The 144,179-nt window shown below is 36.7% G+C and overlaps 4 protein-coding genes, 1 non-coding gene and 2 pseudogenes across 9 annotated transcripts in view; 4 read left to right on the top strand and 3 right to left on the bottom strand.

Annotated features, from left to right (window-relative positions):
* The window catches only part of LOC116142692 (phototropin-2-like), a 63,343-nt gene extending 45,480 nt beyond the window's left edge, over positions 1 to 17,863 (top strand). The window contains 8 exon segments of the mRNA XM_031428109.1: positions 7,999 to 8,100; positions 13,217 to 13,266; positions 13,704 to 13,810; positions 14,519 to 14,640; positions 16,671 to 16,723; positions 16,909 to 17,021; positions 17,520 to 17,660; positions 17,747 to 17,863. Coding sequence (XP_031283969.1) covers positions 7,999 to 8,100; positions 13,217 to 13,266; positions 13,704 to 13,810; positions 14,519 to 14,640; positions 16,671 to 16,723; positions 16,909 to 17,021; positions 17,520 to 17,660; positions 17,747 to 17,863 — 805 coding nt within the window.
* A 14,995-nt stretch (positions 17,864 to 32,858) lies between these two features.
* Positions 32,859 to 34,907, bottom strand: LOC116142689 (AP-1 complex subunit sigma-2-like). Its single transcript, XM_031428107.1, has 6 exons — positions 34,822 to 34,907; positions 33,780 to 33,866; positions 33,509 to 33,600; positions 33,304 to 33,412; positions 33,157 to 33,192; positions 32,859 to 32,946 (listed from the first exon to the last, which is right to left on the bottom strand). The coding sequence occupies exons 1-6, from the start codon at positions 34,822 to 34,824 to the stop codon at positions 32,902 to 32,904; spliced, it is 372 nt and encodes a 123-aa protein (XP_031283967.1). The 5' UTR covers positions 34,825 to 34,907; the 3' UTR covers positions 32,859 to 32,901.
* Positions 34,908 to 38,992: 4,085 nt separating this feature from the next.
* On the top strand, positions 38,993 to 39,099 carry LOC116142703. The gene has a single exon (XR_004130033.1). It is a non-coding gene; the product is annotated as a small nucleolar RNA R71 (small nucleolar RNA).
* A 10,772-nt stretch (positions 39,100 to 49,871) lies between these two features.
* On the top strand, positions 49,872 to 51,188 carry LOC116142690 (squamous cell carcinoma antigen recognized by T-cells 3-like). Its single transcript, XM_031428108.1, has 3 exons — positions 49,872 to 50,199; positions 50,309 to 50,442; positions 50,846 to 51,188. Exons 1-2 carry the CDS (start codon positions 49,975 to 49,977, stop codon positions 50,417 to 50,419), a joined length of 336 nt encoding a protein of 111 aa, XP_031283968.1. The 5' UTR covers positions 49,872 to 49,974; the 3' UTR covers positions 50,420 to 50,442; positions 50,846 to 51,188.
* Positions 51,189 to 55,557: 4,369 nt separating this feature from the next.
* LOC116142691 lies at positions 55,558 to 69,711 on the top strand (annotated as a pseudogene).
* Positions 69,712 to 70,589: 878 nt separating this feature from the next.
* On the bottom strand, positions 70,590 to 108,617 carry LOC116142687 (AP-1 complex subunit sigma-2-like). 5 transcript variants are annotated; one of them, XM_031428105.1, is made up of 5 exons: positions 108,501 to 108,617; positions 105,443 to 105,529; positions 105,172 to 105,263; positions 71,097 to 71,205; positions 70,590 to 70,985 (listed from the first exon to the last, which is right to left on the bottom strand). In XM_031428105.1, the coding sequence occupies exons 1-5, from the start codon at positions 108,501 to 108,503 to the stop codon at positions 70,872 to 70,874; spliced, it is 405 nt and encodes a 134-aa protein (XP_031283965.1). In that variant the 5' UTR covers positions 108,504 to 108,617; the 3' UTR covers positions 70,590 to 70,871. The 5 variants fall into 5 exon arrangements, 3 of the variants coding, with proteins under 3 accessions (XP_031283965.1, XP_031283963.1, XP_031283964.1); XM_031428103.1 differs by lacking the exon at positions 108,501 to 108,617 and adding an exon at positions 106,658 to 106,882 and having other exon boundaries at positions 105,443 to 105,539; XM_031428104.1 differs by lacking the exon at positions 108,501 to 108,617 and adding an exon at positions 106,658 to 106,882 and having other exon boundaries at positions 70,714 to 70,985.
* Positions 78,668 to 85,426, bottom strand: LOC116142686 (annotated as a pseudogene).
* Positions 108,618 to 144,179: the final 35,562 nt, after the last annotated feature.

Below are 144,179 nucleotides of genomic sequence, written 5' to 3'. Positions count from 1 at the left end.
ACTAGGAAGCAGTGATGGTTGACTTGGGAGGTTGGCTTTTGATAATTTGCGGTTGTCTGATATTTTGTTTGTTTATAGATTTTGAGTTCCCTCTTGCTATTGCTTTTATGGACAGCCTGCTTGCCCTCTTGCAAAACTCATTTCTCTTATTATAAGTATATTAGCTTCTCCAAAACATGAAGCTCAATGTTGAAAATCAGTAAGCGTACTTTCTGATGACAGTTACCCCCAAAGCAAAAAAATAAAAGGGCAGTCAGCTAAATTTTTAAGATTTTGATCTTTCCTTGTTCTGCATGACTGATGCTAAAGCTTTGGGTATCCTTTAAGATTTTATCACTCTGTCTAGTTGAAGGTAGTTTCTTGCTGATTCTTTGCTTCGACTTTGCAGATCTGAAGCATTTCTGGGGATTTAGAAGATTTATGAAAGAGGAGTTTCTGATTATCTGGTAGGTTTTTGTTATCATTATGGATTTTGAATTACTTTATTCATTGATTTATGGATTAAAACATAGTGATCTTAAGAATTCTCACTTGTGGTATTTTTAGTTATTTTCCTAAAAATAATTTTCTGATAAAAAAATTCAGCTTGCCGGATCTATGACTTTAGAATGGCTGAATTTTTCCAATAAATAATTATTAATAACAAAATGGCTCATTAGTTTCATTTGTATGGTAGAGATGATTGTAGGCCTTGTAATTCAGAATGGATATCAATATTCTTACATTTGTGATGGTGTTTAAAGACACATGGTTCCTTTTTTATGCATCATCAAATTTTTCTACCAAATTGGGCAATAGGATAAAACTTTTTCAAACTTCTGGGGAGTGGAAATTGATAGAGCACCACCAATACCATACAGGAGAAGGGATAAAAGGGGTAATTAGTGGTTAGGCTGTGAGAGTTTGTTAGATAAAGCACATGGAGATAGTGGTGAGAATATTGTGATTAGTTACTATAAACTTGGGCAGAATATGTTTTAGTGGGAATTGTTGGGAAGTCTCTAGCTCCTCGATTTGCTAGGCTATCATATATTTCATTTTCGTCATCTCTTTACACTTTTCCATGAGAAGTTTGAATTTCCATTTTCAAAGTCAAATCAATGTAGAAGATATCAGTATTATTCAGAAATCCTTTGTTCACTGAAGGGTTTATCTGTATTGAGTGATTGAAGTTCTGGGGTTTCTAACATAAATCTATTTTTTTAAGTGGCAATACATTTTGGAAGTTTTAATTGCATGTTGTCATCTTTTTCCCTACATTTTTGTGGAAAATTAAGTTCTTGCTACTTTCAGTCAGATTTTGCATATATGTGGAATCAGGGGATAAAAACATTAATTTCGTTCTTCGGAGTTCATTTATCTAAGTAATTCTGTAAAATTGAATGACTATAACTTGTTCTGATGCAGTCTGTCTCACTTTGGTGTGACTGCTTGAGATTTATGCAAGAATATGATCCATCTGTACGTCAATTTTCACCTGATGGTGTTGCGAAGGCAAGAAATCTCTTCGAGCGTGCTATAACTGCTGCTGGTTTGCATGTTGCTGAAGGCAGTAAAATATGGGACGCATACAGGGAATTTGAGCAAGCCATTCGCTATACCATAGATGAGATCAGCATTAAGGTGAGAATTTATAATATATATATATTAGAAACTTTTTAGAAAATGTGCCTGAAGGGGATGCATTCTATTAATCAATTTACTTGATTATTTAAAGTCTTATTCCATCCTACTGGTTTGCTTTTATGGTTAATAATGCTTTTGTGGGTCTTTCTTTGTATTTCCTAGAACTATGGCTCAAGTTGCATGCCCTGTTTATTTTAGAAACTTTTTTTCTTCTTTTTGTCATCTATGTATAGTTCATAAATTTTGTTCTTTCATTTTCCTATGAAGTGCTATGTACTGTTTTCAAAATTTACATTTGGAAAATTACTGCTCTTTTGCAGGAAAGAGCAAAACAGGTTTAGCGCATCCAAAGTATATTTCACCGTCAGTTGTCTGTTCCCCTTGCTAACTTAAGGTCAATCCTTCTTGCCTACAAGTCTTCGGAGGTGGAAGTGGGGACTGCTCTAGATATTGAATTAGGTGATTTAGATGGGATTCCTTCTACTGTTGCCTCAGCGTACCAAAAGGCATTGGAGATGTATAATGCTGAAGCTGATTTTGAAGAACAGATTTCAAGGCAAGATATATCCGACTCCGAAAAATTTCAACAATTCATGGTATATGGTATTGACTATCAGATATTGTTTTAGATAACTGAATGATAATGTTGGGTTCTTACATGATACCTTAAGAATTTAGGTTAAATGGTAACTTGATATGATATTAAGTGTAGAGGTCATGATTTGAGTCTCCCATCTATTACATCCTGCTATATTTCGGTTGGTCTTTCTGTCTGAATTTGGGCTTGGTTTATGTAACATGTGAAGTTGCCTGGTACAAAGCTGAATATCATTGTTGTGCCCTTACCTTTTCAAGCTTAAGCTTTTAGGTCAAGTCGTTTACCAAAAAAGTTGCTGTTGAAATTTCATTATAATTTCAATTTCTTATGGTTTTTCTTGCTTCTTCTTCATTTCCTTTAGGGGGGGGGGGGGGGGGGGGGNGCAATTAATCATCTCTTTTTCCTTCAGGTAGGAAATATTGTGTGGGATGTTCATTCTAGGGCTAGGAAAAATTGTCCTTAGGTTGGTGATCTTTGGGTTCGATCTTTGCTTGCTTTGGAACGTTGCCGTGCACATGAGAAGGAGATATCTACTGTAAGTTTCAGTTGTTACCCTTCATCTGTTGAGAATTGTGAGAGATTGTTTTAAGTAGCTTAAGAGCAATGAAGTTTCACAAACTTTAGTGTTGGAATTCATTCTACTCCTTTTACAAATATAGAGGTTTACTCTTGTTTAAAAAGATTTTTATATCATATTCAGGTCTTTGACAAGTCCATTCTATGCACTTTTTTGACCATTGAGGAGGTAAAGATATCTTTTCTCTAATTTATAGGCTTGACTTACTACTCTTTGTANTATTACTATCATGCAATTTTTTGTACAGTTAATTAGTTGTATTTTAAAAGAAAACATTTGAAATGCTTATGTAAATTATATTGTTCAACTATTAGTCATCCGATTCTTGTAACTATTTTCAAAATTTAGTTTTGATGGGTAGCATTGTTTCCAAATTTTGCAAGAAATAAAGGTCATAACAAAGATTACAATGTTATAGGAACTAGGAAGCACATTCATAACAAAAGTTCTTTATTAAGATGGGTGTATGTTTGACTGTTTAATCACTTGATATGTGTTGATCATATCTGTTAATGCATCAGTTAACATTTATGATCAGTTCAGTATCAGTTATTAGTTTTAATGTATCAGAAATGAACTAATAAAGTAAACAGTTAATAATAATAATTTCAATACTAGATACTCGACGTTAAAAAATCTTCCTTATTAGAATTAGAATATACATATATATATGGGGATGAAGTGTGATTTAAAAAAATTAGGGAAAGTTCACGCCAAATCTCTGGGTACCGTTGCAATATACCCAACCCTTCAGTACACTTGAGAGAAACACAGAGCAAACGAAGCAGAAGAATGGAACCAGAAGATGAAACCCTAGCGCCAAAAACCCAAGAAGAAGAAGAAGACACAGACATGGCTATGGTGGATACTAACGAAAACCCAGAAGCAACAAAGCCCAAGTCTCTAGACTCGAGAGACTCAAGTGACTCGGACTCAGACTTAGAATACGAAGCACAGCAAAAATTTGAGCTTCAAGACATCGAGTCCTTGCTCGCCAATGAACCGTCCAACTATGAAGTCCATGTTCAAGTACGTTTTTAATCAATTTGAATATAAATTTCAATACCTAGTTCTTGGATCTTTGTTTTTGGTAATATTATTGTTTTGCTTTTTAATTTTTTTTGTTGGTGGTTTTAGTATATAAGGGTTTTGAGGAAGATGGGTGAGATTGAGAAGCTGAGACAAGCAAGAGAAGCTATGAATGAGATTTTTCCATTGACTCCTATTATGTGGCAAGAGTGGGCTTGAGATGAAGCTTCTATTTCAAAGGGGTATGTTTTAGTTTTTTCATTTTGTGTTCTTGTTATTGGTTTCATGATTAAATTTTGATCGCTTAGGGTTTATGGTTAACGAGAGAAAGTATAAAGAGAAAAATTAAATGAATTCGTTTGATAGGAGGAAGTGTTTATCTTTTGGCGTTTAAATGGTGAAAACGATGTTGAATTAAAGTTTATGTGACTTCTATCTACTGAGCCTTAGCTCAAATGTCAGCTTAATTGAGTAAAAGAAATGAAGTTTTGAGCTTTTCTTCCTTTTTTTTTTTTTTTTTTCGTATGTTGCAACTAGGAAGCAGTGATGGTTGACTTGGGAGGTTAGTTTTCGATAATTTGCAGTTGTTTGAAATTTTGTTTGTCTATAGATTTTGAGTTCCCTCTTGTCATTGCTTTTATGAATAGCTTGCTTGCCTACACAAGAAAAGTGTTAATGGAAGGAGAAAAACAGATTCAAACATGACTAACGAACAGTCTCCAGCTAAGCGGTAGAAAAATATTGCCTAAAACCCAAACAAAGTGCATGGGAAAGAAAAGGGACGAGTACAGAACTTAGTTGAAGAAAACAAAGTAGAAGAAGCAAAACCCAAGTTTGAAGAGCATCCAAATGACTAGCACATCAAAGACTTCACCACTGGAAGAGCCAAAGTATACACTGACAAGTGTATTGCATTTTTATCAAACCTTAACTTCAAGCCAAGTAGAGATTCTCTCGCACTTCATAGAGAGATTGCTTTTTTTTCCTTTTTAACGCTGGATAGGAAAATGTAGAGAGATCATTATGATGGTTTTAAATTTTTTTTCAGGCAACTACTGAAGATCTGAAAAAATTCTTTAGCCATGTTGGTGGGTTGAACCTGTTCGAATTCTGCAGGACAAGTTCACCGGAAAGTCAAGGGTATGACTCTGTTTCTCTCATTCATTATTTGTCAATGTTCTTTGTGCATTATGCTTCAAATGAAAAAGGGGAAGCTATCCACTAGACCTTGCATGTGCACATCAGTCTTACAGTCAAATCCGTATTTAACATTGCCTGACCTTTAAACTTCAACATGTGTACGCATAATGTGGACTGTACCATGGAAATTAGCCCTAAGAAACTAATTTTAATGAGACTGGGAGACCAGCATGGTTGATGCTTCGAGGAGATAGAAACTACTAAATGCAGTCCATTCTCTTTGATCAAATTTCTCAAGGGTGCTCACTGAAACTTCAATTTGATTTTTCCTTTCATGTTGTCAATAAATCATTTAGTTCTTACGTTTTTGGTTTTAAGATGAATGTCCTTGCCAGAGATGATTACGTAGTCTCAAATAAACCTGCTGAAGGGTTGAATTCCATAATTATGGTAAAATTGCTTAATTTTCTAAGTATAAAGAGTCTAACTATCTAAGAGCATATTTTTTCATTTTGATAGCAAGTGATATGCTTAGAAGACTCAACCATAGTCCCATACAGATTTACCCATATTCCAGCTTGCCCTATGCCTAGAACCGTTGCACACTAATTTATAATATCCTCTGGTCGATTTTTGAAGGGTTTGGCATATGTGGATTTTGCCGATGATGCACACCTTACTGTAGCTGTAGGAAAGAACAAACAAACGTTTGTTGGGAAGAAGATAAGCATTGCAAGATCAAATCCGAAGCAAAGGAGAAAGGATTCTGCTGGTCATAGGGCCTTTGGAGAACATGGTAGGCTAAGTGGAATTATGTTTTATCTTTGTTATTATGTGTGTGTGTGTGTGTGTTTGTATACAATGCAGTCTATAGACGTTTGCATGTTTGTGTTTCCCACTTCTACATTTTATTTTCTTACTCCTTTGGGTTAAATGGAAAAACAAAATAATAATCAGACATTAAGGGAATCTAGAGTGCCACACTATGCTGCTAATAAACGTAGTGATAACATTCAGCTGAAGGGGAGGAACACATTTGCAATGCCGAGGAATGTCAGACCACTTGGTGTGCCCTCGACGAATCCAAAATCTGGGGAAGTGGAAGATGAGAAGCTGAAGTCAAATAATGAGTTTAGAGAAATATTCCTTAAGAAGTGAGGTTTAGTTACATGTTACATGTTAACTAGAATAGTACAGTAATTGACAAACTTCTTTTTCTTATAAAAAAAAAAACATAAGGTTTTGCCTTAATATGTTTCTGTAAACACAATTATGACCAACGATACATGTTTGAGGACGAAAAAGCAATGGCCTTGCATCTCATGCTTGTGGAAAATGTGAAAAAATGTTTTTGGTCTGGAAAATATTTGAGGAAGAATATTAAGAATATCATCTGTATGCTTGGCCGATTAAAATTTCCGCACATGTATATTCATTTTGATTGAATATCCATATCACATGTGATTATGTTTGTTTCACTTAAAACTCTTCATGATTTTGTTGGATGCTTTCCTAAAAATTCTCACAGAATCGAGAATGAGGTTTTCACTTTGTACATGTTAGATCTTGATTTAGTACCGATCTTAAAAAAAGACCTAATTATTTCACTTCATATTTTCGGAATGGAATATTTACATAATTGAATTGATCTATGAATTATGTTTCATTTTCCGTTTCCTTTATGTACTAAGGCACTTATTTTTTGTTGACATTGAATAAGTGCACATATGATGTGGTCTTTATGATACTGTTAAACGAGTGTATGAATAATATGATACAATCATTTTACGGAAGAGCATATCACTTCATTTGTATGCCCATCTAAGAGAATAAAAGAACAAATTTGGCTTGATTTGGGCAATCCACCAAGATCGGCTTTGATGGGGTAAAAGGGCACCCAGATTTATGTTGCACAGTGAAACTTCAACCTTTAAACAAACAAATCTTGAATTGAAGTAATGGCTCTTGCTTGGAATGAACAAACCTGATCAATGTTAGCCCCATTCCAGCGAAAAACAAACAAACATCACAACACCAATATGCACTGAAAAAAGCAATTTCTCTGGTACAAAAAATGTACCATTGGTTACAACTTTGGTGAATCCATAATCATAAACTGGACTTTAAAATTAATGCTGTCTCTGCTCAAGTGACTAAACAGTGGGAAAAAGCACTTATTTATAAAATATGGTCTTTCTTGCTTCTAATATAAGTAGTCAGTTTATGTAAACCTTAAATCTTCTCTTCTTCTTCTTCTTCTTTTCCTGAGGGTGGGGGGTTGCATAAGAACTTGCAATGTGGCAATAGGTTACTTTTTTTTTTTCTCCTTCTCTAAAGTGCTAATATTAATTTCTAGCTAGAATAATCTTCCTATTTTACTTATTTTGTCAATGTGGATGCTCGAATTCTGTACATTCATGCAACCTTGTTCTCTAGTTGGCATGAGTTTTGCATAAATTCTATGAGCATGCTTTACCATCCTGGTTTTGTCTCTATAGCTTAAGTTGTAGATAAAACAAAAGAAGGGTTGGAAAATAATAAAGTTCAACCAACCTAAATTTTAGTATTAGAGTAAAACATCAAAAGAGGAAAAACATATGCAGACGTGTGATGAAAGTCAAATGAGGAAAAAGAAAAGAGAGAAATACAGAGAGAATTTGAGGGAGAAATAATGCTATATTACACAATAATCAATATTAGCAAGTCTTGATTCCAACCGAAAATAAAGCTCTTATCTGTAGTTGCCGAAACCTAAACTAAATAGACAATGGAAATCTACCCTAGGAAACAAATCCCAATTAAAATAGGAAAAGAAAATTTCTTAATATTTTCAACCTTTTCTCTTTGAAACTGAGAGATCCTGCGACTTGTTATTTGTTTTATGTTTATATTGATCATCAATCCAATACCCTTAATACTACAATTTAACATATTTCATTAGAGTCATATCAAGAAATTTTCTTGTTGGGTTTCTTAAAATGACTTAGTAACTGCAGTAATGCATACTGATGTCTCTTTTTCTCCTCAGACTCCTACACACATGTTTGGTTACAGACTTTTGCTCTGGTGGAGAGTTATTTGCTTTACTTGAAAGGCAGCGTATGAAGTTATTTAAAGAGGAATCTGCCAAGTACTTTCATCTGTTACCTCTGAAGGTATCTGATTATTTCTTGTTGAACGACCTGAAACTTTGCTAATGATATACTTTCAATGCAACTTAAAGCAAGTTATTGAAGTATGTTGCTTTCAGATGACTGACCTAGAGAAAATTCAATTACTTTACATTTATTCTTGCTAGAGTTTGAGACTGGCTGTTTAATATTGTTTTCCTTTTTCTTTTCTTTTATTTTTGTTGAACATTGATGCATGGCTGGAAATGCAGCAGTTTAGTTAAAGTTTTTGAATGTGTGTTGGCGGCAAAACCTAAACTGAAGTCTGCCAGGGGTGTATTTGATATGCTGCATGTTTAGCTCATTTTGTAAAAGTGTGATATGCATTCCAGATTGTAAGGGATGTTCTGATGCAGTAGTTGTTAGTTGATATAAGTGTGTGGCTTTAGATTAATTTAAGTTATTATATGTTTGCAAATTAGGTATAAGTCAGTGTAAAACTTTGCTTTATCAGCTGTAATGAAAACATATTTTGTAATGCAGAAAAACGCATCTCTCTTTATTCAATTCAGCTCTTTTTCTTTTCTTTGTTAAACTCCAGTGCATAAACATCAACATGGTATCAGAGCTACATTGATTCCAACCAAAAAAACTAAACATTTCTTCTCCAAAACAACTCATCCAGCTCTTCGTGAAACTGTATTGCATCAGACCTGGTTTTTCTTGAACAAATGACTACTCCAACAGCTTCCCTTCTACCTCCTGTGTTCAACGGTGAACACTAACATATTTAGTCAGTCAAAATGAAGGCTTACCTGAGGGGCCAAGGATTCTGGCAGTATGAGAGGAAGAGAGACAGCCCCCTCAGCTGGGACCAAATCCCACTCTTAACCAAATTCAAATGCATGAAGGGGAAGCATCAAAGGCTCCAAGAGCCTTGTCCCACATCCACTCAGTTGTCACAGACCTTGTTTTCACAAGGATTATGGCATGTGAAACAGCCAAAGAATCATGGGACAAGTTGATGGAAGAGTTCATGGGAAGTAACACTACAATAAACATGTAGGTTCTGAATTTGAGAAGGGAGTTTGAATCTTTAAGAATGCAGGAGGCTGAGAAAGTGAAAGAATATGTTGATAGGCTGATGAACATTGTCAACAAAATCAGATTACTCGGAGTGGAGATGTTAGACAGCATAATAGTGGAGAAGGTAATGGTGAGCTTGCCGAAAAGGTTTGAAGCCAAAATCTCATCCTTGGAGGACTAAAAGGACCTAACTCATATCACATTGATTGAGCTGGTCCATGCTTTGCAGGCACAAGAGCAGAGAAGGCTCCTAAGGCTAAAGGATGCAAATGAAGGGGCAATGTTAGCAACCTATAAGGGCAAGACTGGACAAGGGAACTGTAGGAAGTTTGCTGGGGAAAAAAGAGGAAAAGAAAGGGCTAATAACCAGTGGAATAAAACTGGTGGGATGAAGAGTTTTCTGGCCTGTTCTCATTGCAAAAGAAAAGGACATGCAGAGCACAAATGTTGGTTCAGAACTGGTATACAGTGTCGAGCTTGCAAATAGTTTGGCCTAAAAGAGTGTGCAAAAACAAGGGAGAGCAGTCCCAACAACAAGCTCAAACAGCTGATGAACAACAACCAGTGCAGGAGACAGAACAGCTGTTTGTGGCCTCTTCAAATCTGGTCCAAACCAGTGATGATACATGGCTACTTGACAGTGGCTGCACACATCACATGACACCAGACTTGAGCTGCTTTGTGAATATAGATAACTCTCATCGGTCAAAGATTAAAGTTGGGAATGGAGAGTGTGTGGAAGCAAGAGGCAAGGGAGATGTTGCAATTCAAACTCCAAAAGGTACAAAGCTAATCTCAAATGTACTTTATGCACCTAATATAAGTCAAAGTCTTTTGAGTGTGGGACAAATGTTGGAAAGGAATTATGCAATACATTTTCAAAAACAATCCTGCATTATTCAAGACAGTAAGGGTAATGAGATTTTGAGAGTGAAAATGGTAGGGAAAAGCTTTCCAATAATGTGGAAAGTTACACCACACACAGCATGCAATGTTAAAGAAGATGAAACTAAAATGTGGCACAAGAGATTAGGCCATGTACACTATAGAAATTTGAGTGAAATGCAGTCTAAAAATCTAGTCTAGAATCTGCCTATTGTTAAGCAGCCGAGAGGTGTGTGCAAAGTGTGTCAACTAGGTAAGATGAGTAGGAAACCATTCCCAGTGAACCAAGCTTGGAGAGCCTCTAAAAAACTCCAGCTTGTTCACTCGGATGTATGTGGCCCCATGCAAACCTTATCACTCAATGGGAGCAAGTACTTTGTATTGTTCATAGATGATTGGTCTAGGATGGGGTGGATTTACTTCCTAAGATAGAAAAATGAGGTGGCTGGAACATTCCGAAAATTCAAACTAGAAGTAGAAAATTTGACAGAAAAATCCATCAAAACCTTGAGAAGTGATAATGGCACTAAATACACTTCTCAAGAGTTTGAAAAAACCTGCACTGAAGCTAGAATAAGACATGAATTCAGTAGTCCATACACTCCACAACAAAAGGGAGTTTGTGAGAGGAGAAATAGGACAGTCATGGAAATGGCAAGATGATTAATGGCTGAGAAAAATCTTCCCAAACATTTTGGGCAGAAGCAGCAAACACAAGTGTCTACCTACTCAACAGAATTCCCACCAAAGCCTTGAAAAATTAAACACCTTTTGAAGCTTGGACTGGAGTCAGACCAGCAGTGGATGAACTGAAGATTTTTGAAAGCCTTTGCTATGTCCTAATGCCATCTGCAAAGAGGACTAAGCTGGAGGATAAGGCTATGACTGGAATATTTATTGGCTACAGTAGCCAATCCAAGGCCTACAGGATTTATATTCCTTACTCTAGAAAAGTAGTGGTGTCCTAAGATGTTAAGGTTGATGAGAAAGGAGTCTGGAACTGGGAAAATGGTAGAGCTGATGTAGATACACAACCTCAATTGAGTGAGGTTCAACCTGATCAAATTGAAGAAGATTCAGGGGAGCAATCAGAAAAAGAAGTTGCTATTAGGGGAACCAAAACTCTAGCTGATGTGTATGACAGGTGCAACTTAGCACAAATGGAACCTACAAGTTATTTAGAGGCTACACAATCAGAATCCTGGAGGAGTGCCATGAAGGAGAAGCTTGCCATGATTGAGAAAAACCAAACCTGGAAGCTAGTGGACAGACCAGAAAACAGAAAGGTTATTCAGGTGAAATGGATTTTCAGAAGAAAGCTGAATCCGGATGGGTCAATTCTGAAGCATAAGGCCAGGCTTGTAGTTAAGGGATTTGCTCAGCAGTATGGAATGGATTTCCTGGAGACATTTGCTCCTGTTGCACAACATGACACCATTAGACTGCTACTTGTAGTGGCTGCTCAATTCTCCTGGAAAGTGTACCAAATGGATGTAAAATCTGCCTTAGTGAATGGTTGGTTGAATGAGGAAATCTACATTGAACAACCTGAAGGGTATGTGATCCAAGGACAGGAGGGAAAGGTGTATTTGCTGAGGAAAGCCTTGTATGGCCTAAAACATGCTCCAAGGGCCTGATACAGCAGGATCAATGGCCACTTATTGAACTTGGATTTTATTAGGAGTCCAAATGAACACACTCTATACATTAGAGAAGCTGAAGATGACTTGATGATCATTTCATTGTATGTGGATGATCTTCTAGTAATTGGGAGCAATCAAACTCAAGTGGATGAATTCAAGAAATCCATGCAAAGTAAGTTTGAAATGACTGACTTGGGTGGAATGTCTTACTTTCTTGGAATGGAGATTGATCAACAAGTGAATGGGATCTTTGTGAATAAAAAAAGGTATGCAAATGAAGTTTTGAAAAAGTTATGCATGGAAAATTGCAAACCAATAAATCTGCCTTTGGTTCCAAACTTAAAGCTATTAAAGGATGATGATGGTGAGAAGGTTGATGAAGGATTGTACAGGAGTTTAATAGGGTGTCTGTTGTATTTGATAGCAACTAGGCCAGATTTGATGTATGCAACCAGTTTGCTGTCCAGGTTTATGAGTAAACCAACTGAAACACACTTCAAAACAGCAAAAAGGGTGCTGAGGTATGTAAAAGGAAGCACTGATTATGGGGTGTGGTTCAAGAGATCAGAAGATTTCAGTTTAGTTGGTTATTCGGATAACGATTGGGCTGGTTCGATAGATGATATGAGGAGCACTTCAGGATTTGCATTTTTCCTTAATCATGGTGCTATCTGCTGGCTTTCCAGAAAGCAAGAAACCGTGGCTCAATCCACAACTGAAGCAGAGTATATATCCGCAGCTGTGAATCAAGCCATTTGGTTGAGAAAAGTCCTTGATGATTTGAAGCTGAAACAGAACAAAGCTACTGCCATCATGTGTGACAATCAATCTGTAGTAGCTATGGCCAAGAATCCTGTGCAATATGGACGTACAAAGCACATAAAAATAAAGTTCCATGCAGTGAGAGAGTCTGAGCAAAATAGTGAAGTGAAACTGGTGCATTGTAGGAATGAATCGCAAGTGGCTGACATTATGACCAAAGCTGTCTCCAAAGCCAAGTTTGAAGAATTCAGATTCAAACTTGGTGTTTCCAGCCAACCATCAAGGAGGAGTGTTGAACGTTGATGATTGGCTGGAAATGCAGCAGTTTAGTTAAAGTTTTTGAATGTGTGTTGGCGGCAAAACCTGAACTGAAGTCTGCCAGGGGTGTATTTGATATGCTGCATGTTTAGCTCATTTTGTAAAAGTGTGATATGCATTCCAGATTGTAAGGGATGTTCTGATGCAGTAGTTGTTAGTTGATATAAGTGTGTGGCTTTAGATTAATTTAAGTTATTATATGTCTGCAAAGTAGGTATAAGTCAGTGTAAAACTTTGCTTTATCAGCTGTAATGAAAACATATTTTGTAATGCAGAAAAACGCAACTCTCTTTATTCAATTCAGCTCTTTTTCTTTTCTTTGTTAAACTCCAGTGCATAAACATCAACAATATTTCTTTATGTCTGAGCTTATTGTCCAGATATCATGCCCTTCTTATGTTGTACGATCTTAATAAATATCTAACAATTAGTACCTCTCCAGGTTTTATGCTGCAGAGGTTGTGATTGGCTTGGAATATCTTCATTTTTTAGGTATTTTGAGCTGCTAAGAACTGTATCTGCTTTTTGTTCAAATAAATTCATTGTGTTATGTTTCCTGTATCATAACTTGAAAAAATATCAAGTTATTTATGTGAGTTCATTACTAAACAGTAATCATCTTTGTTTGAAGTATTAGGAAAATGTCAGAGTCCATATTTTCATTGGATTTGAACAAAAATATTTTGCATCATTGTAAAAAGGAAGTGAGAGAGATGTTCTCCAATGGCTTTTAGAAGAAAATCTGTGCATGAGAAGTTTTGTTGTAAAGTTGAGTGGGAGATATCAGCTAATGATGGAAGTGAGAGACATGTTCTCCAATGGCTTTAAGATAAAGAAAATTAGTTGGCTGCAATCCAATAATTTTTTATAACTAATTCATGTCATTAATCTTGTGCTTTTTTCTATTTTTGTTGGTGATGACCCTACAGGAATAATTTATCGAGACTTGAAGCCTGAAAATATTTTACTCCAGAAAGATGGGCATATAGTATTAAGTGACTTTGATTTATCATTCATGACGTCCTGCAAACCCCGAGTATGTTTCCACATTCCTGTAATTGTTTGTATTTTCATTAGGATATGCACTTTGTCTATTTCCTGAGTTATGTTCCCTGAGCATGGATAATATGAGTTAGCTCAATTTATCAACTGTTTGTTGGAGAGTGTTCAGCTGCTCTTTTCTTGTCACTGGTACGCATGAAAAAGATGATTTCCCTTTCAGGAAGGCTGTTTGATGGCAAGACGGTCACTTCCTTTTAGTTATACCGATATAAATTGCATGATTTGTAGGGTACTACCTATATTATAGCTTTTGAGGTTTCTTATAGGTGTACAAAGTCTATGAAATAAATCCTGCCCATGCCAGGGTTGGAAGGTTTATGTTTGCTGGATTAAATTTGTAGGGTACTACCTATATTATAGCTTTTGAGGTTTCTTATAGGTGTACAAAGTCTATGAAATAAATCATGCCCATGCCAGGGTTGGAAGGTTTATGTTTGCTGGATTAAAGTGTGTAAAAAAATAACTATCTTATGTAGTCATTCTTTCTCTGCCGTTGCAAGGTTATGAAAAGGATTCCTTGTAATCTCTTGTCACCACAAAATGTGCTTTTGTCATGTCTACACACAGAATTTGCAAACAATTACATCTTTCCGGAATTTCCTATCTACTTTGAGACTTATCAAATGCTTAGAATGGGAACTAAGACTACCTTTACAGACTATAAATTTTATTACTTCTACAGATTATTAAGCATCCACCACCTAATAATAGGAGAAGATCCAGAAGTCAGCCACTGCCAACATTTTTGGCAGAACCAGTTACAGTGTCAAATTCATTTGTGGGAATTGAAGAGTACATTGCTCCTATAAGAGATTCAATTTTTCCCAGAGCTTATGCATTTGTTAGCTTGTTAATGTCCATTTGCTGTTAGACCGATCGTCACAGTCTAAAAATTAAACTTAAGTACCGTAGTTAGCGGTAAGCAGGATCGAATCCACAGGGAGAAAGACTAACAACCTAATGTATTTTAAGTAGCGGAAATGAAATTGGCAATGGATTAATGAAACTAAAAAGACAAAATGCAAATAATGAAATAGTGAAATTTAAACAAATAAAGACTTTATAATAAAAATGTTGCCGTTACGGTTTTGGTTCGACACGAGACCGACTCACACAATTCTCCTCCACCCTCTACGATCCCCTAAACCTACAAGGCAAGGTAAATCAATGAAATGGTTTCCCGACACTCTAGGTATAATCTATCCTGTCTCACCCGATCACTCAAGTTCGATTGGTTAAAGACTATCATTGAACGTCGATAAACACTACAAGGCAATACCACTAGTTGGTACGCGATTAACAAATACAATCTGTCAACACGTAATATCCAATCAACCAACTTCACAATAAACGCAACAATAGTAGAAATTAAATTAAATCCAAACACAACTCAATTACAATCGATGCGAAGTAATGTAAGCAATATTCATCATTTAATTATTCCAAACCAACGTTTATCATTCAGCAAGTTCTATGAAAACATTAAATCACAATGGACAACAATATTCATCACAAGTTATGCCCAAATCATATTAAAGTATCGAAATCAATCATGAAACGAAAACAAATATAATCCGAAGCACAATACTACCAAATGTCCTATAATCGGGCTCATCCAACTAGTCGAGAGCTGATGAGGAGAGTCGTGGAGTCAATCCCGATCTCGCCTATGCCGTAACAGACAACCGGGAGCTTAGCCGCTCATGATGGTGATGACGGAGGCCGAAACGGTGGAAACGGAGCTGACCATGGCGGAGAGGAGGTAACCGACAGCGATATGGTGCGAAAAAGGGGCGAAAACGACCAACGGACAGCCCGGAATACGAACAGCCGCGGTTCGTCGGAAAACGTTAATTTTCCGGCGGGTCTCCGGAAAACGGTGGCGGAAATGGGATCCGAAGGTACCGATGGAAAGCTCTGGTGATGGGGAGTTCAGATCAGGTCCCGGGGAGGTGAGAAGTCGCCGGAAATGAGCAGGATCTGGCCTGGAAGATGAAGAGTCGCGGCGGCTAAATCACGGATTCCGGCGGTTTTCGCGGCGGCTGAAGCTAGGGAAGTGTAGATCCGGCTGTGGGGAAGTGAGATCTACCCTTGGGGAGCTGAAACGTCACCGGAAAATGGCCAAAACTGGCCGGGAAGACGAAGAGTCGCGGTGGAAGACGAAGCGTCGCGGCGTGGTGGTTCTCGGTGGTGGTTTGCCGTGGTGGTTTGCCGTGGCTTTGACGGGATGATGATCTGGGGTCGAGGAAGATGAAGCGTCGCCGGAGGTCGCCGGAATGGAAGATGAAGCGTCGCCGGAAAAGTGAAGATGAACAGTCCCCCCTTTGACGCGATCTGCAGTTTTTCTTTTATACCACATATTGCAAAATTTCAGTTTAGTCCCTGCACAATTAAAAAGTGACAAAATCAGCCCCTTAAAACATGACATTTTACCCCCTAAACAGCATAAATGAGACAAAATCACCCTTAATCCATAAACCACAACCTCATATCAACTCATATATTTTCCAAAATCATTCCAAACACGTTAAATTCATAAGAAAAATATTAGGAAGCGATTTTCGTGAATAAATTCATAAATTCTTTAATTGTCTCAATATACTTCAATTTAATCACAAATGGGGTATTTTTATCACCAAAATAGAGTCACTTTCATGACTCTAACATTTGCTTCATCTGAAATGGAAGGTTTAGATAATATTTGCTGCATGAAAACTTTTTGTCTAATTTGGTTTTTGAAAATCTAGCTAATAGATATTAACAGTTCTTTTCCTACTCTTGTTTGTTTCTGCAATCTGTATTATCATGTATTTAATATTTGTTATTCGATTTCAGGAAATTATTACAGATGTTGGCCACAGCAGTGCTATTGATTGGTGGGCTCTTGGTAAGCACCCGCTGAAGCTGAATATATGATACCATGATCGTGTTGTGTTTCCTCTTCTTGTTATTTCTTTTAAATGATATGCTTCAAAAATACTAGTTTTAGATTCATCTTACCTTCTAGATGTGGGAATTTACATATTACTAGCTTATATTGTGCTTTGAATTCATTTTATGTCTAGTAGTCAGGTATTTTTTTGTATGAGATGCTCTACGGCCGCACATCTTTCAGAGGTAAAAATAGACAGAAGATATTTGCCAACATTTTGCACAAAGACCTCACTTTCCCAAGTAGCATTCCAGTAAAAATCTATCGCCTTTTAAGTCAGTTAAAATTATTCTTTGGTTATTCTGTTGAGTCAGCGGATATTGTATACATGCTCAGGATCTTGAGGTTTGGTCAAAATATGGATGATCTCTTGAACTTAAATTGATGAATAGTTAACAATGGAGAACATTTAACAAGTGAGTATTAACCGAAAACTTCTTTTGGAAACGTAGCGGATACCTTCCTGAGAACATCATGGCTACAAAGTATATTGGGTCTAAATTTTCACTGCCTTTGATGAAAATGTGTACGAGCTATAAGTTTTAACTAGCTAGGAAAACCATAATCGAAGATGTCAACATGAATTTAGAAGTGATTGATGATGATGAACGGGGCTTCTCTTCATTGAACTTGCAAAATTAGTATTCCATTCGGGCAGAACATTTCGGTTTCATGAGATGAGCAGGCAAATTTAATGGCAAGGATGTTACAGCAGGCAATTGATGTTAATTTGCTTGATGTTTCATTCCAGGTAAGTCTTGCAGGTAGGTAGCTGCTTAATTTGTTGTTAAACAGAGATCCTGCAGATCGTTTAGGATCAAATAGTGGTGCCAATGAAATTAAACAACATCCTTTCTTCCACGGAATCAATTGGCCTTTGATTCGCACCATGGTAGGAGAGGACTACTTGCATTTTACCATATTGAATTCTTAAACAGCAAATGATTTAATATCGAATGTTTCTCTATGCATATGCAGAGCCCGCCTTCACTAGATGCACCCTTTGAGTTAATTGAAAAAGATCTGAAAGCCAAAGATGTCAAATGGGAAGATGATGGAGTGCTTGTTAAGCCTGTAGATTTGGACCTTTTCTAAAGGTTTGGATTAACAACCATTTCTAATGTTAAACATAAGACTTCAGATTGACTATGCTCTGCACTCCCTTTATTGCTGATTCATGTTTTCTCTTATCATATGACCAGAAATGGGATACAGACCATGAAGGTGAGATGGAGGAGGTTCCGTCATTGCGTCATCCTAAACCTAAAGTAAAGCATGTAGGTTGTTTTTACTTGATTTCTGTGGAGAATTAAGACTTTGCCCTGTTTTTAACCATGTAATATAACTCAACACTTCCCATCTCTCCTATTCTTTTTGAGACTCTGCTATGGCATAGTTGTACTGTTGTGGATATCTAGCTTTTGTTTCATTTTCCATTCCTCAAATTGAAAGGGTGTGATAACTTACAAATTCTCACCCTCTGCATTGCCATTAACTTACAACACCATTGCTGTCAAAATCTGCTCTTAATCAAAGTGGTATCTTTTGGTAATTCAAAGTATATAAGAGACAATCATTCAAAAAGAACCTATAATATATATCCAAAATATAGCAAAATATACTGTTGCTTTGCAAATTACAGCAAGAAATACAGGCAAATGTTCCAGTCGTATAGTGTCTTTACATTAAAAGGCTTGGATCAGCTGTATAGATGCATCAGCCAAATTTATCACACTGTTATACGCAAATCTGACGTAAAGTTATGAGCATGCTTTACCATCCTGGTTTTGTCTCTATAGCTTCAGTTGTAGATAAACAAAAAGAAGGGTTGGAAAATAATAAAGTTCAACCAACCTAAATTTTAGTATTAGAGTAAAACATCAAAGAGGAAAAACATATGCAGACTGTGATGAAAGTCAAATGAGGAAAAGAAAAGAGAGAATAAGAGAGAATAATATGCTATATTACACAATAATCAATATTAGCAAGTCTTGATTCCAACCGAAATAAAGCTCTTATCTGTAGTTGCCGAAACCTAAACTAATAGACAATGGAAATCTACCCTAGGAAACAAATCCCAATAAATAGGAAAAGAAAATTTCTTGAAGGTATTTTCAACCTTTTCTCTTTGAAACTGAGAGATCTGCACTTTTTCTGTTTTATGTTTATATTGATCATCATCCAATACCCTTAATACTACAATTTAACATATTTCATTAGAGTCATATCAAGAAATTTTCTTGGGTTTCTTAAAATGACTTAGTAACTGCAGTAATCATACTGATGTCTCTTTTATCTCCTCAACTCCTACACACATGTTTGATACAGACTTTTGCTCTGGTGGAGAGTTATTTGCTTTACTTGAAGGCAGCACTATGAAGTTATTTAAAGAGGAATCTGCCAGTACTTTCATCTGTTACCTCTGAAGGTATCTGATATTTCTTGTTGAACACCTGAAACTCTGCTAATGATATACTTTCAATCAACTTAAGCAAGTTATTGAAGTATGTTGCTTTCAGATGACTGACCTAGAGAAAATTCAATTACTTTACTTTATTCTTGCTGAGTTTGAGATGGCTGTTTTATTTTATTTGTTTTCCTTTTCTTTCTTTATTTTTGTTGAACATTGATGCATGGCTGGAAATGCAGCAGTTTAGTTAAAGTTTTGAATGTGTGTTGGCGGCAAAACCTAAACTGAAGTCTGCCAGGGGTGTATTGATATGCTGCATGTTTAGCTCATTTTGTAAAAGTGTGATATGCATTCCAGATTGTAAGGGAGGTCTGATGCCGTAGTTGTTAGTTGATTAAGTGTGTGGCTTTAGATTAATTTAAGTTATTATATGTTTGCAAATTAGGTATAAGTCAGTGTAAAACTTGCTTACAGCGTAATGAAAACATATTTTGTAATGCAGAAAAACGCATCTCTCTTATTCAATTCAGCTCTTTTTCTTTTCTTTGTTAAACTCCAGTGCATAAACATCAACATGGTATCAGAGCTACATTGATTCCAACCAAAAAAACTAAACATTTCTTCTCCAAAACAACTCACAGTCTTCGTGAAACTGTATTGCATCAGACCTGGTTTTTCTTGAACAAATGACTACTCCAACAGCTTCCCTTCTACCTCCGTTCAACGGTGAACAACTAAAATATTTAGTCAGTCAAAATGAAGGCTTACCTGAGGGGCAAGGATTTCGGCAGTATGAGAGGAAGAGAGACGCCCCTCAGCTGGGACCAAATCCCACTCTTAACCAAATTCAAATGCATGAAGGGGAAGCCTCAAAGGCTCCAAGAGCCTTGTCCACATCCACTCAACTGTCACAGACCTTGTTTTCACAAGGATTATGGCATGTGAAACAGCCCAAGAATCATGGGACAAGTTGATGGAAGAGTTCATGGGAAGTAACACTACAAGAAACATGCAGGTTCTGAATTTGAGAAAGGAGTTTGAATCTTAAGAATGCAGGAGGCTGAGAAAGTGAAAGAATATGTTGATAGGTGATGAACATTGTCAACAAAATAGATTACTCGGAGTGGAGATGTTAGACAGCATAATAGTGGAGAAGGTAATGGTGAGCTTGCCGAAAGGTTTGAGCCAAAATCTCATCCTTGGAGGAATAAAAGGACCTAACTCATATCCATGATTGAGTGGTCCATGCTTTGCAGGCACAAGAGCAGAGAAGGCTCCTAAGGCTAAAGGATGCAAATGAAGGGGCAATGTTAGCAACCTATAAGGGCAAGACTGGACAAGGGAACTGTAGGAGTTTGCTGGGGAAAAAAGAGGAAAGAAAGGGGAATAACCAGTGGAATAAAACTGGTGGGATGAAGAGTTTTCGGCCTGTTTTATTGCAAAGAAAAGGACATGCAGAGCACAAATGTTGGTTCAGAGGTATACAGTGTCGAGCTTGCAAATAGTTTGGCCTAAAGAGTGTGCAAAAAAAGGAGAGCAGTCCAACAACAAGCTCAAACAGCTGATGAACAACAACAGTGCAGGAGACAGAACAGCTGTTTGTGGCCTCTTCAAATCTGGTCCAAACCAGTGATGATACATGGCTACTTGACAGTGGCTGCACACATCACATGACACACAGCTTGAGCTGCTTTGTGAATATAGATAACTCTCATCGGTCAAAGATTAAAGTTGGGAATGGAGGGTGTGGGAAGCAAGAGGCAAGGGAGATGTTGACATTCAAACTCCAAAGGTACAAAGCTAATCTCAAATGTACTTATGCACCTAATATAAGTCAAAGTCTTTTGAGTGTGGGACAAATGTTGGAAAGGAATTATGCACTACGTTTTCAAAAACAATCCTGCATTATTCAAGACAGTAAGGGTAATGAGATTTTGAGAGTGGAAATGGTAGGGAAAAGCTTTCCAATAATGTGGAAGTACACCACACACAGCATGCAATGTTAAAGAAGATGAAACTGAAATGTGGCACAAGAGATTAGGCCATGTACACTATAGAAATTTGAGTGAAATGTAGTCTAAAAATCTAGTCCAGAATCTGCCTATTGTTAAAAAGCCGAGAGGTGTGGGCAAAGTGTGTCAACTAGGTAAGATGAGTAGGAAACCATTCCCAGTAACCAAGCTTGGAGAGCCTTTAAAAACTCCCGCTTGTTCACTCGGATGTATGTGGCCCCATGCAAACCTTATCACTCAGGGAGCAAGTACTTTGTATTGTTCATAGATGATTGGTCTAGGATGGGGTGGATTTACTTCCTAAGATAGAAAAATGAGGTGGCTGGAACATTCGAAAATTCAAACTAGAAGTAGAAAATTTGACAGAAAATCCATCAAAACCTTGAGAAGTGATAATGCACTAAATACATTCTCAAGAGTTTGAAAAAATCTGCACTGAAGCTGGATAAGACATGAATTCAGTAGTCCACACCCACAACAAAAGGGAGTTTGTGAGAGGAGAAATAGGACAGTCAGGAAATGCAAGATGTTTAATGGCTGAGAAAAATTTCCCAAACATTTTGGGCAGAAGAAGCAAACACAAGTGTCTACCTACTCAACAAATTCCCACAAAGCCTTGAAAAATAAACACCTTTTGAAGCTTGGACTGGAGTCAGACCAGCAGTGGATGAACTGAAGATTTTTGAAAGCCTTTGCTATGTCCTAATGCCATCGCAAAGAGGACTAAGTGGAGGATAAGGCTATGACTGGAATATTATTGGCTACAGTAGCCAATCCAAGGCCTACAGGATTTATATTCCTGACTCTAGAAAAGTGGTGGCGTCCCGAGATGTTAAGGTTGATGAGAAAGAGGTCTGGAACTGGGGAAATGGTAGAGCTGATGTAGATACACAACCTCAATTGAGTGAGGTTCAACCTGATCAAAGAAGAAGATTCAGGGGAGCAATCAGAAAAGAAGTTGCTATTAGGGGAACCAAAACTCTAGCTGATGTGTATGACAGGTGCAACTTAGCACAAATGGAACCTACAAGTTATTTAGAGGCTACACAATCAGATCCTGGAGGAGTGCCATGAAGGAGAAGCTTGCCATGATTGAGAAAAAACCAAATGGAAGCTGGTGGACAGACCAAAAAACAGAAAGGTTATTCAGGTGAAATGGATTTTCAGAAGAAAGCGAATCGGATGGGTCAATTCTGAAGCAAAGGCCAGGCTTGTAGTAAGGGATTTGCTCAGCAGTATGGAATGGATTTCCTGGAGACATTGCTCGTGTGCACAACATGACACCATTAGACTGCTATTGTAGTGGCTGCTCAATTCTCTGGAAAGTGTACCAAATGGATGTAAAATCTGCCTTAGTGAATGGTTGGTTGAATGAGGAAATCTACATTGAACAACTGAAGGGTATGTGATCCAGGACAGGAGGGAAGGTGTATTTGCTGAGGAAAGCTTGTATGGCCAAAACATGCTCAAGGGCCTGATACAGCAGGATCAATGGCCACTTATTGAACTTGGATTTTATTAGGAGTCCAAATGAACACACTCTATACATAGAGAAGCTGAAGATGACTTGATGATCATTTCATGTATGTGGATGATCTTTTAGTAATTGGAAGCAATCAAACTCAAGTGGATGAATTCAAGAAATCCATGCAAAGTGAGTTTGAAATGACTGACTTGGGTGGAATGTCTTACTTTCTTGGAATGGAGATTGATCAACAAGTGAATGGGATCTTGTGAATAAAAAAAGGTATGAAATGAAGTTTTGAAAAAGTATGCATGGAAAATGCAAACCAATAAATCTGCCTTTGGTTCCAAACTTAAAGCTATTAAAGGATGATGTGGTGAGAAGGTTGATGAAGGATGTACAGGGTTTAATAGGGGTGCTGTGTATTTGATAGCACACTAGGCCAGATTTGATGTATGCAACCAGTTTGCTGTCCAGGTTTATGAGTAAACCAACTGAAACACACTTCAAACAGCAAAAAGGGTGCTGAGGTATGTAAAAGGAAGCACTGATTATGGGGGTGGGTCACAGAGATCAGAAGATTTCAGTTTAGTTGGTTATTCGGATAACGATGGGCTGGTTCGATAGATGATATGAGGAGCACTTCAGGATTTGCATTTTTCCTTAACATGGTGCTATCTGCTGGCTTTCCAGAAAGCAAGAAACCGTGGCTCATACACAACTGAAGCAGAGTATATATCGCAGCTGTGAATCAAGCCATTTGGTTGAGAAAAGTCCTTGATGATTTGAAGCTGAAACAGAACAAAGCTACTGCCATCATGTGTGACAATCAATCTGTAGTAGCTATGGCCAAGAATCCTGTGCAATATGGACGTACAAAGCACATAAAAATAAAGTTCCATGCAGTGAGAGAGTCTGAGCAAAATAGTGAAGTGAAAATGGTGCATTGTAGGAATGAATCGCAAGTGGCTGACATTATGACCAAAGCTGTTCCAAAGCCAAGTTGAAGAATTCAGATTCAAACTTGGTGTTTCCAGCCAAACATCAAGAGGAGGGTTGAACGTTGATGATTGGCTGGAAATGCAGCAGTTTAGTTAAAGTTTTTGAAGGTGTTTGGCGGCAAAACCTGAACTGAAGTCTGCCAGGGGTGTATTTGATATGCTGCATGTTTAGCTCATTTGTTAAAAGTGTGATATGCATTCCAGATGTAAGGGATGTTTTGATGCAGTAGTTATTAGTTGATATAAGTGTGTGGCTTTAGATTAATTTAAGTTATTATATGTCTGCAAAGAGGTAAAAGTCAGTGTAAAGCTTGCTTTATCAGCTGTAATGAAAACATATTTTGTAATGAACAGAAAACGCAACCTTTATTCAATTCAGCTCTTTTTTTTTCTTTGTTAAACTCCAATGCATAAACATCAACAATATTCTTTATGTCTGAGCTTATTGTCCAGATATCATGCCCTTCTTAGTTGTACGATCTTATAAATATCTAACAATTAGTACTTCTCCAGGTTTTATGCTGCAGAGGTTGTCATTGGCTTGGAATATCTCATTTTTTAGGTATTTTGAGCTGCTGAGAACTGTACTGCTTTTGTTCAGTAAATTCATTGTGTATGTTTCCTGTATCATAACTTGGAAAAATATCAAGTATTTATGTGAGTTCATTACTGAACAGTAATCATCTTTGTTTGAAGTATTAGGAAAATGTCAGAGTCCATATTTCATTGGATTTGAACAAAAATATTTTGCATCATTGTAAAAAGGAAGTGAGAGAGATGTTCTCAATGGCTTTTAGAAGAAAATGTGCATGAGAAGTTTTGTGTAAAGTTGAGTAGGAGATTCAGCTAATGAGGGAGTGAGAGACATGTCTCCAAGGCTTTAAGATAAAGAAAATTGTTGGCTGCAATCCAATAATTTTTTATAACTAAATCATGTCATAATCTGTGCTTTTTTCTATTTGTTGGTGATGACCTGCAGGAATAATTTATCGGACTTGAAGCCTGAAAATATTTTACTCAGAAAGATGGGCATATAGTATTAAGTGACTTGATTTCATTCATGACGTCCTGCAAACCCCGAGTATGTTTCCACTTCCTGATTTGTTTTATTTTCATTAGGATATGCACTTTGTCTTTTCCTGAGTTATGTTCCTGAGCATGGATAATATGAGTTAGCTCAATTTATCAACTGTTTGTGGAGGTGTCAGCTGCTCTTTTCTTGTCAATGGTAGCATGAAAAAGAGATTTCCTTTCAGGAAGGCTGTTTGATGCAAGAGGCACTTCCTTTTAGTTATACCGATATAAATTGCATGATTTGTAGGGTACTACCTATATTATAGCTTTTGAGGTTTCTTATAGGTGTACAAAGTCTATGAAATAAATCTGCCCATCCAGGGTTGGAAGGTTTATGTTTGCTGGATTAAGTGTGTAAAAAAATAACTACTTATGTAGTCATTTCTTCTCTGCGTTGCAAGGTTATGAAAAGGATTCCTTGTAATCTCTTGTCACCACAGAATGTGCTTTTGTCATGTCTACACACAGAATTTGCAAACAAACATCTTCCGGAATTTCCTATCACTTTGAACTTATCAATGCTTAGAATGGGAACTAAGAATACCTTACAGTATAAATTTTACTACTTCACAGATTATTAAGCATCCACCACCTAATAATAGGAGAAGATCCGAGTCAGCCACTGCCAACATTTTTGGCAGAACCAGTACAGTGTCAAATTCATTTGTGGGAATGAAGAGTACATTGTCCTATAAGAGATTCAATTTTCCCAGAGCTTATGCATTTGTTAGCTTGTTAATGTCCATTTGCTGTTAGACCGATCGTCCAGTCTAAAAATAAACTTAAGTACCGTAGTTAGCGGTAAGCAGGATACGAATCCACAGGGAGAAGAGCTAACAACCTAATGTATTTTAAGTAGCGGAAATGAAATTGGCAATGGATTAATGAAACTAAAAAGACAAAATGCAATAATGAAATAGTGAAATTTAAACAAATAAAGACTTATAATAAAAATGTTGCCGTTACGGTTTTGGTTCGACACGAGACCGACTCACACAATTCCTCCACCCTCTACGATCCCCTAAACCTACAAGGCAAGGTAAATCAATGAAATGGCTTCCCGACACTCAGGTATAATCTATCCTGTCTCACCCGATCACTCAAGTTCGATTGGTTAAAGACTATCATTGAATGTCGATAAAGCTACAAGGCATAAACCTAGTGGTACGCGATTAAACAATACAATTTGTCAACACGTAAATCCAATCAACCAACTTCGCAATAAACACAACAATATAGAAATAAATTAAATCCAAAAACAAACTCAATTACAATCGATGCGAAGTAATGAAAAGCAATATTCATCATTAATTATTCCAACCAACGTTTATCATTCAGCAAGGTCTATGAAAACATTAAATCATAATGGACACAACATTCATCACAAATTATGCTCAAATCATATTAAAGTATCGAAATCAATCATGAAACGAAAACAAATATAATCCGAAGCACAACTACCAAATGTCCTATAATCGGGCTCATCCAACTAGTCGAGAGTGATGAGGAGAGTCGTGGAGTCAATCCCGATCTCGCCTATGCCGTAACAGACAACCGGGAGCTTAGCCGCTCATGGTGGTGATGACGGAGGCCGAAACGGTGGAAACGGAGAACCATGGTGGAGAGGAGGTAACGACAGCGATATGATGCGAAGAAGGGGCGAAAACGACAACGGACGGCCCGGAATACGAACAGCCGCGGTTCGCCGGAAAACGTTAATTTTCCGGCGGGCTCCGGAAAACGGTGGCGGGAAATGGGATCCGAAGGTACCGATGGAAAGCTCTGGTGATGGGGAGTTCAGATCAGGTCCTGGAAGGTGAGAAGTCACGGAAATGAGCAAGATCTGGCCTGGAAGATGAAGAGGCGCAACGGCAAAACCGCGGATTCCGGCGGTTTTCGCAGCGATTGAAGCTTGGAAATGCTAGATCGGCTATGGGGAATGAAGATCTACCCTGGGGAGCTGGAACGTCACTGAAAAATGGCCAAAACTGGCCGGGAAGACGAAACGACGCGGTGGAAGACGAGCGCGCGGCGTTGGTGGTGTCTCGAAAAGTCAAGGGTATGACTCTCTTTCTCTCATTCATTATTTGTCAATGTTCTTTGTGCTTTATGCTTCAAATGAAAAAGGGGAAGCTATCCACTGGACCTTTCATGTGTACATTAGTCTTACAGTCAAATCCTTATTTAACATTGCCTGACCTTTAAACTTCAACATATGTATGCATAATGTGGACTGTACCACAAAAATTAGCCCCAAGAAACTAATTTTAATGAGACTGGGAAATTAGCATGGCTGATGCTTCAGGGAGATTGAAACTGCTAAATGCAGTATTTTCTCTTTGATCAAATTTCTCAAGGGTGCTCACTGAAACTTCAATTTGATTTCTTCCTTTCATGCAGCCAATAAATCATTTAGTTCTTCTGCTTTTGGTTTTAAGATGAATTTCCTTTCCAGAGATGATTATGCAGTCTCAAACAAACCTGTAGAAGGGTTGAATTCCATAATTATGGTAAACTTGCTGAATTTTCTAAGTATATAAAGAGTCTAACTGTCTAAGAGCATATTTTTTTCATTTTGATAGCAAGTGATATGCTTAGGAGACTCAACCATAGTCCCATACAGATTTACCCATATTCCTGCTTGCCTTTAATTGTAGAGCATATGTCTGGGACCGTTGCATACTGATTTATAATATCCTCTGATCGATTTTTGAAGGGCCTGGCATATGTGGATTTCGCCGATGATGCACACCTTGCTACAGCTGTAGGAAAGAACAAACAAATGTTTCTTGGGAAGAAGATAAGCATTGCAAGATCAAATCAGAAGCAAAAAAGAAAGGATTAAGCAAGTCATAGGGCCTCTAGAGAACATGGTAGGCTAAGTGGAATTATGTTTTATCTTTGTTATTATTTGTGTGTGTTTGTTTGTGTCCAATGCAGTCTATAGACGTTTGTTATTACTTCTACATTTCATTTTCTTACTCCTTTGGGTTAAATGGCAGCGCAAAGTAGTAATCAAACTTTCAAGAAGTCTAGAGTGCCACACTCTGCTGCTAATAAATGTAGTGATAACATTCAGCTGAAGGGGAGGAACACATTTGCAATGCCAAGGAATGTCAAAGGCTTGTTCGGGTTACATGTTACATGTCAACTAGAATAGCACAGTAATTGACAAACTTCTTTTTCTTATTAAAAATATATATATATATATAAGGTTTTGCCTTAATATGTTTATGTAAACACAATTATGACCAACGATACCTGTTTGAGGACAAAAAAGCAATGGCCTTGGATCTCATGCTTGTGGAAAATGTGAAAAAATGTCTTTGGTCTGGAAAATATCTAAGGAAGAATATGAAGAATATCATCTGTATGCTTGGCTGATTAAAATTTCCGCACATGTATATTCATTTTGATTGAATATTCATATCTCATATGATTATGTTTGTTTCACTTAAAATTCTTCATGATTTTGTTGGATGCTTTCCTAAAAATTCTCACAGAATTGAGAATGAGGTTTTCACTTTGTACATGTTGGATCTTGAATTAGTACCAATCTTAAAAAAAGACCTAATTGTTTCACATTATATTTTCGTTATGGAATATTTACATAATCCCCGTGATTTAGATTAAACGTTATTCCATGGTATTTGTATGAGATTCCTCATTTTTTTAAGCAAGTGTTTGAGAGGGTTTAATTGAATTGATCTATGAATTATGTTTCATTTTCCGTTTCCTTTATGTACTAAGGCACTTGTTTTTTGTTGATATTGAATAAGTGAACATATGATGTGGTCTTTATGATACTGTTAAACGAGTGTATGAATAATATGATACAATCATTTTATGGAAGAGCATATCAGTTCATTTGTATGCCCGTCTAAGAGAATAAACGAACAAATTTGGGCAGCAAGAGCTGCACTTGATTTGGGCAATCCACCAAGATCAGCTTTGATGGAGCAAAAGGGCACTCAAATTTATGTTGCACGGTGAAACTTCAAACTTTAAACAAACAAATCTTGTATTGAAGTAATGGCTCTTGCTTGGAATGAACAAACTTGATCAATGTCAGACCCATTCCCTCGAAAAATAAACAAACATCACAACACTAATTCGCACAGAAATAAGCAATTTCTCCAGCACAAAAAATGTACCATTGGTTACAACTTTGGTGAATCCAGAATCATAAACTAGACTTTAAAATTAATGCTGTCTCTGCTTAAGTGACCAAACAGTGGGAAAAAGCACTTATCTATAAATATGGTCTTTCTTGCTTCTAATATAAGTAATCAGTTTATGTAAACTTTAGATCTTCTTCTTCTTCTTCTTCTTCTTTTCCTGACGGTGGGGGGTTCCATAAGAACTTGCAATGTGGCAATAGGTTACTTTTTCTTTTTTCCTTCTTTAAAGTGTTAATATTAATTTCTAGCTAGAATAATCTTCCTATTTTACTTATTTTGTCAATGTGGATGCTCAAATTCTGCACATTCATGCAACCTTCTTCTCTAGTTGGCATGAGTTTTGCACAAATTCTATGAGGCTGCTTTACCATCCTGGTTTTGTCTCTTTAGCTTCAGTTGTAGATAAAGCAAAAGAAGGGTTGGAAAATAATAAAATTCAACCAACCTCAATTTTAGTAAAAGAGTAAAACATCAGAAGAGGAAAAACATATGCAGACATGTGATGAAAGTCAAATGAGGAAAAAGAAAAGGGAGAAATAATGATATATTACACAATAATCAATATTAGCAAGTCTTGATTCCAACCGAAAGTAAAGCTCTTATTTGTAGTTGCCAAAACCTAAACTGAATAGACAATGGAAATCTACCCTAGGAAACAAATCCCAAGTAAAATAGGAAAAGAAAATTTCTTGAATAGGTAAAGAAGTTATTTTCAACCTTTTCTCTTTGAAACTGAGAGATCCTGCGACTTGTTATCTGTTTTATGTATATATTGATCATCAATCCAATACCCTTAATACTACAATTTAACATATTTCATTAGAGTCATATCAAGAAATTTTCTTGTTTGGTTTCTTAAAATGACTTAATAACTCCAGTAATACGTACTGATGTCTCTTTATCTCCTCATACTCCTACACACATATGTTTGATAACATACTTTTGCTCTGATGGAGAGTTATTTGCTTTACTTGATAGGCAGCCTATGAAGTTATTTAAAGAGGAATTTGCTAGGTACTTTCATCTGTTACCTCTGAAGGTATCTGATTATTTCTTGTTGAACAACCTGAAACTCTGCTAATGATATACTTTCAATACAACGTAAAGCAAGTTATTGAAGTATGTTGCTTTCAGATGACAGACCTACAGAAAATTCAATTACTTTATATTTATTCTTGCTAGAGTTTGCTAGAGTTTGAGACTGGCTGTTTAATATTGTTTTCCTTTTTCCTTTCTTTTATTTTTCTTTATGTCTGAGCTTATTATCCAGATATCATACCCTTCTTATGTTGTACGATCTTAATAAATATCTAACAATTAGTACTCCTCCAGGTTTTATGCTGTAGAGGTTGTCATTGGCTTGGAATATGTTCATTGTTTAGGTATTTTGAGCTGCTGAGAACTGTATCTGCTTTTTGTTCAAATAAATTCATTGTGTTATGTTTCCTGTATCATAACTTAGAAAAATATCAAGTTATTATGTGAGTTCATCACTGAACAGTAATCATCCTTGTTTGAAGTATTAGGAAAATGTTAGAGTCCATATTTTCATTGGATTTGAACAAAAATATTTTGCATCATTGTAAAAAGGAAGTGAGAGACATGTTCTCCAATGGCTTTAAGATAAAGAAAATTAGTTGGCTGCAATCCAATAATTTTTTATAACTAATTCATGTCATTAATCTTGTGCTTTTTTCTATTTTTGTTGGTGACGACCCTGCAGTAATAATTTATTGGGACTTGAAGCCTGAAAATATTTTACTCCAGAAAGATGGGCATATAGTATTAAGTGACTTTGATTTATCATTCATGACATCCTGCAAACCCCGAGTATGTTACCACGTTCCTGTAATTGTTTATATTTTCATTAGGATATTCACTTGTCTGTTTCCTGAGTTATGTTCCCTGAGCATGGATAATATGAGTTAGCTCAATTTATCAACTGTCTGGTGGAGGGTGTTCAACTGCTCTTTTCTTGTCACTGGTATGCATGAAAAAGATGATTTTCCTTTCAGGAAGGCTGTTCAATAGCAAGAAGGACACTTCCTTTTAGTTATACCGATATAAATTGCATGATTTGTAGGGCACTAGCTATATTCTAGCTTTGAGGTTTCTTATAGATGTACAAAGTCTATGAAATAAATCCTGCCCATGCCAGGGTTGGAAGGTTTATGTTTGCTGGATTAAAGTGTGTAAAAAATAACTATAGAATTAAGAAAATTGTGTAATCTTTATGTAGTCAATTCTTTCTCCGGTGTTGCAAGGTTATTCAAAGGATTCCTTGTAATCTCTTGTCACCACAGAATGTGCTTTTGTCATGTCTTCACACAGAATTTGCAAACAATCACATCTTTTTGGAATTTCCTATCTAGTTTGATACTTATCAAATGCTTTGAATTCATTTTATATCTGGTATTCATGTATCTTTTTGTATGAGATGCTCTACAGCCATACACCTTTCAGAGGTAAAAATAGACAGAAGACATTTGCCAACATTTTGCACAAAGACCTCACTTTCCCAAGTAGCATTCCGGTAAAAATCTGCCGCCTTTTAAGTCGGTTAAAATTATTCTCTAGTTATTCTGGTGAGTTAGTGGATATTGTATACATGCTCAGGATCTTGAGGTTTGGTCAAAATATGGATAATCTCTTGAACTTAAATTGATGAATAGTTAACAATGGAGAACATTTAACAAGTGAGTATTAATCGAAAACTTCTTTTGGAAAGGTAGCGGATACCTTCCTGAGAATATCATGGCTACTAAATATATTGGGTCTAAATTTTCACTGCCTTTGATGGAAATGTGTACCAACTATAAGTTTTAACTGGCTAGGAAAACCCTAATCGAAGATGTCAACATGAATTTAGAAGTGATTGATGATGATGAACGGGGCTTCTCTTCATTGAACTTGCAAAATTAGTATTCGATTCGGGTATAACATTTCGGTTTCATGAGATGAGCAGGCAACTGATAATAATTTGCTTGATGTTTCATTCCAGGTAAGTCTTGCAGGTAGGCAGCTATTTAATTTGTTGTTAAACAGAGATCTCGCAGATCATTTAGGATCAAATAGTGGTGCCAATGAAATTAAACAACATCCTTTCTTCCATGAAATCAGTTGGACTCTGATTCGCACCATGGTAGGAGAGGACTACATGCATTTTACCATATTGAATTCTGAAACAGCAAATGATTTAATATCGAATGTTTCTCTATGCATATGCAGAGCCTGCCTCCACTAGATGCACCCTTTGAGTTAATTGAAAAAGATCTGAAAGCCAAAGATGTCAAGTGGGAAGATGATGGAGTACTTGTTAATCCTGTAGATTTGGACCTTTTCTAAAGGTTTGGATTAACAACCATTTCTAATGTTAAACATAAGACTTCAGATTGACTTTGGTCTGCACTCCCTTTATTGCTGATTCATGTTTTCTCTTATCATATGACCAGAAATGTATATCCAAAATATAGCAAAATCAACGATTCACTAACAAAATATACTATTGCTTTGCGAATTACAGCAAGAAATACATGTAAATGTTGCAGTCGTATAGTGTCTTTACATAGAAAGGCTTGGATCAACTGTGTAGATGCATCAGCCAAATTTATCACACTGTTATATGCAGATCTGATGAGCAACCAAGTATACAATTCTTGCGAGATCCTTACCATGCAATTCAGTTTTTGACATGGAAATTTGAGATGAAATTGAATACAGATAGCACTTCAAAGTCGACCAAAACATGCACAACCACAATTATGTTACCTTACATGGTGGCCTGTGTGATTATATTACTTATTGAACCAGCCTGTTCTTTTGCAGTTTCCACGAATGAGTCCTACAACATAAAAAAAAAAAATGATACACTGAAAAATTAAAAAAATTAAAAAATATATGAAAAACTGACAACCAAACCCCACTGTCACCAAGAAAAAGAAATTTTACCTAAGCAGCTATTAGACGTGCAACTGTTTTCTTGCCTGACTCTTAAAGTTCATCGGCAATCAAGAGTTCATCCAAAATATAACAGGCCTATAACATAAATGACTGTCAGCAATTAGCAAAGACACAGATTTTGGCATCCATGCCATATAAACTGATCTACGCTAGATAAGCAAGAGGGCATTAAATTAATATGGTATTTTGGGCAGTCACTTATTGCATCAATCACCATTTATGATATGAAAAAAACCCTATTAGAAAGGAAAATCCCAATTGCAAAACAAGCCCATTGCAACATACCTTGTGAAAGTTGAAGATCAAGTCCAGCTCACAGACCTGGAAGCAAAATTAGATTACCACAAACGTTAGTTTCTATACCAATCAAATGGAATTATACACTTTAATTCACTTAGTGATCTTATACAAAGTAAAGTCAACTTCACTCACACTTCCAAAGTATCTGTCAAGAATCTCAACATAATGATGAATTATTTCAAGGACCTCTAATTCATTGTCATCCTGATCAATGCACATGCAGAAGTATAGACTAGCATATCTGCAAAACATATTTATTGGAACCAACTCAGTTGATCATCTCTATGATGGTGAAACGTATTCATTGAGTCACAAATACTGTCATATTTGCATATACCTTTTATAAACAACTTTGTATCCTCTCCATTCCACGAAATTACAGAGCTTGGGTCCTCGTGAAAGAATGACTCCACTGAGCTCACGAATAACCTTCTCAGACAAAGCAGCAGTTCAAACAAATCATCAATGTAACCACAGCTGCTACAATAAGTTGAGAAAATGATACCACAACGATCATTTATCCAACACAAGGCAGGTCCTTTGAAAATAAAATTAATAATTAAGATCTAAAGAGAGAATATCTGAGCGACATGGATTTAAAACCATACCTTAGTTCGTTCCTTTTGTGAATAAGGAGAATACCATTTAGTCAACCGGACTTTTCCTTGTCGGCTAATAAGAAGCACAAATTGAATCTGAAACATATTGAAGATAAAAAATTATAGAACATCAGCAAAGTAAAACCATTAATCTTCATTTGGCATTGGCAACATAAAATGAACAAGATTTAACAAATCAGAGTTGTCGGACATAGCACAACCTAAATGATTATGGCATATCCAATCAATAACTTGTTCCTTCAATCCATGATTTATTTCCCTCAACATCCATTGCCATTTCCAGAAAATTTTGATATGGTTTTTGTTTGTAGTCAACTTAAGCCAAGTTGTGAGAAAATGACATAAAACAAATGCTTAGTATTGACAAGCTAGTTCGAGTTTAAATTTCACCATTCTGACATACAAAGACTCCATGCTAACTAGTTTTCTATCAAATGCTTCCATATCCCTCTAATACAATTATTCAAAATTTCGTCTTCCTAACTTTCTGTTTAAAAACAAGGTAGTTCAAGAATGAATAACCCACATGGGCAGGTCACAGAACTTCACAATAAATTGTTAAACTAATATAACTTTGTCGGCTGAAGACCAATTGAAATTCATAAAACTGTTATTCTACGCCATACACTTCAATGATCTCTGATTCAAGATCTTAGCTAGGTTAATATATAAATAAGTAATGTACTTGACAATAAATATCACTGAAATTAGCAAACTTGCATGTTCAGAGAGTAACGAATCCGTCACAATCCCAAACAGTTACTCAAACATTCATCTAATAATGCGATTATGAAGTCAGATCTAACGGTGACAATATATCACCTAAATATAAAAATCAGTTCAAGACCAATGCATCAGCTGAACCAAAACCCCCAAATCTAATGTAATATTTCAATAAATGAAGAACTCCAAAGAAGTTATTTAATAAAAATGAATAAACGTTGTAGATCTAAAGAAACGGAATTCGATTGATCAATCCTGCATTAAGCTAATGAAATCAACAAACAACGACAATACAAATTTCACATACCATGGTTTTCCGACTACATCGACAATTCAAATTATTTACCACATTCAAATATGCTTGTTTCTGAGATCCTTACTGTTTACAATAAGCTGACTTTACATCCTGCAAAAGGTTCATATGTTCTTGCTTTTACAAATGATTTTTGATAGCTTATAAGTATTTTCATTATTATAGGTCTTTCAACATTAATTAAATCTCTCATAACCATTTCTTCACTATTTATTTATCACAATGATTTGATATATTACTGAAGGCCAAAACCAAGCTATTCTTTGAGCAATTTCATTCCAAGCTTGTTACAAATGTATCCAATTCAAGAACCTCTAAGAGACTTAGTAAGAACATCTGCTAGCTAGTTGATAAGTTGCATAATTTGAGTGTTTTTAGGGTTATTTTGATGTTAGTTTAGTTAACTTCTCATTTGTTTCCTTTGTTTTGATGTTTGTTTTTGTTAAGTTTGAGATATGAATGGTTACCATTGATTTGGATAACTTTTGTGTTTTTTTTAAGCTTTGATTGAGTAGATTGGAGTATTGGAATGAAATTGGGACTTAAAGCTTGAAGAAGTTGAGATTACCTAACATTCTTGAAGGCCACGGCCATGCCTTTGATAGTTCACCATGGCCATGGTGGTGGAACAAAGAGAAAACAAAGAGACCAGGAAACACCACGGCCTAGGCTGTGGTGACTTAAATTTGGCCACGGCCAGGGTTGTGGCAGAAACTATTAGGGCGTTTTTATCAGTTTTTCTTGCCTTTTTTACTTAGGACTCTTTTGGGTATTTAATTGTAATTGAGATCAGTTGTCAGGGGACGAATTTTGTATATTTTTGAGAGGAGAAGACGCATTCTTGAGGCTTGAAAATTGAAGATCAGATTTAAGAGTTTGATTTTTATTTCTTTTCAAGTCTGAATATGTTTTCCTTCTTCTCTATGTATTTCTTTGTTCTTAAGATGGAGTAAATCTCTTTTGTTAGGGGAAGATGAAACCCTAATTATGTTTTGAACAATTTTTATTCTTAATACCAGATTTATGTTTATGAATTTGTGCAAGAGTTTAGGTTTAATGTTTTATGAATGTTGGATTGATTCAATTACCTTAATGATGTTTCGAAAAGAGAAGTTAGGGTTTATTGCTTAATTCATAGTCATAATTGTTTTATTGGAACAACATTGCACAACATATTAAAACTAGAAGTAATCTAATAGAGATTCTAGGATTAATTTGTGGTCCATCTAATTCATAACCGAATAAGGCGAATCAGTCGTAAGGGCTTGATGAATTTATGCTTCTTAATTTCAAAGTAACCGAATAGGGATCTGTATTAAGTTGAATATTATGCCTGAATAAGGATAATTGGCCTTAGAAGAATTCTACCAATTCATAGCACAAACGAGTATTAAGAGTAGTTGTCAAGCACAATTAAGGGGACATCTGTACCCTAACTTCATTAATACTGCAAAGTTCTTCACATTGTTTATTTGTTTAATTTAGTTATTTTTAATCCGTTACTTTTACACTCTAAGATTTCGTTTTCTCAAATAATATGTAGGTAGTTTTAAGTAATTACAAATATTAACTTTGATCTCTATAGGACAATACTCAAACTCATCACTTTATTATTTGAACACGACTAGTGCACTTGCTAAGGTTGATTTAGTCGCATCACTGGTCATTTGAGTTAACAAAACTGGTGACAATGCATCCGGATTCAATCTTCTATCGGATAAAATGACAATCAACCTCTATATGCTTTGTTCTTTCATGAAAGACTGGATTTGAGGCAATATGCAGAGCAGCTTGATTGTCACATCTTAGTTTCATTTGCTTCACTTCACTACACCCAAATTCTTGAAGAAGTTGTTTCAACCAGATGAGCTCACAAGTCGCAAGAGCCATAGCTTGATATTCTGCCTCTGCACTTGATCTAGCTACTACATCTTGCTTCTTATTCTTCCAAAATATTAGATTACCTCTAATCATGATACAGTATCCAGAAGTAGATCGTCTATCTAATGGAGACCTTGCCCAATCAGTAGCAGAATACCCAACAATTTGAGAATGACCCCTATTTTCATATAGCAAGCCTTGCCTTCGAGCTCCTTTGATATACTTAAGAATGCAAATTGTTGCATCCTAATGACCACTACATGGGGCCTGGAGAAATTGGCTAACCACACTAACTGCAAAAGAGATATCTGGTTTGGTGATCGTGAGATAATTCAGCTTACCAACCAATTTTCGATACCTTCCAAGGTCTTCTAATGGCTCCCCCTATCCAGGAATAAGTTTGACATTGAGATCCATCGAAGAATCTACAGGCTTAATATCTAACATACCTATCTTCTTAAGAATGTCCAATGCATACTTCCTTTGTGATATAGCAACACCAGCCTTAGACTGAGCTACCTCAATCCCTAGAAAATACTATAGCTTCCCCAAGTCCTTGGTTTGAAAGTGGTTAAACAGATGCTGCTTCAGTTGAGAAATCCCATCTTGGTCATTACCTGTTATGACAATGTCATCAACATAGATAGCCAAGTATATAAATTTACCATGATCATTACGGCGGAAAAATACTGAATGATATGCTGTACTTCATGATATCCCAAACTGTTGAATCATAGAACTGAACCATTCAAACCATGATGTAGGTGACTGGTTGAGACCATATAAAGACCGGCGTAGATGACACACCAATCCTAACTCCCCCTGAGCGACAAACCCTGACGGTTGCTCCTTATACATTTTCTCGGCAAGTTTACCATGCAAGAAGACATTTTTAATATCCAACTAATGAAGAGGCCATTGATACATGGCCGCTAAAAAGATATGGAGGCGTACCGAAGTAATCTTAGCAACAGAAGAGAAGGTATCACTATAGTTGAGCCCATAGATCTGAGTGTACCCTTTTGCAACAAGGCGAGCCTTCAGCTGATCAACTTTGCCATCAAGACAATCTTAACAGTGTAAACCCAACGACACCCAACAACAGTCTTGCCTGGCAGTAAAGAAACCAACCCCCAAGTACCATTATGATCGAGAGCAGTCATCTCCTTAATCATGGTAGCTCTCCACCCTGGACGTGCCATTGCCTTGCTAACAGTGTTAGGTATAAGGATAGAAGACAGGTTTGAAATAAAGGCAGAATAAAATGGAGATAAACTATCATAACTAAGAAAATTATAAATAAGATGTGGGTTTTGAGAAGATCGAATACCTTTGTGAAGGGCAAGTGGAGGAGTTGCCTTGTCTATAGGAGACATGACCGGAGCAGGCAATGGAGGAATAGGAGACCCCTGTGGCTTCATCAACTTCCTCATCATATTCTTCATTTTTCCTTGATAGGGGTTTTCTCTTTCCTTGATTGTTCCACCTCTTCCAAGACTGTCCCACTTCTCAAGGTTATTGCGTTCATTTGCTCTCGTGGGTTAGTCACTGTGTTGCTCGGTAAAGACCCCTGTGGCTTCTCATTTAGCTTTTCAGCTAACTGCCCCATCTGTACCTCCAAGTTTCGAATGGACGCCCCTTGATTTCTGAAATTAGTGATCGTCTCATTCATAAAACATGTGGTTTCTTGCATAAACTTCCCAAACATGTACTCCAATTTTGTCACTCTTGGGTCTCCTTGTTGGTTGTTCACCCCTGTTTGGTTGTTTGGCAATGGCCTTTGATTCCATTGATTGTTTTCCTGATTTTGTTGGTTTTGATTGCCGCAAGACAGGTTAGGGTGATTCCTCCAACCAGGATTATATGTGTTGGAGTACGGATTGTTCGGTTGCCTTTGATTTCCAGCCAAGTAGTTAACCTGCTTCGATGATGACGATGCTGAGGTAAACGTGTTCCCTACTTGACAGTCATTGCTTATCACAAATCACAAGTTAGTTGAGGAGTTTGAATGGAATTTACCTGCATACTTCCCAATTGTTTCTGAAGTGCTGTCAGTTGGGCTGAAATGGCTGTATATGCATCAACTTCATGAAGACCCATAGATTTCTTCGGTTGCACCCTCTCATTAGGTCTTTGATAATTGTTGCTTGCCAAAACCTCAATCAACTCGTGAGCTTCTTTCGGAGTCTTATTCTGTAATGCTCCTTCTGAGGCTACATCCACCATAGTTTGCACATTCACCATTAATCCATTATAAAATGTTTGGACTTGCATCCAAACTGGCAACCCATGATGTGGACACATTCTCAGTAATTCTTTGTATCTCTCCCAAGCCTTATACAATGATTCTGACTCTTCTTGAATGAATGATGTGATGTCATTTCTCAACTTTGTTGACTTTGCTGGAGGAAAGAATTTGGTTAGGAACTTCTGTACTAAATCATTCCATGTGGTGATTATTCCTATTGGTAGTGCCAGTAACCATCCTTTAGCTTTATCCTTCAATGAAAATGGGAATAGTCTCAATCTGATTGCATCATCTGACACTCCGTTTGACTTGAACGTATCACAAATCTCCAAAAAATTTGCAATGTGTAGATTTGGATCTTCCTTCAAATCACCCCTAAACTGAACCGGCTGTTGGATCATCTCGATGATTGCCGGCTTTATCTCGAAGTTATTGGCTTGTACCGCTGGTCTAGTAATACATGACCCACTGCCTTCAACTATAGGAACTGAGAATTCCCTCAGTGTTCTATTCTCTGCCATCTCTACAACTATTTCTTCTGGTTCAACTGTAGCTTCTCTTTCTCTTCTTTCTCCATTTAGTCTTCGAGTGGTTCTTTCAATATCAGGATTAACAGGGACCACTGGTTGACGTCTTGCTCTTCACATAAACTACACAGAAAAATAGAAAGAGTGAGATCACACCAACCTAAAAGACTAACGAAATTTGAACAACAACAAATAAGAAAAAATAACACTCTAATCTAGCTAACACAAGAATATTTTAATGTTAACACAAAACTCAATCCCCGGCAACGGCGCCAAAAACTTGATGCGTTGTAACTACAACATGCATAAATAGCAAGTGCACTAGTCGCACAAAGTAATAAAGTGATGAGTGAGTATCATTCCCACGAGGATTGGTTGCTAAGCACTAAGTTTCCTACCATTTTCAAGTTGGAGCAATCGAGTTTGTTTGGATTAATGGGAGAAAATTAAACTTAAAACTAAAACAAAATTTCTAAATATTCAAAGCTAAATTATGAAAGCAAGATTAAAAACAAGGTAATATCAATTTAAAACAAATGGGTAGGGTTTTGACTTCATTTGGACTCTATGGATTAAACCTACAGATTATGCTATTTTCACATTCACATGCATTGATTGTAAATCGAATTCTCTAAATTGCAAACATGCCTTCTCAGGCTACGTTTTCCTACTTTTCCCTATTAAACTTCCGCACCCAACAAATTGAAGATTAATAGTTCTAAGCTCATTAAGCACCTAGAATCCTAGATTGATTTCATTGATTCTTAAATCTATCTCTAGCATTTAATACTACAATGGTGATTACCCAAGAAGCTTAACATGACTCATTTCTCAATCTCATCATGTTCTTCAATTAAAAACAATAAATCCAGAATAATAACACAATCTTTGCACTAGCATATGAAAATAATAAAAATCAATTGCTCAATCCATGAGAATCCGAACTACATCAAAACCCTAACCCACAATGGGTTAGTTCATAGCTAAATCAATACAATAAGTAGGAAAAACAATAAACACAAAGTTCAACATAATAAAAATGAGAGAAAAGATAAGAGATCTCCCCCGGTTGAAGAATCCACCAAATTCAATCCCAAATCTTCTCACTTTTCTACACAAAATCATCAAATCTCAAACTAAGAAGATGAAAAAGCTGTTCTAGACCAAAAAAAATGCGACCTCTCTCAAAATGGTAAAGTTTCCCTTTTATACCTCACCCATAAACCTAAAACTTAGCCTAAAATGAAACTGTGCGTTTTAGTAAAACTGGGATTTGTAGACTTCGCCGCGGCGAAGAAGAAACCTCGCCGCGGTGACGAAGTGAAATGGATTCTCGTGCGTGACTCATTTCGCTGCAGCGAAGAACAAACTTCGCCGCAGCGAACCTCCTTCAAGAATTCTGAAATTACAGAATTGCCTCTGCTTGCTTCTTTGCTTGAATCTTCAATCTTCGATGCTCTCCTATGGGAACAAGCTTCATAGTGCTTCACTCTGCTTCAGAACTCTCCCGAATTCTAAGATCTGCTTACTTCTGAGTCCAAAAACTCCAATTCGCTCATTATTTGATCAAAATGTTCAATTTTGCCTGAAACACAAAATGTAAAGAATTAAGTAACAATTCAGGCATAAAAGAACTAAGAAGTATCTAAAATCCGGCCTAAAAGCCTAAATAAAACAGTATAATCCTCGGATTATCAGCTAATAAACGTAGTGATAGCATTCAGCTGAAGGGGAGCAACACATTTGCAATGCCAAGGAACATCAGACCACTCAGTGTCCCCTCGACAAATCCAAAAGCCGAGGAAGTGAAAGATGAGAAGCCGAAGTCAAATAATGAGTTCAGAGAATGTTCCTTAAGAAGTGAGGTTTGTTCTGGGGTTACATGTTACATGTAAGTAGAATAGCACAGTAATTGAAAAACTTCTCTTTCTTATAAAAAACTTAAGGTTTTGCCTTAATATGTTTCTGTAAACACAGTTATGACAAAAGATACCTGTTTGAGGACAAAAAATATATGTGCTATTGAGATCAATCTATATTAGTACCTTCTTGTAAATTTTCTTCTAGATATGTCAAAGTTTATACCCATTTTATTCAAAAGGGTAAAGTTCTAATATGTTTCTTGTGGAACATACATTTCATCCAATTTGTGATGAGGATAGCCTCAATACCTTGACCCAAGATTCAAAGAAATTTTAGCCAATTAGATGGCAATCAAGTTCCTTTTTATTCAACAAGATCATGAAAACTATTATGGGTTGGTCCCCTGTGGCTTCATCAACTTCCTCATCATATTCTTCATTCCTTGTAGGGGTTTCTCTTTCTTGATTGTTCCACTCTTCAAGACTGTCCCACTTCTCAAGGTTATTGCGTTCATTTGCTCTCGTGGGTTAGTCACTGTGTTGCTCGGTAAAGACCCCTGTGGTTCTCATTAGCTTTTCAGCTAACTGCCCCATCTGTACCTCAGTTTCGAATGGACGCCCCTTGATTTCTGAAATTAGTGATGTCTCATTCATAAAACATGTGGTTTCTTGCATAAACTTCCAAACATGTACTCCAATTTTGTCACTCTTTGGGTCTCCTTGTTGGTTGTCACCCCTGTTTGGTTGTTTGGCAATGGCCTTTGATTCCATTGATTGTTTTCCTGATTTTGTTGGTTTTGATTGCCGCAAGACAGGTTAGGGTGATTCCTCCAACCAGGATTATATGTGTTGGAGTACGGATTGTTCGGTTGCCTTTGATTTCCAGCCAAGTAGTAACTGCTTCGATGATGACGATGCTGAGGTAAACGTGTTCCCTACTTGACAGTCATGCTTATCACAAATCACAGTTAGTTGAGGAGTTTGAATGGAATTTACCTGCATACTTCCCAATTGTTTCTGAAGTGCTGTCAGTTGGGCTGAAATGGCTGTATATGCATCAACTTCATGAAGACCCATAGATTCTTCGGTTGCACCCTCTCATTAGGTCTTTTGATTTGTTGCTTGCCAAAACCTCAATCAACTCGTGAGCTTCTTTCGGAGTCTTATTCTGTATGCTCCTTCTGAGGCTACATCCACCATAGTTTGCACATTCACCATTAATCCATTATAAATGTTTGGACTTGCACCAAACTGGCAACCCATGATGTGGACACATTCTCAGTAATTCTTTGTATCTCTCCCAAGCTATACAATGATTCTGACTCTTCTTGAATGAATGATGTGATGTCATTTCTCAACTTTGTTGACTTTGCTGGAGGAAAGAATTTGGTTAGGAACTTCTGTACAAATCATTCCATGTGGTGATTATTCCTATTGGTAGTGCCAGTAACCATCCTTTAGCTTTATCCTTCAATGAAAATGGGAATAGTCTCAATCTGATTGCATAGAAAATACTTTAGCTTCCCCAAGTCCTTGGTTTGAAAGTGGCTAAACAGATGCTACTTCAGTTGAGAAATCCCATCTTGGTCATTACTTGTTATGACAATGTCATCAACATAGACAACCAAGAATATAAATTTACCATGATCATTATGGCGGAAAAATACTGAATGATCAACTGTAGTTCACGACATCCCAAACTGTTGAATCACAGAACTGAACCATTCAAACCATGCTGTAGGTGACTGCTTGAGACCATATAAAGACTGGCATAGATGACACACCAATCCTTACTCCCCCTGAGCGACAAAACCTGGTGGTTGCTCCATATACATTTCCTCGGCAAGTTTACCATACAAGAAGGCATTTTTAATATCCAACTGATGAAGAGGCCATTGATACATGGCCGCTAAAAAGATAAGGAGGCGTACCGAAGTAATCTTAGTAATAGGAGAAAAGGTATCACTGTAGTTGAGCCTATAGATCTGAGTGTACCCCTTTGCAACAAGGCGAGCCTTCAACCGATCAACTTTGCCATCAGGACCAATCTTAACAGTGTAAACCCAATGACACCCAACAAAAGTCTTGCTTGGCAGTAAGGAAACCAACTCCCAAGTACCATTATGATCAAGAGTAGTCATCTCCTCAATAATGGTAGCTCTCCACCCTAGATGTGCCATTGCCTCGCTAACAGTGTTAGGTATAGGGATAGATGACATGTTTGAAATAAAGGCAGAATAAAATGGAGATAAACGATCATAACTAAGAAAATTATAAATAGGATGTGGGTTTCGAGAAGATCGAATACCTTTGTGAAGGGCAAGTGGAGGAGTTGCCTCGTCTATAGGCGACATGACCAGAACAGGCGACGGAGGAACAGGAGATGGGTCATCAGGATTGATCGAGGTACTTGTATCAAGAAGGGAAGTACCATTGGGATTAGTAGGACGACGAGGACGACGAGAATAAACTTGGAGAGGAGGATGATCCATCGACGAGGAATGAGGGATGGGGATAGGTAAGGTGGCAGGGATAAGATTGCTATTGATAGTGTTTTCAGAAAAGTATGGAGATGTCTCAAAGAAAGTTACATATGCAGAAACATAATATTTGTTGGTGGTTGGGTCATAGCAACGGTAACCTTTCTAGAGACGAGAATATCCTAAGAGTTACACTTAACAGATTTAGGCTGNAATAGAGATTACAATGTTATAAGCCTAGTTAGTAAATACAGGTACGGCAAAAAAATGGTACGAGGATTTTATGGGTATAATACAGCAAATGGTAAAAAATACATTTATAAAAATTCGGCCATAAAATTCGAATATGGGAAAAATATGGTACGGGTATATACGGATATAATACGGTGCATTGTTAATAATACGTTTTAAAAAATACGGCAATATCAATCTTAGTTTTAACACTTTTATGGACTACCTAATTAAAATCAATATAACATTTCAAATGCAAAGTATTCAATTAACTAACGTTAATCTTTTCTTTGCCTTAACAAATTTCCAGGCCCATGTCTTGTTCTAAGTTCTAACCCGCCAGTAGAAAAGATATTTATTTATTTTTTTGTTCGTGCAATAGAAACGTAATCTGCAATGTTGAGTGTTGAGATTGACACGTACATTGAAATCCACCACGAACACAAAACACCCATGACCCATCTTAAAAACCCCCTTCCCTCTCTTTTCTTCAATTAAATCATCTCTCAGTGTCTCAACCACAAGGCCAACTGCTTCTTTCAGAGCTCTAACAATGACATCTGTTTTACAGGCTATTCTTTCTACCAATACTTTCCCTTCCTCAAACTTATTCTTCTCCCCCAAACACAAACACAAACCCGTTAAAAATCTCAACCAGTTTGCCTTTCGAGCTTCCTCTTATGACTTTGATTGTAATGAAGAAGAATGCGCTCCTGATAAAGAGGTTATTTATCTTTCTTTTATATATTTACAATTTACTGCTCTGCTACTTAGTGAATTATAATATATATGCTTTGTGCTGGTTACTGGGATAAAGACCCAAGAGATGAAGAAAAGCTGAAAACGTCGAAGAACTGAGGAAGAAAAGCTGAAAATGTCGTCCGTCGAAGAACTGAGGAAGAAGAAGAACCAAAAAAGAAAAGAGATTTTGTTTAATTTTGAATTAAACCCCACTAAAACGACGTCGTTTTGGGGTGAGCAATGGTTTTTTTTTTTTTTTGCAATAATTGCGAATAATACGCGGTATTCATATATACGCAATAATTCGGCCGTTTTTATAAACATACGTCAAAAATGCGTATAAAACGAGTATTTACTAACTTGGGTTATAAGAAGCACATTCATAAAAGAAGCTCTTTATTGAGATAGGTGTATGTGCGATGTCTAATACTTGATATGTACTGTCATAATGTTAATGTATAGTGCACGTTGTGGAAGCTAATGTAGAACATTACAATAGTATCATAAAGTGTTAAGGATATAAAGTCAACTCCTTGAGCTCACTATAATTACAGAAATTCACTTACGATTTTGAAATAATAAAATTTCTTATTATTAATAAAAGTATTAGGCGGCTAGAACATATATCTATAAAATTAACAAATATTTATTAAATTGTCCTAATTCTATATTTAAACCTTATAATTAACAGAAAGATTTTTATTATTTTATAAATTGATTATTTTATTATATAACCTCAACGCTGTCAATATAACTCTATTGTATAATACAAAACTAGTAATTATAATAAACTACACAAAACTATTATTTTAGTAATGTGATATTTCAGAAATTAATTAGCGTGATAATCTTATTAATCCCTTGAATTTTAAAATTATCACATTCGATTATGTGAAATATGATTTGTTATATTTAAAAGTTTAAAGAATAAATAGAAAAAAAAAATTATATATCATTGTAAATTAAATATGAAATCAATAGCATGATTTTTTAAATCTTAATTTTATTAAAAAAAGGTAAAAAAAAAATACAATTGAATAATCTATAAATTTCGAAATTAAAGGTGGTTTGAATAGGAAAGATTGATACTTGACATAAGTTTGCAATTTGAAAACCTTAAAGGTTGTTTGTGAAATTTGTCAAAACATTTCTCTTTAGGCGTTTGCCTTTTGCAAGGCTTACTTCAGAAAAAACGACCCACAAAAAACACTTCAATTCATACATGGCTTTGAGATTCAGATCCCTATTTCGTTCGTCTTCAATCTCAAAACCCATCTTCGAAAGTTAATGTTTTATTTTTGTTAGCCACTTACCACACTCCATCTTAAGCTCCAAAAATGAAGTTCCGTATTTTTCAAAAAACCCTCGACGAATCCTCACTTGCTAAATCACGAGAAAATTGTCGATCAGGTAGTTTACTCTGAATGAAGCATTGTACTTTTTTTATTACATGATTAATATGAAACCCCTTCTCCAATTTCATCATTCACTACTTTGTTTAGTGCACTAGCCAAGAAGAAGCATCATATGAAGTGATTTTGCTATATAAGCTGTTGAATTCAACTGGGTTGTCTCAGATTTAAGATCTTTGAATGTTTTGATGAATGCTTTGTGATATTGAAAGGGTTTTGGATAGTTTTGCGGTTTTTGGGGGGATTTGAAGAAGGGTTTTAGCCAAAATGTCATGACTTTAATTGTTGATTAAAGGTCTGTTGTACGAGAGAAAGATTATGGAATCAATGGAATTGTTTAAGCAAATGATTGTTGTTGGTTGTAGGGCTAAGTGATCACTTGCAAATACTTGATTGGTGGATTGTGTAAAACAGAGAAAATAAGTGTTGCCATTAAGTTGCTTGAAGAGATGGTTAATGGGAATAAAGAACTGGTGTTATTTGTAGGCTAGAGTTGTTACTTATAATTATAGTTGATGGTTCTTGTAAGGCTAGATTGCTTGAGAGGCTAGACACTATTGTTGGAACATATGATTCAGAGAGGTGTGGTTCCTAACATTTATATACAACATTTTGATAAACGGTTATTGCTTGGCAAATAGAATTGGTGATGTAAGGAGTTGTTTGATTCTATAACTAGAAAAGGGGTATAGGCCTAATGTGTTTGCTACAATACTTAATCAATGGTATTGCAAGAATAAAGAAGTCAATGAAGCTCTTAGTCTTTACGAGAGATGATTTCAGAAGGAATTAGGCCTAATGTGATTACATATAACCTGTTAAATGGCTTTTTTCTTTATAGCAAAGGTGAAAGATGCACGGAATTTAGTTGGTGAGATGCCAACTTAACGATGCTTTTCTGATTCTTGGACATATAAACATTTCATTAAGGACTTGCAAGAATGGATATGTTGGAAGCGGTGGAAATGTTTAATGCTCTAGTAAATACAAGTTTGCAGTTGGCATTGAAGGTTGATCCCTCATGATGGATTATGTAAAACAGGGAGATTCGAAACTGCTTGGGACCTATTCAGAAGTCTCTCTTCATGGAAACCTAGTGCCAGATGTTGTAACATATAGCATTTTGATCAATGGGCTGTGTAAAAATGGACAACTAGAAATGGCAAATGAGTTGTTGTCATATATGGAGGAAAAGGTGTGCTCCAAATGTAGTACATTTACTACGCCTTATGTTTGGTTTCCTCAAGAATAATGAGATACCAAAAGGTGTGAACTCTTCATAAGATGGTGGAGAGAAATGTGAAGCCGACTGAATGTACAATGTCCTTAGTCATGCAGTTACTAATGAAGGCCGAAAATTATAGTGAATGTTTGAACGAGCTTCCTCAATTTCAGGTCCAAAAGCAAATTGATGTTACGTGATAAAACTTTAGCAAGTTTTTGGGAGCAGAATCCTACAAAAGTTCATCCAGCTGCCCAAATGCTCTATATTGGTTAGGTAAGCAGAAAGTTCAGTAAACACTTTTATCTGTCGAATTTGATAGGGATGGTGGGGGGATGATTGAGAATGATAGCTTCCTGATCAGACATACGATACGTAATCTGTCTCTGTTGTAAGTACATATATTGGAGGTGGCAGCATTGCAGGTTTGGGTTTGGATGCACTGTAGTAGATTTAAGGGTTTGCGATTATTTTGGTGTAAATTTCGGTAAGCAAAAGTTGTTATGAGGAATGTGGAAGGTTCTTACTTCAACTACGACAATAATGGTATACGTCAAGTTCATCTATTCAAGCTAATCAGTTTACTGGACAAGGTATGTTTGCAACTGATTGATTATTCATTGATATTCTAATTATTCGGGCCTGATAAATCTGGATTTATTTATAGTGTTTCACATGTTTCTGTTCTCAATATTTATTGTTTTTTAGTTCAGTCTGAAAAGACTGAAACTACCAGTGTGTCTTTAATGTAGTTATGCACGAGCATGTGCTCTTTCAGCAAAAGTTGATGAAGACAAAGCAAAAAAAGAGCATTAGCGAAGGTTTTTCACTTGAATATCTTAAAGAATATGGAGCACAAAAGGGGCCGGTCAATGGGATTACTTGTGGAACAGTTAAATGACAATTGCGGTCAAGAAAAATATGGTTGTGTTACATGTGCAGTTGCTGTAACTATGATCATGGAGATTTGGTCGATATGGGATTTCAAATTGCCATTGAAATCTATGAAGCAGCATGGTCTGAAAATGCACTCGTGTAAGAACCCCTAGTTAGTTAAGTAGGATGTGTTAACACTAAGGTATGAGTTTGTGTTTTTTAGATCTAAATCTATCTCAAATCTGTATAGATTTCATTTCATCATCTGTTTTGTCAGTTCATTTATTTTTTTTGGTGGATGTACTGTTTAACCATTTTCTAGTAGATTTTTGATGTTGTGAAATGTTGGACAAAACTCGGGTAGTTATAATGTCTAGTAGATAATATTTTTGCTCCTTAGGTGATGGAGGGGGAGAAGAATATCATAGATAGATAATATAGGATTCTATATAGGGTGATAGAGAGAAATTAATAGGTTAAGAGGAGAAATCAAGAAAGGGATACCAAGGACTCAAATACTCGATCCTAAAATGTAGAAGATAAAGGACTAAATACCCATTTGCATCCTTCCTTTATGTCCTGCATAGTCAGGTGACTGCCTTTAGGATAAATTTCTGCTGACTACAATTGGAAACTTTAATTCTTCATAATTTACGCTGAAAAATATCTACTCCAGAACTATTTGTTCCTGATAATTGAGTGACTCGTTGCTGTTTTCTGCGTAGTTATTCTTTCTAAACTCCTGAAGCTTGGACCACGATTGATTGTTTTACTGCACTAAAATACATGCATTCGTTGGCTATATGGGCAATGGACTCTTAAAAGGCCAAAACCTTTTAGGAATGGGATGAAACCAACAATAAATGAAGAATGTCTTTATAGATATCATGCAGGATTCTGCAAAGTTGCTCACCTTCTAAAGGTACCAGATGAGAAAACACTTGAAGGTTTTTTATAGTCACTCTTGTATTACAATTGCAAGAAGATGTTTCCATAATTGATTGGTTCTTGTGACTTATTACTGTCATTCAATTTTATGTACAGTTAATTAGTTGTATTTTAAAAGAAAACATTTGAAATGCTTATGTAAATTATATTGTTCAACTATTAGTCATTCGATTCTTGTAACTATTTTCAGAATTTAGTTTTGATGGGTGGCATTGTTTCCAAATTTTGCAAGAAATAAAGGTCATAACAGAGACTACAATGTTATAGGAACTAGGAAGCACATTCATAAAAAAAGTTCTTTATTAAGATAGGTGTATGTTTGATTGTTTAATCACTTGATATGTGTTGATCATATCTGTTAATGTATCAGTTAACATTTATGATCAGTTCAGTAGCAGTTATTAGTTTTATAGTATCAGATCAATTTTCTGTTTTGCAATATTAGAACAATTATTAGTTCATGGTATCAGTTCATTTATCAGTTATTAGTTTTAATGTATCAGAAATGAACTAAAAAAGTAAACAGTTAATAATAATAATTTCAGTACTAGATACTCGACATTAAAAAATCTTCCGTATTAGAATTAGAATATATATATGGTGGTGAAGTGTGATTTTAAAAAATTAGGGAAATTTCACGCCAAATCTCTAGGTACCGTTGCAATAAACCCAACCCTTTAGTACACTTGAGAGAAACACAGAGCAAACGAAGCAGAAGAATGGAACCAGAAGATCAAACCCTAGCGCCAAAAACTCAAGAAGAAGAAGACACAGACACGGCTATGGCGGATACTAATGAAAACCCAGAAGCAATAGAGCCGGAGTCTCCAGACTCAAGTGACTTGAACTCAGACTTAGAATATGAAGCACAGCAAAAATTTGAGCTTCAAGACATCGAGGCCTTGCTTGCCAATGAACCCTCCAACTATGAAGTTCATGTTCAAGTACGTTTTTATATCAATTTGAATATAAATTTCAATACCCAGTTCTTGGATTTTTGTTTTTGGTAATATTATTGTTTTGCTTTTTTATTGTTTTTGTTGGTGGTTTTAGTATATAAGGGTTTTGAGGAAGATGGGTGAGATTGAGAAGCTGAGACAAGCAAGAGAAGCTATGAATGAGATTTTTCCATTGACTCTTGTTATGTGGCAAGAGTGGGCTTGAGATGAAGCTTCTATTTCAATGGGGTATGTTTTAGTTTTTTTCGTTTTGTGTTCTTGTTATTGGTTTCATGATTGAATTTTAATCGCTTAGGGTTTATGGTTAATGAGAGAAAGTATAAAGAGAAAAATTAAATGGATTCGTTTGAAAGGAGGAAGTGTTTATCTTTTGGGGTATAAATGGTCAAAACAATGTTGAATTAAAGTTTATGTGACTTCTATCTACTGAGCCTTAGCTCAAATGTCAGCTTAATTGAGTAAAAGAAATGAAGTTTTGAGCTTTCTTCCTTTCTATTTTTTTTTTCGTACGTTGTAACTAGGAAGCAGTGATGGTTGACTTGGGAGGTTAGTTTTCGATAATTTGCAGTTGTCTGATATTTTGTTTGTCTATAGATTTTGAGTTCCTTCTTCTCATTGCTTTTATGAACAGCTTGCTTGCCCGCATAAGAAAAGTGTTAATGGAAGGAGAAAAACAGATTCAAACATGACTGACGAACAGTCTCCAGCTAAGCAGCAGAAAAATACTGTCTAAAACCCAAACAAAGTGCATGGGAAAGAAAAGGGACGAGTACAGAACTTAGCTGAAGAAAACAAAGTAGAAGAAGCAAAACCCAAGTTTGAAGAGCATCCAAATGACCAACACATCAAAGACTTCACCATTGGAAGAGCCAAAGTATACACTGATAAGTGTACTGCATTTTTATCAAACCTTAACTTTAGGCCAAGTAGAGATTCTCTCGCACTTCAGAGAGAGATTGCATTTTATTCTTTTTTGACGCTAGATAGGCAAATACAGAGATAATTCTGATGGTTTTAAATTTTTTTCAGGCAACTTTTGAAGATCTGAAAAAATTCTTTAGCCATGTTGGTGGGTTGAATCTGTTCGAATTCTGCAAGACAAGTTCACCAGAAAGTCAAGGGTATGACTCTGTTTCTCTCATTCATTATTTGTTAATGTTCTTTGTGCATTATGCTTCAAATGAAAAAAGGGAAGCTATCCAATGGACCTTCCATGTGCACATCAGTCTTACAGTCAAATCTTTATTTAACATTGCCTGACCTTTAAACAAGGGGATGAAAAAAAAACCCAGAATCCGAACCGGACCGAAAATCTGGTTTTTTTCAGTTTCGGTTTGATTATTAAAAAAATCGAAAATCCGGTTCGGTTTCGGTTTTTGGCAAAATAAATTCTGGTTACCCAGAACTGGTTTTCTGAATCAAATATTAAAAAAAAATATATGGTATTGTCAATTGTGGTTTACAACTTTACGTTTTAAAACTAACAGTCTAACAAGCTAAGACTCCCTAACACTACTCACTACTCACTCAGTATAATACTCATTCTTAGACTTCTCACTGTCGCACGCCGCAGCCGCACGGTACTCAGTCTACTGAAGTCACTACTCACTTACTCAGATCAAACCTCATGGCTCACTCACCTCAGACCTCAGTAAGTCTCGCATTCTCTCTCTCTGTCCCTCACTCTCACGCTAAGTCTCATTCTCGTTCTCTGTCTCTCACTCTCTGTCAGACTCTCACTGTCTCTCTGTTTTTAGATCTGTGTTCTCACGTCGTCGTCGCTCAGCTGCAGTCACCGTCGTCGCAGTCACCATCGTCGTCTATTTCCAGTGGGTTTTAGATATGGCTTTTCAGATCTTTGTTGTCACGTCGTCTGTTTTCAGATTTGGGTTTTGACATTGAAGCATTTTTGTTTTAATTTGTATATGTACTGATGGCTGGGTTTTGACATTGAGCCATCAACACATTTTGTATATTAAATTTTGTGCAGCAAACACAACACCACTAATCTTATCTACCACGACCAGACATAAATGATGCATGGAAAATATCTGTATTGGGACCATCAGTCTTTCTCTGCTTCAAGTTCCATTCTCTTCTGCTCTGCTTTTAAGCTTTCGTTTCTTCATCTGCAAATGCAAAACCTCCCAATAGAATATGTAGATCTAGAAATTCTCAGTGCTAATATCAAATTTGTGTAGCAAACAAAACAAAAAGGAAATTGCAAAACAAGATTAAACGATAGAAAAATTACTTGATTAGTACAATATTTAGCGAAAAGAAATAGCTATTCTTGTTGTTTTTAAGTAGAACAAGGCCGTTTAGTTTGCTTGATTAGCAGTTAAAAAGAGAAAACAAATAAAAAGAGAAAACCGAATTGGGCTAAAAAATGCAACCCATAATTCATAATTGGGCCAAAAAATGCAGCCCAATATTAATCCTAATTAACCGGTTTAGAACCGATTAACCGGACTGGTTTCGGTTCAATTAATTTTTTGAACCAAAAACTGGTTCGGTTCAAGCTTCCGATTAACCGGTTTTTTCCACCCCTACTTTAAACTTCAACATGTGTACGCATAATGTGGATTGTACCACAGGAATTAGCCTTAAGAAACTAATTTTAATGAGACTGGAAGATCAGCATGGTTGATGCTTCGGGGAGATAGAAACTGCTAAATGCAGTCCATTCTCTTTGATCAAATTTCTCAAGGGTGCTCACTGAAATTTCAATTTGATTTTTCCTTTCATGCTGTCAATAAATCATTTAGTTCTTACGCTTTTGGTTTAAGATGAATGTCCTTGCCAGAGACGATTACGCAGTCTCAAATAAACCTACTGAAGGGTTGAATTCCATAATTATGGTATAATTGCTTAATTTTCTAAGTATAAAGAGTCTAACTGTCTAAGAGCATATTTTTTCATTTTGATAGCAAGTGATATGCTTAGGAGACTCAACCATAGTCCCATACAGATTTACCCATATTCCAGCTTGCCCTATGTCTGGAACCGTTGCACACTAATTTATAATATCCTTTGGTCGATTTTTAAGGCTGGCATGAGCGTGATTTTGCCGAGGATGCCACACCTACTGTAGCTATAGGAAAGAACAAACAAATGTTTGTTGAAGAAGATAAGCATTACAAGATCAAATCCAAGCAAAGGAGAAAGGATTCTGCTGGTCATGGGGCCTCTAGAGAACATGGTAGGCTAAGTGGAATTAGGTTTTATCTTTGTATTAGTGTGTGTTGTGTGTTTTGTGTACAATGCAGTCTTAGACATTTGCATGTTTTGTTTCCCACTTCTACATTTTATTTTCTTACTCCTTTGGGTTAAATGGCAGCCACAAGTAGTAATCAAACTTTTAGGGAGTCTAGAGCACCACACTATGCTGCTAATAAATGTATGATAACATTCAGCTGAAGGGAGGAACACTTTGCAATGCCAAGGATGTCAGACCACTTGGTGTGCCCTGACAAATCCAAAATCTGGGGAAGTGGAAGAGAGAAGCTGAAGTCAAATAATGAGTTTAGAGAAATTTCCTTAAGAATTGAGGTTTGTTCCTGGGTTACATGTTACCTGTTAACAGAATAGCACAGTAATTGACAAACTCTCTTTTCTTATTAAAAAAACATAAGGTTTTGCCTTAATAGTTTCTGTAAACACAATTATGACCAACGATACTGTTTGAGGACAAAAAAGCAATGGCCTTGCATCTCATGCTTGTGGAAAATGTGAAAAATGTCTTTGGTATGGAAATATCGAGGAAGAATGAAGATTCATCTTTATGCTTGCCGTTAAAATTTCTGCACATGTATATTCATTTTGATTGTCTGTTTTGATTGAATATCCATATCTCATATGATATGTTTGTTTCACTTAAACTCTTCATGATTTGTTGGATGCTTTCCTAAAAATTCTCACAGATCAAGAATGAGGTTTTCACTTTGTATATGTTAGTCTTGAATTTGTACCGATCTTCAAAAAAGACCTAATGTTTCACTTTATATTTCAGAATGGAATATTTACATAATCCCCATGATTTAGATTAAACTTATTCCATGGTATTTTTATGAGATTCCTCATTTCTTTAAGCAAGTGCTTAAAGGGTTTAATTGAATTGATCCATGAATCATGTTTCATTTTCCGTTTCCTTTATGTACTAAGGCACTTGTTTTTGTTGATATTGAATAAGTGCACATATGATGTGGTCTTTTGATACTGTTAATGAGTGTATGATAATGATACAATCATTTATGGAAGACATATCACTTCATTTGTATGCCCATCAAAGAATAAATGAACAAATTTGGGCAGCAAGAGCTGCACTTGATTGGGCACTACCAATCGGCTTTGATGGGGCAAAAGGGCACTCAGTTATGTTGCACAGTGAAACTTCAACCTTAAACAAAAAAATCTTGTATGAAGTAATGGCTCTTGCTTGGAATGAACAAACCTGATCAATGTCAGCCCCATTCCAGCGAAAAACAAACAACACACAACCAATACGCACTGAAAAAAGCAATTTCTCCAGTACAAAAAATGTACCATTGGTTACAACTTTGGTGAATCCAGAATCTAAATCGGACTTTAAAATTAATGTTGTCTCTGCTCAAGTGACTAAACAGTGGGAAAAGCACTTATCTATAAATATGGTCTTTCTTGCTTCTAATATAGTAATCAGTTTATGTAAACTTTAGATCTTCTCTTCTTCTTCTCTTCTCTTTTTCAAGGGGGTGGGGGTTGCATAAGAACTTGCAATGTGGCAATAGGTTACTTTTGTCTTTCCTTCTCTAAAGTGCTAATATTAATTTCTAGCTAGAATAATCTTCCTATTTACTTATTTTGTCAATGTGGATGCTCGATTCTGCACATTCATGCAACCTTCTTCTCTTTTGGCATGAGTTTTGCACAAATTCATGAGGCTTGCTTACCATGGCGGGTTTTGCACAAATTCACACAATAATCAAATATAGCAAGTCTTGATCCAACCGAAAATAAAGCTCTTATCTGTAGTTGTCGAAACCTAAACTAAATAGACATGGAATCTACCCTAGGAAAAATCCCAATTAAAATAGGATAAAAAATTTCTTAAATAGGTAAGAAGGTATTTTCAACCTTTTCTCTTTGAAACTGAGAGATCCTGGACTTGTTATCTGTTTATGTTTTTTATATTGATCATCATCCAACACCCTTAATACTACAATTTACATATTTCATTAGAGTCATATAGAATTTTCTTGTTTGGTTTCTAAAAATGGCTTAGTAACTGTAGTAATATGTATTGATGTCTCTTTATCTCCTCAGACTCTTACCACACATATGATTGATAATGACTTTTGCTCCATGGAGAGTTATTTGCTTTTACTTGACAAGCAGCCTATGAAGTTATTTAAAGAGGAATCTGCCAGTACTTTCATCTATTACCTCTGAAGGTATCGATTATTTCTGTTGAACAACCTGAAACTCTGCTAATGATATACTTTCAATACAACTTAAAGCAAGTTTTGAAGTATGTTGCTTTCAGATGACTGACCTAGAGAAAATTCAATTACTTTACATTTATTCTTGCTAGAGTTTGCTAGAGTTTGAGACTAGCTGTTTAATATTGTTTTCCTTGTTCTTTTCTTTTATTTTTCTTTATGTCTGAGCTTTATTATCCAGATATCATGCCCTTGTTATGCGTACGATCTTAATAAATATCTAACAATTAGTACTTCTCCGTTTTATGTTGCAGAGGTTGTCATTGGCTTGGAATATCTTCATTGTTTAGGTATTTTGAGCTACTGAGTGTTAGAGTAGATGTCCTAGAGCCAATCAATTATTGTAGAATTGACTCTTTGTAATAATGTTCATTAATCAATAATAAAAGGCATTTTATTCTATATCGCGTAAATCATTATTATTGCAATATGTATTGATAAATGTCCTTAGAATGGTAAGAACCGTGATGAGGGTATCAAGCGTTTCAAATCTTGATAGTGAGAACCCTATGAGCACATATGGGTGCCATTCTAGAAACGTCTGTAGTCCTAGTATATTCTAGTAAGGGCACAGATAATACGTAAGGCTATCATGTGTTGAACGACCCTGCCGAAAGGCAGTGACTGATCTCACTTGTCAAGGTTGTTTGGTGACAACCTGGTGCAACACATGGGTGTTTGCTGTAGGCTTTATACCGCAAATTCACTGGACTGACCCACCAGAGATTCCATATGGATGGTAACCCCAGTGTCTATGGAACAAATCCTCTAGCGAATGGTGGTGCATGTGATCCTTAGACTTGAGATCACCAGAGCGCCTTGTGCACCGATTGGTACAGTTTGACACTACCTAACGCAGTTTTATTCAGAGCTGTCAGTACGTGGTGATTGGCTATATCAAGGAGTGTATCAAGACTATGTGGATTGACAGAGGATTCGTCACTCCCGGTACGGAAAAGTTATCTCACGGCGCAATTCAGATATATGCAATGACACTAAAACTGTGGCCACAGTGGGATTGAGTTGTTGCTCTATCCAGATTATAATACGGTCATTGGTCCAGAAACTGAATATATAATATCGGAGTAACCGAAGTTGACACTATTTATGCCTTCGTCTCGTCGAGATAACGGATGATGAAATGATCGTTTGTACGGTAACCATATCGTTGACAAGTAGTTACTTTGCTGAATTCGAATCATCGGTGGCCATGATACCTTGCTAGGGGCCAATCTTGGTCTGTGTATTAGTAAGACGATTAATTGGTGTTAATCGCGATACTATACACTACCGATTTGATGAGGAGCCTATGGGTCACACACATAGACGATATTTAAGAGCCAAGAAGAAAGAAGGGCGTTTTCGTCTTTTTTAGGCAAGAGTATTTTGGTAATTTCATAGTGCAATGAAATTTGCTGAGGTCGTAGCCTTATTTAATTTGGTAAAAAGTTAAATAAGTGAAATTACGGTTTAATGTGTGTTCGCACATATTTAATTGAATCATCATTATTGTTAAATGTTAATTAAATATTAATTTATTTAATTGAGATAATGATGAATTAAATTAAAAATATCTAATTGGGAGTGTTTGGCAACATGGGCTGTTGGGTTGGAGCCCAACCCATTCCTGTGGGAATAGGGCAACTTGGTTTGCCTATAAAAGAAGTGTTTGTGTGTTTTTAATTTTAATTCATTTTGCCTTTCTGATAAAAGAAAAGAAAACACAACACCCCATACACTCTCCCACGCCCCTGTCACTATTTGATTGAAAATCAAATATTTTATTTCTTCTTGATTTCTTAAGGCCAAGGAGGATCTAGCAAATCCCTCCTTGGTTCTTGGTGTTTGTCTTTGTGTGGACTTCTTGGTTCTCTCCTATACTTGGATCGGTAGCAAACACGTTAAAGACAATATTGGTGGAGCCTCCACGTGGGTATGAATCTAAACCTTTGGATTTATTTTCTGCAGAATTCTTATAAAATATAAACTGTAATGTTTCTATGCCCTGATTTTGGTTCTAAGGAACGATCCATGGTTGTAAATTTTTTGTTTCCGCTACGCAACCGGTCGTTTCCTAATGGTGGTATCAGAACCTAGGCTACTAGATTTCAGTTATTAAATGGTTATTACATGTTTGTTGATAACATGCTGCCTTGATGAATCTGCCATGAAAAACCCAGATTTTGTTAAATCTGAAAAATCTGTAAATCCACTGTTGAATGAATGATTCAAATGATAAACTGGTTTAATAATGTGACGATGAATGATATATTGGTTGGTTATATCCTGGTTGAACGATGTGCGTTTGATTTGATTTAGATCGTGTTTTATACACAAAAACTGCAAAAGACGCGAACTGTACGAATTGGGGATTTCCAGGTCTCGCCGCGGCGAAGTCTGTGGCGGCTAGACCTAATGTTATCCTCGCCGCGCGAAGTATGCAGCGGGAAGTGCATGCTGTAAATCCTCGCCGCGGCGAAGATAAACCTTCGCTGCGGCGAAGGCGTAGCTTTCCCAATTCTGTATTTTTTGCAAAGGGACTAATCTGCAGTTTTTATAACCTATAAAGCCAATGTACATTCTGCACATTTAAGAGGGTAATTAATTAATTAACCACCCAATTCAAAAATTGATTGTTTTTGAATGTATGCTTTTACTTGTTTGTATATGCATGGTGCCCGGTACATGAGCCTTAGACCTAAGGGTGAATGTTTTAATTATTTTGGGTATGTATGGCTGAATATTTTAAATAGGGCCTGCGTGTTTGTCTTCTCTCCTCTTCTTGATGTACATTCTTTTCTCATCTCATTCCCCTCGAATGTAAATCGAGGTTTCTAAATTTGTTGATGTAAAATTAGTTTAATATTGATTTATTGTAAATTTGGAATGACGTTTTTGTATGTCTGGGAGTCGGAGCAAAAGACGAAGCAACCATACTTGAAGACTCAAGATATTTATTACAGAACCCCTAGGTGACCCACCGATCCCTCTAGGCTCGAGGAAACGATTTTAGTTAGGCCATGTACCGGCACTTTAATATTTTGCTTAGAATGCATGCTAAGGTTGAATGTTGAATACATGTAAAACAATGCTTCTAACAAAGATAATAATCTGTGAGACATTAAATAACAAACCCCTCAACTAAGAATATTAAGTCACGAATGCCTTCCATCACTATGGTTTTAGTCAAACCACTGTTCGTCGAAACCTTGTGCTCCAAAGCGAAGGGTACACTTCTACCAGTGGAGGTTAAAATTCTTGGAGTTTTCCTTAATGGTGATGGGTCGACTTAAAATGACGGTTTTGCTTGTTCGCCAAAGCGAAGGTTGATAAACCGTCATAGCGAAGTAGAGCAGTACACATATTATTTGTACGTGGTGACATGTAGTGTCCACTCTACTATCGAGAATCACACTTGAGATAATGGTTGGAGCCATTGGATGTGTGATTGGCTTGTTGGCTTTTCACATGAGGTTGATAGTGGGAGCTATCAATTGGTGTGGATTAAGTTTGTTGGCTACCTAATCAACTCATTTTGGCTTGTTCACCAAAGCGAAGGTTTGAAATGGGCAGGATGGGATCTCGGTCCACTAGGAAAGCCAACAGCCTTTCCCGATTAATAGTGAGGGCTATTGGCTTGGTAAAATAATGGGAGCATCGTTTAATAAAGACATATTAAATAATAATGAACTTTATTACTTATCTTTTCTGCGATTGTAGATTCACCGAAAATGAGCATTATGAACCTGCGACCGATAATCGAAAAAGAAAGGTTGGATGGATCCATTCTCAGACTGGTATGTAATCTTCAGATTATACTTAAGTCAGAAAAGAAATTGTATATCCTTGAAAAGCCATACATGGCTGAGCCTGATCCTGATGCCACAGGAAGTTAAGGATACTTATCAAAAGTTCCTTGTGATGCTGATAGCATACAATGCTTGATGTTAGCATCGATGACACCTATGCTGCAAAAGCAGCATGAGAATATGGATGCTTCTTCCATATTCTACACCTCAAGGAGCTTTATGAAACAAATGCTCGACATGAGAGGTACAAGGTGTCGAAACACTGTTTGGAGTCGTCTGACTGAGGGTGCCTAAGTTGGTCCTCATGTGTTCAAGATGATCGAGCACTAGAGAGGCTTGACACTTTGGGATGTGGCTTGGATGCAGAATTACAATGGATTTAATTCTGCAATCCTTGCTTGACTTTTATGCTCCGTTCATAATGAATTTCAATATGACATGATGAGAAAACCTTGTCAGAACTTCTGAACATGCTAAGGACTGCAGAGAGCTTGAAAAAGTCCAAGCCTGTTTTACTGGTTGCTGCCAGTAAAGCAAAGGGTAACGGCAAGGGTAAGGCTGAGGCCAAACCCAACCCAAGCCCACCTAAAGGACAGGTTTCTCTTGGTCCTGAGAGTGGCATAGGAAAGGCAAAGTAGTCTGCTTCTTTTGTGGCAAGCCTGGCCACTGGAGGAAACACTGCAAGGCTTTCGTCGCAAGCAAGAAGAAGTCAGAGCTACGACTTCGGGTACTTTCATGATTGAGATTAACTTTTCAATATTGAAACCGAGAAAGCTAAACATAGCGATCAACCAAACATATCTCTGGCATTGTAGATTAGGTCATGTTAAGACTCGCATTGCAAAACTTCAAGGGATGGAGTTTTGGCCCCTTTTGACTTCCAGTCATTTGAGGTATGCGAGTCAGGCCTTTTAGGCAGATGACCCAGTCTCCTTCACAGGACAAAGTGAAAAGGCTACTGAACTGTTAGGCATCATCCATAGTGGGTATGTGGTCCACTAACAGTTGAAGCCAGAGGTGGATATTCTACTTCATCACATTTCTGATGATTTCAGTAGATATGGTTATGTCTACCTTATAAGACATAATATGAACTTTTGATAAATTCAAGGAATTCAGGAATGAAGTACAGAATATGTTGGGCAAAAGTATTAAAGCTCTTCGGTCGAATCGAGGAGGTGAATACTTACTCGGGTTTTTCTGAGTACCTGAAGGAATGTGGATAGTATCACAACTCACCCCTCCTTATACACCCTAACACAATGGAGTGTCAAAGGAGGAATAGGACCTTACTTGAATGGTTAGGTCCATGATGAGTTTTAGTGATTTACCTGCATCGTTCTAGGGTTATGCCCTAGAGACTGTGACTCACGTTTTAAACCGTGTGCCGTCAAAGTCTGTAGATAAGACTCCATATGAGCCATGGAGTGCAAAAGCCCACTGTCTTACTAAGGATTTGGGGTTGCGAAGCTTATGTTAAGAAATGATTCGAACAAGCTGACCCAAAATCCTGTAAATGTATATTGTGGGGTATCCAAAGGAGACCAAAGGATACCATTTCTACCACCCGAAGAGCGCAAAATCTTTGTTGCTCGATCTGGTGTCTTCCTAGAAGAACATTTTCTAAGAAGTACTAGTAGGAGAAAGTATAACTCTGAAGTTCTAGAACCACAAGTATATCTAGATGAAGGAGGGATGAGTACCACGGAAGTGGTTGAGCACATGAGGATTACTCCACAAATTGTGGATCAAAGTGAACCACCTCAGTAGCACAAGAGCTACGCAGATCTGGAGGTACGCCATGAGCCCGAGAGATACGGTTATCTCGTACTCAACATGGTGACGTACTAGTCTACCAAGACGATGAACCCAGAACCTACAAAGACGCTATATCAGATCCAGATTCTATTAAATGGCTTGAAGCCATGAAATCTGAGATGGACTCCATGTCTAGAACCAAGTGTGGTCTCTGGTGGAACCACCTGAAGGGATAAAACCCATAGGGTGTAAATGGTCTTTAAGAAGAAGACTGACATGGATGACAACGTGCATACTAAAGCACAGCTGTTGCCAAAGTTTCAAACAAATTCATGGCATTGCTATGAAGAAACCTTTTCGCCAGTTGCCATGATTAAATCCATCAGGATTATGCTTGTAATTGCTGCATATCATGACTATGATATTTGGCAAATGGATGCAAAACTGCTTTCCTGAACGGAAACCTTGAGGAGGATGTGTATATGACACAACCTGATGGTTTCGTTCTTGATAGTCAAGCTAATAAGGTATGCAAGTTGCAGAGATCCATTTATGACCAAGCAAGCTTCAAGGAGCTGGAACATTCGTTTTGATGAGCCGTAAAAGAATTCAGTTTTTACAAAAACGAAGATGAGCCCTGTGTTTACAAAAAGGGAGTGGGAGCACAGTAGCATTCCTAGTGTTGTATGTCGATGACATACTTCTATGAAATGATATACCGAACTTGCAGTTGGTAAAAACTTGGTTTCCAGTGCTTCTCCATGAAAGACTTAGGGGAAGCAGCCTACATCCTTGGTATAAAAATCTATCGTGATAGATCGCGTAGGTTGCTTAGCCTAAGTCGAGTGCATATATTGACAAAGTACTGAAATGATTCAGTATGGAAGAATCCAAGAAAGGTTTCTTCCGATGTCACATGGGTGTTATCTCTCTAAGAATTGTGTCCTAAAACACAAGATGAGAGAGATAGGATGAAGAGGATCCCATATGCATCAGCAATGGGATCCATCATGTATGCCATGCTATGTACTCGATTGATGTCTCATGTGCTTTGAGCACTTGTAGTAGATATCAATCGATCCAGGTGAGCGTCACTGGATGGCTGTCAGAATATTCTTAAGTACTTGAAGAGACTAAGGATATTTTCTTGGTTTATGGAGGGGAAGATGAGCTCACTGTAAGAGGATACAGTAATGCTAGTTTCCAAATGGACAAGGAGATTATCGGCAATCAGGGTTGTATTTTGTCTCAATGGCGATGCAGTGACTGGAAGAGCTCCAAGCAAAGCACTGTAGCAGACTCTACAATGGAGCTGAGTATATTGCATTATCAGATGCGGCCAAGGAGGCAGTCTGGATTAAGAAGTTCGTCACAGAACTTAGTGTGGTTCCTACGATTGTTATCCTATAGATATCTATTGTGACAACAATGGAGCAATTCTCCTAGGGAACCACGGTATCATCAGAAGTCTAGACACATACTCAACGATTCCATCTCATTAGAAGATAGTTGAGAGAAAGACGTGCAGATTAGTAAAGTGCATACTGACGACAATCTCGCAGATCCACTAACAAAGCCTCTGTCGCACAGAACATGAAAGGCACTTGAAATCATTTGGTATTAAATAAATGAATGATTGGCTATAGGCAAGTGGGAGATTGTTAGAGTAGATGCCCTAGAGCCAATCAATTATTTGAAATTGACTCTTTGTAATAGGTTCATTAATCAATAATAAAGGCATTTATTCTATATCGCGTAAATCATTATTATTGCAATATGTATTGATATATGTCCTTAGAATGGTAGAACCGTGATGAGGGTATCAGTGTTTCAAATCTTGATAGTGAGACCTATGAGCACATATGGTGGCCATTCTAGAAACGCCGTAGCCCTAATTTATTCTGAAGTAAGGGCACAGATAATACGTAAGGCCATCATAGTGTTGAACGACCCTGTCGAAAGGCAGTGACTGATCTCACTTGTCAAGGTTGTTTGGTGACAACCTGGTGCAACACATGGGTTTTTGCTGTAGGTGATTATACTACAGCAATTTCACCGGACTGACCCACCAGAGGATCCATATGGATGGTAACCCCAGTGTCTATGGAACAAATCCTCTAGCGAATGGGGGTGCAGTGACCTTAACTTGAGATCACCAAGTGCCTTGTGCACCGATTGGTACAGTTTGACACTAGCCTAACGTAATTCTATTTAGAGCTGTCAGTACGGTGGTGATTGCTAATCAAGGAGTGTATCAAGACTGGTGGATTGACAGAGGATTCGTCACTCCCGGGTACGGGAGAAGTTATCTCACGGCGCAATTCAGTATATGGCAATGACACTAAAATTGTGGCCACAGTGGGATTGAGTTGTTGCTCATCCAGATTATAATACGGGTCATTGGTCCAGAAACTGAATATATAATATCGAAGTAACCGAAGGTTGACACTATTTCTATGCCTTTGTCTCGTCGAGATAACGGATGATGAAATGTCGTATTGTACGGTAACCATATCGTTGACAGGTAGCTACTTTGCTGAATCCAATCTATCGGGTGGCCATGATGCCTTGCTAGGGGCCATCTTGGTCTGTGTATTAGTAAGCGATTAATTGGTGTTAATCGCGATACTATACACTGCCAGTATGATGAGGAGCCTATGGGTCACACACATAGAATATTTAAGAGCCAAGAAGAAAGAAGGGCGTTTTCGTCTTTTTTAGGCGAAAGGGTATTTTGGTAATTTCACAGTGCAATTAAATTTGCTGAGGTCGTAGCCTTTATTTAATTTGTTAGAAAAGTTAAATAAGTGAAATTACGTTTTATGTGTGTTCGCACATATTTAATTGAATCATCATTATTGTTAAATGTTAATTAAATATTAATTATTTTAATTGAGATAATGATGAATTAAATTAAAAATATCTAATTGGGAGTGTTTGGCAACATGGGCTGTTTGGGTTGGAGCCCAAGCCCATTCCATGTGGGAATAGGGCAACTTGGTTTGCCTATAAAAAGAATAGTGTTTTGTGTGTTTTTAATTTTAATTCATTTTGCCTTTCGTAAAGAAAAGAAAACACAACACCCCTACACTCTCCCACGCCCTGTCACTATTTGATTGAAAATCAAATATTTCTTTTCTTCTTGATTTCTTAGGCCAAGGAGGATCTAGCAATCCCTTCTTGGTTCTTGGTGGTTGTCTTTGTGTGGACTTCTTGGTTCGATCCTATACTTGGATCGGTAGCAAACACGTTCAGAACAATATGGTGGGCCTCCAACGTGGGTATGAATCTAAACCTTTGGATTTATTTTTCTGCAGATTCTTATAAATATAAACTGTAATGTTCTATGCCCTGATTTGGGTTCTAAGGACGATCCATGGTTTGTAATTTTTTGTTTTCCGCTGCGCGACTGGTCGTTTCCTAACACTGAGAACTGTATCTGCTTTTTGTTCAGATATTCATTGTGTTATGTTTCGTGTATCATAACTTGGAAAATATCAAGTTATTTATGTGATCATTACTGAACAGTAATCATCTTGTTTGAAGTATTAGAAAATGGCAAAGTCCATATTTTCATTGGATTTGAACAAAAATATTTTGCATCATTGTGAAAAAGGAAGTGAGAGAGATGTTCTCCAATGGCTTTTAGAAGAAAATATGTGCATGAGAAGTTTTGTTGTAAAGTTGAGTAGGAGATATCAGCTAATGATGGAAGTGAGAGACATGTTCTTCAATGGCTTTAAGATAAAGAAAATTAGTTGGCTGCAATCCAATAATTTTTTATAACTAATTCATGTCATTAATCTTGTGCTTTTTTCTATTTTTGTTGGTGATGACCCTGCAGGAATAATTTATAGGGACTTGAAGCCTGAAAATATTTTACTCCAGAAAGATGGGCATATTGTATTAAGTGACTTTGATTTATCATTCATGACGTCCTGCAAACCCCGAGTATGTTACCACGTTCTTGTAATTGTTTATATTTTGATTAGGATATGCACTTTGTCTGTTTCCTGAGTTATGTTCCCTGAGCATGGATAATATGAGTTAGCTCAATTTATCAACTGTTTGTTGGAGGGTGTTCAGCTGCTCTTTTCTTGTCACTGGTATGCATGAAAAAGATGATTTTCCTTTCAAGAAGGCTGTTCAATAGCAAGACGGACACTCCATTTTGGTTATACCGATATAAATTGCATGATTTGTAGGATACTACCTATATTACAGCTTTTGAGGTTTCTTATAGGTGTACAAAGTCTATTAAATAAATCCTACCCATGCCAGGGTTGGAAGGTTTATGTTTGTTGGATTAAAGAGTGTAAAAAAATAACTATCTTTATGTAGTCATTCTTTCTCCGGCATTGCAAGGTTATGAAAAGGATTCCTTGTAATCTCTTGTCACCACAGAATGTGCTTTTGTCATGTCTATGCACAGAATTTGCAAACAATTACATCTTTCTAGAATTTCCTATCTACTTTGATACTTATCAAATGCTTAGAATGGGAACTATGACTACCTTTATAGGCTATAAATTTTACTACTTCTACGGATTATTAAGCATTCACCACCTAATAATAGGAGAAGATCCAAGAGTTAGCCACTGCCAACATTTTTGGCAGAACCAGTTACAGTGTCAAATTCATTTGTGGGAACTAAAGAGTACATTGCTCCTGTAAGAGATTTAATTTTTCCCAGAGCTTATGCATTTCATGCTATTTGTGATATTCTGTTAGCTTGTTAATGTCCATTTGCTTCATCTGAAATGGAAAGTTTAGATAATATTTGCTGCATGAAATTTTTTTGTCTAATTTGGTTTTTGAAATTCTAGCTAATAGATATTAACTATTTTTTTTCCTGCTCTTGTTTGTTTCTGCAATCTGTATTATCATGTATTTAATATTTGTTATTCGATTTCAGGAAATTATTACAAGTGCTGGCCACAGCAGTGCTATTGATTGGTGGGCTCTTGGTAAGCACCCGCTGAAGCTGAATATATGATATCATGATCGTTTTGTGTTTCCTCTTCTTGTTATTTCTTTTAAATGATATGCTTCAAAAATACTAGTTTTAGATTCATCTTACCTTCTAGATGTGGGAATTTACATATTACTAGCTTATATTGTGCTTTGAATTCATTTTATGTCTGGTATTTAGGTATATTTTTGTATGAGATGCTCTACGACCGTACACCTTTCAGAGGTAAAAATAGATAGAAGACATTTGCCAACATTTTGCACAAAGACCTCACTTTCCCAAGTAGCATTCCGGTAAAAATCTGCCGCCTTTTAAGTCAGTTAAAATTATTCTCTTGTTATTCTGGTGAGTCAGTGGATATTGTATACATGCTCAGGATCTTGAGGTTTGGTCAAAATATGGATAATCTCTTTAGCTTAAATTGATGAATAGTTAACAATGGAGAACATTTAACAAGTGAGTATTAACCAAAAACTTCTTTTGGAAAGGTAGCGGATACCTTCCTGAGAACATCATAGCTACAAAGTATATTGGGCCTAAATTTTCACTGCCTTTGATGGAAATGTGTACCAGCTATAAGTTTTAACTGGCTAGGAAAACCATAATCGAAGATGTCTATAACGCCCCACTTGAGGTACATAGCTAAGATTTGCTGTATTACTTAAATGTTTATTGATTTGCACTCAATTGAGTTTGTATATTGTTATTTTTGGTTGGCTGGCCCTTGGTTGAATGTATGTGTTGGTTTGGTTGAGTATTTGCCCTGAAATTGGTTAAGACTTGGCAAATTTTGGAGTTACAGACTTCGCTGGGGTGAAGAATAATCTTCACCGCGGCGACGTAGGTTCTGTAACTGGCGTTGTAGGTTCTGTAATTTTTCGTCGGGGGGAAGCAAGAGTCTTCGCCATGGCGACGAGCTGGCTGAAATGTGTAATGAAGTTTCTAGATATTTTTCCATAGGGGTAAATTGACCATTCTACCCCTAATTAGCAGGAAAAGTGAGGAGTGAATTGTAAGGAAGTTTCATGGAGAATGTGTGAGAGTTGGGGGTGTGAGTGTAAGGAATTAAAGGATAAGGATGGAATTTTCAAGAAAGAGCAAGGGCAAAATGGAAATGCATGTGTAAAATATGAGCTAAAAAGGGATTAAGTTTAGTAAACCCTTCATTTTCTCTTCTCCACCGCCATTCCCATTCACCATTTTCTCTCAACTCTTCATTCCATCTTTCAAGGATTTTAAAGGGCTTTTTGAGTAAGTTGGGCTAGAAAGTTAATCTAAAGCATCCTAAGGTAAGGATTCTTGCTTTAGATGTGAAGTTTTGCTTATATATGTATATTGAAATCTTATGGTAGTATTGTTAAAGTTGTAGAGAAGAGACAAGCTGCCAAAGGAAAGGAGAAGGGTTAGTAAAATCTCTCCATCACAAGGTAAGTAAATCCAACCCAAGTTAAGATTTAAGCAATCAAATGAATTGATACGTATTGATATACTTATAATTGTGAGATTGATTGCTGAGATTGTAATTATTGATAGTTGATGGGTTGATAAATGGTTCTTTGAGCCAAGAGAAGTAGAGTCAAGGTTGGGATGGCCAATTGAAGTTTGGCCGAATTTGAGAAGAAGTTTAGTAGAGAATTTGAAGTGCCTTTCCTTGACAGGTTTAGAATTATTATAGAGGAGTTTTACTCCAAATGTGGATGGTCCAAGAAAGAAATAGAGTTATATGAGTTGTTTGATGAAATGCTTAAGAGAGACATGAGTAAGAGTAGAGAACCTTAATTATTGCTACATGGCATAATTGCATTTCATGAGTGCATTAATGAGCATGAGCCATCCATATGCATTAATTGTGCACTTGAGAAGTAGTTTGAGAAAGAGTAGAGAATTTTGAGTATAAGCTACATTAAGAGCAAAGAGAAAGAGAGAATAAGCACTAGAGAATAAAGAGAGAGTAGTGCTAAAGAAAAGAATAGAGTAGGTTGTGCGATGGGGAACCCGTGAGTGATGAGTAGAATGGTCACGAGAGTGGATGCTTTATGATCTCCAGCCGTGCCTCCGGTTAGATGAGGCCGTGACAATCACGAAGAGTGGAACATAAGGTTTTGACCATGCCTTCGGTTAGATGGGGCTATGATATTTAGAGAGAGAAAGAATACACTCACGTGGCCAAAGGTTTCGAATCCATGCATAACCGAGTCCAATCGACAAAGAATGAGTAGAAGTCACAAAGAGTGGGTTGGCGTTTTGTGAACTCCACCCAGTTGTGCCTTCGGTAAGATGAGGCCGTGACATTCAAGTGAGAAAGAATGATCAAACATGAGAAAGAATAAAGAGAGAATGAGTAGGGTCACGAAGAGTGAGATGAGTACCCAGCCATGCCTCTAGTAAGATGAGGCCGTGACCTACAACAGAAAGTTAATAGAAAAGAGTTATGAGAAACAGAAACAGAAAGAGAAAATAAATGACATGAGAAGAGTGTAGGGAAAGAATTAAAAGAAAGAGTTACGGGGACAGACGAGTAGAGGATTTACTTACTGAGCATTACTTTGTGCTCACCCCGTTGTTTTCTTTGTGGTTGCAAGATCTAGGTGAGAATGCGGTCAGATGGGCATCGGCAAGTGAGGAGCAATAGCTACACTGTCCACTGTTTTTGAGGACTTTTTGTAAATGATGCTCTATCTTGTATAAAGAATGTTTATATGTAATAAAAGAAAATTATTGGGCCCATCTACTTTTACTACAATATATGTATTTTATTATATGTATTTCTATGAGTATTCTAGTATAAAGGAGTTATTACAATGTCAACATGAATTTAGAAGTGATTGATGATGATGAACGGGGCTTCTCTTCGTTGAACTTGCAAAATTAGTATTCCATTTGGGCAGAACATTTCGGTTTCATGAGATGAGCAGGCAAATTTAATGGCAAGGATGTTGCAGCAGGCAACTGATGTTAATTTGCTTGATGTTTCATTCCAGGTCAGTCTTGCAGGTAGGCAGTTGCTTAATTTGTTGTTAAACAGAGATCCTACAGATCGTTTAGGATCAAATAGTGGTGCCAATGAAATTAAACAATGTCCTTTCTTCCGCAGAATCAATTGGCCTCTGATTCGCACCATGGTAAGAGAGGACTACTTGCATTTTACCATATTGAATTCTCAAACAGCAAATGATTTAATATCGAATGTTTCTCTATGCCTATGCAGAGCCCGTCTCCATTAGATGTACCTCCTGAGTTAATTGAAAAAGATCTGAAAGCCAAAGATGTCAAGTGGGAAGATGATGGAGTGCTTGTTAATCCTGTAGATTTGGACCTTTTCTAAAGGTTTGGATTAACAACCATTTCTAATGTTAAACATAGACTTCAGATTGACTCTGCTCTACACTCCCTTTATTGCTGATTCATGTTTTCTCTTATCATATGACCAGAAATGGGATACAGACAATAAAGGTGAGATGGAGGAGGTTCCGTCATCGTGTCATGTCATCTTAAACCTAAAGTAATTTTATTTGACTTCTTTGGAGAATTAAGACTTTGCCCTGTATTTAACCATGTAAAATATAACTCAACACTTCCCAACTCTCCCATTCTTTTTGAGACTCTACTATGGCGTAGTTGTAGATATCAAACCTCTGCCTAACCAATGAACAAAGTGTTATAAATAAAGCACAATTCGCTATTCTCTCTGTTAGCTCACAGATGCACAATCTAATCTTGAACCATGCATAACAGGTCAAGCATTTCAGTTCCCATAAAAACATAAATTTTCCATTCCTCAAATTGTGAGAATGTGATAACTTACAAATTCTCACCCTCTACATTGCCTTTTGCATTGCCATTAACTTACAACACCATTGCTGTCAAAATTTGCTCTTAATCAAAGTGGTATCTTTTGGTAATTTAAAGTATATAAGAGACAATCATTCAAAAAGAACATGTAATATATTTCCAGAATATAGCAAAATCAATGACTCACTAACAAAACATACTGTTGCTTTGCAAATTATAGCAAGAAATACAGGCAAATGTTGCAGTCGTATAGTGTCTTTACATAAAAAGGCTTGGATCAACTGTATAGACACATCAGCCAAATTTATCACATTGTTAATATGCAAATCTGATGAGCAACCAAGTATACAATTCTTGCGAGATTATTACCATGCAATTCAGCTCTTGACAAGGAAATTTGAGATGAAATTGAATACAGATAACACTTCAAAGTAGACCAAAACATGCACAACCACAATTATGTTACCCTACTTGGTGGCCTGTGCGATTATATTACTTATTGAACCGGCTTGTTCTTTTCCAGTCTCCACCAATGAGTCCTACAACATAAAAAAAAATAAAAAAATAAAAAAAAAATATGAAAAACTGACAACCAAAACCCACTGTGACCAAGAAAAAGAAATTATACCTAAGCAGCTATTAGACGTGTAACTGTTTTCTTGCTTGACTCTTGAAGTTCACCGGCAATCAATAGTTCATCCAAAATATAATAGGCCTATAAAATAAACGACTGTCAGCAATTAGCAAAGACACAGATTTTGGCATCCATGCAATATAAACTGATCTACGCTAGATAAGCAAGAGGGCATTAAATTAATAAGGTATTTTGGGTAGTCACTTATTGCATCAATCACCATTTATGATATAAAAAAACCCTTTCAGAAAGGAAAATCCCAATTGCAAAACAAGCCCATTGCAACATGCCTTGTGAAAGTTGAAGATCAAGTCTAGCTCACAGACCTGGAAGCAAAATTAGATTACCACAAACGTCAGTTTCTATACCAATCAAATGGAATTATACACTTTAATTCACTTAGTGATCTTATACAAAGTAAACTCAACTTCACTCACACTTCCAAAGTATCTGTCAAGAATCTCAACATAATGATGAATTATTTCAAGGACCTCTAAATCATTGTCATCCTGATCAATGCACATGCAGAAGTACAGACTAGCATATCTGCAAAACATATTCATTGGAACCAACTCAGTTGATCATCTCTATGATGGCGAAACATATTCATTGAGTCACAAATACTATCATATTTGCATATACCTTTTATAAACAACTTTGTATCCTCTCCATTCCACAAAATTACAGAGCTTGGGTCCTCGTGAAAGAAGGACTCCACTGAGCTCACGAATAACCTTCTCAGACAAAGCAACAGTTCAAACAAATCATCTATGTAACCACAACTGTTACAATAACTTGAGAAAATGATACCATAATGATCATTTATCCAACACAAGGCAGGTCCTTTGAAAATAAAATTAATAATTAAGATCTAAACAGAGAATATCTGAGCAACATGGATTTAAAACCATACCTTAGTTCGTTCCTTTTGTGAATAAGGAGAATACCATTTAGTCAACCAGACTTTTCCTTATCGGCTAATAAGAAGCACAAATTGAATCTGAAACATATTGAATATAAAAAATCATAGAACATCAGCAAAGTAAAACCATTAATCTTCATTTGGCATTGGCAACATAAAATGAACAAGATTTAATAAATCAGAGTTGTCGGACATAACACAACCTAAATGATTGTGGCATATCCAATCAATAACTTGTAAATGAATACATATCATTTCAATCATTATTTTGAAAGCTATTATTGGCAATGGTTCAGGCCCTCAACCAAGCTCAACAGCCTTAATCTCAACATCCAAGGTTGCTTTTCAACACATGTCAACTTTATGACACACTATCAAATTCTTAGCAATCAAAACATGTTCCTTCAATCCATGATTTATTTCCCTCAACATCCATTGCCATTTCCAGAAAATTTTGATAAGATTTTTGTTTGTAATAAACTTAAGCCAAGCTGTGAGAAAATGACATAAAACATGGGTCATTTTCCAAGATAAGCCGAATGCTTAGTATTGATAAGCTAGTTCGAGCTTAAATTTCACCATTCTTGCATACAAAGACTCCATGCTAACTAGTTTTCCATCAAATGCTTCCATATCCCTCTAATACAATTATTCAAAATTTCGTCTTCCTAACTTTCTGTTTAAAACCAAGGTAGTTCAAGAATGAATAACCCACATGGGCAGGTCTCAGAACTTCGCAATAAATTGTTAAACTAATATAACTTTGTTGGCTGAAGACCAATTGAAATTCATAAAACTATTATTCTATGCCATACGCTTCAATGATCTCTAATTCAAGATCTTAGCTAGGTTGATACATATATAAGTAATGTACTTGACAATAAATATCACTGAAATTAGCAAACTTGCATGTTCAGAGAGCAACGAATCCATCATAATCCCAAACAGTTACTCAAACATTCATCTAATAATGCGATTACGAAGTGAGATGTAACGGTGACAATATATCACCTAAATATAAAAATCAGTTCAAGAACAATGCATCAGCTGAACCAAAACCCCCAAATCTAATGTAATACTTCAATAAATGAAGAACTCCAAAGAAGTTATTTAATAAAAATGAATAAACGCGGTAGATCTAAAGAAACAGAATTCGATGGATCAATCCTCCATTAAGCTAATGAAATCAACAAACAATGACAGTACAAATTTCACATACCATGGTTTTCCGACTATATTGATGATAGAAATGAAATTGTCTTCGGTCACCAATAAATTATGTTTGTAATTTTGGTCTCCTCTCGTCTCTTATATTAATCCTCTCAATCTTCTCTTATTTTATTCTCAATGAGGACACCACCATGAAGATTCTAGAGCGGACTTGAAAGAAAAATGAAAAACAGAAAAACATTCGAGAGAGAAGTAATACTGAGCTAAAGAGTCGAAGAATAGAAAACTGTTATTAATTGACTAACTTTACAAACAGAAGAACGCTGCACTTATATAGGAGAAAATTTAGCTGAGCGGCCATCCCAAGTTTCCATTTAACAAAATGGCCTTGAAAATGTTTTTCATTTTTTTTTTTTTTTTTTTAGAGAAGCTGACATGGCATAGTTAAGAATCTTTAAACACGTAAAATGGGTTAAAATGAAAAGATTAAAACATATGTGGGCCGAATCATAAATAAAGAAAGTTTTTAAAATTTGAAATTTATCAAAACAAGCCCCACCTATTCAGCTTGCTTAATCGAAATTCATTAGGGCAAAAAGCGATTTCTTGAACCTGCGATTTTTTGATTGAACAAAAAATCGTTTGCACACCATATTCAATCTTAAAATCAATTTCTTGAACCCTAAATGGAATACAATCACAATTTCCGACAATCAATCGCGATTTTTGACAATCAGTCGCGATTTCCGATCAATTTTTTGAACCCCAAAACCATGGCTGACACTGACAATGAGGAAAACCCAACGCCACTTCGAATCCTAGATTCTGGTGGCGTAAGCAATTCAATGGCTACTCAAGTGGATCATCTGATCAGTGAAGGTGGTCCACAAGCAGAGGAGATGATGGCGGCACAACAACAAAGAGAAGAATCGCAAAACGGTTTTGAAGACGAGGAGTCAGGCGAGAAGGAGGAGTCCGGCCAGAATTCAGGCTAGCAGGAGTCTTTCGAGGATTCAAGCGATGAGGAAGAGGCCGACGAAAATGTAGGCGAAGAAAGGGTACGTATTCATTTTGGGAGTATTGCTCTGTACTATCGCTTAAGCTATCATTTGTATCGTTTAAGCAATTAACCTCTTTTACTCATGGTCAGTTAAGCGATACAAAGGCTTGCTTAAGCGATCCTTCATATCGCTTAAGCGATTGATTCAGTTTACTCTTGGTCGCTTAAGCGATTTCAGATCGCTTAAGCAATCTTTTCGAGGCAGAATCATAGATATAAGATTGCTTAAGTGATCTTTTGTATCGCTTAACAGATTCTTTCAGTTTACTCTTGGTCGCTTAAGCGATTTCAGATCGCTTAAGTGATCTTGCTCGAGGCAGAGTCAAGATCTTTTAAGCGATCCAAAATCGCTTAAGCAACCATAGTGGTAATTTTTTGTTGCTGATATTTTGTTTATTAGTTGTTTTGGTTTATTTTTGTTACTGACATTTTGTTTATATCGATTGTGCAGATTGTGCAGACCGTAAACTATAGAGACTATGAGTTGGACCTTGTAAGCGATAAGGTACCCTACTTTCCTGTAAGGGTGACGGTCAGGTCAAGTTGGGATGTTTTTGACCGAATAAAGGACATTTTAGGTGGAATGAGGCATGGTATAAGAGATTTCCGTCGCACTTGTTTCGGTCTGTTTTTAAGCATCGGAACAAATTGGAAAAAGGCATTTTGGGGGCAGGGAGTGCATTACATGTTACTGCACTCAGTAAAATGCAATAAAAAAAAAAAGAAATGTGATTCGTGGTAGGCGGAAAACCACTACGTTTTGGGATGTTTGAATATGCCTTGGTGATAGGCTTAAGATGTGAGGAAGTGCCGGATAAGCAGGTAGACGTAATAAGGAACAGTTCAAGAGCCATAGCGTTTTATGATAAGGTGTTGGCAAGGGCAAAGTCTATTATAGGATAGGTTTTAGAGGAGAGGCTACAAACAATTGAATTTACTGATACAGAAAAGATAAAAGTGTGCTTGGTTTTGTTTTTACATTCAATCTTATTGGCTGGTGACTCAACAAAAGCTGTTGAGAAAGATTGGTTGTTGTTTGCAAGCAACTTAAAGTTCTTTAATTCTTATTCGTGGGGATGGGTATCATTTGAGCGAACCATCATTAACCTAAAAAAACCAGACATGGCGTTAAAGCAGTCCCAATGGGTCAGGAAGGATAAACCAAGCACGTACAATTTGTTTGGCTTCCCATAGGCAATACAGCTAAATATTATAGCTTTTTGTAATATATATGTTTGAATTATGATATGGACTGTTTTTTTACAATGTAGGCTTGGATGTATGAGGCCATCCCTGTGTTCGCTAGTAAAACCATAATCGAAGATGTCTATAACGCCCACTTGAGGTACATAGCTAAGATTTGCTGTATTACTTAAATGTTTATTGATTTGCACTCAATTGAGTTTGTATATTGTTATTTTGGTTGGCTGGCCCTTGGTTGAATGTATGTGTTGGTTTGGTTAGTATTTGCCCTGAATTGGTTAAGACTTGGCAAATTTTGGAGTTACAGACTTCGCTGGGGTGAAGTAATCTTCACCGCGCGACGTAGGTTCTGTAACTGGCGTTGTAGGTTCTGTAATTTTTCGTCGGGGGAAGCAAGAGTCTTCGCCATGGCGACGAGCTGGCTGATGTGTAATGAAGTTTCTAGATATTTTTCCATAGGGTAAATTGACCATTCTACCCCTAATTGCAGGAAAAGTGAGGAGTGAATTGTAAGAAGTTTCATGGAGAATGTGTAGAGTTGGGGTGTGAGTGTAAGGAATTAAAGGATAAGGATGGAATTTTCAAGAAAGAGCAGGCAAAATGGAAATGCATGTGTAAAATATGAGCTAAAAAGGGATTAAGTTTAGTAAACCCTTCATTTTCTCTTCTCCACCGCCATTCCCATTCACCATTTTCTCCAACCTTCATTCCATCTTTCAAGGATTTTAAAGGGCTTTTTGAGTAAGTTGGGCTAGAAAGTTATCTAAGCATCCTAAGGAAGGATTCTTGCTTTAGATGTGAAGTTTTGCTTATATATGTATATTGAATCTTATGGTAGTATTGTTAAAGTTGTAGAGAAGAGACAAGCTGCCAAAGGAAAGGAAAGGGTTAGTAAAATCTCTCCTCACAAGGTAAGTAAATCAAACCCAAGTTAGATTTAAGCATCAAATGAATTGATACGTATATATACTTATAATTGTGAGATTGATTGCTGAGATTGTATTATTGATAGTTGATGGTTGATAAATGGTTCTTTGAGCCAAGAGAAGTAGAGTCAAGGTTGGGATGGCCAATTGAAGTTTGGCCGATTTGAGAAGAAGTTTAGTAGAAATTTGAAGTGCCTTTCCTTGACAGGTTTAGAATTATTATAGAGGAGTTTTACTCCAAATGTGGATGGTCCAGAAAGAAATAGAGTTATATGAGTTGTTTGATGAAATGCTTAAAGAGACATGAGTAAGAGAGAAACTTAATTATTGCTACTGGCATAATTGCATTTCATGAGTGCATTAATGAGCATGAGCCATCCATATGCATTAATTTTGCACTTGAGAAGTAGTTTGAGAAAGAGTAGAGATTTTGAGTATAAGCTACATTAGACAAAGAGAAAGAGAGTAAAGCACTAGAGAATAAAGAGAGAGTAGTGCTAAAGAAAGAATAGAGTAGGTTGTGCGATGGGGAACCCGTGAGTGATGAGTAGAATGGTCACGAGAGTGGATGCTTTATGATCCCAGCCGTGCCTGGTTAGATGAGGCCGTGACAATCACGAAGAGTGGAACATAAGGTTTTGACCATGCTTCGGTTAGATGGGGCTATGATATTTAGAGAGAGAAAGAATAACTCACGTGGCCAAAGGTTTCGAATCCATCATAACCGAGTCCAATCGACAAAGAATGATAGAAGTCACAAGAGTGGGTTGGCGTTTTGTGAACTCCACCCAGTTGTCCTTCGGTAAGATGGAGCCGTGACATTCAAGTGAGAAAGAATGATCAAACATAGAAAGAATAAAGAGAGAATGAGTAGTCACGAAGAGTGAGATGAGTACCCAGCCATGCCTCTATAAGATGAGGCCGTGACCTAAAACAGAAAGTTAATAGAAAAGATTATGAGAAACAGAAACAAAGAGAAAATAAATGACATGAGAAGAGTGTAGGGAAAGAATTAAAAAAGAGTTCGGGGACAGACGAGTAGAGGATTTACTTACTGAGCATTACTTTGTGCTCACCCCGTTGTTTTCTTTGTGGTTGCAAGATCTAGGTGAGAAGCGTCAGATGGGCATCGGCAATGAGGAGCAATAGCTACACTGTCCACTGTTTTTGAGGACTTTTTGTAAATGATGCTCTATCTTGATAAAGAATGTTTATATGTAATAAAGAAAATTATTGGGCCCATCTACTTTTACTACAATATATGTATTTATTATAGTATTTCTATGAGTATTCTAGTATAAAGGAGTTATTACAATGTCAACATGAATTTAGAAGTGATTGATGATGATGAACGGGGCTTCTCTTCGTTGAACTTGCAAAATTAGTATTCCATTTGGGCAGAACATTTCGGTTTCATGAGATGAGCAGGCAAATTTAATGGCAAGGATGTTGCAGCAGGCAACTGATGTTAATTTGCTTGATGTTTCATTCCAGTCAGTCTTGCAGTAGGCAGTTGCTTAATTTGTTGTTAAACAGAGATCCTACAGATCGTTTAGGATCAAATATGGTGCCAATGAAATTAAACAATGTCCTTTCTTCCGCAGAATCAATTGGCCTCTGATCGCACCATGGTAGAGAGGACTACTTGCATTTTACCATATTGAATTCTCAACAGCAAATGATTTAATATCAAATGTTTCTCTATGCCTATGCAGAGCCCGTCTCCATTAGATTTACCTCCTGAGTTAATTGAAAAAGATCTGAAAGCCAAGTGTCAATGGGAAGATGATGGAGTGCTTCTTAATCTTGTAGATTTGGACCTTTTCTAAAGTTTGGATTACAACCATTTATAATGTTAAACTAGACTTCAGATTGACTCTGCTCTACACTCCCTTTATTGCTGATTCATGTTTTCTCTTATCATATGACCAGAAATGGGATACAGACAATAAGGTGAGATGGAGGAGGTTCCGTCACGTGTCATGTCATCTTAAACCTAAAGTAATTTTATTTGACTTCTTTGGAGAATTAAGACTTTGCCCTGTTTTAACCATGTAAAATAAACTCAACACTTCCCAACTCTCCATTCTTTTTGAGACTCTACTATTGGCGTAGTTGTAGATATCAAACCTCTGCCTAACCAATGAACAAAGTGTTTAAATAAAGACACAATTCGCTATTCTCTCTGTTCCTCACAGATGCACAATCTAATCTTGAACCATGCATAACAGTCAAGCATTTCAGTTCCCATAAAAACTAAATTTTCCATTCCTCAAATTGTGAGAATGTGATAACTTACAAATTCTCACCTCTACATTGCCTTTTGCATTGCCATTAACTTACAACACCATGCTGTCAAAATTTGCTCTTAATCAAGTGGTATCTTTGGTAATTAAGTATATAGAGACAATCATTCAAAAAGAACATGTAATATATTTCCGAATATAGCAAAATCAGACTCACTAACAAAACATACTGTTGCTTTGCAAATTATAGCAAGAAATACAGGCAAATGTTGCAGTCGTATATGTTCTTACATAAAAAGGCTTGGATCAACTGTATAGACACTCAGCCAAATTTATCACATTGTTAATATGCAAATCTGATGAGCAACCAAGTAAAATTCTTGCGAGATTATTACCATGCAATTCAGCTCTTGACAAGGAAATTTGAGATGAAATTGAATACAGATTCACTTCAAAGTAGACCAAAACATGCACAACCCAATTATGTTACCCTACTTGTGGCCTGTGCGATTATATTACTTATTGACCCGGTTTGTTCTTTTCCAGTCTCCACAATGAGTCCTACAACATAAAAAAATAAAAAAATAAAAAAAAAATATGAAAAACTGACAACCAAAACCCACTGTGACCAAGAAAAAGAATTATACCTAAGCAGCTATTAGACGTGTAACTGTTTTCTTGCTTGACTCTTGAAGTTCACCGGCAATCAATAGTTCATCCAAAATATAATAGGCCTATAAAATAAACGACTGTCAGCAATTAGCAAAGACACAGATTTGGCATCCATGCAATATAAACTGATCTACGCTAGATAAGCAAGAGGGCATTAAATTAATAAGGTATTTTGGTGATCACTTATTGCATCAATCACCATTTATGATTAAAAAAAACCCTTTCAGAAAGGAAAATCCCAATTGCAAACAAGCCCATTGCACATGCCTTGTGAAAGTTGAAGATCAAGTCTAGCTCACAGACCTGGAAGCAAAATTAGATACCACAACGTCAGTTTCTTACCAATCAAATGGAATTATACACTTTAATTCACTTAGTGATCTTATACAAAGTAAACTCAACTTCACTCACACTTCCAAAGTATCGTCAGGAATCTCAACATAATGATGAATTATTTCAAGGACTCTAAATCATTGTCATCCTGATCAATGCACATGCAGAAGTACAACTAGCATATCTGCAAAACATATTCATTGGAACCAACTCAGTTGATCATCTCTATGATGGCGAACATATTCATTGAGTCACAAAACTATCATATTTGCATATACCTTTTATAAACAACTTTGTATCCTCTCCATTCCACAAAATTACAGAGCTTGGGTCCTCGTGAAAGAAGGACTCCACTGAGCTCACGAATAACCTTCTCAGACAAAGCAACAGTTACACAAATCTCTATGTAACCACAACTGTTACAATAACTTGAGAAATGATACCATAATGATCATTTATCCAACAAACAAGGAGGTCCTTTGAAAATAAAATAATAATTAAGATCTAAACAGAGAATATCTGAGCAACATGGATTTAAAACCATACCTTAGTTCGTTCCTTTTGTGAATAAGGAGAATACCTTTAGTCAACCAGACTTTCCTTATCGGCTAATAAGAAGCACAAATTGAATCTGAAACATATTGAATATAAAAAATCATAGAACATCAGCAAAGTAAAACCATTAATCTTCATTTGGCATTGGCAACATAAAATGAACAAGATTTAATAATCAGAGTTGTCGGACTAACACAACCTAAATGATTGTGGCATTCCAATCAATAACTTGTAAATGAATACATATCATTTCAATCTTATTTTGAAAGCTATTATGGCAATGGTTCAGGCCCTCAACCAAGCTCAACAGCCTAATCTCAACACCAAGGTTGCTTTTCAACACTGTCAACTTTATGACACACTATCAAATTCTTAGCAATCAAAACATGTTCCTTCAATCCATGATTTATTTCCCTCAACATCCATTGCCATTTCCAGAAATTTTGATATGGTTTTTGTTTGTAGTCAACTTAAGCCAAGCTGTGAGAAAATACATAAACATGGGTCATTTTCCAAGATAAGCCGAATGCTTAGTATTGATAACTAGTAGTTCGAGCTTAAATTTCACCATTCTTGCATACAAAGACTCCATGCTAACTAGTTTTCCATCAAATGCTTCCATATCCCTCTAATACAATTATTCAAAATTTCGTCTTCCTAACTTTCTGTTTAAAACCAAGGTAGTTCAAGAATGAATAACCACATGGCAGGTCTCAGAACTTCGCAATAAATTGTTAAACTAATATAACTTTGTTGGCTGAAGACCAATTGAAATTCATAAAACTATTATTCTATGCCATACGCTTCAATGATCCTAATTCAAGATCTTAGCTAGTTGATACATATATAAGTGTACTTGACAATAAATATCACTGAAATTAGCAAACTTGCATGTTCGAGAGCAACGAATCCATCATAATCCCAAACAGTTACTCAAACATTCATCTAATAATGCGATTACGAAGTGAGAGTAACGGTGACAATATATCACCTAAATATAAAAATCAGTTCAAGAACAATGCATCAACTGCACTCCTGTATTATCATGTATTTAATATTTGTTATTCGATTTCAGGAAATTATTACAGGTGCTGGCCACAGTAGTGCTACTGATTGGTGGGCTCTTGGTAAGCACCCGTTGAAGCTGAATACATGATATCATGATCGTTTTGTGTTTCCTCTTCTTGTTATTTCTTTTAAATGATATGCTTCAAAAATACTAGGTTTAGATTCATCTTACCTTCTAGATGTGGGAATTTACATATTACTAACTTATATTTGTGCTTTGAATTCATTTTATGTCTGGTATTCAGGTATTTTTTTGTAGGAGATGCTCTACGGTTGTACACCTTTCAAAGGTAAAAATAGACAGAAGACATTTGCCAACATTTTGAACAAAGACCTCACTTTCCCAAGTAGCATTCCGGTAAAAATATGCCACCTTTTAAGTCAGTTAAAATTATTCTGGTGAGTTAGTGGATATTGTATACATGCTCAGGATCTTGAGGTTTGGTCAAAATATGGATGCTCTCTTGAACTTAAATTGATGAATAATTAACAATGGAGAACATTTAACAAGTGAGTATTAACCAAAAACTTCTTATGGAAAGGTAGCGGATACCTTCTTGAGAACATCATGGCTACAAAGTATATTGGGTCTAAATTTTCACTGCCTTTGATGGAAATGTGTACCAGCTATAAGTTTTAACTGGCTCGAGATGTCAACATGAATTTAGAAGTGATTGATGATGATGAATGGGGCTTCTCTTCATTGAACTTGCAAAATTAGTATTCCATTTGGGCAGAACATTTCGGTTTCATGAGATGAGCAGGCAAATTTAATGGCAGCAGGCAACTGATGTTAATTTGCTTGATGTTTCATTCCAGGTCAGTCTTGCAAGTAGGCAGCTACTTAATTTGTTGTTAAACAGAGATCCTGCAGATCGTTTAGAATCAAATAGTGGTGCCAATGAAATTGAACAACATCCTTTCTTCCGCGTAATCAATTGGCCTCTGATTCGCACCATGGTAGGAGAGGACTACTTGCATTTTACCATATTGAATTCTCAAACAGCAAATGATTTAATATCAAATGTTTCTCCATGCCTATGCAAAGCCCACCTACACTAGATACATCTCCTGAGTTAATTGAAAAAGATCTGAAAGCCAAAGATGTCAAGTGGGAAGATGATGGAGTGCTTGTTAATCCTGTAGATTTGGACCTTTTCTAAAGGTTTGGACTAACAACCATTTCTAATGTTAAACATAGACTTCAGATTGACTCTACTCTGCACTCCCTTTATTGCTGATTCATGTTTTCTCTTATCATATGACCAGAAATGGGATACAGACAATGAAGGTGAGATGGAGGAGGTTCCGTCATCGTGTCATGTCATCCTAAACCTAAAGTAAAGCATATAGGCTGGTTATTTGATTTCTGTGGAGAATTAAGACTTTGCCCTGTATTTAACCATGTAATATAACTCAACATCCCATCTTCCCATTCTTTTGAGACTCTGCTATGGCTAGTTGTAGATATCCAGCTTTTGTTTCATTTTGTGATTCTGCTATGGCGTAGTTGGCGTAGTTGTAGATATCCAGCTTTTGTTTCATTTTGTGATTCTGCTATGGGCGTAGTGTAGATATCAAACTCTGCCTAACCAGTGAAAAAGCGTTATAAATAAAGCACAATTCCTATCTCTTTGTCACCTCACAGATGCACAATCTAATCTTGAGCCATGCATAACAAGGTCAAGCATTTCAGTTCTATAAAAACATAAATTTTCCATTCCTCAAATTGTGAGATGTGATAACTTACAAATTCTCACCCCTACATTGCCTTCTGCATTGCCATTAACTTCCAACACCATTGCTGTCAAAAATTGCTCTTAATCAAGTGGTATCTTTTGGTAATTTAAGTATATAAGAGACAATCATTCAAAAAGAACATGTAATATATATCCAAGAATATAGCAAAATCAACGAACTCACTAACAAAACATTTTGCTTTGCAAATTACAGCAAGAAATACAGGCAAATGTTGCAATCGTATGGTGTGTCTTTACATGAAAAGGCTTGGATCAGCTGTATAGATGCATCAGCCAAATTTATCACACTGTTAATACGCAAATCTGATGAGCAAACCAAGTATCAATTCTTGCGAGATCCTTACCGTGCAATTCAGCTCTTGACAAGGAAATTTGGAGATGAAATTGAATACAGATAGCACTTCCAAATAGACCAAACATGCACAACACAATTATGTTACCCTACTGGTGGGCCTGTGCGATTATATTACTTATTGAACCAGCCTGTTCTTTTGCAGTCTCCACAATGAGTCCTACAACATAAAAAAAGTGTGATACACTGAAAAATTAAAAAATATATGAAAAAACTGACAACCAAAACCCACTGTGACCAAGAAAAAGAAATTATACTGAGCAGCTATTAGACGTGCAACTGTTTTCTGCTGACTCTGAAGTTCACCGGCAATCAAGAGTTCATCCAAAAATAAATAGGCCTATAACATAAACGACTCTCAGCAATAGCAAAGACACAGATTTTGGCATCCATGCAATATAAACTGATCTACGCTAGATAAGCAAGAGGGCATTAAATTAAAAGGTATTTTGGGCAGTCAACTTATTGCATCAATCACCATTTATGATATAAAAAAACCCTTTCAGAAAGGAAAAACCCAATTGCAAGACAAGCCCATTGCAACATACCTTGGAAAGTTGAAGATACAAGTCCAGCTCACAGACCTGGAAGCAAAATTAGATTACCACAAACGTCAGTTCTATACCAATCAAATGGAATTATACACTTTATCACTTAGTGATTTGTATAAAGTCAACTTCACTCACACTTCCAAAGTATCTGTCAAGAATCTACAACATAATGATGAATTATTTCAAGGACCTCTAATTCATTGTCATCCTGATCAATGCACATGCAGAAGTATAGACTAGCATATCTGCAAAACATATTCATTGGAACCAACTCAGTGATCATCTCTATGATGGTGGAAACGTATTCATTGAGTCACAAATACTGTCATATTTGCATTACCTTTTATAAACAACTTTGTATCTCTCCATCCACGAAATTACAGAGCTTGGGTCCTCGTGAAAGAATGACTCCACGAGCTCACGAATAACCTTCCAGACAAAGCAGCAGTTCAAACAAATCATCAATGTAACCACAGCTGCTACAACAAGTTGAGAAAATGATACCACAACATTTATCCAACACAAGGCAGGTTCTTTGAAATAAAATTAATAAGTAAGATCTAAAGAGAAAAAATCTGAGCGACATGGATTTAAAACATACCTTAGTTCGTTCCTTTTGTGAATAAGGAGAATACCATTTAGTCAACCGGACTTTTCCTTGTCGGAACTAAGAAGCACAAATTGAATCTGAAACAATTGAAGATAAAAAATTATAGAACATCAGCAAAGTAAAAACATTAATCTTCATTTGGCATTGGCAACATAAATGAACAAGATAAAAATCAGAGTTGTCGGACATAGCACAACCTAAATGATTGTGGCATATGCAATCAATAACTTGCAAATGAATACACATCATTTCAATCTTTATTTTGAAAGCTATTATTGGCAATGTTCAAGCCCTCAGCCAAGCTCAACAGCCTTAATCTCAACATCCAAGGTTGCTCTTCAACACGTCAACTTTATAACACCTATCAAATTCTTAGCAATCAAAACATGTTCCTTCAATCCATGATTATTTCCTCAACATCCATTGCCATTTCCAGAAAATTTTGATATGGTTTTTGTTTGTAGTCAACTTAAGCCAAGCTGTGAGAAAATGACATAAAACATGGGTCATTTTCCAAGATAAGCCAAATGCTTAGTGTTGATAAGCTAGTTCGAGCTTAAATTCACCATTCTGACATACAAAGACTCCATGCTGACTAGTTTTCTTCAAATGCTTCCATATCCTCTAATACAATTATTCAAAATTTCTTCTTCCTAACTTCTGTTTAAAAACAAGGTAGTTCAAGAATGAATAACCCACATGGGCAGGTCTCAGAACTTCGGAAAAATTGTTAAACTAATATAAATTTTTCGGCTGAAGACCATGAAATTCAAAAACTGTTATTCTACGCCATACGCTTCAATGATCTCTAATTCAAGATCTTAGCTAGGTTGATACAATATAAGTAAAGTAATGACAATAAATATCACTGAAATTAGCAAACTTGCACGTTCAGAGAGCAACGAATCCATCATAATCCCAAACAGTTACTCAAACATTCATCTAATAATGCGATTACGAAGTCAGATGTAACGGTGACAATATATCACCTAAATAAAATCAGTTCAAAACAATGCATCAGCTGAACCAAAACCCCAAATCTAATGTAATATTTCAATAAATGAAGAACTCCAAAGAGTTATTTAATAAAAATGAATAAACGGGTAGATCTAAAGAAACGGAATTCGATGGATCAATCCTCATAAGGCTAATGAAGTCAACAAACAACGACAGTACAAATTTCACATACCATGGTTTTCCGACTATATTGACGATAGAAATGAAATTGTCGTAGGTCACCAATAAATTCTGTTTGTAATTTTGCTCTCCTCAAGTCTCTTATAATAATCCTCTCAGTCTTCTCTTATTTTATTCTCAATGAGGACACCACCATGAAGATTCTAGAACGGCCTTGAAAGAAAAATGAAAAACAGAAAAACATTCCAGAGAGAAGTAATACTGAGCTAATAGCACCTACAAGAGGAACAAAACGTCACCGTATGACAATCAAGTTCTGATCTTTGACAAAACAGACCCCAAGCTTTGATCTTTTACATAAACGCTCTTCTCACTCACTTTTATACTTAATATCGTCCCTTAAACCAAAGTGCTTGATACTGATACAGTACTTGGAAACACTATCTTATTGTTTATTCCTCACACTACGCCCTTCAGCAAGCCTTTCCATATATTATAAATATAATTAAAAAAAAAACCATGAGTGATTGAATATGAGATCATCATCAACAGACCTCTTGGAGTCAACGGCTTTTTTCCATCCAAATAATGGTTAAATCATAAATGATACTTTTCCACTCACATACTTTTAAAATATCATTTTATTATCTAAATTTATATTCGGTTCCTGATTCCGGCATCGTTGCAACCCGTTACCACCACAATTTTCTTCTCCAATCATCACTCACTAAAACCCTGCAAACCATATTCTCGTCTATCTCGCCAATCACTGGCAATCGAGAGATTAGGGTTTGCACAACCACCCCTCTTAAGTCAAATTATGATCAATTCCTACTATCAAAAGACTCATTGGCCTCTTCAAAAGCCCCAATAACCTGGACCAAGTTTGTTTTATGTTCACTATAAAAATATAAATATGAGTAATAAAGTGACATTTTAAAAGTTTGTAGGTGGAAAAGTGTCATTAAACTATTATTTGGATTGGAAAAAGTCATCAACTAATACCACTTGTATTATATATAGAGTTCATTAACAGGGATGGATTTAGGATTAATATTAGAGTGGACAAATTTAAAATAAATAATATAAAATTTGTCATAAAAAAAAATATTAGACAGGGCAAGAAATATTATTATTTCTAAGTTTTACCTTTTAGTTGACTTCTAAATGATAAAATACATATACAATATATTTAATTAATAATATACACATCTTCTTATATTATATCAATTTAGAAAAAAGAAAAAAAGACAAATATGAAGGAAATCAATAAATAAAAAATTGAGTAGGGTTTTCAGCCCCCACTCGCCCCTTCTTAGGTCCGTCCATATGGTATCCACGAGTTCTAATGCCTCATTTACCACTCAAACGACCAAATTAAGTTTTTGCACAAAACTAGGGGTGGGATAATCCAATTAACCGAACCGGATTATCCAAACTGAAAACTGAATCGATTTTTCGGTTTGGAGAAAATCCAAACCGAAAACTAGACCAGCTTCGGTTAAAAACCGAATGTAAACCAAACCGAATATTCGGTTCGGTTACCGGTTAACTAGTTTTCAAACTAGTTTTTAAATTAATCTTTAATCCTTAACAATCATCCCAACAATTAATCCTTAATAATCTGATTTTAGTCTAATGTTGTAACTTTGAGTTACTATTTGCTTGCCATCAACAATCATCCCAACAATTAATCAAAGAAAAATTAACGAAACAAATTCAGAGAATTGAAAAGATAAACTTCAGCTAGCATCCAGGGTGGGTCTGCTCACGGTGGAGTCTCTTCAGGGTGGCGTGACTGGAGAGTGATCTGTGGACTATGAAGAACTGAAGATCGCAAGATCGGAGCTTTCGACGCGGCTGGTGACGGCGGAGGAGCAGTTGAGGCAGATGAAGTCGCAGAGGAAAGAGGACTCGAAGGCGAATGCGAGGGTGGTGGAGATCTTTGCTACCCACAAGAACACGTGGCAGGTGGAGGAGAGGCGGCTGCTGCAACAGATCGACGCCGCGAATGAGGAGATGCCGAATTTGAGATCGAAGATTCAGGAAATGGAGAAGGAGAAGGCAGAATCGAAGAGGAGAGTAGAGGAACTTGAGGAGATGATTGGGTTTATGTCTAGAAGAGGAGGTTGCGAGTTTGAAGAAGAAGAGGATCAATTTCGTCGCTGTGGACTATGGAAGTTTGAAGAAGTCCCGATATCCACTGGAGAATGGAGATTTTAGTCTTTAGATTTGGAGGCAGAGAAAGACGAAATGTGAAGAGAAAATAGAGAGGAGTGTTAAATTTTTTTTTGCTTTTATATTAGGGTAAAACCGGTTTAAAAACCGGTTTGAAATATTTTTCAAATCGAAAACCAAACCGATTTTTCGGTTTTTTGTATTTTATAAACCGAAAACCGAACCGGTTTGTAAAAAAACCTAATTTTCGGTTTGGTTTTTGGATTATTTATCCCACCCCTACACAAAACTCAAATCAATCTAATTAAACTTTTGCCTCACAAGAAGACATTTTAATCTGAAAATTTTATGTGTGTTTAATGTAAGATCTTACAAACTACCACTGGATGACTGAATAGTCAACTAGAATTTTTGGATATATTACTTAAGATGTCCTAAGTTCGATTCACTTCGACCCCTAATAAATGTGACCACTAGAGGTTTATCTGGTCGTTAAAAGTCGTCTTCCTAACTTACTGTTTAAAAACAAGGTAATTCAAGAATGAATAACCCACATGGGCAGGTCTCAGAACTTCGTAATTAATTGAGCTTTGTCGGTTGAAGACCAATTGAAATTCATAAAACTGTTATTCTACGCCATACGCTTCAATTATCTCTAATTCAAGATATTAGCTAGGTTGATACATATATAATTAATGAACTTGACAATGCATATCACTGAAATTAGCAAATTTGCACGTTTAGAGAGCAACCAATCCATCATAATCCCAAACATTCATCTAATAATGCGATTACGAAGTCATATCTAACAGTGACAATATATTATCTAAATATAAAAATCAGTTTCGAGAACAATGCATCAGTGAAACCAAAACCCCCAAATCTAATGTAATATTTCAATAAATGAAGAACTCTGCTTAAAAATCAGTTCGAAAACTTGACTGTTGTTTAATTACTAAGTCAGTGGTACATAAATTAGAGGTTTCTATTCTCTGCTTAAAATTCTATGGTATTTGTTGCAACGTTCACCTAGTGGAACTGCAGGAGACTGGCGAACTGTATGCTATGAAAGCAATGGAAAAATCTATAATGATAAATCGTAACAAGGTCTGAATATATAGTATGATCAAACTCAACTTTTAAATAAAAGAACTCTAAAGAGAAATAATTGCTTCTTGTGCCAATTTTGTACAGAGAGTAATATTTAATCTTTGTTCTGATGTTAGGTTCACTGAGTATGCGCTGAAAGGGAAATCATGTCGTTACTCGATCATCCTTTTCTTCTGACACTCTATGCTTCCTTTCAGGTATTCTTATGTTATATGTCTATACCTTCATTTTCATAGCACTATAAAACTTTGCTTACTCCAAGTGAAAAAGAGGAAAAATTAAAAACTTTTGTGCACATTTTTGTTGTCATAGTTTTCTTGTTGATGTTTTAAATGCTTCTATACCAAGTCAAGTCAACTAAGCTCAATCTTGAAGTAAATAGGGAAGGAATGCTTCTGTTAGAGCCCAACACCTAGTTTTAGTTTGGTCCATGTTATACATGAAGGAGGCTGTTAGAGGAGCTTAATCCTAATGTGAAATATGTTGCTTGATTATTTCCCCAAGCAAGATGTGAATTTACACAATGTACAAGTTACATGAATTAGGAAAGAATTAATCCTAAATAATCAACGACATACACACAATATTAGTCTACCATATTTACATAAATCAATATATTATCACTGTTTTCCTAATATATCTTAACATTCAATCTAGGAAATAATATCTCTATTTTCCTAATATATTTTAACACTCCGCCTCAAGCTGGAGCATATATGTCATATGTACCAAGCTTGTTACAAATGTATCCGACTCGGGAACCTCTAAGAGACTTAGTAAGAACATTTGCTAGTTGGTCATTTGAGTTGACAAAACTGGTGAAAATGTATCTGACTTCAATCTTCTATCGAATAAAATGACAATCAACCTCTATATGCTTTGTTCTTTCGTGAAAGACTGGATTTGAGGCAATATGCAGAGCAGCTTGATTGTAGCATATTAGTTTCATTTGCTTCATTTCACTACACCCAAATTCTTGAAGAAGTTGTTTCAACCAGATGAGCTCACAAGTCGCAAGAGCCATAGCCTGATATTCTGCCTCTGCACTTGATCTAGCTACTACATCTTGCTTCTTAGTCTTCCAAGATATTAGATTACCTCTAATCACGATACAGTATCCAGAAGTAGATCGTCTACCTAATGGAGACCCTGCCCAAACAGCATCAGAATACCCAACAATTTGAGCATGACCTCTATTTTCATATAGCAAGTCTTGTCTTGGAACTCCTTTAATATACTTGATATGCGAACTGTTGCATCCCAATGACCACTACATGGGGCCTAGAGAAATTGGCTAACCACACTAACTGCAAAGGAGATATCTGGTCTGGTGATCGTGAGATAATTCAGTTTGCCAACCAATTTTCGATACCTTCTAGGGTCTTCTAATGGCTCCCCCTATCCAGGAACAAGTTTGACATTGGGATCCATAGGAGAATCTATAGGCTTACAATCTAACATACCTATCTTCTCAAGAATGTCCAAGGCATACTTCCTTTGTGATATAACAATACCAGCCTTAGACTGTGCTACCTAAATCCCCAAAAAATACTTTAGCTTCCCCAAGTCCTTGGTTTGAAAGTGGCTAAATAGATGCTGCTTCAGTTGAGAAATCCCATCTTGGTCATTACTTGTTATGACAATGTCATCAACATAGACAACCAAGTATATAAATTTACCATGATAATTACGGCAGAGAAATATTGAATGATCAGTTGTACTTCTCGACATCCTAAACTGTTGAATCACAAAACTAAACCGTCCAAACCATGCTCTAGGTGACTGTTTGAGACCATATAAAGACCGGCGTAGACGACACACCAATCCTAACTCCCCTTGAGCGACAAACCTTGGGGGTTACTCCATATACACTTCCTTGACAAGTTTACCATGCAAGAAGACATTTTTAATATCCAACTGATGAAGAGGCCATTGGTACATGGCTGCTAAAAAGATAAGGAGGCGTACCGAAGTAATCTTAGCAACAGGAAATAAGGTATCACTGTAGTCGAGCCCATAGATCTGAGTGTACCCCTTTGCAACAAGGCGAGCCTTCAGTTGATCAACTTTGCCATTAGGACCAATCTTAACTGTGTAAACCTAATGACACCCAACAACAGTCTTGCCTGGTAGTAAGGAAACCAACTCCCAAGTACCATTATGATCGAGAGCAGTCATCTCCTCAATCATGGTAGCTCTCCACCCTGGATATGCCATTGCCACGCTAACAATGATAGGGATAGAAGACATGTTTGAAATAAAGGCAGAATAAAATGGAGATAAATGATCATTACTAAGAAAATTATAAATAGGATGTGGGTTTCGAGAAGATCGAATACCTTTGCGAAGGGCAAGTGGAGGAGTTGCCTTGTCTGTAGGAGACATGACCGAAGCAGACAACGGACGAATAGGAGATGGGTCATTAGGATTGACCTAGGTACCTGTATCAAGAAGGGAAGTACCATTAGGATTAGTAGGAGGACGAGGACGACAAGAATAAACTTGGAGAGGAGGACGATCCATTGACGAGGAATGAGGGATGGGGATAGGTAAGGTGGCAGGGATAAGATTGATATTGACGGTGTTTTCAGAAAAGTATGGAGATGTCTCAAAGAAAGTTACATCTGCAGAAACAAAATATTTGTTGGTGGTTGGGTCATGGCAACGGTAACCTTTCTGGAGACGAGAATATCCTAAGAAGATACAGCTAACAGATTTAGGCTGTAATTTGTCATTGTCTAGAGTGTGATCATGAACAAAGCAAATGTAACCAAACACCTGTAAATGTATTAGGTATGGGTCTTTACCAAGAAACAGAATGGAGTGAGGACTCTTATGTTGCAAGACAGAAGAAGGCATACGATTAATCAAGTAACAGGCGGTGAGAACTGCATCACCCCAAAATCGAAGAGGAACATGATGATGTATAAGTAAGGTATGGGCTGTTTCAATAAGATGAAGATTTTTGCGTTTGGCGACCCCATTCTGCTGAGGAGTATATGCACAGGAGGTCTGGTGAATAATACCCCGAGAAGACATATATTTGGTAAAGAGAGAAGATAGATATTCCCTAGCATTATCACTATGCAAAATCTTAATAGAAACACCAAATAGATTATGAATCTCAGCACAAAAATTTTGAAAGATAGAAAAAAATTCAGAATGAGTTTTCATTAAAAATACCCAAGTATAACGAGAATAGTCATCTATAAAAGTAATAAAATAATAGAAACCCAATGTTGAACTGACACAACTAGGACCTCAGATGTCTGTGTGAACAATATCAAACATTAAGATGGCCCTATTATTGACTCGCTTGGGAAAGAAAGCTCTAGTTTGTTTTCCAAGTTGACATGAATCGCAATTAAAAGAAGATAATGTAGACAGACTAGGTACTACTTTTTGAAATTTGGCAAGACTTAGATGACCAAGGTGGCTACGAAGAATGTCCGTAGATGTAGCGGAGGTGAAGGCAATTGGTAGATTTGGATCGGAAAGGTGGTACAATCCACGTGATTCATGTTCTGTTTCGATCATCTGACTTGTGTTCCAATCCTGTACCACACTAGAGTCAGCAAAAAAGGTGACAAAACAGTTAAGATATTTGGTTAATAGAAATCAGATTATATAGACATTCAAGGGCGAATAAGATTGAGTTTAAAGAAATGGAAGGAAGTGGTTGAGCTTTTCCTATCCCTTTGACCATAGTCTGTGAACCATTAGCAAGAGTAATTTTTGATAAAGTGGGAGAAGAGGTAATTTGAGATAAAAGATTTTTATTACCAGAAATGTGGTCAGATCCTCTGGAATCCAAAATCCATTGGCCAGTGGAGGAGGTCCAGCTCAGATAGGCAAAGGAATTACTAGTTTGGGAGGCGCCAGATGAGGATGACTGTAGCTTGACTGCTTGATATTGAAGATACTCATTGTAATCAACCGTAGACAATGTAATGGAGTTGGGTTGTTGGTCTTTAGCATTGGGTAAGTGAATGAGTCCATCTCCAGTTGCTTGAGCCACATGAGCGGTGGATCGATTAGAAGATTGACGTGGTGGCCTCTCATGCAAAGCCCAACAAGTGTCTCGGTTGTGGCCGTTCTTGTCACAATAGGTCCAATGTGGTCTAGATCCCTTTCCTTTTCCTTTTCGAGAACCACTCTATCCTTGTTGATTTCCTACCTGAACAGCTAATACAGATGTCTCAACCTCATTAGTATTGCCTAGGTTTAAAGAAAGATGCAATAATCAAGCAGATACATCTTCCAAAGATGGTATGGTAGGGCTAGCTAAAATTTGATCTCGAACAGAACCAAGGTTAGATCGTAGTCCGATTAAGGCTAGGACCATAAAGAATTTGTCACGTTGTCTCTCTTGTTCAGTGGTACTATCAGACACTGGCATAAAGGAATCAAATTGATCTTTTAAAGTCTCTATCTGCTCTAAATAGCTCTCCATATCTTGATTATTTTGTTGAAGGTGGACAATATCAGAAACAACTCTATATATTCTTTGCACATCATTCGTATACAAAGTTTTGGCTTTGGTCCAGACCTTACAGCAAGTTTTATAAGATTGAAACAAATTAAGCAGTTTAGGGTCTAAAGAGTGCCAAAGGAGACTACATAACTGAGCATCAACTTTAACCCAACTACCCCTCTCAGTAGTAGAAATATCAGTGGATGTTTTACTTAAGTGATCATCATAACCCTGCCCCATAAACCAAACTCTACTAAAGCAGCTCATGACGCATAATTACTACTACCCTGAAGCTTGAATTTAGTACTTGTTGGAGAACTAGAAATAGAAGAGAAGAATGGTTTGATATCACCTGATTTTGATGCTTCTGCCATTGTAATCAAAAGAAGTGAGAGATAAATCTAAAACAATATAAACACCTTTTGTTAGAGTTGAATCACCAACAAGAAGGAAGAACTAGAAGAAATCGATCGCTTGAGAAGAACTAGAAGATGCCAACGAACTAGGAGAATCGAGAAATAAACTCCCCAAAAGCAAAGAGGAGCACCTCCTTTAAAGATATGTTTTAGGGTTTCTGAAATAGATGGATTTAGAAGAAGAAGAAGAAGGCCAAGAACCAACTGGCTTTAATACCATGAAACAACAGTGTTTGTGAAATATGTTGCTTGATTATTTCCCCAAGCAAGATAGGAATTTGCAATGTACAAGTTACATGAATTAGGAAAGAATTGATACTAAATAATCAAGGATATACACACAATATTAGTCTACCATATTTACACAAATCAATATACTATCTCTATTTTCCAAATATATCTTAACAGTCAATCTAGGAAATAATATCTCTATTTTCCTAATATATTTTAACAATAAGTAATCAATTTATGTAAACTTTAGATCTTCTCTTCTTCTTCTTTTCCTAGAGGTGGAGGGTTGCATAAGAACTTGCAATGTGGCAATAGGTTACTTTTTTTTTTCCTTCTTTAAAGTGTTAATACTATTATTTTAATTTGAAATTTTTGCAGATCTACTTAAAGTTTGATCAGTCTTCTAGAGATCAAGCCTGTGTTCAACTTCTCTATGAACGTTCTATTATTGAGTTTCCTATATCAAGTGATATGTGGCTTGATTATACTCGCTATTTGGATAAAACCTTGAAGGTTTCACTCATATTTTCTCTTTTCAATTCTTTATGTTTTAAGTATTTGTAATTTTAGCAATTAATAATCTCTTTTTCCCTTCAGCTAGGAAATATTGTGCGAGATGTTCATTCTAGGGCTAGGAAAAATTGTCCTTGGGTTGGTGATCTTTGGGTTCGATCTTTGCTCGCTTTGGAACGTTGCCGTGCACTTGAGAAAGAGATATCTACTGTAAGTTTCAATTGTTACCCTTCATCTGTTGCGAATTATGAGAGATTGTTATAAGTAGCTTAAGGGCAATGAAGTTTCACAAACTTTAGTGTTGAAATTTCATTCTACTCCTTTTACAAATATATAGGTTTACTCTTGTTGTTTAAAAAAAATTTGATATCATATTTAGGTCTTTGAGAAGTCCCTTCTATGGACTTTTTCGACCATTGAGGAGGTAAATATATTCTTTTCTCTAATTTGCAGGCTTGACTTACTGCTCTTTGTAACTTGTTATTGTTTCATCTACATTTTATGCATTAAAGATCTTTGTTATTTGGGCCCTCTTTGTTTCAATACCTAAACTTATTCCTCACTCAAGTGGATGGTTTGAGACGAAGAATCCTTTTGCCTAGAGTAGAAGAGGATGAAGTAAATTTTCCATTGATAAAGGAAACCTTTTAGGTTTGCATATTTATATGTTCATTTTTCCTTGTTAAAATTGTTTGTACTCGATGTCAAGAACTTGAAGCTTCTCAAGCCATTTGTAGATGCTCTATTCATGATGAATTTTGGATGAAGAAAATGTGGACCTTGTAGCTAGTTTACTCTTTCAAGGTCCAAGCATAGATCTCTTACGAATGTGTATCAAGTGCTTCTACCCTTAGACTCCGAAGAAAAGTCTATTAATTTACTTCATTTAGTGTGTTGTTATAGTACCATTATGTCCACTTTATGTAGAAATTACAGTGCATAAGTCTCGATACTCCAAGATGACTTTTGATAATTGCTAGATTGTTACCTTTGTTAATTGTTTTGTCATGGAATAGTGTCCTTTACTAAAAAATTTCTCATTCAGCATGGGAGTTGCATGCACGGAAGATATTTGTATGGATCTGTGAATTTATAAAATTTGCATGTCATATTCAACTGGTACATCATTGTTGTATAATTGCTGTCTTTTATATTTGTGTTTATAAACAATTAGCCTGATGTCTCTTTAGTGTACCATCGAAATTGCAGGCTCTGTATGATTGGATGTATTATATATACTTGAATACTTAACTGTACAGTTTCTTCCTTTCAGCACGCATCAGATTACTTATCTCAGCAGATGAAGAATGTAGATGGTTTGCTACATTTGTATGCTTATTGGGCTCGTTTGGAGCTAAATTTGGCTGCAGCTCTAGGTGTTTGGGAGAGCCTAGTTAAGATCTGGTTTGGCCCATTCATCATTTTCTCATTCTTATCCTGTATAGTTCAATATGATTGATTTATGATTCATCTTTTTAGTTTTTTTCCATATCATTTGCTTTTTGTCATGCACAGGTCAATGTTGGAAGCCTGGCAAGGTTATATAGCTATGAAATTGATTTGACATTTAAACGAAGCTAGGCCATCTCAGGAGATGCTACAGTAAAAGATTTAGTGGAACACTTCAGAGGTATAATTCTTTTACATTACTTGCTTTCAATTATACTAGATTGATTTATGGACAGAATTTGAATTTGAATGTTTTAACTGGTTTGTTTCTTCTAATTTTTTGGAAAATTGTTGCTTTTGAGTATGCTACTGCAGCTTTATTTAATCAATTATATTTGTCATCTCAATGCAAACATTTCTTCTTTATTCTCTTTTTGCGTAATGGAAGTTGAAACCAGACAAATGGCGTAGTTTTTGACACTCATAGGCTGATATAAGAGTAGACTAGGACACCTTAGCTTTCCTTATTTACTAAAAATGTACCTATTGTTATTCAGAAATAAAAGTTTATTTTCTTTTAAGTGTGAAACTTGTCAACTTGCAAAATACACCAAGTCTATCTATCTAGCTCATAAATATAAGAGTTCTAGGCTTTTTTAATAATTCATAGTGATATTTGGGGGCCATCTAGAGTTACAAATATTGTAGGGTCTAAGTGGTTCATTACATTTATTGATGATCACACTAGAATATGTTAGGTATACTTGATGAAAAACAAGTTTGAAGTAGGTCAGTTGTTCAAAAACTTTCATTCAATGGTTGAAACTCAGTTTCAAGAAAAAAATCCAAGTTTTATGGACTGATAATGGTAAGGAACAATGTTCTAAAAACCAAACTGGATCGCCCGGTCGGACCGGTTCGATCAGCAACCGGTGGCAAATTTGGTCTGGTATATATAAAAAACCGCTATTTTGATTTAAACTGGATTGGACCATGGTTGGACCGCCAAAATAGCACCGAATTGCAGTCCAATCGTGGTCGAATCGCAGCTAAACCCCGCTAGATTCCGACATCTTTCGATGGAGAAAACACCCCCATTCGACGGACGACATCTCCACGACTAAACCCATCCATTTTCAGTTGCCGTTGTCCAGCCTTCTTCGATCGCTGTACAGTTAAAGTTTACGGGACGTCGGATTTCTTTTGTTGATTCCGACGAGTTCCGATGCCGATGGAACTCCCTAGCACCACCAGTAGAGTCACCGGCACCTACACATCAAAAGCCCCAAGATTCCAGCTTCGATTGGCCGCCGATCGTTGTTGTCGCCACCACTCACCAAAATCTTCACTTGATAGGGGTGTTTTAGATAGATTTCAAACCTTAAGGGAGTACTATAGGGGTGTTTTTGATGAATTTCAAACCTTTAGGGACTAAAAGTAATTTTACAAATTAAGGTCCAACCGACTGATCCAACCGGTCAAACCAGAAACTGGACCCTTGAACGGGTCATTGTCCAGACCGATTTTTAGAACATTGGTAAGGAATATTTTCACTCTATCCTAGGAAACTACCTGTTACATCATGGGATTGTACATCAAAGCTTTTATGTTAATACCCCTCAACAAAATGGGATAGTTGAAAGAAAGAATAGGCACCCATTAGAGGTAGCTAGAGTCTTAATGTTTACCATGAATGTACCTCAATATTTTTGGAGTCATGCGATTTTAACAGCTGCATATTTGATAAATAGATTACCTACTAGAATTCTTGATTTTCATACGCCTCTTGAGACTTTGCTAAAGATATTTCCTAGTTGTAGGATCCTAAATACTTTACCCTTAAAGGGGTTTGGATGTATTACTTTTGTACATGTTATGTCTCCTAATANTTAATATTAGAGTGGACAAATTTAAAATAAATAATATAAAATTTGTGATAAAAATAATATTAGAGAGGGCAAGAAATATTATTTCTAAGTTTTACCTTTTAGTTGACTTCTAAATGATAAAATACATGTACAATATATTTAATTAATAATATACTCATCTTCTTATATTATATAATTTATAAAAGAGAAAAAAAAGACAAATATAAAGGAAATCAATAAATAAAAAATTGAGTAGGGTTGTCAACCCCCACTCGCCCCTTCTTAGGTCCGGTCATATGGTCTCTACGAGGTCCAATGCCTCATTTACCACTCAAACGACCAAATTAAGTTTTTACACAAAACTCAAATCAATCTAATTAAACTTTCAAAAATGCTATCCTTATAAAAACTCATACAAAAAATGTTACAAAGTAACATCAACAAGAAGAAAAAAACAAAGAAAAAAAGGAAAAAGAGAGAGAGAAATAATGAAAATCAAGGGTGGAGATTATCTTTGTATGTGTCTTTGTAAAACTAGCATTGTTCTTAAACTTTTGCCTCACAATAATTGGAAAATTTTATGCGCGTTTAATGTAAGATCTTACAAATTATCACCGGATGATTAAATAGTCAATTAAAACTCTTGGATATATTACTCAAGAAGCTTTAAGTTTAATTTACTTCGACCTTTAATAAGGGTAACTATTGGAGGTTTATATGATTGTTAACTTTAAGACGCTGAAGATTAGTTGAGATATACATAAACTAACACACATACACACAAAAGATCTTACAGAAGAAGTAGAATTTTTGATGAGCTGACTGCAATCACAAACACTTATAGTTGCATTGCATTGCCAATGGGCTAAGACAAATAACACGCTCACGCATTTGCATTTGCATTTGCATTTGCGTGTGTTTGTCACAATATTAACTCAGCAACCATGGATTCAAATATTATTCTAAAAGCGATCACTTTGCACAATTCTCTCTGCCTTTGGTTTGACCAGCATAAGCAATCAGGCCGACCAAATCACATAAAGATCTTATACGGGGTTGGGAATTTTATTGGTGAGTTGTGTTGTGCTCAACATTTAATTTAAATTATTATTCAAAAAAAATAACAAAAACCATGATTGATTGAATATGAGATCATCATCAACATACCTTTCAGAGTCAAACGACTTTTTCCCATCCAAATAACGGTTAAATAAAAAATGATACATTTTCACCCACATATTTTGAAAATATTATTTTATTATCCAAATTTATATTCGATTCCTGATTTTGACATTATTGCAACCCGTTACCACCACAATTTTCTTCCCCAATCATCACTCACCAAAATCCTTGAAACTCTATTCTTGTCGATCTCGTCAATCACCGGCAATCGAGAGATTAGGGTTCACGCAACCACCCCTCCCAAGTCAAATTCTGACTAATTTCAACTACCATAAGACTCATCGACCTCCTCTCTTCAAAAGCCCCAATAATCTGGACCAAGTTTGCTCTATGTTCACTATAATATAAATTTGAGTAATAAAGTGATATTTTAAAAATCTCTGTGTGGAAAAGTGTCATTACACTATTATTTGAATGGAAAAAAGTCGTTAACTCATACCACTTGTGTTATATATAGAATTCATTAACAGGGACAGATTTAGGATTAATATTAGAGTGGACAAATTTACAATAAATAATATAAAATTTGGGATAAAAATAATATTAGAGAGGGTAGGAAATATTATTTCTAAGTTTTACCTTTTAGTTGACTTCTAAATGATAAAATACATATACAATTTATTAAATTAATACTATACTCATCTTCTTATATTATATCAATTTAGAAAAAAGAAAAAAAGACAAATATGAAGGAAATCAATAAATAAAAAATTGAGTAGGGTTGTGAGCCCCCACTCGCCCCTTCTTAGGTCCGGCCATATGGTCTCTACGAGTTCTAATGCCTCATTTACCACTCAAACGACCAAATTAAGTTTTTACACAAAACTCAAATCAATCTAATTAAACTTTTGCTTCACAAGAAGACATTTTAATCTAAAAATTTTATGTGCGTTTAAAGTAGGATCTTACAAACTATCACTAGATGACTGAATAGTCAACTAGAATTTTTGGGTATATTACTTAAGATGTTCTAAGTTCGATTCACTACGACCCCTAATAAATGTAACCACTAAAGGTTTATCTGGTCGTTAAAAGTCATCTTCCTAACTTACTGTCTAAAAACAAGGTAATTCAAGAATGAATAACCCACATGGGTAGGTCTCAGAACTTCGTAATAAATTACTAAACCAATATAGCTTTGTCGGTTGAAGACCAATTGAAATTCATAAAACTGTCATTTTATGCCATACGCTTCAATGATCTCTAATTCAAGATCTTAGCTAGGTTGATACATATATAATTAACGAACTTGACAATACATATCACTGAAATTAGCAAACTTGCACATTTAGAGAGCAACCAATCCATCATAATCCCAAACATTAACTCAAACATTCATCTAATAATGCGATACGAAGTCAGATCTAATGGTGACAATATATCACCTAAATATAAAAATCAGTTCGAGAACAATGCATCAGTAGAACCAAAACCCCTAAATCAAATGTAATATTTCAATAAATGAAGAACTCCAAAGAAGTTATTTAATAAAAATGAATAAACACAGTAGATCTAAAGAAATGGAATTTGATGGATCAATCCTCCATTAAGCTAATGAAATCAACAAACAACGACAATATAAATTTCACATACCATGGTTTTCCGACTATATCGACAATACAAATTATTTACCACATTCAAATATGCTTGTTTCTGGGATCCTTACTAATGTTTATAATAAGCTGACTTTGCATCCAGCAAAAAGTTCACATGTTCTTGCTTTTACAAATGATTTTTGATAACTTACAAGTATTTTCATTATTATAGGTCTTTCAACATTAATTAAATCTCTCATAACCATTTCTTCACTATTTATTTATCACAATGATTTGATAAATTACTGAAGGCCAAAACCAAGCTATTCTTTGACCAATTTCATTCCAAGCTTGTTACAAATGTATCCGATTCGTGAGCCTCTCAGAGACTTAGTAAGAACATCTGCCAACTAGTTGATAAGTTGCATAATTTGAGTGTTTTTAGGTTATTTTGATGTTAGTTTAGTTAACTTCTCAATTTTTTTCTTTTTTTTGATGTTTGTTTTTGTTAAGTTTGAGATATGAATGGTTACCTATTGATTTGGATAACTTTTGTGTTTTTTTTAGGCTTTGATTGAGTAGATTGGAGTATTGGAGTGAAATTGGGACTTAAAGCTTGAAAAAGTTGAGATTACCTAACATTCTTGAAGGCCACGACCATGCCTTGGTAGTTCACCATGGAAAAAAGAGAAAACAAAAAGACCAAGAAACACCACGGCCTAGGCTGTGGTGACTGAAATTTGGCCACGGCCAGGGTTGTGGCGAAAACTAATAGGGCGTTTTTATCAGTTTTTCTTTCCTTTTTCACTTAGGACTCTTTTGGGTATTTAAGTATAATTGAGATCAGTTGTCAAGGGACGAATTTTGCATATTTTTTAGAGGAGAAGACGCATTATTGAGGCTTGAAGACTGAAGATCAAATTTAAGAGTTTGATTTTTATTTCTTTTCAAGTTTGAATATGTTTTCCTTCTTCTCTATTTATTTCTTTGTTCTTAGGATGGAGTAAATTTTTTTTGTTAGGGGAGGATGAAACCCTAATTATGTTTTGAAAAATTTTTATTCTAAATACCAGATTTATGTTTATGAATTTGTACAAGAGTTTAGGTTTAATGCTTTATGAATGTTGGATTGATTCAATTACCTTAATGATGTTTCGAATAGAGAAGTTAGGGTTTATTGCTTAATTCATAGTTGTAATTGTTTTATTGGAATAACATTGCGCAACATATTAAAACTAGAAGTAATCGAATAGAGATTCTAGGATTAATTTGTTGTCCATCTAATTCATAACCGAATAGGGCAAATTAGTCGTAAAAGATTGATGAATTTATGCTTCTTAATTTCAAAGTAACCGAATAGGGATCTGTATTAAGTTGAATATTATGCCTGAATAAGGATAATTGGCCTTAGAGGAATCCTACCAATTCATAGCACAAACAGGTATTAAGAGTAGTTGTCAAGCACAATTAGGGGGAAATCTATACCCTAACTTCATTAATCCTGCAAAGTTCTTCACATTGTTTATTTGTTTAATTTAGTTATTTTTAATCTGTTACTTTTGTTAGGAAACGATCAAGTTACGTAGTGGAAAACAAAAATTTACAACAACGGATTGTTCTTTAGAACCCAAAATCAAGGCATAGAAATTACAGTTTATACATTATAAGAATCTGCAGGAAAAATCAGGTTGAAATTTAGAAACCATACCCACGTTTGGAGGCTACTTTGTCTCTGAATGTATTTGCTACTGACCCGAGTGTAGGATCGAACCGATATAGTCCACACGAAGATAATTGCAAGGAACTAAATAGGGATTTGCTAGATCCTCTTTAGCCTTAAGAACAAAGAAGGAAACGAATAGTATTTGATTTTTCAATCAAAACTAAAACTGGTGTGGGAGAGAGTTTTGTGGGGCTGTGGGTTTTTCTTTTTCAATAAAAGAATGAATGAAAATGAATCTCTTCCCTTTTTCAACGAAAATTTACTGTTTAAAAACAAGGTAATTCAAGAATGAATAACCCATATGGGCAGGTCTCAGAACTTCGTAATAAATTGAGCTTTGTCGGTTGAAGACTAATTGAAATTCATAAAACTGTTATTCTACGCCATACGCTTCAATGATCTCTAATTCAAGATCTTAGCTAGGTTGATACATATATAATTAACGAACTTAACAATACATATCACTGAAATTAGCAAACTTGCACGTTTAGAGAGCAACCAATCCATCATAATCCCAAACAAATCTTCATTTGGCATTGGCAACATAAAATGCACAGATTTAATAAATCAGAGTTGTCGGACATAGCACAACCTAAATGATTGTGGCATATCCAATCAATAACTTGTAATGATACACATCATTTCAATCATTATTTTGAAAGCTATTATTGGCAATGGTTCAAGCCCTCAACCAAGCTAACAGCCTTAATCTCAACATCCAAGGTTGCTCTTCAACACCTGTCAACTTATAAACACACTATCAAATTCTTAGCAATCAAAAACGTTCTTCAATCCATGATTTATTTCCCTAACATCCATTGCCATTCTAGAAAATTTTGATATGGTTTTTGTTTGTAGTCAACTTAAGCCAAGCTGTGAGAAAATGACATAAAACATGGGTCATTTCCCAGATAAGCCAATGCTTAGTATTGATAAGCTAGTTCGAGCTAAATTTCACCATTCTGACATACAAAGACCCATGCTACTTTCATCAAATGCTCCATATCCCTCTAATACAATTATTCAAAATTTCGTCTTCCTAACTTTCTGTTTAAAAACAAGGTAGTTCAAAATGAATAACACATGGGCAGGTCTCAGAACTTGCAAAATTGTTAAACTAATAAACTTTGTCGGCTGAGACAATTGAAATTCATAAAACTGTTATTCTACGCCATACGCTTCAATGATCTCTAATTCAAGATCTTAGCTAGTTGATACTATATAATTAAGAACTTCATACAATATCACTGAATTAGCAATTGCATGTTTAAATGAAATTAAACATCTTTTCTTCCGCGGAATCAATTGGCCTCTAATTCGCACCATGGTAGGAGAGGACTACTTGCATTTTACCATATTGAATTCTCAAACAGCAAATGATTTAATATCGAATGTTTCTCTATGCCTATGCAGAGCCAGCCTCCACTAGATGTACCTCCTAAGTTAATTGAAAAAAATCTGAAAGCCAAAGATGTCAAGTGGGAAGATGATGGAGTGTTTGTTAATCCTGTAGATTTGGACCTTTTCTAAAGGTTTGGATTAACAACCATTTCTAATGTTAAACATAAGACTTCAGATTGACTCTGCTATGCACTCCCTTTATTGCGGATTCATGTTTTCTCTTATCATATGACCAGAAATGGGTTACAAACAATGAAGGTGAGATGGAGGAGGTTTTGTCATCGTGTCATGTCATCCTAAACCTAAAGTAAAGCATGTATGTTGTTTTATTTGATTTCTGTGGAGAATTAAGACTTTGCCCTGTAATTAACCATGTAATATAACTCAACACTTCCCATCTCTCCCATTCTTTTTGAGACTTTGCTATGGCGTAGTTGTAGATATCCAGCTTTTGTTTCATTTTGTGATTCTGCTATGGCGTAGTTGTAGATATCAAACTTCTGCTTAACCAGTGAACAAAGTGTTATAAATAAAGCACAATTCACCATTCTCCCTGTCAGCTCACAGATGCACAATCTAATCTTGAACCATGCATAACAGGTCAAGCATTTCAGTTCCTATAAAAACATAAATTTTCCATTCCTCAAATTGTGAGAATGTGATAACTTACAAATTCTCACCCTTTACATCGCCATTAACTTACAACACCATTGCTGTCAAAATCTGCTCTTAATCAAAGTGGTATCTTTTGGTAATTTAAAGTATATAAGAGACAATAATTCAAAAAGAACATGTAATATATATCCAGAATATAGCAAAATCAACGACTCACTAACAAAACATACTGTTGCTTTGCAAATTACAGCAAGAAATACAGGCAAATGTTGCAGTCGTATAGTGTCTTTACATGAAAAGGCTTGGATCAGCTGTATAGACGCATCAGCCAAATTTATCACACTGTTAATACACAAATCTGATAAGCAACCAAGTATACAATTCTTGCGAGATCCTTACCGTGCAATTCAGCTCTTGACAAGGAAATTTAAGATGAAATTGAATACAGATAGCACTTCAAAGTAGACCAAAACATGCACAACCACAATTATGTTACTCTACTTGGTGGCCTGTGCAATTATATTACTTATTGAACCGGTCTGTTCTTTTGCAGTCTCCACCAATGAGTCCTACAACATTAAAAAAAATGATACACTAAAAAATTAAAAAATATATGAAAAACTGACAACCAAAACCCACTGTGACCAAGAAAAAGAAATTATACCTGAGCAGCTATTAGACGTGCAACTGTTTTCTTGCTTGACTCTTGAAGTTCACCAGCAATCAAGAGTTCATCCAAAATATAATAGGCCTATAACATAAACGACTGTTAGCAATTAGCAAAGACACAGATTTTGGCATCCATGCAATATAAACTGATCTACGCTAGATAAGCAAGAGGGCATTAAATTAATAAGGTATTTTGGGCAGTCACTTATTGCATCAATCACCATTTATGATATAAAAAAACCCTTTCAGAAAGGAAAATCCCAAATGCAAAACAAGCCCATTGCAACATACATTGTGAAAGTTGAAGATCAAGTCCAGCTCAAAGAAATGGAAGCAAAATTAGATTACCACAAACGTCAGTTTCTATACTAATCAAATGGAATTATACACTTTAATTCACTTAGTGATCTTATACAAAGTAAAGTCAACTTCACTCACACTTCCAAAGTATCTGTCAAGAATCTCAACATAATGATGAATTATTTCAGGGACCTCTAATTCATTGTCATCCTGATCAATGCACATGCAGAAGTATAGACTAGCATATGTGCAAAACATATTTATTGGAACCAACTCAGTTGATCATCTCTATGATGGTGAAACGTATTCATTGAGTCACAAATACTGTCATATTTGCATATACCTTTTATAAACAACTTTGTATCCTCTCCATTCCACGAAATTACAGAGCTTGGGTCCTCGTGAAAGAATGACTCCACTGAGCTCACGAATAACCTTCTCAGACAAAGCAGCAGTTCAAACAAATCATCAATGTAACCACAGCTGTTACAATAAGTTGAGAAAATGATACCATAACGATCATTTATCCAACACAAGGCAGGTCCTTTGAAAATAAAATTAATAATTAAGATCTAAAGAGAGAATATCTGAGCGACATGGATTTAAAACCATACCTTAGTTCGTTCCTTTTGTGAATAAGGAGAATACCATTTAGTCAACCGGACTTTTCCTTGTCGGCTAATAAGAAGCACAAATTGAATCTGAAACATATTGAAGATAAAAAATTATAGAACATCAGCAAAGTAAAACCATTAATCTTCATTTGGCATTGGCAACATAAAATGAACAAGATTTAATAAATCAGAGTTGTCGGACATAGCACAACCTAAATGATTGTGGCATATCCAATCAATAACTTGTAAATGAATACACATCATTTCAATCATTATTTTGAAAGCTATTATTGGCAATGGTTCAGGCCCTCAACCAAGCTCAACAGCCTTAATCTCAACATCCAAGGTTGCTCTTCAACACATGTCAACTTTATAACACTCTATCAAATTCTTAGCAATCAAAACATGTTCCTTCAATCCATGATTTATTTCCCTCAACATCCATTGCCATTTCCAGAAAATTTTGATATGGTTTTTGTTTGTAGTCAACTTAAGCCAAGCTGTGAGAAAATGACATAAAACATGGGTCATTTTCCAAGATAAGCCAAATGCTTAGTATTGACAAGCTAGTTCGAGCTTAAATTTCACCATTCTGACATACAAAGACTCCATGCTATCAAATGCTTCCATATCCCTCTAATACAATTATTCAAAATTTCGTCTTCCTGACTTTCTGTTTAAAAACAAGGTAGTTCAAGAATGAGTAACCCACATGGGCAGGTCTCAGAACTTTGCAATAAATTGTTAAACTAATATAACTTTGTCGGCTGAAGACCAATTGAAATTCATAAACTGTTATTCTACGCCATACGCTTCAATGATCTCTAATTCAAGATCTTAGCTAGGTTGATACATATATAAGTAATGTACTTGACAATAAATATCACTGAAATTAGCAAACTTGCACGTTCAGAGAGCAACGAATCCATCATAATCCCAAACAGTTACTCAAACATTCATCTAATAATGCGATTACGAAGTCAGATCTAACGGTGACAATATATCACCTAAATATAAAAATCAGTTCAAGAACAATGCATCAGCTGAACCAAAACCCCCAAATCTAATGTAATATTTCAATAAATGAAGAACTCCAAAGAAGTTATTTCATAAAAATGAATAAACGCGGTAGATCTAAAGAAACGGAATTCGATGGATCAATCCTCCATTAAGCTAATGAAATCAACAAACAACGACAGTACAAATTTCACATACCATGGTTTTCCGACTATATTGACGATAGAAATGAAATTGTCGTCGGTCACCAATAAATTATGTTTGTAATTTTGCTCTCCTCTCGTCTCTTATATTAATCCTCTCAGTCTTCTCTTATTTTATTCTCAATGAGGACACCACCATGAAGATTCTAGAGCGGACTTGAAAGAAAAATGAAAAACGCAAAAACATTCGAGAGAGAAGTAATACTAAGCTAAAGAGTCGAAGAGCTAAAGAGCTTGGGCTCGGCCCAATAGTTGTTTTCATCCAAATAATGGTTAAATCATAAATGATATTTTTCCACCCACATATTTTTAAAATATCATTTTACTATCTAAATTTATATTCAATTCTTGATTCCGGCATCGTTGTGACCTGTTATCACCACAATTTTCTTCTCCAATCATCACTCACTAAAACCATGCAAACCATATTCTCGTCGATCTCACCAATCACTAGCAATCAAGATATTAGAGTTTGCATAGCCATCTCTCCCAAGTCAAATTATGACCAATTCCAACTATCAACAGATTTATTGGCCTCCTCTCTTCAAAAGCTCCAATAACCTGGACCAAATTTGTTTTATGTTCACTATAAAAATATAAATGTGAGTAATAAATTGACATTTTAAAAGTTTGTAGGTAGAAAAGTGTCATTAAACCATTATTTGGATGGGAAAAAGTCATTAACTAATACCACTTGATTTATATACACAGTTCATTAACAGGGATGGATTTAGGATTAATATTAGAGTGGACAAATTTAAAATAAATAATATAAAATTTGTCATAAAAATAATATTAGAGAGGGAAAGAAATATTATTTCTAAGTTTTACCTTTTAGTTGACTTCTAAATGATAAAATACATATACAATATATTTAATTAATAATATACTCATCTTCTTATATTATATCAATTTAGAAAAAAGACAAATATAAAGGAAATCAATAAATAAAAAATTGAGTAGGGTTGTCAGCCCCCACTCGCCCCTTCTTAGGTCCGTCCATATGGTCTCCACGAGTTCTAATGCCTCTTTTTCCACTCAAGCGACCAAATTAAGTTTTTGCACAAAACTCAGATCAATCTAATTAAACTTTTGCCTCACAAGAAGACATTTTAATCTGAAAATTTTATGTGAGTTTAATGTAAGATCTTACAAACTACCACTGGATGACTGGATAGTTAACTAGAATTTTTGAGTATATTACTTAAGATGTCCTAAGTTCTATTCACTTCGACCCTTAATAAATGTGACCACTAAAGGTTTATCTGGTTGTTAAAAGTCATCGTCCTAACTTACTGTTTAAAAACAAGGCAGTTCAAGAATGAATAACCCACATGGGCAGGTCTTAGAACTTCATAATAAATTGCTGAACCAATACAACTTTGTCGGTTGAAGACCAATTGAAATTCATAAAACTGTTATTCTGTGCCATATGCTTCAATGATCTCTAATTCAAGATCTTAGCTAGGTTGATACATATATAATTAACAAACTTGACAATACATATCACTGAAATTAGCAAACTTGCACGTTTAGAGAGCAACTAATCCATCATAATCCCAAACATTAACTCAAACATTCATCTAATAATGCGATTACGAAGTCAGATCTAACTGTGACAATAGATCACCTAAATATAAAAATCAGTTCAAGAACAACGCATCAGCAGAACCAAAAGCCCCAAATCTAATGTAATATTTCAATAAATGAAAAACTCCAAAGAAGTTATTTAATAAAAATGAATAAACGCGGTAGATATAGAGAAATAGAATTCGATGGATCAATCCTCCATTAAGCTAATGAAATCAACAAACAACGACAATACAAATTTCAAATACCATGGTTTTCCGACTATATCGACAATACAAATTATTTACCACATTCAAATATGCTTGTTTCTGAGATCCTTACTAATGTTTACAGTAAGCTGACTTTACATCCTGCAAAAAGTTCATATGTTCTTGCTTTTACAAATGATTTTTGATAGCTTATAAGTATTTTCATTATTATAGGTCTTTCAACATTAATTAAATCTCTCATAACCATTTCTTCACTATTTATTTATCACAATGATTTGATATATTACTGAAGGCAAAACCAAGCTATTCTTGAGTAATTCATTCCAAGCTTGTTACAAATGTATCCGATCGGGAACCTCTAGAGACTTGTAAGAACATTTGCTAGCTAGTTGATAAGTTGCATAATTTGAGTGTTTTTAGGGTTGTTTTGATGTTAGTTTAGTTAACTTCTCATTTGTTTCTTTGTTTTGATTTGTTTTGTAAGTTTGAATATGAATGGTTACCTATTGATTTGGATAACTTTGTGTTTTTTTTTAGCTTTGATTAGTAGATTGGAGTATTGGAATGAAATTGGATTAAAGCTTGAAGAAGTTGAGATTACCTAACATTCTTGAAGGCCACAGCCATGCCTTGTATTCACCATGGCCATGGTGGTGGAACAAAGAGACCAGGAATCACAACGGCCTAGGTTGCGTGACTTAATTTGGCCACGCCAGGTTGTGGCGGAAAATATTAGGGCGTTTTTATTTTTTCTTTCCTTTTTCACTTAGGATTCTTTTGGGATTTAAGTATAATTGAGATCATGGTCAAGAGAATTTTCACTATTTTTGAGAGGGAAGACGCATTCTTGAGGCTTGAAGACTGAAGATCAGATTTAGAGTTTGATTTTTTTTCTTTTCAAGTCTAATATGTTCCTTCTTCTCTATTTATTCTTTTTTCTTAGATGGATTAATCTCTTTTGTTAGGGAGGATAAAACCCTAATTATGTTTGAACATTTTTATTCTTAATACCAGATTTATGTTATGAATTTGTGCAAGAGTTAGGTTATTGCTTATGAATGTTGGATTGATTCAATTACCTTAATATAGTTTCGAAAAAGAAGTTGGTTTATTGCTTAATTCATATCTAATTGTTTATTGGAATAACATTGCACAACATATTAAAACTAGAAGTAATCGAATAGAGATTCTAGGATTAATTTGTGGTCCATCAATTCAAACAAATAAGGAATTAGTCTAAGGGATTGATGAATTTATGCTTCTTAATCTCGAGTAACCGAATAGGGATCTGTATTAAGTTGAATATTATGCCTGAATAAGGATAATTGGCCTTAGAAGAATCCTACCAATTCATAGCACAAACGGGTATTAAGAGTAGTTGTCAAGCACAATTAGGGGGAAATATGTACCCTAACTTCATTAATACTGCAAAGTTCTTCACATTGTTTATTTGTTTAATTTAGTTATTTTTAATCCGTTACTTTTACACTCTAAGATTTCATTTTCTCAAATAACGTGTAGATAGTTTTAAGTAATTACAAATATTCACTTTGATCTTTGTGGGACGATACTCAAACTCATCTCTTTATTATTTGAACATGACTAGTGCACTTGCTAAGGTTGATTTAGTCGCATCACTGGTCATTTGAGTTGACAAAACTGGTTACAATGCATCCGGATTCAATCTTCTATTGGATAAAATGACAATCAACCTCTATATGCTTTGTTCTTTCATGAAAGACCGGATTTGAGGCAATATGTAGAGCAACTTGATTGTCGCATATTAGTTTCATTTGCTTCACTTCACTACACCTAAATTCTTGAAGAAGTTGTTTCAACCAGATGAGCTCACAAGTCGCGAGAGCCAAAGCCTAATATTCTACTACCTCTACACTTGATCTAGCTACTACATCTTGCTTCTTACTCTTCCAAGATATTAGATTACCTCCAATCATGATACGTTATCCAGAAGTAGATCGTCTATCTAATGGAGACCCTACCCAATCAGCATCAGAATACCCAACAATTTGAGAATGACCCCTATTTTCATATAGCAAGCCTTGTCTTAGAGCTCCTTTTATATACTTGAGAAGGCGAACTGTTGTGTCCCAATGACCACTACATGGGGCCTAGAGAAATTAGCTAACCACAATAATTGCAAAAAGAGATATCTGATCTGGTGATCGTGAGATAATTCAACTTACCAACCAATTTTCGATACCTTCTAGGGTCTTCTAATGGCTCCCCCTGTCCAGGAACAAGTTTGACATTGGGATCCATAGGAGAATCTACAAGCTTACAGTCGAACATACCTATCTCCTCAAGAATGTCCAAGGCATACTTCCTTTGTGATATAGCAACACCAGCCTTAGACTATGCTACCTCAATCCCTAGAAAATACTTTAGCTTCCCCAAGTCCTTGGTTTGAAAGTGGCTAAAGAGATGCTGCTTTAGTTGAGAAATCCCATCTTGGTCATTACATGTTATGACAATGTCATCAACATAGACAACCAAGTATATAAATTTACCATGATCATTACGGCGAAAAAATACTGAATGATCAGCTATACTTCACGACATCCCAAACTGTTGAATCACAAAACTAAATCGTTCAAACCATGTTGTAGGTGACTACTTGAGACCATATAAAGACCGACGTAGAGGACACACCAATCCTGACTCCCCTTGAGCGACAAACCCTGGCGGTTGCTCCATATACATTTCCTCGGCAAGTTACCATGCAAGAAGGCATTTTTAATATCCAACTAATGAAGAGGCCATTGATACATGGCCGCTAAAAAGATAAGGAGGTGTACCGAAGTAATCTTAGCAACAGAAGAGAAGGTATCACTATAGTCGAGCCCATAGATCTGAGTGTACCCCTTTGCAACAAGGCGAGCCTTTAGCCGATCAACTTTGCCATTAGGACCAATCTTAACAGTGTAAACCCAATGACACCCAACAACAGTCTTGCCTGGCAGTAAGGAAACCAACTCCCAAGTACCATTATGATCGAGAGAAGTCATCTCCTCAATCATGGTAGCTCTCCACCTTAGATGTGCCATTGCCTCGCTAAGAGTATTAGGTATAGGGATAGAAGACAAGTTTGAAATAAAGGCAGAATAAAATGGAGATAAACGATCATAACTAAGAAAATTATAAATAGGATGTGGGTTTCAAAAAGATCAAATACCTTTCCGAAGGACAAGTGGAGGAGTTACCTCGTTTACAGGAGACATGACCGGAGCAGGCGACGGAGGAATAAGAGATGGGTCATCGGGATTGACCGAGGTACCTGTATCAAGAAGGGAAGTACCATTGGGATTAGTAGGAGGATGAGGACGACGAGAATAAACTTGGAGAGGAGGACGATCCATCGACGACGAAGGAGGGATGGGGATAGGTAAGGTGGCAGGGATAAGATTGCTATTGACGGTGTTTTCAAAAAAATATGGAGATGTCTCAAAGAAAGTTACATCTGCAGAAACAAAATATTTGTTGGTGGCTGGGTCATAGCAACGGTAACCTTTCTGGAAACGAGAATATCCTAAGAAGATACACTTAACAGATTTAGGCTGTAATTTGTCTTTGCCTGGAGTGTGATCATGAACAAAGCAAATGCAACCAAACACCTGTAAATGTATTAGGTATGGGTCTTTACCAAGAAACAGAATGGAGTAAAGACTCTTATATTGCAAGACAGAAGAAGGCATACGGTTAATCAAGTAACAGGCGATGAGAACTGCATTCCCCCAAAATCGAAGAGGAACATGATGGTGTATAAGTAAGGTATGGGCTATTTCAATAAGATGAAGATTTTGCGTTCGGTGACCCCATTCTGCTGAGGAGTATAGGCACATGAGGTCTGGTAAATAATACCCTAAGAAGACATATACTTAGTAAAGGGAGAAGATAGATATTCCCTAGCATTATCACTATGCAAACTCTTAATAGAAACACCAAATTGATAACGAATCTCAGCACAAAAATTTTAAAAGATAGAAAAAACTCAAAACGAGTTTTCATTAAAAATACCCAAGTATAACGAGAATAGTCATCTATAAAAGTAATAAAATAATAGAAACCCAAAGTTGAACTGACACGACTAGGACCTCAGGTGTCTATGTGAACAATATCAAACATTGAAATGGCCTTATTATTGACTCGCTTGGGAAATGAAGCTCTAGTTCGTTTTCCAGGTTGACATGAATCACAATTAAAAGAAGATAATGTAGATAGACTAGGTACTAATTTCTGAAATTTGGTAAGACTTGGATGACCAAAGTAGCTATGAAGAATGTCGGTAAATGCAGTAGAGGTGAAAGCAATTGGCGGATTTAGATCGAAGAGGTGGTACAGTCCATGTGATTCATGTCTTGTTCCAATCGTCTAACCTGTGTTCCGATCCTGCACCACAATAGAGTCAGCAAAAAAGGTGACAAAACAGTTATGATATTTGGTTAACTTACTAATAGAAATCAGATTATATGGACATTCAAGGGCAAATAAGATTGAGTTTAAAGAAGTGGTAGGAAGTGGTTGAGTTTCTTCTATCCCTTTAACCATAGTCTATGAACCATTAGCAAGAGTAATTTTTGATAAAGTGGGAGAAGAGGTAATTTGAGATAAAAGATTTTTATTATCAGAAATGTGGTTAGATGCTCCGGAATCCAAAATCCATGGGCCAGTAGAGGAGGTCCAGCTCAGATAGGCAAAGGAATTACCAGTTTGGGAGGCGCCAGATGAGGATGACTGTTGCTTAATAGCTTGATATTGAAGATACTCATTGTAATCAGCCCCAGACAATTTAATGGAGTTAGGTTGTTGGTCTTTAGCATCGAGTAAGGGAATGAGTCCATCTCCAGTTGCTCAAGCCACATGAGCGGTGGATTGTTATAGTCATGAAAGTGACTCTATTTTGGTGATAAAAATACCCCATGTGTGATTAAATTGAAGTATATTGAGACAATTAAAGAATTTATGAATTTATTCACGAAAATAGCTTCCTAATATTTTTCTTATGAATTTAACGTGTTTGGAATGATTTTGGAAAGTATATGAGTTGATATTAGGTTGTGGTTTATGGATTAAGGGTGATTTTGTCTCATTTATGCTGTTTAGGGGGTAAAATGTCATGTTTCAAGGGGCTGATTCTATCATGTTTCAATCGTGTAGGGACCAAATGGAAATTTGCCAAATTTTGTATAAAACTCCAGTGCAAGTTCGCAGAAATGTGGCTGCCACCCACTAACTCTTCACCTTCTCCGATCAAGCTCCGACGACCCTTCATCTTCATTTCCGGCGACGTTTCGGCTTCCCCTTGCTCCGGTCACCATCATCCTGTCATCACTACCGTGAAACACGCCTTCCACCGCGACGCTTCGCATTCTCGACCAGTTTTGGCCGTTTTTCGGCAACGGTTGGACTCCCCAGGACTTGATCTCCCTTCCCCATGGCCAGATCTAGCATTTCCAAGTTTCAGCCGCCGCTAAAACCGTCGGAATCCACGATTTTGCCGCCGCGCCTCTTCATCTTCCAACCCAAATCCTGCTCATTTCCGGCGACTTCTCACCTCCCCAGGACCTTATCTAAACTCCCCATCACCAGAGCTTTCCATCGGTACCTTCGGATCCCATTTCCGCCACCGTTTTCCAGAAGACCCACCGGAAAATTAACGTTTTCCAGCGAGTGCGACTGTTCATATTCCGGGCTGTCCGTGGGTCGTTTTCGCCCCTTCTTCGTATCATATCGCTGTCGGTTACCTCCTCTCCACCATGATCAATTTCGTTTCCATCGTTTCAGCCTCCGTCATCACCACCATGAGCGGCTAAGTTCCCGATTGTCCGTTACGGTGTAGGCAAGATCGAGATTGACTCCATTGATTTCCTCATCAGCTCTCGACTAGTTGGATGAGCCCGAATGTTGGATATTTGTTTAAGTTTCTTGTATTCAGATTATATTTGTTTTCGTTTCAATATGTTTGAGATGCTTTAATATTATTCTGATGCTCGACGTGTTGAATTGATAATGTCCATTGAGAACGTTTATTGATATATAACTTTTCGCATAATTGAATGTCGGTTTGAGATTATTGAATGTTGATTATGACTTTAAATTGCTTCGGTACTGATTGCAATCAAGTTGTAGTANAGATCTTTCCTAGTTGTAGGATCTTAAATACTTTACCCTTAAAGGTGTTTGGATGTACTGCTTTTGTACATGTTATGTCTCCTAATAGAGGAAAGCTAGACTCTAGGGCCATTAAATGTATCTTGCTTGGATATTCTCCCACACAGAAAGACTATTAGTGTTATTGTCCTGTAAAGAGAAAATTATATGTCTCTAGTGATGTTACATTTTTTGAGTCACATCCATTCTTTCCCACTTCCCTTTAGGGGAGAATTTGAGAGATTGTGAAGGTCATTCGTGGGAAGTAATGTTACCCTTACAACCACACTTGAGTTAGTCTCAGTAGTCTCCCAGTCCAGGTCAAAGTTCAAAGTCACCTAGTTTCCTATAAGTCATCCTAGTCCTATAAGAATGAGTCAGTCTCCTAGTCAGCCTAATTTAGGTTAGGTTCCTATAGGTCATCCTAATTCAGGTTAGGTTCCTATAGGTCAGCCTAGTCCTATAAGGATGAGTCAGTCTCGTAGTCAACCTACCAATTTAGGTCCTACTCTAACTATATAGCCCACTCTTGGTAAACCAAACTCTCAGGAAAGATTGAAACTAGGGGGAGGTCTGGAAAGATTAAATCAGTCGGGTCTCCAATGTTATTCTCGAAGAACTGACTACCAAAGTGGAAGGAAACCTAATGATCTACATGAGCAATCATCCCAACTAGAAGAAACCCTAGTTAGTAAATACGGGTATGGCAAAAAAACGGTACATGAATTTTACGGGTATAATACAGCAAACGGTGAAAAATACGTTTATAAAAATTCGGCTATAAAATTCGGATACGGGAAAAATACGGTATGGGTATATACGGGTTTAATTCGATATATTATCAATAATAAGTTTTGAAAAATACAGCAATATCAATCTTAGTTTTAACACTTTTATGGACTACCTGATTAAAATCAATATAACATTTTGGGAAGTATTCAATTAACTAACATTAATCTTTTCTTTGCCTTAACAAATTCCCAGGCCCATGTCTTGTTCTAAGTTCTAACCCACCAGTAGAAAAGATATTTATTTATTTTTTGGTTTGTGCAATAGAAACATAATCTTTAGTGTTGAGTCATGAGTGTTGAGATTGACACGTAAATTGAAATCCACCACAAACACAAAACACCCATGACCCATCTTAAAAACCCCCCTCCCTCTCTCTTCTTCAATCAAATCATCTCTCATTGTCTCACCCACAAGGCCAACTGTTTCTTTCAGAGCTCCAACAATGACGTCTACTTTACAGGCTATTCTTTCTGCCAATACTTTCCCTTCCTCAAACTTATTCTTCTCCCCCAAACACAAACACAAACCCGTTAAAAATCTCAACCAGTTCGCTGTCTGAGCTTCCTCTGATGACTCTGCTAGTTCTTGAGATGAAGACCCAAGAGATGAAGAAAAGCTGAAAATGTGGAAGAACTGAGGAAGAAAAGTTGAAAATGTCATCCGTCGAAGAACTAAGGAAGAAGAAGAACCGAAGAAGAGAAGAGATTTTGTTTAATTTTGAATTAAACGACACTAAAACGACGTTGTTTTAGGGTGAACAATGGGTTTTTTTTTTTTTTGGCAATAATTCACGAATTATATGGGTATTCATATTATACGCGTATAATTTGGCAGTTTTTATAACATATGTTTGCACTAAGAAAGGGTGTTAGATCCTATATGTTGCATCCTATTGCTAAGTATGTGGCATACGATAAGTTGGCAGATGATTTTTTAGCATTCACCATTAATCTCTCAGCTGTGAAGGTTCCAACACCAGTACATGAGGCATTAGGGGATGAAAACTGGAGGAAGACTGTGATAAAGGAGATAGAGGCTCTTGAGAAAAAACAAGACTTGGAAGCTAGTGAGTTTACCTAGACGGAAAACAACTGTGAGCTGTAAGTAGGTGTTTACTATTAAGTATAAGGAAGATGGAACAGTTGAAGGGCATAGGCAAGGCTGGCGGCAAGGGGATTTACACAAACTATTGATAATCCATAAATTATACAGTTTTTATTAGATCTTTTTGTCGGATTTCAGGTACTTTCTGGTGCATTTTGACCTGAATTGGTTCTTAATTCGTTACTTTTCGTATTTCAGGTTAAAATGGACATTTTGAGCAAATAAGCACAAAATTGGATATTTTTGACTCAGAAATTAGCGGATTTCAGAAGATAGGGGAGTNTATGGACTACCTAATTAAAATCAATATAACATTTTAAATGGGAAGTATTCAATTAACTAACATTAATCTTTTCTTTGCCTTAACAAATTCCCAGGCCCATGTCATGTTCTAAGTTCTAACCTGCCAGTAGAAAAGATATTTATTTATTTTTTGGTTTGTGCAATACAAACATAATCTGCAGTGTTGAGTCATGAGTGTTGAGATTGACACGTAAACTGAAATCCACCACAAACACAAAACACCTATGACCCATCTTAAAAACCCCCCTCCCTATTTCTTCTTCAATCAAATCATCTCTCAATGTCTCACCCACAAGGCCAACTATTTCTTTTGGAGCTCCAACAATGACATCTGCTTTACAGGCTATTCTTTCTGCTAATACTTTCCCTTCCTCAAACTTATTCTTCTCCCCCAAACACAAACACAAACACAAACCCGTTAAAAAACTCAACCAGTTTGCCGTCCGAGCTTCCTCTGATGACTCTGCTAGTTCCTGAGATGAAGATCCAAGGGATGAAGAAAGCTGAAAACGTGGAAGAACTGAGTAAGAAAAGCTGAAAATGTCGTTCGTCGAAAAACTGACGAAGAAGAGAAGAGATTTTGTTTAATTTTGAATTAAACCCCACTAAAACGACGTCGTTTTGGGGTGAGCAATGGGTTTTTTTTTGCAATAATACGCGAATTATACAGGTATTCATATTATGCACGTATAATTCGGCAGTTTTTATAACATATGTTTGCACTAAGAAAGGGTGTTAGATCCTGTATGTTGCATCCTATTGCTAAGTATGTGGCATACGATAAGTTGGTAGATGATTTTTTGGCATTCACCACTAATCTCTCAACTGTGAAGGTTCCAACACCGGTACATGAGGCATTAAGGGATGAAAACTGGAGGAAGACTGTGATAAAGGAGATAGAGGCTCTTGAGAAAAAACAAGACTTGGAAGCTAGTGAGTTTACCTAGAGGGAAACAACTGTGAGTTGCAAGTAGGTTTTTACTATTAAGTATAAGGAAGATGGAACAGTTGAAGGGTATAGGCAAGGCTGGCGGCAAGGGGATTTACGCAAACTATGAAGTAGGCTATAAGGTGACCTTTGCTCCGGTGGCTAAGTTGAATACTATTAGGGTGCTTGTCTCTTGCAACAAATCTAGACTAGCCTTTACAACAACTAGATGTGAAAAAACGCATTTTTGAATGGTGAACTTGTAAAAGAGGTATACATGGAAATGCCACCAGGGTTTGAAGGAAGTGGAAAGGATAGAAAAGTGTGCAAATTTAAGAAATCATTATATGGCCTAAAACAGTCTCCACGGGCCTGGTTTGAAAAATTCAGAACTGATCATACATTATTCCTTGAAACCTTTGTAGGTAAGATTACTATGAGGTTCAAATCTCGGGAGAGCTTGAAATCAAAAGTACGGAGCCTATGAGGTTGTACTATGACAACAAGGTTGCAATTGGGATAGCACACAATCCAGTGCATCATGATAGGACCAAGCACGTTGAAATAGACAGACATTTCATCAAAAAGAAGATAGAAGATAAGCTGTTATGTGTTACCTACATGNCTTTTGGAATAGTCCACCCTATAAATATGTTTCGAATGTGTATTTTATGGATAAATTCTTAAAGTTTAGAAATTATATGTTTGGATCCTGCATGACATTTTATATGCATGTATTGGATATTACTATTATTATCCTTACACAGATATTTTTTCTAAATACAACTCGTTTTCCAAACATGTATCCTCGAGATTCTCATTGAGGGATATTCAGAGGATACCTGACTGGAGGGGGGATTTACAATATCCATTACGAAAATGCAATAAGTGACGCCTGAAGAGATCGTTACATAGAACACTCTTCGTCCAACCAGTCATGAAGCAATGTGACTCCTCGATTCCACCTTATTGGTCGCGAAGCGACGTGACTCTCGACGAGTATTAAGTTCCGAAACAGCCCAATCCCTTGTCCAGAGGGGAATTCCAACTATAATTAGGTCGTCAACTTCGAAAAACTGAAATCAAAGCACTGGTGTGGTCTAAAATCAGGTCATTCATCCTTAAGTGAAGACCATATCAGGTTGTACGCACAAAGCGCAATCTCGACCTCTTTTCAAAAAGGTCAAAATCACCAGAATTTCCTCAAAGGCATCTTGTCACGGCGTGAATTATAGTTTCCAAGGTCCGATCCTCACACCTTAAAAACTAAGGGACTTCTGTTATGCCTGAAAAAGTAGGGCTGATGCAAGACCCAGTCAGCATAAAAAGTCAGAGCTTAGGTAGGCCCACAGCCAATTAGAGGCAGCCACATCATACAATGACAGGGACGGCATGCTCCTGTCAGGGCAGTGGGTGTGCGTCAGACCAACCAGGAGCTATAACGATTCCACGTGTCTAATCTTTGCACCAAATCACGTAAATCACTCTAGAAGGAGGGCAATGGGACATAAAGAAGGATTTGCATGGATAATCTCACCAACTCACAGATTTAGTAATCATAACCTTAATCCATCCCACAATAAATTGAGAGCTCCTCTCTCATTTGAGGGATTAGCTAATCTGTCTAAAGAAAAATAGCATTCTCTCTCGTATAATCATTTGTAAGTTAGTCTGCTGAATGCGACCTGACCATTATTATTAATACAAAATCAGTGGACGTAGGATTCGCTTCTTTGAGCATTCAAACCACTTTAAATGTTGTTCTCTATTGCTTTTACTCTTATTCTCTCATCCACGTGTGTCTTCTGGGCCAGCTCAGCATTTCACACATGCATTTGGTTGGTGTCAAAATCATGCATCAACAGAGCCCAACACCTAGTTTTAGTTTGGTCCATGTTATACATGAAGGAGGCTGTTAGAGGAGCTTAATCCTAATGTGAAATAAGTTGCTTGATTATTTCCCCAAGCAAGATGGGAATTTATACAATGTACAAGTTACATGAATTAGGAAAGAATTGATCCTAAATAATCAAGGATATACACACAATATTAGTCTACCATATTTACATAAATCAATATACTATCTCTATTTTCTTAATATATCTTAATAGTCAATCTAGGAAATAATATCTCTATTTTCATAATATATTTTAACACTCCCCCTCAAGCTGGAGCATATATGTCATAAGTTTCAAGCTTGTTACAAATGTATCCAATTAAAGAACATCTAAGAGAATTAGTAAGAACATCTGCTAGCTAGTCATTTGAGTTGACAAAACTGGTGACAATGCATTCGGATTCAATCTTCTATCGAATAAAATGACAATCAACCTCTATATGCTTTGTTCTTTCGTGAAAGACTGGATTTGAGGCAATATGCAGAGCAGCTTGATTGTCGCATATTAGTTTCATCTGCTTCACTTCACTACACCCAAATTCTTGAAGAAGTTGTTTCAACCAGATGAGCTCACAAGTCGCAAGAGCCATAGCCTAATATTCTGCCTCTGCACTTGATCTAGCTACTACATCTTGCTTCTTACTCTTCCAAGATATTATATTACCTCCAGTCATGATACAGTATCCAGAAGTAGATCATCTATCTAATGGAGACCCTGCCCAATCAACATTAGAATACCAAACAATTTGAGAATGACCCATATTTTCATATAGCAAGCCTTGTCTTGGAGCTCCTTTAATATACTTGAGAATGCGAACTGTTGCGTCCCAATGACCACTACATGGGGCCTGGAGAAATTGGCTAACCACACTAACTGCAAAGGAGATATCTAGTCTGGTGATCATGAGATAATTCAACTTACCAACCCATTTTCGATACCTTCCAAGGTCTTCAAATGGCTCCCCCTGTCCAGGAACAAGTTTGACATTGGGATCCATAGGAGAATCTACAAGCTTACAGTCTAACATACTTGTCTCCTCAAGAATGTCTAAGGCATACTTTCTTTGTGATACAGTAATACCAACCTTAGATTGTGCTACCTGAATCCCCAGAAAATACTTTAGCTTCCCCAAGTCCTTGGTTTGAAAGTGGCTAAACATATGCTGCTTCAATTGAGAAATTCCATCTTGGTCATTACTTGTTATGACAATGTCATCAACATAGACAACCAAGTATATAAATTTACCATGATCATTACGACAGAAAAATACTGAATAATCAACTGTACTTTGTGACATCCCAAACTGTTGAATCACAGAACTGAACCGTCCAAACCATGCTCTAGGTGACTGCTTGGGACCATATAAAGACTGACGTACACGACACACCAATCCTAACTCCCCTTGAGTGACAAACCCTGGCGATTGCTCCATATACACTTCCTCAACAAGTTTACCATGCAAGAAGGCAATTTTAATATCCAACTGATGAAGAGGCCATTGATACATGGCCGCTAAAGAGATAGGAGGCATACCGAAGTAATCTTAGCAACAGGAAAGAAGGCATCACTGTAGTCGAGTCCATAGATCTGAGTGTACCCCTTTGCAACAAGGTGAGCCTTCAGTAGATCAACTTTGCCATCAGGACCAATCTTAACAGTGTAAACCCAACGACACCCAACAACAGTCTTGCCTGTTAGTAAGGAAACCAACTCCCAAGTACCATTATGATTGAGAGTAGTCATCTCCTCAATCATGGTAGCTCTCCACCCTGGATGTGCCATTGCCTCGCTAATAGTGTTAGGTATAAGGATAGAAGACAGGTTTGAAATAAAGGCAGAATAAAATGGAGATAAACGATCATAACTAAGAAAATTATAAATAGGATGTGGGTTTCAAGAAGATCGAATACCTTTGCGAAGGGCAAGTGGAGGAGTTGCCTCGTCTACAGGAGACATGATCGGAGCAAGCGATGGAGGAACATGAGATGGGTCATCAGGATTGACCAAGGTACCTGTATCAAGAAGGGAAGTACCATTGGGATTAGTAGGAGGACGAGGATGACGAGAATAAACTTGGAGAGAAAGACGATCCATCGACGAGGAAAGAGAGATAGGGATAGGTAAGGTGGCAGGGATAAGATTGCTATTGACAATGTTTTCAGAAAAGTATGGAGATGTCTCAAAGAAAGTTACATCTGTAGAAACAAAATATTTGGTGGTGGTTGGGTCATAGCAACGGTAACCTTTTTGGAGATGAGAATATGCTAAGAAGATACACTTAACGGATTTAGGCTGTAATTTGTCTTTGCCTGGAGTGTGATCATGAACAAAGCAAATGCAACCAAACACCAGTAAATGTATTAGGTATGGGTCTTTACCAGGAAACAGAATGGAGTGAGGACTCTTATGTTGCAAGACAGAAGAAGGCATATGGTTAATCAAGTAATAGGCGATGAGAACTACATCCCCTCAAAATCGAAGAATAACATGATGATGTATAAGTAAGGTACGGGTTGTTTCAATACGATAAAGATTTTTGCTTTCGGCAACCCCAATCTTCTGAGGAGTATAGGCACATGAGGTCTGGTGAATAATACCCTGAGAAGACATATACTTAGTAAAGGGAGAAGATAGATATTCCCTAGCATTATCACTATGCAAAATCTTAATAGAAACACTAAATTGATTACGAATCTCAGCACAAAAATTTTGAAAGATAGAAAAAAACTCAGAACAAGTTTTCATTAAAAATACCCAAGTATAACGAGAATAGTCACCTATAAAAGTAATAAAATAATAGAAACCCAAAGTTGAACTAACACGACTAGGACCTCAAATGTCTATGTGAACAATATCAAACATTGAGATGGCCCTATTATTGACTCGCTTGGGAAAGGAAGCTCTAGTTTGTTTTCCAAGTTGACATGACTCACAATTAAAAGAAGATAATGTAGACAGACTAGGTTCTAATTTCTGAAATTTGGCAAGACTTGGATGACCAAGACGGCTATGAAGAATGTCAGTAGATGCAGCAGAGGTGAAGGCAACTGGCGAATTTGGATCGGAGAGGTGGTACAATCCATGTGATTCATGTCCTGTTCCAATCGTCTGACCTATGTTCCGATCTTGCACCACAATAGAGTCAGGAAAAAAGGTGACAGAACATATAACAACTCCATTCTACTCATATTCTTTTAAAATATGCATAGCAAAATACAAGTAATATAGCATAAAAAGTTGGGCCCAAAATTTTCTTTTATTAAGCATATACATTCTTTATACAAAAAGTTGTATCATGTACAAAAGGATCAAAACAAGGTGGACAGTGTAGCCATTTCCCTTCACTTGCCGACACCCATCCGACTGTATCCTCACCTAGATCCTGCAAAAACGTAGGAAACAATGGGGTGAGCACAATTAATGCTCAGTAAGTAAATCCTCTACTCATCTATCCCCGTAACTCTCTCTCTAATTCTTTCCTTACAATTCTCATTTACTCTCTCTTTTATACTTCTCTCTATTTTCTCTTTCTCTTAACTCTTTCTACTAACTCTCTTTTGTAAGTCAAGACCTCATCTTACCGGAGGCATGGCCGGGACTCGCTCCCGCTCTCCGTGACTTCTACTCATTCTAACCGATTGGACTCGGTTATGCATGGATTCGAAACCCTTGGCCATGTGAGCGTATAAACTCTCTCTCGGGTACTCTCGGGTATAGCCCTCATCCGCATGCACTCTCACGGGCTACAACACTTCTATCTCTTATACTCATGCCGCTCTCTCAATGCAGCGTACATGCGGGAATACTCTACCCATTACTCACGGGTTCCCCATCGCACAACCTACTCTATTCTCTCTTAGTCTCTTAATAAAGCTCACACTCAAAGTTCTCTACTCTTTCTATAATGCATAATTAATGCATATGGATGATTCATGCTCATTAATGCACTCATGAAAAGCACAAATGCAATGTTGCATCAAAGATAGTCACTCTGTGCAGATCACACTCAAGAAGGCATAACTTGAGTTATACACATCAGATTACTACGATTTTTGTCTCGTTTTAAAGCTTAGAGACAGGGATATAACTATTATGTTTTGGTCTAAACCCAGTTCAATTCGTAAGATGCCCAAAAATCACTCAGAAAGTCACAGCTGTGACAGGGCAGTTTAGTAACATGTTTTCACTTAGGCATTTCATCAAACAACTCATGTGCATATAAACACTCTACGATAATTACTACTCTACTTCATTCTTTAGCCATCTAAAATGGGAGAAAACTCCCTCATATAATCATAATCCCTATCAAGAAAAGCACTTCCAAATAGGTTTACACAACATCTCTCAAACTTCATCTCAATTTCCATGTCTCAATACACATTAAAACACTTCTCGTACATGAAGTGTATCCAACAACCACCAAATAGCTACTCATCTCAACTCAATTCCTCAACAAGCATAATACATATTTATACATGCATACATCTCTACTCAATCTCTAAATCTCTACTCAAAAGCTTAGTCAAAACTCAACTTGGTTGGATTTACTTACCTTGTGAAAAAGTGACTTCTCTAGCACTTTTCCTTCCCCTTGTTGTCTTGTCTTCTCTCTACAACTTAAAACAACAACAAGAACCATAACAACAATATAAGACTTCAATATAACCATAAGCAAACTCACATCTAAAGCAAGAATCCTCACCTTAGGATGCTTTAGATGAAATCTCTACTAAAATTACCCAAAAGCTCTCTTAAACTCCTTAGAAATCTTGGGAAAATTGAAAGGAAGTAGAGAATGAGAATGGCGGTGGAAAATGGATGAAATGAAGGGTTTATTTCACTTAACCCTTTTTAGCTCATATTATAACCATCCTTTCCCAATTTGCCCTTGCTCTTCCTTGGAAATTCCATCTATATCCTTTAATTCATTACACTCACACCCCCACACTCACCTATTCTCCATGAAATTTCCTTACATTTCACTCCCCACTTATCTTGCTGATTAGGGGTAGAATGGTCATTTTACCCCTATGGAGAAATATCTAGAAACCTCAATACACATTTCAGTCGACTTGTCGCCGCGGCGTAGAAACTTCCGTCACCCCAGCGAAAAATTACAGAGTCGACACCGCCATACACAAAGCCAACGTCGCTGCGGCAAAGACTATTCCTCACCCCGACGAAGTTTGAAATTCCAAAATTCCTCAAGTTTCAACCAATTTCAAGGCAAACACTCAACCAACTCAACATACAAACTCAATTAAAGCTGAATCAATGAACATTTAAACAATACGGCAAATCTTAACTACTTACCTCAAGTGGGGCATTACAATTCCCCCCCACCTAAAAGAATTTTGTCCCCGCAATTCACACGAATAACTCCAGGAAGCAATTCTGCATGTCTCGTTCTACCTCCCATGTTGCTTCTTCTACCTTGTGATTCCTCCAAAGGACCTTCACTAGTGGAATACTCTTGTTCCAGAGCTCTTTAATCCTTCGATCTAGAATCTGTACTGGACATTCCTCATACACGAGATTCTCTGCTAACTCAATGTCCTCTACACTTGGGATAGGGGAGGGATCACTTACATACTTCCGCCGCATTGAGACATGGAAAACATCATGCACCTTGTCCAAACTAGGTGGTAGTGCCAATCTATAGGCAACCTTTCCCACTCTTTGCAATATCTCAAATGGACCTATCGGTGTTAACTTCCCTTTGTTCCCGAAGCGCATCACTCGCTTGTAAGGGGAAACTCTCAGAAACACTTTATCACCCACTTGAAGTTCAACTTCTTTTCTCTTCAAATCGGCATAACTTTTTTGTCAATCTTGGGCTTGCTTCATTCTTTTTCTGATTAATCTTACATCTTCTATCATTTTCTGAGTCACCTCTGGCCCAAGAGCGGTACTCAACTCATCCTTTTCACCTATCTCATCCCAATGTAGTGGAGAGCTGCATCGTCTACCATACGAAGCCTCGTAAGGCGCCATCTTAATCGTAGACTGATAACTGTTGTTGTAGGCAAACTTTACCAAAGGTAACATTTCATGCCATGACATTCTATAATCCATGTAGTAGGCTCTTAGCATATCCTCAAGCACCTAATTTATTCTCTCTGTTTGGCCATCCGTCCGAGGATGATAGGCAGTACTGAATGCCAAACGGGTACCCAAATTTGTCTGTAAACTAGTCTAGAAAGCTGAGACAAATCTCGAATCCCTATCTGACACTATGATCTTGGGCACACCATGTAACCTGACTATCTCTTCCATGTAGATCTGAGCCAACTGATCCGAGGTGGTACTCTCCTTTACTGGAAGGAAATGGGCGGACTTAGTTAATCGATCCACAATCACCCATATAGCATTATAACCTCTCTGAACTCTAGGGAGACCTGTGATAAAATCCATCGAAATGCTCTCCCATTTCCATTCCAGAATACTAAGTGGCTGAAGTAATCCTGACGGCCTTTGGTGTTCTGTTTTCACCTGTTGATAAATCAGACACTTAGCTACAAACTNTTGTAGGCAAACTCCACCAAAGGTAACATTTCATGCCATGACATTCTATAATCCATGCAGCAGGCTCTTAATATATCATCAAGCACCTGATTTGTTCTCTCTGTTTGGCCATCCGTCTGAGGATGATAGGCAGTACTAAATGCTAAACGGGTACCCAAATTTCTCTGTAAACTAGTCCAGAAAGCTGAAACAAATCTCGAATCCCTGTTGACACTATGATCTTGGGCACACCATGTAACCTGACTATCTCTTTCATGTAGATCTGAGCCAACTGATCTGAGGTGGTACTCTCTTTTATTGGAAGGAAATGGGCAGACTTAGTTAATCGATCCACAATCACCTATATAGCATTATAACCTCTCTGTATTCTAGGGAGACCTGTGATAAAATCCATCGAAATGCTCTCCCATTTCCATTCCAGAATACTAAGTGGGTGCAGTAATCCTAACGGCCTTTGGTGTTCTGCTTTCACCTGTTGACAAATCAAACACTTAGCTACAAACTCTACAATATCTCTCTTCATACCTGGCCACCAGTAGCTTGTCTTTACATCTTGATACATCTTGGTTGCTCTAGGATGAGCAGTGTACGGTGTGTCATGAGCCTTCAAAAGAATTCTCTTTCTCAACTCGTCATTCGGAGGAATGCACAACCGATTTCTGAAATAGAGGACACCATTAACTAAGTGGAACTTCGTTGTCTTACCCTCAAGCACTTGCTGCACTAATCTCTGACACCACTCATCGGCCACTTGCTTTTCCTTAACTTCCTCCAATAAAGTAGATTGAATCTCTAATCTGGCAATCCTTCCTGGAATCACTTCGATCTGTTCTCTACATAACTCCTCTATTAGTTCTTTCTGCTTGGTGAGTCGGGATAAATAGGCTTTTCTACTCAGGGCATCGGCTACTACATTGGCTTTCCTCGTTGGTACTTGATCTCACATTCATAATCCTTAACCAACTCTAACCATCTTCTCTGCCTCATATTCAGCTCCTTCTGAGTGAAGAAGTACTTTAAACTCTTATGATCGGTGTAGATATTACTCTTGGTACCATAAAGGTAATGCCTCCAAATCTTTAAGGCAAAGACCACGGCTGCCAACTCTAAATCATGCGTAGGGTATCTTGTCTCATACTCTTTCAGTTGCCGAGAGGCATATGCTATCACCCTACCTAACTGTATTAATACCGCCCTAAGTCCTTGCAAAGAGGCATCTGTATAAATGTCATAATCTACACCCTCCTGTGGTAGCACTAACACTGGAGCCGATGTTAACCTCTTCTTCAACTCTTGGAAACATTCCTCACAAGCTTTTGACCGTATAAAAGGAGTCTTCTGTTTAGTAAGAGATGTCAATGGTTTAGTCAACTGGGCGAACCCCTCAACAAAACGTCTGTAGTAACCTGTCAAGCCTAAGAAACTTTTTACCTCTTTTATTGTCTTCGGCCTCTGCCATTCAAGGATTGCCTTCACCTTACTCGGATCTATTGAAATCCCTTCCTTCGACACTGTATGGCCTAGAAATATTACTTGGTCAAGCCAAAACTCACACTTAGAAAATTTAGCATACAATTGCTTTTCTCTCAACCGTTGCAGCACTATTCTCAAATGTTCCTCATGCTCTTCTCTCGATTTGGAATAAACCAGAATATCATCAATGAACACCACTATAAACTGATCTAAACAGTCATGGAATACTTTGTTCAGCAAATCCATAAAACCACTGGGGCATTAGTCAAGCCAAACGGCATCACTACAAACTCATAATGCCCATACCTTGTACAAAAAGCAGTCTTAGCTATATCCTGCTTGGCCACTCTTACCTGATTATACCTTGACCTCAAATCAATCTTAGAGAATACTGTTGCTCCCTTCAACTGATCAAACAAATCATCTATTCGAGGTAGCGGGTACTTATTCTTCACTGTCACCTTATTCAGCTCTCTGTAATCAATACACATCCGTAGTGATCCGTCCTTCTTCTTTACAAACAAGATTGGAGCTCCCTAAGGAGAATGACTCGGTCGGATAAAGCCTTTATCCAAAAGCTCTTGGAGTTGCTTCTTTAATTCCTGAAGCTCTACTGGGGCCATTCGGTAAGGGGCTTTAGATATGGGTGCTATTCTTGGTGCTAGTTCAATACTAAACTCAACCTCTCTTTCCGGTGGCAAACTTGGTAAGTCTTTCGGAAACACCTCTAAAAATTCTCGAACTATCGGTACCCTCAGAATATCTGACTGTGGAACATCACCACTCTGTACTACATGGGCAATATATCCGGAACACCCCTTTCTCAACATCTTATTAGCCTTCACACTACTAATCAACATGCTCAATTGGTGGCCCTCTCCAAAACTAAATTTATCTCCACTATCAAGATTAAATCTTGCTTTTTTCCTCCGACAATCAATTTCTACTCCATACCTCCCTAGGAAATCCATGCCCAATATCACATCAAAGTCGGGCATATCGAAAACTATTAAATCAACTGCTAACTCTCGTCCATGGATCACTACAGACTCTTCTAACAATATCTCCTGAGTCAACTCACTCACCCCATCAGGTAATTCTATCTTAATGGGTTGACTCACTCTCATAGGTTTCAAACCTAATCTCTCTATCATCCCATAAGATATAAAAGAATGGGTAGCCCCAGAATCAATTAAAGCATATAAGGAAACAACATGGAATAACAATTGACCAGTTACGGCTGATGGACTGGCCTCAGCCTCATCCTATGCCACTGTAAATACTCTGGTAGTGGTACCTCTAGAAGTCTGAGCTACCGATGGAAGAGGAGCTTTACAATCCCTCTTCAGATGCCCTGGCTGTCGACACCTATAACATACATTTCTATCTCTCAAACACTCTCCTGAATGATTCCTCTCGCATTTAGCACAGGGGGGAAACCCTTCTGTCCTGGGCCATTTATTCTGCCAATCTCCTCTATTCTTCCTTGGTTGGAACTTCTTCTTGGCCCTTACTTCTTTATTCCTTGTTGTATCCACTCTCTCCCTCTGTAAAGTAGTGGATGGTTCACTGGGTACCGCTGAAGATAACCCTTCTGCAATGTGCTTATTCACATAAATCTCTGCCCTTAAAGCCCTTGTCAAAGCCTCACTGTAGGTATGAGGAGGCTCGGCTCTTGTCATTACATCTCGTGCAATATCTGATCTCAACCCTTGCACAAACTTGTCCCTCCTTAGAACCGGAGTATACACTATTACGAGTGCAAAGCGAGCAAGGGAGTTGAATCTTACTAAATACTCCTTAACAGTACTAGACCCCTGCTTCAAGTTAATAAACTCTTGGACTTTCTCATGTACTCGATCTTCTGTTCGATACTCGGCCTCAAACAATCTCTTGAATTCCTCCCAAGTCATTGAGGCCATGTCATGAGTTTCCTCCATTAATTCCCACCAGATTCGGGCATCTCCCCGAAATAAGAAACTGGCATATCTGATGCTCTCTCTATCATTCATGGGAAACAGTGCCATCATCCGCTCTATGGACTTAAACCACTCCTCTGCCTCTAGCGGGTCCCTAGTACCCCTAAACTCTAGCTGATGGTGCTGGTTTGCAAGCCCCTGAATAGGATCAACCCGAGTCTATACTGTCTGAGGTACCGGCTTTTCTCGCTCTTGTCTTGTGGGCGGTACTCTACTAGGAGTCTCGGTTCTATGCTAAATAACTCTCCCCTGACTTTCCACTAGTACCTACTGTACAATGGTCTAAATCATCGTCTCATCAAGAGTAGGGGGAGTTTGTTCTGGTGGGTTAGATGATTCTCCCTCATTCATCACACCCTTACCCTTCCTCCTGTTACTACGTCTCATCTACAAAACAACCATACTTGATCAATTCAAGAGAACACTTAACATAAGGAAAGAATTAACTTACATAGTCGGCTATCGGACGTCGTGGCGATGAGAATGGTACACTGTCAAATCCCAAAATCTCGGCTCTGATACAAAAAATGTAACAACTCCATTCTACTCATATTCCTTTAAAATATGCATAGTAAAATATAAGTGATATAGCATAAAAAGTTGGGCCCAAATTTTTCTTTTAGTAAACATATACATCCTTTATACAAAAAGTTGTATCATGTACAAAATATCAAAACAAGGTGGACAGTGTAGCCATTTCCCTTCGCTTGCCGACGCCCATCCGGCTGTATCCTCACCTAGATCCTGCAAAAACATAGGAAACAACGGGATGAGTACAACTAATGCTCAGTAAGTAAATCCTCTACTCATCTATCCCCATAACTCTCTCTCTAGTTCTTTCCTTAAATCTCATTTACTCTCTCTTTTATACTTCTCTCTCTATTTTCTCTTTCTCTTAACTCTTTCTACTAACTCTCTTTGTAAGTCAGGCCTCATCTTACCGAGCACGGCCGGACTCGCTCCCGCTCTCTTGACTTCTACTCATTCTAGCCGATCGGACTCGGTTATGCATGATTCGACCCTTGGCCATGTGAGCGTATAAACTCTCTTCTCGGGTACTCTCGGGTATAGCCCTCATCCGCATGCACTCTCAGGGCTACACCATTCTCTCTCTATACTCATCATGCCGCTCTCTATGCGGCGTACATGCGGGAATACTCACCCATTCTCCAGTTCCCCACGCACACCTACTCTATTTCTTTTTCTCTCTTTTCTCTAATAAAGCTCACATCAAAGTTCTCTTCTACTCTTTCTTAATGCATAATTAATGCATATGGATGATTCTGCTCATTATGCACTCATGAAAAGCACAAATGCATGTGCATCAAAGACAGTCTCTGCGCAGTCACACACTCAAGAAGGCATAACTTGATGTATACACATCGGATTACTACAGTTTTTTCTCGTTTAAAGCTTAGAGAACGGACTATAACTTTTATGTTTTGGTCTACCGTTCAATCTTAAGATGCCCAAAAATCACTAAAGTCAGGCTGTGAAGGGCAGTTTGTAACATGTTTTCACTTAGACATTTCATCAGCAACTCATGTGCATATAAACACTACTATATTACTACTCTACTTCATCTCGACCATCCAAAATGGGAGAAAACTCCCTCATATAATCAAATCCCTGTCAAGAAAAGCACTTCCAAATAGGTTTACACAACATCTCCAACTTCATCTCAATTCCATTTCTCATACACATTAAACACTCTCATACATGAAGTTCCACAACCACCAATAGCTACTCATCTAACTCAATTCCTCAACAAGCATAATACATATTTATACATGCATACATCTCTATCATCTCTAATCTCTACTCAAAGCTTATTCAAAACTCAACTTGGTTGGATTACTTACCTTGTGAAAAGTGACTTTCTAGCACTTTCTTCCCCTTGATGTGTAATCCCCAAGATATCAAAGGTATGTTCCTAACTCAAAAAGTCCTTTAGATGTTAATTTTATGTTAAAAACATAAAATCTAACTAAGGCAAAATAGTCATCATTTGGAACGTATGAATCAATTATCCATAGAAGGCATTAGGGGAAATGGTCTATTTTGCCTATGGTAAGCATTGAAAAAGTCAAGGATGAGTAGGCTTCATTGCATTAATGACATTAATTAAGTAATAATTATGTCTAGTTTGAATGACCAAAATGCCCTTATAGAGAATTAAGGACTATGAGTTATACACAAAATAATTGGGCCAATCAAATTTTGGAAAATAATGAAATATTTTCCTAAAATGAGATGAATCGTTAGCCAAGGAGAGAGCCTTTCTTCAACATTTCTTCCATTTTCTCAAATCTTCCATGACAACTTCTTTCTCTAAGTTTTAAAGGAGTTTTGCTTAATTTTTCAAGGAGAACAAGATAGGAGCCTTGGTCTTCAATTGAAGGGTTTAAGGTAAGGATTAAAAACTTTATTTGATGTGATTTGAAGATTTGAGTAGATGTTGAGGTATAATGTTATATATGAGGATTAAGGTGTAAAAGAAGTCAAAGCAAAGGATTTGTTGAGGAAGTCTTTAAAAAGGTAAGGAAGAACCTCCAGGACTTTAGGGTATGTAGGATTTTTATGAAACCTAAATTAAGGCTTTAGAGCATAGAATTAGTTGATGGCAAGTGTAGTGAACTCATTATTACTTATTGCTGAATTCATTATACATGAGTTATTGCTCTTTTATGTTTTATGAGTTGTTATGTTTGATTGAAGAAAATAGTGTGATCTGATTGTGGAAAAATTGTAGTATGGAGGCCACATGGTGTTGAATGGTCTATTAGAAGTGTTGATGTGTTGTTTGCATTAGCTTACAAGTTTATAGCAATAATGGATGATTGTGGGAATGAGATTTTACACTTCTTTAGATGTTAAAGCTTTAGGGAGTTTTATTTGATCCATAAGTTGAACCATTGGTTAATGTCAATAGGAATTGATGTGGCATAGTTAATATAAAATTCGGATTAGTGGCTTAGGGGTTTTGTTAACCCTGTTCGTATTTCACCAACTTGAGTTAAAAAATAAATGAGATGATTCTTGAGTTAGAAAGCTAAGACAGACCTTAACTTTTATGTTTATCCAAGCCAATTCGTTTGAGAAAGGATGGAAAATGGCCTGAAGTAAACGGGTTATTAAGTTTAAGATTTAACATATCAATTCTTATGATTATGAATTGATTATTATGTTTTGAATTATGCCATGTACTAATGTTTACCCATTAGTTAGATGATCTTTGAAAGATATACATGTCTGATGCAATGCATGATTAATGTTATGAATGACATGAAGATGCAATGTAATCATGTTTTAAGATGATGATGTGAGCAAGAGGTAATATAAATGGTTGATAATCCAAGATAATTAAAAGTATAAACTCACCAAATATGTATTTACATGCCATAAGATGTAGAGATGCAATAGACTGATAGAGATGCATATAACATGATGGAAAACGGTAGCATACCTCGTATAGGTTTGAGATGCTAAATAACGTGTAAGCACGCCTCCCATGATATGAGCTCTAGTGAAATTTGAGGCTACATGATATGAAGTGCTTAAGATCTAAGAAAGGTCCGATCGGCTAGACTTAAATGTTCATATGCTTTGTTGCATTACAATGCTTATGATGTTATTTACAATGAGATGATTTATGCTCATGTTAGATGATTTTAGATGTTATGTCATGACATGTGATGTGTGTGTCTATGTTTAATACTTATTTGTATGTGACACATTGTGTTTATTAGCCTTATGATAAAATGATGAAAAACATATGAATATATATAAAAGGGGAAGTTCCCTAATGTAAAGATAATGATGTTTAAAAATATGTTTAAATAAAGATCAATAGTACATTCAGAATGAAACATCATTCCTTACGGAGCGCTTAGCGCTCACCCTTTCATTGTTGATTGCTTTGCAGGTAGACTAGAAGCGAGGGATGCTAGAGACAGCCTACTTTCGCCCCGGCGAAGACAACCATTCCAAAATTCCTGAAGTTTCAACCAATTTCAAGGCAAATACTCAACCAACTCAACATACAAACTCAGTTAAAGTTGAATCAATGAAAATTTAAACAATACATCAAATCTTAACTACGTACCTCAAGTGGGGCGTTACAGTATCTAGGTGCTAACTTTCCTTTACCGCCAAAATATATTACCCGCTTATAAACACTTTATCACCCACTGCAAATTCCACGTCTTTTCTCTTTAAATCTGCATAGCTCTTTTGTCTATCTTGAGCTTACTTCACTCTACATCGGATTAACTGGATATTTTCAATCATTTTATTGGTTATCTCCGGCCCAAGAGTTGTATGTAACTCATCTTTCTCTCCCACTTCATCCCAATGCAATTGAGATCTACATCGCCTACCATACAAGGCTTCATAAGAAGCCATCTTAATTATAGGCCGATAACTGTTATTATAGGCAAACTCCACCAACGGTAACATCTCATGCCAAGTCATTCGATAATCCATACAGCATGCTCTCAACATATCCTCAAGTATCTGATTTGTTCTCTCAGTCTGGCCATCTGTCTGAGGATGGTATATTGTACTAAATGCTAATTTGGTACCTAAGTTTCAGTGCAAAAACTACAGTAGCCAACTCTAGATCATACGTAGGGTATCTCGTCTCATACTCTTTCAACTGATGAGAAGCATAAGCTATTACTCTACCCAACTACATCAAAACTGCACCAAGTCCCTGAAATGAGGCATTTGTATAAATATCATAATCTACACCTTCCTGTGGTAACACAAGAATAAGAGTTGTAGTCAATCTTCTTTTTAACTCTTGAAAACATTTTTCATAGGCATTCGACCATATGAAAGGTGTTCTCTATTTGGTGAGAGCTGTAAGCAGCTTAGCCAACTGAGCAAACCCCGCTACAAACCGCCTATAATAGCTTGCTAGCCCCAAGAAACTTCTAACTTCCTTTATTGTCTTCGGCTGTTGCCATTCCAGAATTGCCTTTACCTTACTTGGATCCACTGATATACCCTCCTTTGAGATGATATAGCCCAGGAAGATAACTTGATCTAGCCAAAACTCACACTTAGAAAATTTGGCAAACAACTTCTTATCTCGCAATCACTGTAGCACAAATCTTAGGTGTTCTTCATGCTCCTCTTTTGTCTTAGAATAAACCAGGATATCATCAATAAACACCACTATGAATAGATCAAGACAATCCTAAAACACCCAGTTCATTAAGTCCATAAAGACTACTAGGGCATTGGTTAACCCAAAAGGCATCACTACAAACTCATAATGCGTATATCTGGTCCGAAAAGCAGTCTTGGCAATGTCTGGCTCTACAACCCTTACTTGGTGATAATCCGACCTCAAATCAATCTTTGAAAACAAGCCTGCTCCTTTCAACTGATCAAACAAATCATCTATGCGAGGCAACGAGTATTTATTCTTTATTGTCACTTTATTTAACTCTCTGTAATCTATACACATCCGTAGAGATTATGTTAGTAAACGATCATACATGGCAACGGAAAACAAAAATTATTTACATCATAGATCGTTCCTTAGAACCAAGATCAAGGCACAAATTTACAGTTTGTTTACATCATAGCGACAATTCATGACTTAACCAGGGAACATTCTCGTACCTTTATATTGTTCTTTTGTTTTTCGTTTGTTTCTTTTTTTTCTCTATTCCTGACTTATGCATAATGGAACATTGGGGACAATGTCATATTTAGTTTGGGGGTAGGTAATAGATTTTGAGTTTAAGGGTATATTGGCTGGAAACCAATAACTGCCTTAAAAACTGCCTAGCAGTACTTGGCNCCCTTGGTGAGCACTGTACTCTGCCTTAGTCCCTACACATCAATACAAATGTGAGTACCACATCCTGTTTCAATAACCCAAGATGTTATGGGAGCGATGTTAATCTCAATCATAAATATATCTAAAGTCGTAGCATCTGACTTCTTCTTGCTTGCAAGGAAAGCCTTGCAGTGTTTCCTCTAGTGGCCAGGCTTGCCACAATAGAAGCAGACTACTTTGCCCTTCCCTATGCCACTCTCAGGCCCAAGAGCATCCTTTCCTTTGGGCTTGGGTTTGGGTTTGGGTTTGGGTTTGGCCTTACCCTTGCCCTTACCCTTTCCTTTACCAGTAGCAACCAATAAAATAGGCTTGGACTTCTTCAAGTCCTGCTCTGCAGTCCTCAGCATGTTCAAAAGCTCCGATAGGGTTTTCACCATCGTGTTCATAGTGAAGTTCATTTTGAACGGTGCATAAGAGTCGGGCAAGGATTGCAGAATCAAATCCATTTGTAATTCTGCATGCTACTCAAATCCCAAAGTCTCAAGCCTCTCTATGTGCTCTATCACCTTGAGCACATGAGGACCAACTTGGGCTCCTTCCGCCAGACAACTTCCAAATAGTGCTTTTGACACCTTTTACCTCTCATGTCGAGCATTCCTTTCAAAAAGCTCCTTAAGGTGTAGAATAATGCCAGCAGCGTCCATATTCTCATGCTGCTTTTGTAGCCTTGGTGTTTGATAATCCGTGGATTATACTGTTTTCATTAAAGTTTTTAGTCAGATTTCAGGCACTTTCTAGTTCATTTTAACCTGAATTGTTGCTTAAATCTTTACATTTCGTGTTTCAGGTTAAAACGGAAATTTTGTGCAAATAAGGACAAAATTGAAAATTCTAAACTCAGAAGTAAGCGGATCTCAGAAGTTGGGAGAGTTCTGAAGCAGAATAAAGCACTATGAAGCTTGCTTCCAAGGGAGAGCACCGAAGATCGAAGAATCAAGCGAAGATGCAAGCAGAGTGGCAGTTCTGTAATTTCANATATAATAAAAAGAAAATTTTGGGCCCAATTTCTTTATATTATTTTATATGTATTTCATTATGAGTATGTGAGTAGAAAGTGGCTATTACACCCATCAAGAACGAAACCATCGGGTTGTGTCATATACACATCCTCTTCAAGGTTTCCATTCAGGAAAGCTACTTTGACATCCATTTGCCAAATCTCATAGTCATGATATGCAGCAATCGCAAGCATAATCCGGATGGATTTAATCATGGCAACTGGTGAAAAGGTTTCTTCATAGTCAATTCCATGAATTTGTTTGAAACCTTTGGCAACCAGTCATGCCTTATAAGTATGCACCTTGCCATCCATGTTAGTCTTCTTCTTGAAGACTCATTTACACCCTATGTGTTTTACCCCTTCAGGTGGTTCCACCAAAGAGCATACTTGGTTCTGGTACATGAAGTCCATCTCAGATTTCATGGCTTCAAGCCATTTAACGAAATCTGGATCCGATATAGCGTCTTTGTAGGTTCTGGGTTCATCGTCTTGGTAAACTAGTAAGTCACCATGTTGAGTCACGAGATAATTGTATCTCTCAGGGTCATGGCGTATTCTCCCAAATCTACGTAGCTCATGTGCTACTTGAGGTGGTTTACTTTGCTCCACAAGTTGTGCAGTAACCTCCTCATGATGTTCAACCACCTTTTGTGGCACATCATCCCGTCCTTCGTCTAGTATATTTTGTGGTTCTAGAACTTCATCGAGTTATACTTTTCTCCTACTTGTACTTCTTAGAAAAAATTCCTTTTCTAGAAAGACACGAGAACGAGCAACAAAAATCTTGCGCTTTTCCAGGTGGTAGAAATAGTATCCTTTGGTCTCCTTTGGATACCCCACAAATATACATTTACAGGATTTTGGGCCCAGCTATAAGCTTCGTAACCCTAAATCCTTAGATAAGACAATTTGGGCTTTCGCCCACTCCATAGTTCGTATGGAGTCTTATCTATATACTTTGATGGCACATGGTTCAAAACGTGAGTCACAGTCTCTAAGGCATAACCCCAGAATGATGCAGGTAGATCACTAAAACTCATCATGGACCTAACCATATCAAGTAAGGTCCTATTCCTCTTTTCCGACACTCCATTGTGTTGGGGTGTATACGGAGCGGTCAGTTGTGATACTATCCCACATTCCTTCAGGTATTCAGAAAACCCTGAGCTTAAGTATTCACCTCCTCGATCTGACCGATGAGCTTTAATACTTTTGCCCAACATATTCTGTACTTCATTCCTGAATTCTTTGAACTTATCAAAGGCTTCAGATTTATGTCTCATAAGGTAGACATAACCATGTTGGTGTGCTGTCGTAGGCACCCAGAATTAAAACCTAAAAATACACGTAGTAGTGTAAGTCAGGGTCGATTCCACGAAGAGTGTCTAGCTGAATTTGCTGTTATGTGAACAAGCCTGGGGGGGTTCTGTGGTAAAACAGGAAACGTTCTTTAGCAAAAAACAAAAACAAAAACAGTTCAATTCGAAATCAATTAATATAACGAAACTTGGTCTCCGTCAACATCCACCATCGGAATCTCAAAAATGACATTGATGCAAAAATAATCAATTCATACATTGAATATTCACCGTTGGAACTATTTTCCTATCTCCCTTAATTTTAATTAATAGGAAACAAGCGCTCTTAATTAATCTTACCACTAAACAACCCTAGACAAGCGCTCAAGATTTACTTAGTGGCAGCCTTAAGAATAGAGAGATCGATGAAGCTAAACACACAAACACAGCAGTTGTATTTAATTTAGTTGAATGTTCTTCGTAAGGTTATTAATTCCTGACGCAGCAAATACTAACCCTAATTGCTTCGCAAGTTGGAGGGATCAACAATTACGGATTTGATATCTAACTTAGCAGTAGATTGCGACAATTAATAAAAGTAGAGCCTCCCTAGTATCAAACGAAAAATCATAAAATTAGGCATAGAAAAACATCCAATACTCAAACACGAAAATTGAACACAAAGAAAAATATATAGATCTCACAGTTATCGATTCCGAGGCTTCCGTTTACTTCGACCAAGTTATCAAAACAGCCTCTCATGGCCATCACCGGATTACAAGGAAAAATTCAGAGAAGACCGAGAGAGGCGTGTGTCCACCAAAACCTAATCTGATCCCCTTCTCAAAAATCTAATTCAAGTGTTTGAATTCAACTCAATTCTTAAAATATTAATATCCTAAAATCAATTATCCTAATCTGTTCTAATTAATTGAAAATACAATAAAGTCTTAAAAATAAAAATAGGAAAGTGATGTGTCCAGCTGAACTGTGCACATGTCTCAAATCTTCCAATAATAAACTGCCTTTGGACTTGCATTACAAGGCAGAATGTTCCAGAACATCGGCAGTGCAGATGCATCAACTTCAAGCCCATTACAACCTTGATGCAGCAATTATCTCTCCAAAATTAAAACATAAAGTTGTAGATATATTTTTATCGTTCTACAGAATTTTGAATCATCTCAATCGGAGCTCAGATGAGAGAGTTATACCCAAAATACGAAACAACGTCAAACATGTCCGAATTCACTTAATTAGTTCCGTTTTGCAAGAACGCTCCCATTTGCTTCCTAAGTCAAAATAGAATAAAAATCAGTACATTTTAGGCAGCAAATAGGTATAAAAGACTAGGCATTAAGGGGGTAAATATGACATTTGCATTCTCATCAAATCCCCACACTTAGCTTTTGCAGTCCTGGGCAAACTAATTCAAACAAACAACATACACTCCAGTCAAATCCAAAACACCATCATCTCAAGTCCTATCCAGAACATTAACATGATGCATAAGAAACAGTATTAATCCTTGCATACATACCTAACTTAGGAAGCAGCAAAATAAAATAAAGTTAGAGTTAATGACATTCATCTCTTTCATCATTTTCCACAATTACTCTCAATTAGTCAATGCAAACAAGGAAACTAATCACAACCAATTCGTGTACAATCACCTCTCAATTTTTCTCAACGTTTCTCTTACTACTACAAACTGGGTAGAAACTAGGATAAAATTTTTTCTGTTTTTTTTTTCTTTTCTGTTTTTCTGTAAAGAAAAAAAAACATGAGTGCATTTTATGCTCCATCTCATTTCATGGTTGTGTTTATGAGTGAGTGCGTTTTACAGCTCCATCTCGACTCACCACAACCTTTTTCTTTTTGCTATTTGCTTAAACCCAAATTTAGGACTAGCTTAAGAGAACAATTTTTTCTTTTTCCTTTAAGGGTTGTTATACACTTCTCATCATGCTTCGTCACCAAGTTCACACAACTTCTCAAGACATATGTTTCAAGACTACAAAGATTCAATCTGATTAACTCTATTTTATGAAATATTGCTAACATTCTAAGTCAAGGAATATGCTCAACAACAACATCAAGTTACTATTTCATGCATCACTAGACGTTCAAAGACATGACTTAAAGCATAAACCTTCCTAAAAACAAATGCGGGGGAATTCGTTTAAGGTGTACGTGGCGTTGTTATACCCGAGGTTGCCAAGTACTGCTAGGCAGTTTTTAAGGCGGGTTCTGGTTTCCAGCCGATATACCCTTAAATAGGCAGATTTTTTTTTTTTTTTTTTTTTTTAAACGTAACTTAAAACACACTAAACAAAACCTAATCTCACCCACACTTAAAACTGACATTGCCCCAATGGAAGATGAAATTCAAAGAAAAGGGCAAAAATAACCAAAATTAAAATGCAAGAAAAGAAAACAAACTCCCCTTGGTTGCCTTCCAGCAGCGCCTTTGTTTATTGTCGTTGGCTCGACTCAAAGCTGTCGTCTTCAATCTGAATAAGTCGGATTCTCAAGGTCCAATCTTGCCACATTTTTTTGGAGACCTTCATAGAAAGTCTTAAGTCTATGGCCATTCACCTTGAACACTTTCGAAGTTCCTAAACTTTGAATTTCAACTGCACCATGAGGAAAATATTAGTAACAACAAAAGGTCCAATCCAACCGGAACGCAACTTACTGGAAACAAACGAAGTCGGGAATTGTATAGAAGGACTTTTTGACAACTTTAAACTCCTTCTAGAGACTATCCTGTCATGAAAAGCCTTCATCTTTTCCTTGTAAATCCTTGCATTCTCATAGGCCTCATTGTGAATTTCCTCTAACTCTTGCACTTGCAACTTCTATGTTCCCACTTTTACCATCTTCATGTTAAAACTCTTGATCGCCCAATAAGCCTTGTGTTCTAATCACACTGGAAGTGCATGCTTTCCCAAAACCAAAAGAAAAGGTGACATACCAATGGGCGTCTATATGCAGTCCTATATGCCCACAAGGCATCATCCAAACGCAAACTCCGTCTTTTCTACTTGGATGACCGTCTTCTCAATGATGGACTTGATCTCCGATTGACACTTCCGCTTGTCACTAGTTTGCGATGATAGGCAGTAGACACTTTGTGGGTTACATGATACTTTCGCAGCAAAGCCTCCACAGTTCGATTGCAAAAAATGAGTGCCTCGATCACTTATAGAGCTCTTGGAATTCCAAACCTGCAGAAAATGTTAGACTTGATAAAATCTGCAACAACTTTAGAATATCAGTCCTAGTGGCTTTAGCTTCCACCCATTCGAGACATAATCAACAGAAGCAAAATATAAACATAACCAAAAGATACAGGAAACGGTCCCATGAAGTCGAAGCCCCAAACATCAAAAATTTCACAAAATAGAATGGGGGTTGTGGATTCATTTTTTTGGGGATATTTACCTGTCCGTTGACAATTATCGCATGACTTACAAAAAGAGTATGAATCTCGAAAAAAGATGGCCAAAAGAAACCACATTCCTTCGGTATTCAGAAAACTCTGAGGTAAGTATCACCTCCTCGATCTGACTGATGAGCTTTAATACTTTGCCCACATATTCTGACTTCATTCCTGAATTCTTTGAACTTATCAAAGGCTTCAGATTTATGTCTCATAGGTAGACATAACCATGTCTACTAAAATCATTAGTAAATGTGATGAAGTATGAATATCTATCTCTGGCTTCAACTGTTAGTGGACCACATACATTACTATGGATGATGCCTAATAGTTCAGTAGCCCTTTCACCTGTCTGTGAAATGAGACTTGGTCATCTTGCTAACAGGCAGACTCGCATACCTCAAAAGAAGAAAGTCAAAAGGGTCCAAAACTCCATCCTTTGAAGTTTTGCAATGTGGGTCTTATCAACATGACACCAATCTACAGTGCCAAAGATACGTTTGGTTTTGATCGCTATGTTTAGCTTTTGGTTAACATTGAGAATATCTTTATGTTTTAATCAAGAACATATAACCCATTATATAACCTTGCAATTCCAAACAGAATACCATTTAAACAAAGGACAACAATCTATTAGATATATTAAATGATACCCTATATTATCCAAAGCGGATACTGAAAATATTCTAGAAATAAAGGTACGTAATAACAAATTAGTAGTTCCAACAACAAGCCCGTAGACAAAGATAAACAGTAAGTCCCTACAGCCAAGCAGCCACATGTGTCCATTTCCAACTCATAGGTCCACCTCTCCCTTGGTGAGCACTGTACTCTGCCTTAGTCCCTACACATCAATACAAATGTGGTACCACATCCTGTTTCAATAACCCAAGAGTTATGGGAGCGATGTAATCTCAATCATAAATATATCTAAAGTCGTAGCATCTGACTTTCTGCTTGCAAGGAAAGCCTTGCAGTGTTTCCTCTAGTGGCCAGGCTTGCCACAATAGAAGCAGACTACTTTGCCTTCCCTATGCCACTCTCAGGCCAAGAGCATCCTTTCCTTTGGCTTGGGTTTGGGTTTGGGTTTGGGTTTGGCCTTACCCTTGCCCTTACCCTTCCTTACCAGTAGACAACCAATAAAATAGGCTTGGACTTCTTCAAGTCTGCTCTGCAGTCCTCAGCATGTTCAAAAGCTCCGAAGGGTTTTCACCATCGTGTTCATAGTGAAGTTCATTTTGAACGGTGCATAAGAGTCGGGCAAGGATTGCAGAATCAAATCCATTTGTAATTCTGCATGCTACTCAAATCCCAAAGTCTCAAGCCTCTCTATGTGCTCTATCACCTTGAGCACATGAGGACCAACTTGGGCTCCTTCCGCCAGACAACTTCCAAATAGTGGCTTTTGACACCTTTTACCTCTCATGTCGAGCATTCTTCAAAAGTCCTTAAGGTGTAGAATATGCCAGCAGCGTCCATATTTCATGCTGCTTTTGTAGCCTTGGTGTTTGATAATCCGTGGATTTACTGTTTTCATTAAAGTTTTTAGTCAGATTTCAGGCACTTTCTAGTTCATTTTAACCGAATTGTTGCTTAAATTTTACATTCGTGTTTCAGGTTAAAACGGACATTTTGAGCAAATAAGGACAAAAATTATAAATTCTAAAAATCAGAAGTAAGCGGATCTCAGAAGTTGGGAGAGTTCTGAAGCGAATAAAGCACTATGAAGCTTGCCAAGGGAGAGCACCGAAGACGAAGAATCAAGCGAAGAGCAAGCAGAGTGGCAGTTCTGTAATTCAAAACTTTTTAAGAAGCTTCGCCGCGCGAAGTCTGCTAGACAGAACATGTCTGCTTTCTCTTTGCCGCGACGAGATTTCTTCTTCGCGCGGCGCCGGTCGTAAATTCCAGTTTGTAAAATGTACAGTTTTACTTTGTGCGTGTTTTTTCTGGGAAATTTGGGCAAGGTATAAAAGAAAACACTTAGCCTTTTTCTGGGGAGGTCGAATAGGGTTGTAGCAGCTTTTTACATTTCCTTTGAATTATTTTTAGTGATTGGAGCTGTAACAAGGGTGAAGATTCGTTTCGAACAAGGATTCATCATTTGGGGAGATTCTTGTTCTTTTCTCCAATTTTTATTATGCTGAACTTAGTATTATCATTTTTCTGTTTGTAGTGTTGATTTAGTTATGAACTAACCCAATTTGGGTTAGGGTTTTGAGTAATTCGGATTTTAATGGGTTAAGTGATTTATTGTTTATTTTCATATGATTATGCTTTGAGGTTGTTACTCTGAATTTTTAATGCTCTTATGTGGTGAACATGGTGAGATGAGAAATGAATCAGTTAGGCTTTTGGGTAATCACCATTGTGTATTGGATGCTAGAGATAGATTCAAATCAATGAACATCATTTAGGATTATATGCTAATGAGCTTGGATTTGTTAACTTTCAAATTGTTGGGTGCGGAAAGTTGATAAGGAGAGTAGGGAAACATAGCCTAAGAAGGTATTTTAACACTTTGAGAGTTCGATTTACAGTCAATGCATATGGTATGAATTTAGTTTATATGTTTTACCCATAAAATCCGAATGAAGTCAAAACCCTACCGTTTACTTGAATTAATTTCATCCGTGTTTTTCATCTTGCATTCATAGTAAATTTTAGTTTAAAATTTATTGTTCAGTTTTATCAGAAATAGCTCCCATTAATCCAAAGAAATCGATTGCTTCAACTTGAGAATAATAGGAAACTTAGTGCTTAGCTAACAATCCTCGTGGGAACGATACTCACTCATATTAATTACTTGTGCGATTAGTATACTTGCTACAATTGCATGTTGTAGGAAACACGCATCAGTGTCATCGATGCTAACATCAAGCATTGAACATGTTGCGTTGTAACTACAACATGCAAAATAGCAAGTGCACTAATCGCAAAAGTCATAAAATGAT

This window comes from Pistacia vera, unplaced genomic scaffold (genome assembly GCF_008641045.1).
Source record: "Pistacia vera cultivar Batoury unplaced genomic scaffold, PisVer_v2 Contig414, whole genome shotgun sequence".
NCBI lineage: Eukaryota > Viridiplantae > Streptophyta > Magnoliopsida > Sapindales > Anacardiaceae > Pistacia > Pistacia vera.
This window is presented reverse-complemented; position numbering and strand designations above follow the sequence as displayed.

Coding starts and splice junctions, on each gene's coding strand:
- LOC116142689 (XM_031428107.1), bottom strand. Junction 33,601..33,779: donor CACAAAAGGAACGAACTAAG/GTATGGTTTTAA, acceptor TTGTCTGAGAAG/GTTATTCGTGAGCTCAGTGG. Junction 32,947..33,156: donor TGATCTTCAACTTTCACAAG/GTATGTTGCAAT, acceptor TTTATGTTATAG/GCCTGTTATATTTTGGATGA.
- LOC116142690 (XM_031428108.1), top strand. CDS start 49,975: ATGGAACCAGAAGATCAAACCCTAGCGCCAAAAACTCAAGAAGAAGAA. Junction 50,200..50,308: donor ACTATGAAGTTCATGTTCAA/GTACGTTTTTAT, acceptor TGGTGGTTTTAG/TATATAAGGGTTTTGAGGAA.
- LOC116142687 (XM_031428103.1), bottom strand. CDS start 105,538: ATGTTTCAGATTCAATTTGTGCTTCTTATTAGCCGACAAGGAAAAGTC. Junction 105,264..105,442: donor CACAAAAGGAACGAACTAAG/GTATGGTTTTAA, acceptor TTGTCTGAGAAG/GTTATTCGTGAGCTCAGTGG. Junction 70,986..71,096: donor TTGACAGATACTTTGGAAGT/GTGAGTGAAGTT, acceptor TTTTGCTTCCAG/GTCTGTGAGCTAGACTTGAT.